The sequence below is a fragment of the Zootoca vivipara genome, chromosome 2, assembly GCF_963506605.1.
Source record: "Zootoca vivipara chromosome 2, rZooViv1.1, whole genome shotgun sequence".
Taxonomy (NCBI): domain Eukaryota; kingdom Metazoa; phylum Chordata; class Lepidosauria; order Squamata; family Lacertidae; genus Zootoca; species Zootoca vivipara.
Window position 1 is genome coordinate 92985175 of NC_083277.1, and position 143819 is coordinate 93128993.

At 46.8% G+C, this 143819-nt stretch overlaps 4 protein-coding genes across 14 annotated transcripts in view; 1 reads left to right on the top strand and 3 right to left on the bottom strand.

The window, feature by feature from the left end:
- LOC118076359 (polycystin-1) overlaps nt 1–2593 on the bottom strand; it is a 71657-nt gene extending 69064 nt beyond the window's left edge. For all 8 annotated transcript variants that reach the window (XM_060271865.1, XM_060271864.1, XM_060271861.1 and 5 more), the window contains exon 1: nt 1–2593. This exon is cut by the window's left edge and continues 1766 nt beyond it. The gene's annotated coding sequence lies outside the window, so the exon portion shown is untranslated.
- Nucleotides 2594–9789: 7196 nt separating this feature from the next.
- On the bottom strand, nt 9790–73722 carry NHERF1 (NHERF family PDZ scaffold protein 1). The gene is made up of 6 exons (XM_035104395.2): nt 72973–73722; nt 37112–37273; nt 31009–31162; nt 19019–19059; nt 14544–14642; nt 9790–11273 (listed from the first exon to the last, which is right to left on the bottom strand). Exons 1-6 carry the CDS (start codon nt 73459–73461, stop codon nt 11094–11096), a joined length of 1125 nt encoding a protein of 374 aa, XP_034960286.1. The 5' UTR covers nt 73462–73722; the 3' UTR covers nt 9790–11093.
- Nucleotides 73723–82496: 8774 nt separating this feature from the next.
- On the bottom strand, nt 82497–117964 carry RAB37 (RAB37, member RAS oncogene family). Of its 3 annotated transcripts, XR_009557197.1 has the most exons (10): nt 117771–117964; nt 109750–109860; nt 98135–98176; nt 97401–97467; nt 96696–96748; nt 95298–95363; nt 92118–92174; nt 90437–90513; nt 85105–89393; nt 82497–85004 (listed from the first exon to the last, which is right to left on the bottom strand). XR_009557197.1 is itself a non-coding variant. In XM_035104393.2 (9 exons), the coding sequence occupies exons 1-9, from the start codon at nt 117876–117878 to the stop codon at nt 89288–89290; spliced, it is 687 nt and encodes a 228-aa protein (XP_034960284.1). In that variant the 5' UTR covers nt 117879–117964; the 3' UTR covers nt 82497–89287. The 3 variants fall into 3 exon arrangements, 1 of the variants encoding a protein (XP_034960284.1); XR_009557198.1 differs by lacking the exon at nt 109750–109860; XM_035104393.2 differs by having other exon boundaries at nt 82497–89393.
- Nucleotides 117965–134400: 16436 nt separating this feature from the next.
- CD300LF (CD300 molecule like family member f) overlaps nt 134401–143819 on the top strand; it is a 16838-nt gene continuing 7419 nt past the window's right edge. The window contains exons 1-3 of one of the 2 annotated variants that reach the window (XM_035104391.2): nt 134401–134515; nt 136840–137172; nt 142909–143247. In XM_035104391.2, coding sequence (XP_034960282.1) covers nt 134458–134515; nt 136840–137172; nt 142909–143247 — 730 coding nt within the window. In that variant the 5' untranslated portion in view covers nt 134401–134457. The remainder of the gene's footprint in view (nt 134516–136839; nt 137173–142908; nt 143248–143819) is intronic. The other variant, XM_035104392.2, reaches the window with a different exon arrangement.

Below are 143819 nucleotides of genomic sequence, written 5' to 3' on the forward strand. Positions count from 1 at the left end.
GAGCCAAAAGCCTTTCCTCGCACAACTGCAGGCTGCTTTCTTTCCATCAGCCCTCCCTCTCTTTATCCACCCCGCTTCCACCACACAGCAGGGGCCTGTGAGAAACTCCTACATGCTTTGTCCAGCTACTTTCAGATCAGCCAGTGAAAGCTTCCAAGAGAAGTGTAGCATATTCCCTCCCCTGCTTAGCGGCTCTCCCAGCAGACAAGCCGTTTCCAACACGCGGAGCTGGCAGAGAGAGAAGAGGCAGGGAATTTGAAAAGATTCATTGCACAGAAAAAATTTCCTTGATGTGTTTGAGATTTGACCTTGCACTCGCTGGCCTGAGAGTATCACTGAAATCTAAGGAGCCTACATCTAAGCAGCAGGCATGCAGAGGATTGCACCACTGTCCTCTTAGCTGACAAGTTACTTTTACCTACAAAAGACAGAAGTTTAGGGCAGGGATGGGGAGCCTCAGGCCAAGGAATAAGGCCCTCCAAACTTCAGTGTTTTTGCCTAGCTAGAATGTGTCTTTGAACTCTGATCATGCCTCTTGCTTGCTTTGACAGAATATAGAGGGTGGTGTGTGTGTGTGTTCAAACTAGCCTGCTGTACAAAGGCGAAATTTGTATTAATTACTCCACCCATTTTTGCCTCTGGTCCTGCCTACCCGTTGGTATGCAGCTCCCAGAAGATGGCCCCTGGGCTGCAAAAATTCCCCCACCCTTGGGTTTAGGAAGGGCCATTTTTACAGTTGTGAATGAAGCCAAATGGTTCCCAACCACTCTTTAGCTGTGTACATGCACGTTGCCAGCTTAAATCACAGCTAAGATGGGTTTTTTCTCAAATTGTGGAAAAACACATCAAAATGCAGTATTTCATAAGAAATAACGGGACAGGTACAGGAGAACTATTGATTGTTGCTGATGTCATGCATAGGCCATTTCACAAACCAACAGTGAGACCGCACTGGTTGCAGAGTAAACAGGAGTGTGTACACAGCCAGTCCAAATGTGTGGGTGTGGACTTGAAATTCAGTGGGACTTGCTCTCAAGTAAATATGAATAGCATAAAAATACTTCCACGTGTAGGATTTATTGAGGGATGTCAGGCACACCAATTCATTTTCATAGCACCCGACATGTGCCGCTCTCATGAGGACCACGCTGACCTAAGAACATTTGCGTGACACACACAAGAATTTCTACAGTTAAAATTGTTAGTAGGATTGGAGTATCACTTGTAGTTTAAGGGTGAATTCTGGACACAATAGAGATGTAAAAGACTTGGATTATCATAAAAGATGCAGGCGGAAATAATAGGACCCACAAAGGGGAGGATGGACATCCAGGAGATTCCTTGGAATCTTGCTTTTATGATTTACGTTTGATATATCTCTGTAAAATTTTAATTTGAAAAACCAAATAAAATAAATTTATATATAAAAAAGAATTTCTGCAGCCATGGGTTGTGTTGCAGAAGGAAATTATGTTAAAGCACTGGGGTGTGCCTCCTCTTACCACTTACTGGCTAGTTTTGCTTTTTAAGAAACGGGTGCTTAGAGACTTAGGGAACTTAAGCAGGACAAAATATTTTATTTTACAACAAAATTGGTTAAACGCTGTGTTGGGAGATAAATTTCTTTCAAGAAACGTGTGTGTGGGTGTGAATTCACTCAGTGGTTGTCACAGGCTTCTAATTCTGAACAAGATGGTAAATGAACAACTTTTAAGATTTTCTCCATAAAATCTATTCCCCCCCCCACCTCAGGCTGAAGGGAGAGCCAGTGTTCCCTCACAACTCCACTTCTCCTGCCTCAAATTCAGTTTCCCAATTCTCACTTGTCTTTGTACTATTAAAAGGCACTATCTTTCCCTCTAAGCTCAAAGACGTAGATATTTCCTCAGGGCGAATTACACACAGAAGCTATACTCTTATCCCTCTTGAACCCCAGGAACCCAAAACTCTCAGCTGCCTTTTCTTTTTCCCTCCCAAAGTGTTTGTCTCCACCCCCTTCTGTACCCACAGCCAATCAGAACGAGGCTCCGGACCAGTACTTTGTAAGCTACGCCACTCAGTGGAATTCCACGGCACTGCACCACCAGCCAACCTCTGGTCTACTTGGCACTTTCCGTCACACCGATCCTCTGGAATAGGAAAATGGCCCTAGACAATTGATGCTCTCACCTCTGTGCACCATCTCCTGCTTAGAACCAGTGAGGGCGGTGAGTGCCTGGAGGCGGTTGGAGGATGGATGGCAGTTAACAGATTGAGGTTGAATCCTGACAAGACTGAAGTACTGTTTTGGGGGGACAGGGGGCGGGCCGGTGTGGGGGACTCCCTGGTCCTGAATGGGATAACTGTGCCCCTGAGGGACCAGGTGCGCAGCCTGGGAGTCATTTTGGACTCACAGCTGTCCATGGAGGCGCAGGTTAATTCTGTGTCCAGGGCGGCTGTCTACCAGCTCCATCTGGTACGCAGGCTGAGACCCTACCTGCCTGCAGACTGTCTCACCAGAGTAGTGCATGCTCTGGTTATCTCCCGCTTGGACTACTGCAATGCGCTCCACATGGGGCTACCTTTGAAGGTGACCCGGAAACTGCAATTAATCCAGAATGCGGCAGCCAGACTGGTGACTGGGAGCGGCCGCCGAGACCACATAACACCGGCCTTGAAAGATCTACATTGGCTCCCAGTACGTTTCCGAGCACAATTCAAAGTGTTGGTGCTGACCTTTAAAGCCCTAAACGGCCTCGGTCCTGTATACCTGAAGGAGCGTCTCCACCCCCATCGTTCTGTCTGGACACTGAGATCCAGCGGCGAGGGCCTTCTGGCAGTTCCCTCACTGCGAGAAGCAAAGCTACAAGGAACCAGGCAGAGGGCCTTCTCGGTAGTGGCACCCACCCTGTGGAACGCCCTCCCATCAGAGGTCAGAGAGATAAACAACTACCTGACATTTAGAAAATACCTAAAGGCAGCCCTGTTTAGGGAAGTTTTTAATCTGTGATATTTTAATGTATTTTGCTATTTGTTGGAAGCCGCCCAGAGTGGCGGGGGAGACCCGGCCAGATGGGCGGGGTATAAGTAAAAAAAAATTATTATATTATTATAGCAGAGTCCTGTGAGCTCCCTGGAGTGAGATGCTTGCTAACCGAACTCAGAACATCCCCACTAAACTGGGCTTGTCCTGGCCCACTAAACTGAAGCAGCAGCAAATTGCAGAAACAGATATTTAATTGAGTAAATAGCAACCCCCAAAGGCTACAATTCCAGGTAAGAAACAGGTTTGTAGAGGCAGTAGGGAGCAATCTGTTTGTACCAGGCTGAATAGGCTCACTTCTTGATGCCATCTCCTGATCCAGAAGCAAATCCCCTAAAAAAAACCCTCAACCCTCAACTTTGCTGTTATATACCCAGTTAGTGGCACAGAAAGCCCATCTGTTATGTTCCTGGAACCAGTAGATTTGGGAACCACCAAAGCATCCTTACTCCACTTCTACTTGCATTTGCCAAAATTCCAGTCAAGAGATGGCTTCCCTCCCCACCAAAGAATCTTGAGAAGTAGAGTTCCCCAGGAAGTGGGATTGACTGTTCAACCACTCTGAGAATTTCAGCTCTGTGCAGGAAAAAAAGGGTCTCCTAGCAACTCTCAGTACCCTTAACAAACTACAGTTCTCAGGATGCTTTGCAGGGAGCCATGATGGTTTAAAGTGGTACAACCCTGCTTTCAGTGCATAGTATCAAAGAGGCCTCTATAAATATGCTGTAGACACTTGTGCCAAGCACGTGCCACAAGGTGGCAGCCGTGGAGCAAGATGCGTGTTCCAGCTCCCAGGAGGTGCTACTTTAAGGCAAGGGGAGGGCAAATAATGCTATGATTAATGACTAATTCATATTTTAAAAAATAAAAGCAGCTGCAAAGTCTTGGGGGCACACAAAAAAAGCCTCAACGAGATGGTTGGAAGTCAAAAGCAAGGATGCCTGCTTTATTTCTGCTGGGAGAGTGCTCCACAGCATGGGACTAGTAAAACAAAGTACCTAGCAGACCAACTTCCAGAGCACAGAGACCAAGCAAAGACTTAAGATCTTCTGTGGAAACCCTGTTGATCACTCTGTGGCTAGTGGACTGTCACTTGGTGACAATATGTGAGTGGGGTTTCTTCATGGAACAATGCTGAATTGCTATTTGTTCTGATTCAGTGTTACAGAGCAAGTTTTTATGGGGAAAGGGGTAAAAAGAAAAACAGCGCTCGGACACTGCTTTAAAGTGCAGACCTGTGTCTAGAAAGCAGGGGGCAAAAAGCAGGATGAGCCCTAAGTTGGGTGCATTAATTTCAGTAGGTCTACTCCGAGTAAAACTTCGTGGACCACCATCCAGAGTTACCCTGTCTACTTATCAATAAAACATCCCTCAGGACCGCCCAGCTCCCCCACTAGATGTCAGCCAGCCAGCCAGCCAGTCCAGTTTCCTTGTTGGGCAAGAGTGCTTAACAAGACTACAGATGCAATTAAGAGACAACACCACCCTAGATCAACACAGCAAGAATACAAATGGTTTGGCTCACGCCAAAACAAACCGATGTTGCACTTGCAGACTGAAAGTCCACAAAACCTAACCATAAGATTGCGCAGAAATTTCTGCATCGTCTGAGGAACATGACCCTTGTTTTCCCTGCTGAAAGTTATGTGGCTTCTGGGACAGTCCTATACACATTCCATTACTCACAAAGAAGTTCCACTGTCTTCAGTGGGGCTTACACGTAGGTAGAGGATGCACAGGAATGTAGGCTTTGCTGGGACCACTCTGTGTCTACTCTTGTCCAGTCAAATCTATCAAGGATCTTTGTGCTTTTTATCCTACGGTTCATTCGCACCCATTGAAAGCCATCTGTCTTGCTGTGCTTAATCTGGCAGAAATGCATTTTCAGCCCCAATGTATATAAAACCACGATGGGCATCTACAAATAGAGATCATCTGCTTCTGGAACAAGGGCATTTGGCTACTCTCTACTGAGAGCTTTTCTCCTGATCAAAATAGCAGCAATGTGGGGGGCGGGGGCGGGGAGAGAGGAAATCAAGATTGGGGCCATGGATGTTAGGGGGGAAATTGTTAAACCCAGTCTTCCCTGCTGCACTCATGGTATGGATTCAAAAATGGAAATTATCAACAGGACAACGGAAATGGATTTTCTGTGCCCTAATGGTGGCCAAGAGATTGATATTGAGGAATTGGAAAAATAAAGATATGATACCCTTCAATCAATGGACTCTCATGACATCACTGGCAATTTATGAACTGACTGTTTACAGGCACAGACTCTGTATGGATAAATACGTTAACATTTAGAATGAGTTTATAAAAAATGTAGCAGGCTATTAACATTTACACAAGCACTAGGGCAATAACACTATACCACTTTATACAGGAATGTATGGGAATATCGTACCGTGTTTCTCATATTATAAGACATGTCTTATATTTATTTTTTCCTCAAAAAAACACACTATGGCTTATTTTCAAGGGATGTCTTATTTTTTTCCTCCTCCTCCTGCCGCAGCCGGCATTGCTGCTGCGCCTATCACTATGTCTTATTTTCGGGGTATGGCTTATATTCCTTGAATGCTTAAAAATCCTGCTATGGCTTATTTTATGGGTATGTCTTAAAATATGAGAAACAGGGTATATTGCTCTTTTTTGTATATTTTCTCTTTTATATCTACAGTATCCTTGTTGTTTTTCTCCCTCTTACTTTCCCATTTTTCTGTATCACTCATTTCTTTTAACTGAAATCACCTTAATAAAATACAAATTATATGGATTCAAATATGCACACTGATGCTATTTATTTTTTATTTTAAAATGATACAATTACTAATTGCTTATAATCATTAAAATTATATTGTTAATCGTAATAACTTATTCACCACAATTACCGTACTAATTGTGTGATTATTGTCACATTTTTATGGCCCCAAAGAGAACTGTCAAACTGTGGGGTGTTTTTTTTTAAAGAATGTGCTATATGGCATAATGCAAGCGGTACCTACTGCCTCACCATCCACCTATCGTGGACTCTCAATATATACCAGATCTCTCAGCCCTTTTGCACCAGAGAGTTGCATTTATCTATTATCAGCCAGTTGGCCAGCCATCATTGTTCAGCGGGGCAGCCACATTCCTAGATGGGGCATTTTGTAGGGAGGTGCCTACAGAGCATCTTGTGACATCAATAGGGTTGTGACAACTTGTAACCGATGCCTCTCATATTGTCTTAGGAGGAGCAAGCATCCCACGCTAAGACTCTCTCCGTGCTGCAGGGGGAACGCACTAGAACGATCAGTGGAGCTTATGGGAAGAGCTCTCTGGGGAGCCTTCCCAGTCAAGGAGAGATTATAGAGCTGATATAGCCAACCTCCCTCCCCTTTCCTAACCATGGGGATTACAGTACTTTAATAATCCACAGATATTATTAACCCATGGAAGGGCTGGCTGAGACCTCTCCAGCCCCTGCTGTTTTTGTGACTGAAACTAATTGCCCTGGGATTAGCATTCTCAAGCTATTATTCTGCATCACGTATAAATTTCATCTACAACAGGGGTCCCCAAACTAAGGCCCGGGGGCCGGATGCGGCCCAATTGCCTTCTAAATCCGGCCCGCGGATGGTCCGGGAAGCAGCATGTTTTTACATGAGTAGAATGTGTCCTTTTATTTAAAATGCATCTCTGGGTTATTTGTGGAGCATAGGAATTTGTTCATATATATTTTTCAAAATATAGTCCGCCCCCCCCCCAAGGTCTGAGGGAGAGTTGACCGGCCCCTGCTAAAAAAAGTTGGCTGACCACTGATCTACAAAATCAAAGCTAGATGGACCAATGGTACATATAGAAAGCTGCCTTAAGACAGTCATAGACCATTGGTCCATCTAGCACTGAGTGGCAGCAGCACTCTGTGGTTTTCTGACTGGATCTCCCCCCCCCGGTCTACTTGGGAGATGCCAGGGATTGAACCCAGGACTTTCTTCAGGCAAAATTGATGCTCTACCACTTTGCTATGGCCCTTCCCTGAATAGAATCATAGAGTTGGAAGGGGCCTTGAGGATCATGTAGTCCAACTCTCTGCAAAAATGCAGCTGCCCCATATGGGGATTGAACCTGCCTCGGTACAAAGGAGCTTCTTTGTGCTTCTACTTACTAAAGGACTCTCCCAACCTGTGGCTCTCAGCTGGGAGTAAGGATGGGAACTTCTTGGAGTAGCAGATCTTTTGGATGAAAACTCCCATCATCAACCCAAGCCACCACAACCATGGTGTAGCTCAAAACATCTGAAGGACACCATTACAGAATGAAAATCCCCTTGAAGGTAAGAGAGGAGTCGTCACCACCAAAAGGTCTGTCACCACTTGCAGGTGATGGGGGAATTTGAAAACGGGCCTCAGAAAGATCTTAAAGAGGCAAGTTGATGTGAAAGTGGCGCTACCATTTTGAATTCTGCTAAGGAACAGACCGGGTGCAGCTTTTGAAACAATGGCCAGGAAAGGTTGTGCTATTGGTTCCCCCCCCCCTCTTCTCTATGTTTAAAGTGCTGCCTTTTAACATTGCCAAATGCTGTGTAGATTTGTTTTGACTTATTCTATAAGTTTTAAACAGCCCTGGATGTTTTTCACAGCAGAGCAGTATAGAAATGTTTTAAACCACAGCACCACTCTCCTGTCTAGTCAGGAAAAAAGGCCTTCATAGCTGCAGCACAAATGGTTTTTGCTGACCAGTAGCCCATAACCAAATGACTTCCTAGCATCCTCCCTGTACATACCGGTAATATTGTTCCTCACTTCCGGCCCTGGGAGCAAATGAATGTCGGGTGTCTTTGGGCACCAGCCTCACTGTTGTGTCCTGAGAAATCACTGGATCAGCACTTTGTAACTGGAATGCTCTCTATACTATGGCTTCAGGTGTAGCAAAAGAGAAGACCTGGCTCTGAACTGTGGTAGACTCCACTGCAGCTTCACACACTTGAATCAGGGTTAGACAGTGGCAGAGAGAAATTGCTGTTCACAATCAGGATCCTGCAGTGATACTTGGGGACACACACACACACACACTAGCAATTTTATAAAACTCGCACCTATATGGCCTGCAGTAATTTATTTTCTAAAACTGTTAAAGCTGTTCTACAAATTGCTCCCCCCCTTTTTTTAAGGTTCCAATGAGAATTGCTTGCTTGCTGCTTTTATTTTATATTTTCAGTCATTTATTAGCCATCCATAGCACAGAATTAGCCATTTGGTCACTGCAGCAGAAGAATGTGTTGATGCTCTTGGCAAATTTGCTTTATGGTCTAACCATGAGAGAGAGAGAGAGAGAGAGAGAGAGAGAGAGAGAGAGAGAGAGAGAGAGAGAGAGAGAGAGAGAGAGAGAGAAAGAAAGACAAGGGATCTAATGAATTGGGCTCAAATGCACAGAATCTTATCCTGTACTAAATTTACTAGTCCTTAAATGATGGCACAGGAGTCTTTTTTTCATTACATATTGTGTATGTTTGTGTGCACATCTGTGGACTAGTCCCTACTGTGCACTGTTTGCAACTGTACGAACTTACCTGCCAGGTAATTAGGTAGGTAAGGTAGGCAATTAGGTAGGTAAATACCTGCTGATTAGGCAGCCTTTCGGAATTGCCAGTTGCTCTGATTCAGTGGTAAAACACAGGTTTTCCCAGGGAAGGCGTGGGATACATACACACACACACACACATACACACACACACACACACACAGAGAGAGAGAGAGAGAGAGAGAGAGAGAGAGAGAGAGAGAACCCAGACTTGTTTCCTAAAAATGCAGCACAAAAGGCAGTGTGGAAGAACCCTGAGCTGTTGCCTGATTTTCCTGGGTAAGAGCTGCTCTTGAGCTCAATGCACAGCATTTTACAGCCCACTGGGTTCTCTTTGTACAACTTTGTTAATAATAATAATAATAATAATAATAATAATAATAATAATAATAATAATATAGATAGAAAGCTGGTCAAGTTCTACAGAAGCTGCTGGTTTTTCTCTGTACAGCAACAAACAGGTTCTCAGCTGCAACAAATGAGCAGCAGTGTAAAAGCTTCCCTGCAAAAGATTCAATAGTCACTGCAGCTCTCAAAAAACCCACTGCTTTTAAAACAGTTGGCAACCCCGCAAATGGAAATCCCCCTCTGGACAAAACAACTCCATGCCCCAGTGAGCGCATGAGAAAAATGGGTGGCACGGGGTTGGGTGGGTAAGACAGCCCCCCCCCTCCCCGCAGCATTTCCTTGCCAAGGCTTTTCCTAATGGCCACCCCAATGTTACGGCTTCGGCCTGCAGCATGAGCAAATGCATGGCTGTTACAACAGCGAAACTGTGCATGCCTCATCTGGGGGGAAGTCTTGCAAAACAAGCTTCTTAGGAAGGGCAGGAGATAAAATTGAAATAAGAATGGTGATACCGATTGCGATTGTTGTGCTTGGAGATTGGTATAAAATCCAACCCACTCCCAGAAACATCCCCCCTCTCATCTCCACCCTGACCTGCACAAATGGTCATCGTGAATACGTAAGTTGAACCAATAAAGATTCTGCCGGAGGGTTGGGTGGTAGCATTATTGTGCTGGAGTTCATCTTGTTGACATGAACCAGCTTCTGGTAATGAATTGAGAGTTCGGGAGAGCGAGGCTGGAAGACCAGGAGGGGTTGACAGCTCACATGCTGTGCTGAGCTTTCCCACAAGACTCTGGAACTTTACAAAGATTTAAACATAAAATAAGCACACACACACAAAACCAAGGTGACTTTTTTCCCATTCTGGTAAACAGGGTTCTTTTTTTTCTTCTTCTCTTGCATTTTTCATAACAAACAATCAAGGAAAACAAGAAAACACATCCGTAGAGGAGGAATAATTTCCATAACATACACAATAGACAGAGGAGAAAGAGAGCTATAATTAGAAAACATTCCAGAAAATGAAACAGTTTATATATAAACTGTTAATTAAGCATTATCATAAAAAAAAACCCTGATTGGCTCCATCTCCAGGAATGAGAGTTGAACACAGGATATTATTTCCTGGCTGCTTTCAGTTGCTGTATTAGACCAGAAGATTCCCCCCTCTCAGCCAAAACAAGAACCACACCACCCCCACAGGATTCCAGTCAGAGCAGTTTCCAAGGGTTCCCATCAGAAAGCTTTGAAATACATACAGGAAGTGGTGCAACAAGTTCATGGGTCTTGCCCCATAGACACTTTTGCCATTGGTTGCTTTAAAGAAAATTCTTTTTAAAAATAAAAATAAAAATGGAGTGTCAGGGACAGACATTCCAGTCAAAGGAAAACGGTTCCTTGTGAAGAGGCGAGGACATGGGCTCACAACCCCCATCCACCCACCCAATGGCTGTTGGAAGGCAAAATTAGGGTTTTAAGCACTCAATGTTAATGAATGGCTCATGTCAGCACCCAATAGGATATCTCTGCAAGGAGAACCTACATGGGCCTATTGGTTTTAGGTGGCTGGTTTCAGAAACCACTTCAAAATTAGGAAGGGCTAAGCACCACAAGCTTTTCTCCTCAATTCCCAACCCTGGCAACCTCAAAAACCTTATTGTGAACATGTTTCCCACTAAAAATCCAACTGAATTGGGGGGTGGGGGGGACAAAAAGATCAGCATGTTTCTCCCCAGACCTAACGGGCCATAGTATGCTCTCCCTCCACCCCCTCCATGGGCTCAATATGGACACCACATTAGTTTCAGGCTCACAGAAACCCTCACCACAAACTCACATGGAACTTACTCAGCTATTTATAGACAGTGTATAAAAGTGTCTCGTCATTCTCTTTTTTAAAAAATATAATTGCTTCTCCAGAATTGTGCAGGAGTAGTCATGATGCCATTTTGTTTTTCTTCAGATTACAGAGGACAGTGTAAGATCCTGCCCCTGTCCCCCTGGCAAAGAGAGGGGAAGAGGGGAGTGGGTGGTGGTGGGGAATAACCCCCTCCTCCAGGGAAAAAAATGGGAGGGGCAGGAGAAAAAGCTGGCCAGGTTGGCTGGGCCTTGCCCCTGCACCACCTCCTCCCGGCTTGCGGGATGGGATACTTCACAGGTTGCTGAAGAGTTCGTTTTTCTTGCTCCAGTCCATCTGCGGCGCCCTTTTGCTGGTGCGTTTTTGGTGAGCTCGCTCCTTGGCCACGGCCAGTGGGATGTCCAGGTCAAGAACTGGATCGGATACGGAGCTGTGCTTCTCCCCCTTCTCTTGAGAGTTGAGCTGCAAGGGTGACTGGGCACCAAAGAGAAAAAGCAAGAATAAGTTGGCCAAGAGGAATCGTTGCGGACCCCACCTAAGTCCCCATGTACAACTCAAGGCCAAGGCACCCAATGTTTTTTCCACAAGTTTCTTGTTTCCTACCACTATTGCTAACAGGGTTGTTGATAAATTAAGAGCATTAGAAAGAGCTCTGCTGGATCAGGCCAATGGGGGCCCATCAAGGCTCAGCATCCTGTTCTCACAATGGCCAACCCAATGCCTCTGTGAAGGCTTAAGTGCAACAGCAACCCTCCCAGTTTGTGATTCCTAGAAACTGGCATTCAGAGGCATGTTGCCTCCCAACAGTGGAGGCACAACGTATTTAATATAATGACAATTAAATTGATAGTGATCAGACTATCAAAGCTATGCATCCTAGCCATCCCAACTGCACCCCCCCCCTGTCTCCATGTTTTCCCCCACATACACACCCAAGTCAGAAAGGAGTATTATGCCACAACTAGTTAAAACTAGAGTAAGGAGGGAATGGACACGAAAGGTGTGCGTTGAGATAATTCTTTGCCTGGCAGAATTAAAAGTGGACCAGCCATGCATATTCTGCTCCAGTCACTAATGAGGAAATCTTGTCCAATGATGTGGATTTACACACACACACACACACACAGGCTCTCTCACTTGACCTAGATCTAGAAAAAGCTCCAGAAAACCTCAATCCCGCTGCTCTGGTTAAGGGCCTGCAGGTGTCCTTCCAAGTGCTCGATGAAACATGTAGTTCGCAAAAGTCACAGGATATATAAGTCCAATGTAGATGATTGCGTGGAGTGTTATGTTCAGCGTCACACAAGAATTCTCAGGGAGAGAAGGCCACAGAACTGTTCCAGAGAAGGGACTGATGTAATTCAGTGTCTATCATTTGTTCTGTATTTAATTATGTTTGTTATGTTGCAATTAAAGCTTGTGTTTTCACAGACTGTTGGGCTAGATAGGGCAAGAACTGGATGTACGTACTGTACACCCAACAAAGGTGATTAGAAAAGTTCTGCTAGAGGCCTTGTCTTCTCTTCTGATCCTTCCCGCACATCTTACCCAAGCATTGCTTGGCTAGAGAAGGCTCCCCTGTCCCAGATTCTATGCTGCACAACAGACAGAGCAATCCAACACAAGCTCCTAACAGAAACCAATGGGATTTGCATTTAACTCTGCAGTTTGGTATGCCTAAATCTCATTGAAATTACTAAATGGAACTTGGTGTGTGTGTGTGTGTGTGTGTGTGTGTGTGTGTGTTGTGTTGAGTATGCAAAACTTTTGACTGGACCTACTTTGATTCCTATGAATGCTGAGGACAGGGTTTAGTTTCTGATTTTCTCCTTTTACCCCTTTGCTTGAAGCCCGCCCTTCACCAAATCGCCCCATATTAAAACCATAACATTAAAAACCACAGGCCTCACCCAATAACAGAACTAACAGAGGAGTGATGAAGCAGGCGGCTGTTGACAGAGAGCCCTCCTACACAAACCCGACACTTAAGGTGTCTTCAGGACCCATTAACATGAACAGGGTTCATTTTGCAGGGCCAGTCCCTGTTCCTCCTTCCTTTCCCTCCCCTCTCCATCTACTGGCCTTAGGCATGCTGCAATGGCACTGTCTCCAGCTGCCATGTCCAGGACACTTTTCTACCAGCACAGCCTGGCTTGCAACACAGTCCCTTGTGCATAACTCTATGGACCCACCAGCCTTTTGTGTGCTCATATGAAGTCTAGTTTGCCTGGAATTTAGCAGGAATCCCTTTGGGTTCCTTGCAAATGGCAAGGCAGGACATCTGTTTCCATAAAGGAAGCCATCAGAATTCAACATCTTTGACTAGAAACGCATCTGCTTTTTTAAATTAACAGGCTGACATTTCCTCCAGGCAGCCAGCATCACCATTGATTCAGGGTCAAATTATATGTTATTCCAACTTTAGAAAAAAATGCTTAATGGTGTCACATTGAGGGTAATATCCAATGTTAATCATACTCAGAGGAGAACATGAAGGGGGTGCTGGGAATCAATGGACTTATAAGGACACTTATTTCAATGGGCCTACTTTGGGCAGGGGTGGTGAACCCAGCATCTCCAGGTGCCATTACACCCATGAAGGCTTCCAGTGGTGCCCCTGGGCACCTGCCCCAGACTCTGAGCTTTCCTTCTTTATTTTAGTAAAGTTTACTTTCCTTAAAAGCATCTATCCTTCCTAAAAAGAAAGTTATGGGACAAAAGGTGCAGGCACTTTCTAAGCAATTTCTGTGAAATGAATGTGAGTGTAGCGTGGCCACCTTGGATATGTTTCCTGGTACTGAGGAATGCTACGGTATCTGTTATTAGACAGCAAGAGAAAGAGAAGCCACTCAGGGCCCCAAGCTTATATGATGCTCCTTATCTGGATCAGGGCCCTGATCATTTCCTCCCCAGATTTCCTCTCCTTGGCAGCTGTTTGGCATCTTTGGAGCAAGCAGCAAATGCACGAGGGTTCTAATTTGGCCTGGGGCCCTGCATAGGCTTTCCCCTTCAAAATAATAACTGGCAGCATTAAGTATGCTTTGTGGGGGGGGAGTATGAACAAAATATGCAGTTTTGCCCGTGAGCAGATTTGATACAGAGTGCCTGGATTATAATTCAGCCATTTAATTAAAAACTGGACATGGTTCCAGTCAGGGATTCTAAACATCCATTACTTGCTTTGCAGAAATTGAGGCATCTGCCCATCTGAAAATGAGAACACTGAAGACCAGGGCAATTGCTGTTAATGCCAGGAAAACTAGATTTTACAGCACAAAATGATTGGCCCCATAGGGGAGCAGAAAGAATGACAAAGCTCTGAAAGTTTGTAAATGGTTCTCTAATGGACAAGCTGGAACTTCTCTCATCATTTCTGCCAGTCTTTGGCAAAGGGAAACTCTGTGTAGAGAATCAAGGGAACCTCTGCACTTTAACTACACTGTGAGCAGGACTCAAGTGTAAACCATAACTTTAGATTTCTGCATTGAAAGTGGATTTAAAGGGCTGTGCTGCCCTCGGGTGCACTTAAAAGCACACACAGACTTTTTGCAGTTTGGAAAGCGATGGGGAAATGCACTGAAAAGTGTGGGATGAACAAATGACTAATGAGGAATACATGGAAACACCGTGCAGCAAAATCAGGATGAATGCTCAATGAACAGAGGGGGCTCTATGCCTGTATGACATGATTAGGACTCCCCATCCCTGGGCTTTCCCCACTTTGTGCCCAGGCTGCTTCCATACCTCATTGTGAAGTTCGTTCAGAATCGGAGAAGGAGACACAGGCTCAGGGCTTGACGGACTTTCCAAGACAGGCTCAGGCTGGTCATCTCGGATGATCTCCTACAACAGGGAAGGGAAGAGAAACTTGAAACCAAAAAGGGGGGAGGAATCGCTATAGAAATAACAAGCTGCATTTATTTATTTTGTAAATCGCCAAAAGTAGAACTCACTGCATCACTTCCCTGAATCCTCCCCCCCCCCTAGCCAGTTCCACGCATTTTTGTGCAGAAGAAAACATTCCTTCTCCTCCTACCCCCTTTGGCATGATTTAGGGAATGCTGCCATCATCAGCTGCATACGGCTGCTTCACAGCTCAGGGCTCTGGGACAGTGTGCTAGACAGGGTCTCAAACATACCCAGAGGTGATGGGTACATCACAATCGGCCCTCCCTCTAATGCACCAGTTGCGTATTTCAGGGCGTTGAGAAGGGGCAGTGGGAGCAGCTCTGGTTTTAGGGAAGAAGCTCCAAATTCACACGACAGGATTCTCCAGAGGGTCACAACTGTTAGGAGAACCCAACAAATGAAGCCCGGGAAGACTCTTCCTAAAACTGGGGAGAACCCAATGTTCTCAAAATGGCCTCTTCTCCTCTCCAGGACCAACTAGTGTTGATTTATCCCAGCCTGCCCCTTTCTTGAAGGGAAACAGAGAAATAAGGAGTATGAGGAAACCCACTTCTAAGCACATAATCTGTTGACAGACCACAGGCTGATAAGCCTGCTCTGGGCATCCTCCAGCCTCTTTATCCCTGAGAAGGATTAAATGCCAGCTGTACTCTTTCTCTAACAAGAGGGGGGGGTTGGGTATAAGGAAGAAACCACAGCAAACTACTCCCTATCCACGGTCAGAGGAAGTGTGCCTCTGAACAGCTGCTGCTGCTGGGAAGGGCTCCCCCCTAGGCATCTAGTTGACCACGGAGAGAACAGACTGAAGGTCTAGGTCAGGGGTTGGCAACCTAGATCATTTAACCAGCCCATGAGCCACCCCTGAACCAAGCCGTCCACTCGGCGAGTCCCTGCGTGCTGCACTAAACCGGCGTGGCATGGGGACTCGCTTCCGTGGCGCCAGAAATCACGGGTGTGCACGCTCACACGCACGTGTGATCCAACCCACGGAGTGTTCTCTGCTGGAGTGAACCGGCCCAGGCAACGTAAACCTTGCCAACCCCTGGGCTAGGTGAATGGGCCTTTAGTCTGATCCAGCAAGGCTCATATAACGTTCTCCCGTATCTTTTCAGATATCAGCTACTTTACATCATTACAATGCAATTCAATGTATTTGTTTCCACCAGAGTTGGTCAACTGTCCAACTTTCCTCAGAAGACGAAGGAGCAGCGGCTTTCTGGACACCCCACGTGAGATTTATTCATTTTTTTTAATAAAAAGGACAAGAGGCACATGGAATTAAACTGAAAGGAAAGCTGCACACTTCCGGCTGCTTTTTACACTGATAAAGGCACCGGCATTTGCACTACTTGGGGACAGAGCAGAATACCATGTGCTTCTCTGTCAATTCAAGAATATAAAAAAGGAACCTGGCTCTTCACAGCAACATAAAAGAGTTTCTGTTTTGCTCCAAGTCGGGTACCATCTTAAGACGGCCTTTATCACCTCCATTAAGCAACAGTGTAACCAATTACACCATCACTCTCGTGAGCAAATGTTCAGTTACAACATCACAGATAACCTATCTGCATGCAAAATATGGGGTGTGGGTTCTCCCACATCCCACTTTCTGAGAGGTCTCTGTGACGATATAATGCTACCTTGAGACACCCATGTTCATAAAGTGGCAAATAAAAAGGGCACCCCTTGCATGAAACCAGCTCCAAAGGTAAAGAGCCATGGGCAAATAGCGATCTGGACAGTGTCTACTGAAGAAGAAGAAGAAGAAGAAGAAGAAGAAGGAGGAGGAGGAGGAGGAGGAGGAGGAGGAGGAGGAGGAGGAGGAGGAGGAGGAGGAGGAGGAGGAGTCATGAAGGTGTGGCTAAGAATCCATCTTTTGAGATCCAACTGAAGCCAAATGTTAATCCTCTGCAAAAGCAGTAGATACCGAGGGTTGAAATCTACTTTCCGTGTGAGATAATGGGTGCACGCTCATCTGCGGCAAACTGACGGCTGCCTGCAAGCCAGCAAATAGAGAGCCATCTACAGCCACAGAATGGTGCCAATAACCCCCAACAGGGAAAGCTGATTAGCAGCTGATGCTGAGTCGGCCTGCGCTAGAAGAGCAGGTTTCCTTTCATGTTTATGCCAAGCAAAGACGAGATGACAAGATATAAGTTATGACAGCCGCATAGGAAAGTGGTTTTGCATGAAGCACATCTGGAGTTATCAGATAAAAACTGGCTTAACTGTTGAGCAAGGGAGCTTAAAGCCAGATGAGCAGGACTGAGAACCTTCTTACTCCCAGGCTGAGACAATCCTCTGCATTCAGTTGGCGGAACTGCTGCTTGACATCCCCATCTGGCTCTGGGTCAGATGCAACACTAAACCTTGATTCTCGAACTGCTAAGCACTTCCACCTGCCTCACGTTCTCCCTACTCCAAGTGTTTCCATTTTAGTCTAACCACATTTTAGGGTATTATCCAAACCCTAAACTGCAGTTAAGATTAACCATGGTTATGGAAAGCACAGCCAGCTTCATGAACCATGGTTTGAAGCTGGTCTGTTCTCACTAACCATAGTCAGATGAACCATGGTTTGCGTCCTGGTTTGAATGACAGCAAGTTGCAGTTAAATCAAAAATAGAAGCAAGAACTTCTGAACACCTCCTCATGCCTATGCTGGAGGAGAGGGGACCATAAGAGCCAGGGCAGGCGGTGGTAGGCTAGCTTTGTGCTTGTAACACTAAACTGTGCTTCAGCAGCATATGCAAACCAGCCTGGTTTCAGCAAGATGCTAAATTCAAATGAGGATTCTGATCATTTTTGCATCACCCCAGCAGACAGGCATGCAGGACATAAGACTCACGCTGGGAGAAACATTGCAATGGGCAGGGAAGAAACATCCACAGTACTGGAAGCCAGATACACTTGTGCTTCAGAGCGCTTTATACTTGCAAGTTTGCACACACAAAAACATGTTTAAACAATTATCACCCTACTGCACCCCATAGAAGCGGGATTTATTTATTTACGATGCAATGCAGTCATACTGCTTCTTCTCAACTGCCGTTCAGACCTACCGGGTAGACAAGTTGCATGACATCTCTCTATCCGGTTTAAGCTTGAGTCTGGGAACATCCTCACTCGGCCCCCTTAATGTATAGTTGAAATCCCTGCCTCCTGCCCTCCCGTCTTTTGAGGTTCCTAATGAGGCTTCCTCTCCACTCTGGGTTTAATTAGGTTTTGTTTTTTCAAAGCAGACTGGAAGTAACACGGCCTTTTGAAACAGCGGCCCCCACTGCGAGAGATTCCACCCACAGGGTGAAGAATGGGCCATTCTGTTCTGTGACAAGAGGCAGGCCCTGGAAATTGAGCGACGTGCCTTCAAGGGCTTTACCCTCCCCTCCTCCACTGAGAGGTCAGCTCTGCTCAGCAGCATCAAGGCAGGCTGCAAGGCACTCCTAGTAGCATCAGGAAGGAATGGCTTATATGTCCGCTACGGAAGACAGCTAAGGGCCTGAAGCAGCTCTTACTGCACGTAGCTCTCATGCACGGTGTCCACCAGCGATGGACAGAAGGCAGATTAGGATCAGGAAGCCGCCTCGTAACATTCGTGCATCCTGCTTAGTACTATCCACTCCAACAGTCAGCAGCTCTCCAGGGTTTCAGGAAGGAATCATTGACGGCTCTACCTGGACATGAACCTGGGAACTTTTGCATTCAAAAGCATGTGCTCTACAACTCAGCTAAGAGCCGTAAAGGGGGACTTGCAGATACGCAAAGGATTTCTAGCTCCTAGCTGTTTTAACAGAAGGCGCAGCTGAAAAACTCCCCCCCCCACACACAGGTTAGATTGCTGGGAAATAATGCTTTGGCAGAGCAGGGGGTAGGGAGAGAAACCAGGCCTGTGCAAAAGGCCCTATAGGCTTGGTTCTGGTGCTGATCGCAAAACTCCCCGGCTGAGACCAGAGGAATCTTGTTTCTCGCATCTTAGCATATGTCCACTCTGGTGAGCCACCGTTTTGCACCTACCTCTGGGTTGCGGAACCTGAGGGTTTCAATAAAAAAACTTATCCTGAAAGGAGAGCCTGCTACCCTGGAGTTTGTGCAACACCCCCGGTGTATAAGCATTGGGAAACTGCATCCAGTTTGCAGCTTCTCAGCCCGCACAGGCCCAGTGGGCCAAATAGACGCCAGAAAAATCTGTATGCACGGTTTTGTTGCTTCTTCCCTTACACGTGCACGCCCAGCAAACCTGTACTGTTGAAAGGGGCCTTCACACAACATAAGAAACCATCAGTGAACCATGCACTTGGCATAACCGTTACCTTCTCCACATCACCATTGGCAACTGCTTCTGGCAAGGGACCTGGAGGGGAACAAAAACAACAACAACGATATGCAGTTAGTGATGTTTCTTTCTTTCACTTTAGTTTTTTATTTATACTTTTCAAATTTCATTACTTTTACAATCAATTTAACATTTCAAAATTTTACTTCCTTCCCCCTCTTTCTGCGGTTCCTTAAATTTATTTTTTAATATCTTCTGCATATCCAAGTTCATTTAATTTGCTCATTTAATTATCTACTGTAAATATATACTCTTATAAAACTGCAGTTCTTGCAATAATCCTGCTAATGTTTTCATCTGTTTACAATTTATCTGTACATATTCAATAAACCATTTCCATTCTTTTATTTTAAAAAAAATTGTTATCTTGATTTCTTATTCTTCTGGTAAGTTTTGCCATTTCTGCATATTGCATAAGTTTTTTGTATCCATTCTTCCTTTACTGGGACTTCTGCTTCTTTCCACTTTGGGGCAAGTAACGTTCTTGCTGCTGTAGTAGCAGACATGAATAAATTTCTATACAATTTAGGTAGTTCTGCCCCTATAATTCCTAAAAGAAAAGCTTCTGGTAGCGACATTTGTTTTTTTTTAATTGGATTTTTATAACCCAAAAGGGTGGGCTTTGCTAGCTGGCATGAGCCCTTGTCTGACTGCCAGCAGCCAGGGAGATAACCTAGGCAGCCGCTACTGTTGTCTCTCAGTTCTATCACAGCAGCCGAGCCCCAAGGAGGACTCTTGTTGTTCACAGCTGCGGTAGCCCATTTTCCCCCATGGCAACTTCCCATCCGGTCACTGTATGGGTGGGGTATGAACACCCAAACCACACGGTCATGTGGCTGGTTTGGCAGCCGGGTGGGAAAAGCAAACACAATTGCTCCTACCCACAGAGTTATTATCTTTTTTTTAACTTGGCCTCCCTCCAAAGAGCCCAGTCTGTAGTACCTGCTCTATCATATCCTCACAACAGCCCTTTCCGGTAGGGCTAGACCAGGCCACCCCCAAACTCGGCCCTCCAGATGTTTTGGGACTACAACTCCCATCATCCCTATCTAAGAGGACCAGTGGTCAGGGATGATGTGAAAACCACTTCCGTGCCTTTGCCGGAGGTGGAGTTGTGGGCAGCCCGACGAGCCCATTGCGTGGGGGCTGCAGTGTCAGCCCCTGCGCAATGGAAGATCCCGCCTGCGTCACCCGCGCCCCTGTCCAATAGGGATGGGGGGCGGGGCCGCAGCGTTTAAACCCCACCGCGCTGCCGGAGCTCGTTCTCTTTATCCCCAGTTCGCCGGAGCGAACAGAAGCTTGAAGCACCTTTGGTTAGGTTTATTTCTTCCACAGGGATTTCTGCATCTTCCTTCCTTAGTGCTCCCGTTTTGTCGTTTGTTTTCCCTTGTCTGTTGCCCTCTTGTGTCTCCTGTACAGGCTCTGTGAACCAGCGCGGGAAGCCGGGAGCTGCAAGCGGTGACGCTACCGCTCATCAGCTGTTCGCTGAGAGCGCTCATCAGCTGTTCCCCTCCGCCGGCATCGGAGTCCCTTCTAGGCATCCAGCTACCGCTCATCAGCTGTTCGCTGAGAGCGCTCATCGGCTGTTCCCCTCCACCTGCATCGGAGTCCCTTCTAGGCATCCAGCTACCGCTCATCAGCTGTTCGCTGAGAGCGCTCATCAGCTGTTCCCCTCCACCGGCATCGGAGTCTCTTCAAGGCATCCAGCTTGCAGCCGCATCTGCTGTAGAGCCTCGCCAGGGTCCCAGGCTCCTGCAGCATCGGGAAGCCCTGCAGCCGACTCTAGCTTCTCTGCACTGGGCTCGCTCTTCCTCTTCTGTGGCCAGGTTTTCAGCGGCCAGGAATTTTTGGCGCTAGGCAGGAGCGCGCTTCGCCAGAGGCAAGGAGGTTTTTTTTTTTTTTTCCTGCCTGTTGTTGTTTGGGTTGCAGAGTCGAGGCGGCTGCCTCCTCTCCCCTTTTGCGTGTGGGGTCTCTCTGTGAAACAGCGCCACGACCTTCCTGGACATCGCCGTGAGGTCGGGTGAGTGAATTCCATCTCCCCCCCATTTGCTTAGTCCTCTTCATCGCCCCCCCCCCGTCCTGCAGGCAGCTCCCCTGTTTATCCCAGGTTACCCCCGTCATTCTGGGAGGGGGTTTGGGACCACGTGGTGTCCGGTGGCCATCTCAGGGGGGTTTGGTTTGACCTGTACATTGCTCTAAAGAGGCTATTTTGATTGGGGCCGCGTGTGTCTGCTAGCGGCCGCCATTTTGAGTGGGAAGCTTTGTTGTGCATATCTGGCAGCCATTTTGAGTGTGGCCGCGTGCGTCTGCTGGCGGCCGCCATTTTGAGTGGGGATCTTTGTTGTGCATATCTGGCAGCCATTTTGAGTGTGGCCGCGTGCGTCTGCTGGCGGACGCCATTTTGAGTGGGACTCTTTGTTGTGCATATCCGGCAGCCATTTTGAGTGTGGCACCATTTTGTGTGTGGCCACGTGTGTCTCCTAGCGGCCGCCATTTTGAGTGTGGCTTCTTGCTGTGCATATTTGGCAGCCATTTTGGGTGTGGCTCTGAGTTGCCTACATCAGTAACTGTATCATAATCAGTGACCGGGTGTCAGTGCTATAGTGCGGAATCAGTTGATAGCGTCCCAATTTAATCACGTGGGAACAGCGAATTTATTAGCGGACTTTAATTAAATTGATTGGTGATCTAGTGTGTTTCTAGGCTGGTGATATTCCCCAAGTGCATTTATTAATTATTGGTAAACTTGCTTCTTTGGGCAGCTAGTAATAATTGATTGGATACAGGCGTATACATAGATAAATTTAGTTAATAAACGTATAAATAATAAATAAATTTAAAAATAGATAAATAAATAAATAAATAAAATAAAAATAAATAAAATAAATAAAATAAAATAAATAAAATAATAGTAATAATAATAATACTAATAAGAAATAAATAAATATATATATATACATAAAATAATAATAATAATAATAATAATAATAAAATAAATAAATAAAAAATAAAATAAAATAAAATAAGGTATAAATACATATCGTAATTATATAAGTGAGGGAGTTAATTCCATAGTATTTGTCAAAAGTCCTTGCGACCATGGCTTCCAAGGGCAAGCAGGGCCAGGCCAAAAACCTGGCAGCTAAGGTGAATCCTAAGGCTTTCGCCCAGGCGGTAAATGCATTGCAATCCATTTGTGGCCAGCTGGGCCCTCTCTGCAGCACGCTGGTCCCACTGGCCGAAAGCCTACAGGATGACTCCCCACCCAGTTCACAGGATTGTGTAGCAGATACCCAGTTTGATGACCGGGATGGGCCCTCCACCTCTGCTTCCTTTTTGTCTACCTCCACCTCTGGGGGGTTTAGCGATGGGGCTCAGGGACCGCGTACCCGGTCGCAGAAAGCACGCTCTAATACTCCCGGCCAGCAATCAGTGGCTTCGGGGTCTCAGGTGCCCGGCTCCCTCAGCGGAGCGGCCCAGTCTGTTGCAGGTCAGCAGGGAACCCAGCCAGCGGCGGCTGCGGCTCAGCAGGGGGCGCAGCTGCGCGATTCGACCACGGATGACGAGGCGGCGGGGCGCGCGGCGGGCGGGGTCGCGGAGTCGCGGGAGTCGCGGGATGGAGAAGACCGTCGCCAGGGAGGAAAGGCGAAGAAGAAGTCGGAGAAACGTAAGAGGAGCAGAAGGGATGATTCGGACGACGACACAGGTACGTCCTCGGATTCGGAATGCGACATCCCGATGGAGGATTATTGGGGTGTGGGGGAGGACCAGATGGGTTTCCCTCTCTGGGTGCATAAAAGGAGGGCCAGCGCCCATCGTAAGTCATTTAGAGGTACGCTGGAGTGGCGCGACGGTGCGTTAATTCCCGACGAGAAGTATGCCACAAATTCGGACACGGATATCCTTTTGGGTTCTCATTTGTCAGATAAAAAGAGGGAAAAAAATTTAAATGGGGACTATATCGATGTGTTCACCATTCTTCCCCTGACCCAGATGATGGGAAAGGGGGAGAAGCGCCGGGATTACAGGGGTCGGCGATATAGGACGCCTCGGGCTGACCGCACGTTTGAAAATTGGTTAGAGGGCATTCACATTTGGGCAGCCGTGATCTCCGCGGCATACCCAAAGCGAGCGGTGCACCTATTTGCTTACATGGCTGACGTTAGGTTGGCTCATAAGATGGCGGGGGAGACGGCAGCTTTGAACTACGACGAAGACTTCCGCAGGAATGCTTCAAAAAACCCAAAAACGCGTTGGGACCAACGGCACCAACATTACTGGAGTAACCATGTAGTGCCGTATGTTGAGAAAAAACAAACTGACCCCCCGAAGGTAGGCAGATTTGAGCCCAGGAAAGACCCGCGGCGCAGGGTCTGTTGGGAGTTCAATAAAGGACTTTGCCAGAGGCCCAATTGCAAATACACTCACGAATGTGAGAAGTGCCTGGGGCAGCATCCGGGGGTATCCTGCTTCAAGGGGAAGCAGTCCTTTCGGGGCGCCAAGGGCAATTCTCACCAGGGCCACAGATACCCCCCCGGTGCCTCCCACGGTGCAGCCTCCGGACAGAATAGAGTCTAACTGTTCTCTAGCCATGGCCTACTCCCCTGTAAAACTGACCCCCTTAAAAATGTTGCTAGCCCTATACCCTAATAGATCTGCTGCAGTGTACCTTGAAGAGGGTTTCTCTTCTGGTTTTCGCATCCCCGTCCAGATCCCGCCTTCCACAACCGACCCGCCAAATCAAAAATCAGTCAGGGAGCGACCTGACATAGCCATCAAGAAAATAAATAAAGAACTATCGGCGGACCGGGTCGCGGGCCCATTTTTAACTCCACCTATAGCCAACCTTCACATTTCCCCGCTAGGCATAGTTCCTAAAAAGGCCCCAGGAGAATTTAGGTTGATTCATAATCTTTCCCACCCTAGGGGCAGCTCAGTTAATGACGGTATTCCGCAAGAGCTTTGTACGGTAAAATACGCGTCCTTTGACCACGCCGTGAAGCTGGTTCGCCAGTTTGGCAAAGGGGCCATGATGGCGAAGTGCGATATCGAATCGGCCTTCCGCCTCCTTCCTGTACACCCCCTCGACTACAAATGGTTGGGTTTTAGGTTCGAGGGCGCTTATTTCATCGACAAAGCTATGCCCATGGGATGTTCCGTCGCTTGTTCGGCCTTTGAAACATTTAGCACATTTCTGGACTGGGCCCTTCGTGCTAGGACCGGTCTGTCAGGTGTCACTCATTACCTGGACGACTTCCTTTTCGTGGGTGGAGCGCTCAGTGCTGATTGCGCAGGTCTCATGGAGGCCTTCGCTTCCCTTACAAGCGAACTGGGGGTGCCGCTAGCAGCTGATAAAACTGAAGGACCTGTGTCTCGTTTGACGTATTTAGGTATTGAATTGGATACGGTGGCCCAAACCTCGCGTTTACCGGCTGAGAAACTTACAGCCCTCAAGGAGTTGATTAGACAGCTTATTCCCCGTAAAAAAGTCACGTTGAGACAAATCCAATCGCTACTAGGGCACCTTAATTTCGCTTGTAGAGTAATCTCGCCTGGGCGCCCTTTTTGCCGGAGGGTTGCCAGGCTCACTGTAGGACTAACCCGACCGTTCCATAGGGCTCGTTTGCCAAAAGGGGTGAAAGCGGACCTGCTGAACTGGCTGACCTTTCTAGAACACTACAATGGCGTATCGTTATGGCAGGATAACATTACATTATATTCAGACTTTCAGATTCATTCAGACGCAGCGGGCGCATTGGGTTTCGGGGTATATTTCAGAGGAAGATGGTGTGCTGAACCTTGGCCTCCTAGTTGGAAAAACACGGACATTACTCGGGATTTAACATTTCTAGAATTCTTTCCCATAGTGGTAGCAGTGCATCTTTGGTCGGACGACTTCAGGAACCGGAGGGTCTGCTTCAACACGGACAATCAAGCGGTAGTCAGTGTGCTTACCAGGCAATCGTCGCGGTCGGAGCGGGTGTCTGCCCTCCTACGTCATTTTGTGCTGCGCAGTCTTGAGTTAAATATGCACTTCTCAGCCAAATTCGTGCCGGGGCTAAGCAATAATATCGCAGATGCTTTGTCTCGTTTCCAGATGGACCGCTTCCGCTCATTAGCACCAGATGCGCAGCAGTGTCCAGAGAGGTTCCCGGAACACCTATGGAACCTTGGAAACGGGAAATCCTGAAGGGAGTATTTGCTTCCGTGGCCCCCGCCACCCTCAGCTCCTACAAACGAGCATGGGCAGACTTCCTTGCCTTCCGGCAGAAGGGCGCTGGTGGGCGCATCGAGAGTCCACCAACCCCTGAGGAGGTTATGCAATACGTGGTATACCTCAGAGGGCTGGGCCGCGCCGCCAAGACCCTTGGCATCCACACTGCAGCTATCACCTTTTTCTCGAAATCTCTTTATCTCACCGACCCGTGCGATAACTTCCATTTGCGTAGAGCAATGGAAGGCTGGCGTAGGCAGCAGCCTCCCGTTGCTGATTCCAGGCGGCCCATCACGTTTGAGATGCTTACCCAAATCCATAGGCAATTGAGAACTCTTTGTTGGTCCAAATTTGAAGCGCGGCTGTTTTCGGCAGCCTTTTCGTTAGCTTACTTCGGGGCCCTTAGGGTTGAGGAAGTGGTGTGTGAGGACCACCCTGATGGTATTACCCGGGGTATATTATTACGGGATCTATCACTGTCGGAAGCCCAAGCTATTGTGCACGTCCGCCACTCAAAAACGGACCAGAGGGGGAGAGGCGCTAGCATTCGCCTCCCGGCAACAGGTGCCGCGGGTCCTTGTCCAGTGAAGGACACTAGACGGTATCTTTATCTCCGACCGCCGGGTCCTGGCCCGTTGCTCATTCACCATGATGGTGCTCGGCTCACTCGCCAGCAATTTACCAGGGTACTCCGCAAAGCCATTGCATCTTGCGGGTACAACCCCACGGAATTTTCTGCCCATTCCTTTAGAATTGGCGCTGCCACTTCCGCTATGCATCTAGGCTTGTCATCGGAAAGGATCCAGGAGTTGGGGAGATGGAAGTCGAATGCTTACAAAAGGTACATTCGCACGTAGGTTGACGCTGGCGACTCTGGGGGCAGTGCTGATACGGCTTTCATCTTTACTTTTCAGGTTACCATTTTATCCGGGTTTGGATAGCAGGGCACAGTATAGTGCACTGGGCCCAGAGAAGAGCAATTGAAGTTGGTCTGGGATGTGGGCTCGGCCTCCCAGATAATGTGGAGGTTTCCTGGATATCCAGAAGGGGTATGCGGTGGAACGAGTTGCTGCCGATCATCCAGGCCCGGGCTGCTTCACTTGGCCCCCCAGATTTCCTGATTGTGCAACTCGGCGAAAACGACCTGGCTTACCGCAACGCGGTCGAGTTGAGGAAACATATATTCAAAGATCTTGACTTGATGAGGGAGAGTTTCCCGCGGATGACTTTACTGTGGTCCTCTTTACTGGAAAGACGCTGTTGGCGTGATGGCCGTTGCCCTAAAGCCTTGAACAAATCCAGGAGGCTTTTGAACTCAGTCGTGGCCCGCAGAGTGTTATCATTGAATGGCCGGGTTATACAGCATCCCACCCTGAAACGAAGTGAAGCAGCCCTCTATCGCGATGATGGCGTTCACCTTTCTGCGATTGGGAATGACGCCTGGCTACTGAACGTTATTGCTGCCATAAGAGATGTCCTGGATAACGTAGATCTTAATTAGGCGAATAAGAGAGTAGGGTCACACTCCCCCGGTAATAATTTAATTAATATCTTACGACGAATTAACAGAGTGCAAAACCTCTAATTAGGGTTGTGCTGAAATTAATACCTAGGTTGGTAGAACATGTGAGCGGATTGGCGGCGAGCCTGGGGGGGGCTCGAGTGGCGGTTAGGCGTTGGAAATTTGCATAACAATAGGATGGAGGAGGGGCAGATTGCGTCATCACCTGCCCAAATTTGGAGAAGTAATTCCGTTAAAGGATTCCGGGGGCGAGGCTTGGTCCAGAGCCGGGAGTAGCCAGGGCCGTAAAGCACGCCCCGTTCGGTGGCCACAGAAGGAGTTCCGGTTGATCGGCATCGCCGGGTTCCTTACTGGTGGTTAACTTCTCACGGACTTCAACACACGGGTTGGAGTCGGTTTTAGTCTGATAGGTTCCAACGCCTAAGCCAATTCCGCTCAACATGCATATTTAATAAAGTTGTGGCCTGAACCACCCAATTTAACCTTTAAATTCTGTGTCACGTGTCATTATTATTACACTGATCGGAGGGCATTGCTACACAAAACCACTTCCGTGCCTTTGCCGGAGGTGGAGTTGTGGGCAGCCCGACGAGCCCATTGCGTGGGGGCTGCAGTGTCAGCCCCTGCGCAATGGAAGATCCCGCCTGCGTCACCCGCGCCCCTGTCCAATAGGGATGGGGGGCGGGGCCGCAGCGTTTAAACCCCACCGCGCTGCCGGAGCTCGTTCTCTTTATCCCCAGTTCGCCGGAGCGAACAGAAGGCTGACACTGCAGCCCCCACGCAATGGGCTCGGAGGGCATTGCTACACAATTGTAGTCCCAAAACATCTGGAGGGCCGAGTTTGGGGGTGCCTGGGCTAGACCAAGAGAGAAAGGGATGTGTGAAGGAGTGCCTGGCCCAAGGTAGCCCGGTGAGCTTAATGGGTAAGTGGAATTTGAACTTTTGATCTCCCCAGTCCTGGTCCAAGCAGTCCGGTCCACTAAATCGCACCAATTCTCAGCTGTACTCATGGCAGCTATGTGGAACTGCCCAAAGTTCTGGGTTCAATCCTTCTCGACTTCTGGTGGAAAGGGGCCAAACAGCAGCTATAGAATTGCTCTGCTTAGCTGCTAATGCAGTTGCGAAATAGGGGAAAAACTGATTGCAAGTCACCAGGTTCATTTTTCAGCTGCGCTAGTGTGCTTTAAAAAACAACAACCGAACCCTTCTGTACGGGACACACATACACAAGCTAGCCTCGGAGCAGTTTACATGTGCTACAAACTCTAGGCTCTTTGCGGTCATACACCTCTATCACCAAGACCCCGGCAATTAACTACTCCTGCCAAACCATTTCCCAGCAATAATTCCCATTATTCATTATCCCGTTATTGCCTTTGTGTTATAACAACGATCCACGTGATGCAATCCCTGAATAACCTTGTGTACCTGCTGCTACTGTTAATATTGATTAACTAATATTGTACCTGCTCTTCCGCTCTGGTTTAAACTCAGATTTCCTCAAGCTGATGCCTGCCCTTCTACAAATATGATAAAACGCTGGGCTTCAAAAGAACTGAAAACAAAAGGTTTTCCCTGGGCTCATAATCTACGTGCCGCATTTAAAAGTTTATGTTCATGGTAAAAATATAGACAGTATGGTCAGGGTGCTGTGTATGACAAAAACGGGGATTTTATTATTGCAAGGGTGGGTGTTTTTGCAGAGCACACAAGAGTGGAAACTGAGAACTGGAGTAAGATGACTAAAGAGCTGTTTTAAAAGCAGAACAAGCCCATTCTGAACAGCAGTTGTACCATGGAAGTCGAACGGAATCCGTTCTGGAAGTATGTTCGACTTCTAAAATGTTCAGAAACCAAAGTGCGGCTTCTGATTGGCTGCAGGAAGCTCCTGCAGCCAATCAGAAACTGTGGAAGCCCCATCAGACATTCGGGTTCTAAAGAACGTTCGCAAACCAGAACAATCACTTCTGGGTTTGCAGCGTTTGGGAGCCAAAACATCCAAGTTCCAAGGCATTCAGGATCCAAGGTAGAACTGTATAGAGTTGGAAGGGACCCCCAAGGGTCCTCTAGTCCAACCCCCTGCAATGCAAGAATCACAGCTAAATAATCTGACAGATGGTCATCCAACCTCTGCTTTAAAACCTCCAAGGAAAGAGAGTGCACCACCTTCTGAGGGAGCCCGTTTCAATGTTGAACAGCTCTTGCCGTCAGAGAGTTCATGTCGAAAGGATTCACAGAGCATTGTCCCTTTGACCTCCCCATCTCCTCCACTCCATTATCCTAGATTCTCTGCTATTCCGAGGAGCTATTTACAAATATATGTGTACACCTGCTGAAGCACTAACTATAGCACCAATAATAGGCTATTTTGGTGAGAAATAGGGGAGGTTAATAGGATTAATTAAGAGATTCCAGAGAGCTTCCTCCCTGCTTCCTTGTTGCATGGCTCCCGGGAAACATCGCAAATTAATCACTCAAACAACACTTCCCACACTCAGACCCACCCACCCATCCCCACAGGGGTTCCCGCAGCAGGTCCTGGAGGTTTGAGGGCCTGCTGTTGCATAACGAATGCTCGGCTGGTAGCACACTGCAAGAAGGAAGGTGACAACTGGGCCTTTTGCAAGCTCTTGCAAATGTTTTAAGTCCATTTCACAGCTGAGCATGCAAGTGCTTTCCATCAGGTGGAAACCTATGCACCGCAGAGGTCAGGCTTGGATCCAATGGCGCATGTAATGGGCAGAGCCCAGTTCACAGGCACAGACAGTGCCTTGCAAACATTCTCCAGGCTGGATTCTCAGCACAGAGCCAGACAATTTGGTCAGTCTAAATTAGCATTATCTCCACTAACGGACTGTGGATTTCCCGAATTTCAGACAGGGCAGTATTTCCCAGACTTACCTGGGGATGTCAGAAATTGAACCTGAGATCTTTTGCATGCAAACCAAGCTGTACCCTTTCCCAAAAGCTCATCCTGCTGTCCAGGGATAATGCCTAGAAAGACCCCATCTATACAACTGCTCGGTTTTTGGCAGTTACGCAAACAAAGAATTCTAAGGTCGCCGTTACAAACCTATGCATCTCTAGCCTCTTGAAGACCTGCAAACAGGTTAGAGGGTTTTATATGTGTGTGAGAGTGTTTGCACAGTGCCTTTGTACGCCTTCTCTGTTCTGAGACTTTGAAGCAGTACAGCAGAGATGGGAGAACCTGTCGCCCTCCAGAATTTGCTGGCCTCCATCAGCCCTGACCATTTGGCAACAGGAGCTGGTGTCTAACACCATGTGGAGCTGCACATCATTCCTGTACAAAGTCATGGTATACATTAAGATTCAGGTTCAATCACCCACCTGCACCTCTAATTAAATGCTCTCAGGTTGTAGAGAGATGAAAGATTTCCTCCACCCAATCTTCCTTCTAAATAGAGGGCACAAACAAGAAGGCAATCGTCCCCACTTGAACCTGCCCAGATGCCAGAACCTTTCTTCTGAGACCATTCTCCAGGAATGTTGCCTTCAGAAGCTAGGAAACTGGTGACCAGAGGAAGAGTCTTTCAAATGTAGCACCCCCTATTCCAGCACACTTCCCCCAGGAACAAGCCAAGACATCATTTACAAAGCCCTTTTGAGTTTGTTGCAGAACAATACCATACTGACCCGCCTGCTGCTGTAATTGTGTTTAATTCAGGTCGTATTTAATTGGTCTTTTAAGAAATGCTGCATAAAATGCCCTGGACATTTTATTTAAAAAGAAAGGTGGAGATTCAAATATTGATTTTAAGCTAAATAATCCACCCAAAACTGAAGCTGCTGGCATTTAGCATATACTAGGTCCATCCACTGTGGCATTATTGCTTGCGGACCGCTTTAATCACAGGGAAACACTCTTGGAAAAAGCTTCTTCACCATCAACAATTGCTCCCCTCCCCTTTTAAAAAAGAGGAATGCGCACATAATGGCTATGCAGGGTTTTCTATTTAGCCAACTGCACAAAAACCAGTGGCCTTTCTTAGCAGAGGTCCTGCACTTTCAGAACCGGATTCAAAGAACTATGGAAATGCAGAGATGGAAGGGATCCTGCAATGCAGGAATCTCAACTAAAGTATATCAATGACAGGTGGCCACCCGCCCCTCTGTTGAAAAACCTCAATTTTGCTATCCAAAACAACAATGGAAGGCCCCGATTAGATCACACCAATCCTTAGGGCCATTCCTACCAGAATGGATGCCTCACCTTTCAGATGTGCTTCAGAAGGGATGACATTGCACTTCTTGAAAAACTCGTCCGCTAAGCTATCCACCACTAGCAGCTCAGTCTCATCTCCACCAGATCTTATGGCCGAAACGACGTCTGAGTGTTGCTTGCCTTCCATGCACACCCCGTTCACCTGCAAAGTAATGCAATGCGTTTCTGAGATTAGGTAAAGCAACAGGTCTTCCGGTAGGTGAAAAGAAAAGCTGTCACCAGGTTTAGATCAGGAGTGGGCAACCTTCTTGACACCGAAGGCCATGTGCAGCAGTAGGTGGGCTGTCTGGGGAAGCTTGGGACTTGTGCGCTGGACTTGTGGCTAATAGGGTCACAAATTTACATTCAAGACAAATGGGGGGAGAAAGAACATGCTTGGGGGTTACAGCTTCCCACGCACCACCCTACCCATCACATACCATGCTCCCCCCAGTGCACCAGAGATATGGAGGGACAACTTGAAGGCCTTTCAAGAGTCAGCCTACCCACATGAGTTTCAGGAGAACTTGACCATCATTTTATGGAAGAGCCCCCATAGGCTCTCAAGGAATCACAGGGACTCACCCAGAGGACATTTATTGAGCACGCGTCCCAATTTGCTTGCTCAAAGCTTATGTGGAGGTTTGACTATATCTGGTCTTTATTGAATATTTGTTCAGATTAGTTTGTGGGGAGGTTATACAACAGCATATGTTCACCCCGATTTGCTTGCGGGGTGTTTGTAAGTCTTCCCGTTTCGTTCATTCTAAACTTTTCACTTTCTCTCATTTTCCTATCTACAAATGGTCAATTTATTTTTCATTTTTTAAAAAGCACTAAGGCGACAGAGGACTTTAACCCACTTTCACTTCGCAACCCTAATTTTCCAGGATGTGCTTGAATCGCTCCCGCAAAACACTGACGGCCTGGAGGCACAGTCTGAGAACTGCAAATACTGAAAGTACAAGCCAGTCACGCCTGGCTTCGGTGGGCTGTGTGGGTTGCAGGACCACACTGTGCATTCCAGGATGGAGACAAACTCCTCCAGTGTTTAAAAACCTTTTGATGGGGACCATCAAACCAGAAAGTATGCAAACCACTGCATGATCAAAGGGGTGCCACTAGGACAATTGAAGGAGCTTCCTGAGCACTTTGAATCAGGAAGGCGGGACCATTGATATTTGGGGACTTGGAGAAGCTCAGCACTGGCCTGTACTAACTCTCTCTACCATTATCCCCATCACCAGAAGGTTCAACAATGACGGAAATGTGGCTACAAGAGTCTGCTGCAGATTATTTTATCATTCAAAACCACAAGGCCTCAAGTTCCACTGCCGATTCAAAAAGTTCCCTTCCAAACATTGTGACCTAAAGCATGAAGCCAACCAGAGCCACATCCTGGTTTGTTATCATTGGAGACCAGGACCTTGCCATGACACAGCAGGTAGGTGTGGGGGGCTGGGGGGGGTTGGGTTGCAACAGCAGGAACAAAGTAGATTTGCACAGAGGCCAGAGTACCATTTCCATGTCCACTGTGTGCAATCCTCCTTCTTGCATACTGGAACAAGTGATTTGTTGAAAGAGCAAGCTACAGTCAAGCAATGTAACTGAGATCATAGAATTGTAGCGTTGGAAGGAATCCCAAGAATCATCTGGTCCAACCCCCTGGCAAATAGACATTCCGTTATGGTGACTGCAACCTAGATTTATAAGGTGCCATTTGGCACCTAGCTGATATATATGAGTTTCTAACACTGGTTCGTGCCCTGTCAAGCAGAGGCAGTTGCTCTCCATCCTCCATGTTCATGAAGGTACCAGCCCAGGTCTCCTCCAGAGTGATGAAGCAACCCATCAATGCTCTCCCCACCATACCTAAAAGGTGAAAGCAGAAGTCGCACAACCAAGGCACCCATGCGCCCGGGCTTCATTGTGTCCGACCTCCACTGTCAGAGCCAGCAAGCCTCTGAATACCAGACCCTAGGAATCACCAGTAGGGAGAGGGGCTGCTATGCTTAGGTCCTGCTTGCAGGCCTTCCCATAGGCAATTGGTTAGCCAATGTGAGAACAGGATAGCCATGTTCAAATATATAAAGGATATAAAGGATGTCATATAGAGGAGGGAGAAAGGTTGTTTTCTGCTGCTCCAGAGAAGCGGACACGGAGCAATGGATTCAAACTACAAGACAGAAGATTCCACCTAAACATTAGGAAGAACTTCCTGACAGTAAGAGCTGTTTGACAGTGGAATTTGCTACCAAGGAGTGTGGTGGAGTCTCCTTCTTTGGAGGTCTTTAAGTGGAGGCTTGACAGCCATATGTCAAGAATGCTTTGATGGAGTTTCCTGCTTGGCAGGGGGTTGGACTGGATGGCCCTTGTGGTCTCTTCCAACTCTATGATTCTAGGATGCTGGACTTGTTGGTTCCCTATTAGCCTGACCCGGCGGTGCTCTTCAGGATTGAGGTTGAATCCTGACAAGACAGAAGTACTGTTTTGAGGGGACAGGGGGCGGGCCGGTGTGGGGGACTCCCTGGTCCTGAATGGGGTCACTGTGCCCCTGAAGGACCAGGTGCGCAGCCTGGGAGTCATTTTGGACTCACAGCTGTCCATGGAGCCACAGGTTAATTCTGTGTCCAGGGCGGCTGTCTATCAGCTCCATCTGGTACGCAGGCTGAGACCCTACCTGCCCGCAGACTGTCTCACCAGAGTGGTGCATGCTCTAGTTATCTCCCGCTTGGACTACTGCAATGCGCTCTATGTGGGGCTACCTTTGAAGGTGACCCGGAAACTGCAATTAATCCAGAATGCGGCAGCTAGACTGGTGACTGGGAGTGGCTGCCAACACCACATAAATCTCCTAAGAGACCTACATTGGCTCCCAGTACGTTTCCGAGCACAATTCAAAGTGTTGGTGCTGACCTTTAAAACCCTAAACGGCCTCGGTCCTGTATACCTGAAGGAGCGTCTCCACCCCCATCATTCAGCCTGGACACTGAGATCCAGTGCCAAGGGCCTTCTGGCGGTTCCCTCACTGCGAGAAGCAAAGCTACAGGGAACCAGGCAGAGGGCCTTTTCGGTAGTGGTGCCCGCTCTGTGGAACACCCTCCCATCACAGGTCAAGGAGATAAACAACTACCTGACATTTAGAAAACACCTAAAGGCAACCCTGTTTAGGGAAGTTTTTAATCTGTGATATTTTAATGTGTTTTTCTATTTGTTGGAAGCCGCCCAGAGTGGTGGGGGAAACCCAGCCAGATGGGCATGGTATAAATAAATAATAATAATGAGCATCAAGTCTCACACTTTTATTTTTCTGGTGTGAGCACAACAGGAGGGTTTCCCACCTTTAAAGAATTAACTGGGGTAGGAATGGATAAAACGGGAGGGGAGAACAGCCCGCCACCAATCAACAGATGGTGGGCTGACCACACTGTCCACTAGCCAAAACACTGTCCACACAAACTTCTAGTGCAGGGGTCCCCAAAGTAAGGCCCGGGGGCCGGATGCGGCCCAATCTCCTTCTAAATCCGGCCCGCAGACGGTCTGGGAATCAGCATGTTTTTACATGAGTAGAATGTGTCCTTTTATTTAAAATGCATCTCTGGGTTATTTATGGGGCCTGCCTGGTGTTTAGAATGTGTCCTTTTATTTAAAATGCATCTCTGGGTTATTTGTGGGGCATAGGAATTCGTTCATATTTTTTTTCAAAATACAGTCCGGCCCCCCACAAGTTCTGAGGGACAGTGGACCGGCCCCCTGCTGAAAAAGTTTGCTGACCCCTGTTCTAGTGTAATGTGCATTGACGGCTTCACCTGTGGACACAACAATGGGGCTAGGGAGGAAGTGAGATGGGCATTTAGAGCAGCAACCGGTTTGTCTGGGGGAAGAAGCATCTTCTACACACAACACACAGACAACAGCTTTCCAGGCAGCCTCCCTGTCAGTTTGTACACAGCATCACGTGCCTGGTGTGCAGGCCTGTCATCTAGCCTGTGTGCATCTCTGGCCACACAAACCTGGCAGCTTTGCTTGTGCAATCCTGTGCTAATCGCTTCAGGGAAATCTGATTTTAATGAGGTTTTGCTGGCTTCTCTGCTAATCCCTGAACGGCTCCGGCATGAAAGATCTGGCTGTAATTGGTGCCAGGGCAACTAATACATTTGTCTTCCTCTAGTTCAGCAGTTCACAAGCCTTTTAGTGAAACGACCCAATAATGGAACTCTTATTTGTATTCAAGGCGCACCGTCTCACAACTTGATCAAAAAAAAAAATGCCAAAACCCTTTTCAGCCAATAGATTCTCAGCCCACTGCTTGGAATATCTCTCCTCTGCTCCTTAAAAAAAGGACCTGTCTGATTTGAGAAAAAACGACCAATATCCAAATACTAACAATACCGAAGGAGACATTTTCTTTGGTGGAGTGAACACTTAATGCACAATTCCTTAGTTACTTTTGGCCACACCTTCCTTCCTTCCTTCCTTCCTTCCTTCCTTCCTTCCTTCCTTCCTTCCTTCCTTCTTGCTGGTGCCTCCCTATAGAACATTTCAGATTTCATTTCGTTTCGTTTCATGAAATGTATACACCACTTGATTCTAAAAACAGAACTCCAAGTGGTTTACAAAAACAAATGTGGAAGCTCCTCGGGGCAGAGACCTGTTGTGTTTGGTGATGCTTTAATTAAAATGAGAGCAGCTAGGAATCCACAAGACTCTGAGCAAGAAACATGGAACTGAAGCTGCTGGATCAGCCAGGAGGGCCCTGTTGCCAGGGAAGAGAGGAAAGAGCGGTGGCGCCATGCTAAAATAATCCCATTGCATCAGTCCACACTGCCGCACTGCTGCCCACGAGACTCTCCACACACCGAAGTCAAGAATAGTAGCTGTATAACCCTCCTCACCATCCCCTAATGCCAAAGTAAAGGCCTTTGAGAAAGAAACACAAGAATTACACATGCCTAAGGCAGGTTAGACTGCCAGCTTACGTGTGTGGGGGAAAATGGAGGAGGGGTGCGCAGATCTGTAAAACCAGAATGGCTTTCAAGTTGGGAGATGAGAGCTGAACTCCTCAATTTTCACCGGCATTTAGTTTTAATTTTAAAAGTGGCTGTGCAGGGAGAGAAGAGAATTTGGAAAAACACTACACTAGCTGCCCTGCTACTATCTCAACCTGGATCACAAGCTACATTTATAGCCAGCTCACAAACAGCACAGCTAGGTCACTCTAGTTTTGCTAATTCCCCTGTGGCAACCTCTATGAAACTCCATTACCTCTTTGGTTTGCTGAACAATTATGGAAGGAAATTCCACGGCACCACCATGCAGGGAAGGTGGCACGGGAGCTCTTGTTGCAATGGCCACACGTGAAAACTGAGACACACCCAGTTCCAATCCAAGAAACCCATCATTAGTTGTTATGACCACAAACCTTGTATGCTCCCAACTCCTCCTTTGCCTGTGAGAGGAGAATGCAGAAGCTTTTGCAGTTTTCGGCAGCACCTAGGGTTGCCAGACTCAACAGAGGACAGGACTTCTGTGCCTTTAATTGCCCTCCTCTCTTTTGAGTCTGGAAACCTTAAAGAGAAACCAGCAGGCCGTTTGTTTAATTTCCAAGCAAAGGGTCTGCTGGTTTCTCTTTAAGGTTTCCAGACTCAAAAGAGAGCAGGGCAATTAAAGGCACAGAAGTCCTGTCCTCTATTGAGTCTGGCAACCCTAGCAGCACCCAGAAAGCAGGGAACCATGGCCTATCCACAAAAAAAAAAAAAACCACCACTTGACATCCTGGTTCCGTTTTAACTAACCATGGTTAGAACAAACTACAATTCAGAGTTGGGACACGACACAAAGCTGTAGTTTATCCCAAAGCAGAAGTTTTCAATCTCTTCTTGTGTACTGAGGAGGAAGATAGAGAAGTCAGTGGCCCACCACAGTTGGCCTTTGTAGCAAACCATGGTTTGTTACACCTGAACAGAGCCATATAGTTACAGGTCACAAAGGAGTGAGAAGTCACCCCAATGATTTCAGTCCCGCCAGTCTGTTTGCTATGTGACCCATTTCCACACCACTTCAAGGGACCTTGTCTGGGGCCTGTGCACATCTCACCCCCAACCCCATATACCTGTATAATGCGGTCTTGAGGCAGGAGTCCCGAGGCTTCGGCTGGCGAATCTGGATCCACCGCTCGTACATACTGGCCCGGCTTGGCCTTGTCGCTGTGGAGATTGAATCCATACCCATTGGGGCCCTTCTTCATCCGGCAGAGGCGAGGCCGCAACTCTTTCTAAAGGGGAGAAACACAAGAAGCATTAGGGCTGACGTTGGTGGTCATTTCTCCATCCTGCTCTCAACTTCTCCATTGATCTCTTTCCAAATTGTATAGCCAGGACCACCTGGAGACAGAAATGCAGCTTTTTAAAGTGTGCCTTGCCATCCATAACTCTGCAAATGTTGGTCTGGGTCTGCAGAGGATTACCAGTGCAGCTCTGACTAGCTAGCCTGGCTTTTATATCCTAGGGCCGCACTGAAGCCGGTGAGACCAGGAATGTTACCCTCCCTCTCCCTCCCTCCCTCCCCCCAACTGCATGATATCTAGGACAATAGTGTCTCATACAAAATGTAAACAAGCTGTGAAAAAGTCTATAAATTGAAAAATGAAGGTGCTATATGTGATTTTCCCTATTTGTTTTGTAACGCAAGAAAATATCTAATAAAAACTAATTCAAAAAAAATACTGCACCCCTTAACCGACCTGTGTTTGCTGAATGCCCATACAAAACAGCAAGAGAGCGAATGATTTTAAATAATGAAGCCTTGTCATTCCCCATACACATCCATATATATTTGTACAAAGGATTAGCAACCCAAACAAGAGTGTTTACTGGGAACTGTAATATCCACAACAACAGAGATGGTAGAAGAACACCCAACCCTCCCATTATTCATTTAGTTGACTCGTTGGGCACCCTGCCTCAATGCTTCCTCTTTGAATGGAGATAGGAAAACTGGGCAGTGGTGGAAGAACACGTCATTCACAGCCACTGCCCACACTGAGGAGGAGCTGGCACACCCAGCAGCTGGCACAACTTCACCCTCCTCAAACAAGGAAGCCAGGTCCATGACGAAGCTTCTTTGGGAAGCGGAACAGCCAGTAATTGCAACATATCCCTACAGACATAAAGGGCAGAATCCACAGCCACCCTCAGTCACCTCACTCTTCAATATGGGGTGCTCAAAGGACACCCATCTCTGCAACTCGTGTGGTGCCTCTCAGTTGGCCTAAGATCAAATAAGTATGTCATATGCTCACCTCACTGCCATGTCTCTTTTTAGGAAACAGCTAGGTGGAGCTATCACCTGATCCCTAGGTCTTCCTCCCCCCCCATGAGCTATTGAAAAACCCATCTTCCTCCACTGCTCATGCTGGTACAATGTTATCCCCCAGTTATGGAGCTCTAGAAAAAGAGGGCACCCCCACCCTAATATTTAGTCTTATATTTTTATTTATTTACTAGTTGACCCTCCCACACGTTGCTGTGGGTTATCCCTGTGGCTGCCCCCACCCTGTGACGATCCATGATGCGTTGCTGTGCCTGACTCAGGGTCCTTGTTTCCCAGGAAAGGGGGAAGATGTGTCCGTTTCCCCCTGGACTATGTGTCCCCCCCCCCTGTGGTTATGTCTCATCCCTGTGATTACTCCCATCCTGTAGTGACCCATGAGGTATCCCGTCCCCCTCCTCCCACCCTACACCAGCCCATGGCCTATTTGGGCCCCTCCCCCCCACCCAGGGCTCCACTCGGGATAGTATTTAAAGGGCTGTAGAGCTGAGGCCTAGTCTGTAAAGTGGAGGCGAGGCCTAGTGTGTAGGCTGTAAATTAGAGCCAAGGTCGAGTCTGTGGGCTGTAAAGTAGAGCTGAGGCCTAGTTTGTAAAGTAGAGCCGAGGCCTAGATTGTAGGCTTTAAAGTAGAGGTGAGGCCTAGTCTGTCGGCCTTGGCTTGGGCTAGTATTTAAATGTGAGCCGAGGCCTCTGCCCTGTATCTCCATTCCTTGGCCCCGGCCTGACTCTGTGGGTTGTCTGGTAATGGCCGCCTTGGTGGTTTCAGTTGCTCGGTTGATATTATTATTTGGCTTTTACTGGTGACAGTGCGCAATCTGCCTTTCTATTGGATGCTGCTGGAGTCTTCAGAGTTTCTGCTGGTGATGTCTAATTTGTGCGCCACTTTTTGTGTTTAATCATTATTTTAGGTATGAAAGGTGTGCTTTTCTGGAAAAAAATTTTATGCCAGATCCCTCCCTGATGGGCAAGGTACGCTTTGTCCAAATTTGTTGCATTTCGGTTCAGCGGTTACGGAGGACGGGTGTTACATCCGTGCACGCAGTGGGAGCATTTTTATACATATAAAATAAAGACTAGACCATTCTGGGGAGGAGAGAAAGGAACTCTTCCCATTACAAGTTTCCAGGTTGATGTTAGAGTTTCTTCTGCAAGCAGCTTTGATATTTTATATGAGCAAGAAACCAATGCTGCTATTCATTATCAGATTTAAGACTGTGAAAGCTCTATACTGAATACACTGTGGGGGGAGACTTTTAAGTGACTTTTTTCAATGCTGGGAAACACAAGTGGACCATCATGTCAGAAATGTGGTATAGGAGTTGAGGGCAAGCTTCAATTTAAACAGCTGACCCTTACTCTGGAAGAGGAAAAAGGGATGGGGGACCTGTGGACTCCTCCAGATATTGCAAGACTCCCATCAGCTCCTCGCCAGCTGGCATGGCCAATGGTCAGGTAATGAGGAGAGTCCAGTAACACCTAGAGAGCTGTCACGCCTGTTCCAGGAATTCACAGATGGACTTTCCTTTGGAAATTTCTCCTTAGGATCGATATTGACACGTGCTGAAACACCCAGTTCTTCAGCCATTTGCAGCACACGAACTTGGCTCTGAAGCTTTAGCTATGATGGCACACTGACCCGGCAACCCTGCCAACACGTGTCCTCCACAGACTTGGCCAGGAGCGAATCTTCTCATGCATTGCTTGCCAGATGACGAAACACACAAGCATTCCACCACTCTTAACCACTACACAGGGGCGTAGGAAGATAGGGGCGGTGGGGGTGGTGCACCCCGAGCGACGCGATCCCAGGGGCACCATCGCCGCTGCCCGCCCCCAAAACGTGCGCCACATCACTGGGGGCAGCGCACCTGCTCTCCGCCCCCGGTGGCAGAGCATGAAGCTCTGCCGCTGCCACTACACCACGTTGGATCTCAAGCCATTTTCCTCAAACTTGCCCCCTGGCATACCTTTTCTGTTGCAAGAACTCTGCCAACAGAAAGATCCAAAGTGCCTTCCTATGCAAGAAACAGCCCTGTTTAAAATGGCCCTTGCAATGAGAATCTGGGCACTGGATATCAAACAGCTTTACTGTTTTAAGTTATGGCTGTGAAATAAACCCCTAATCCCGCCTCCCCTGCAGCTCCTAAAAAAAAAAAGACATTCTTTTCATAACTCTCCTCCTCCTCCCTGAACGCAAGCTCATCAGGGATGAGCCCAAAAGCCTCTTTTCTTCCTATTTCCCAGGACTGCATTGCGGAGTACAACTTGCACACAATGCAGAATTGTCACCATGCATTTGTTTAGTCTATGGTTTCCAATAAAAAGGAATGAGCCTTCTTTCGCTCTCCTCCTGCTTTCCTCCCCCCTTTCAACATCACTCATTACAACTACCCAGCTCAGAAACCAGAGACACCTTTCTAGCAGCTCGGTGGGAAAAAAAGTACACTTTCATTTCTACTGTGTACCTTTTTTGAAGTTTTGTTAAATTAAGGGAATGATTTGGCAGCTGAACCAAGCACTTCCCTTGCCTGCATGCCTCCAGCACTCCGCCCCATGCACAAAACACATGGCTGTCGGTGCAGCTGGCATCCTCCTTCCCTTGCTTCTGCACCCAAGACATGCTCACGTTCTGCCCTCTACTACTTCCTTAACTCCATTTCTCACCATCGCAGGGGGCAGAGAAAACTACCCCAGAAGAAAAGCACCTCATCTCCATTTAGAACCAATGCATTTCGAAAGAAATTCCAGAGGAAAAATAACCACAGATATTTGCGTTTAAGAAAATGTGTTCTGTGCCACATTCTGTCTATGCTAGTTATAGCGAGAACTTTAGCTATGCAACCAATTGTAACTTTTTGGCATGGCCATAAGGAAAGGCCTGAAGGTTTTTATAAAGAATTGGCAGGCAGTTCCTTTATGATACCTACTCCCAGGTGCGCGGTGTCCTGCTAGCACAGACGTGTACAGTACAAAAACCCCACAAAAGCAGGCACATGCAGATAAATATACACACACACCCCTGAAACATTCCTCCTTTGAAATAGCACCAGCACCGCCTCACAAAAACAAAACAAAACAGGGCTCTGAAAATTATCCCGCCTGCTTCTTTCCAGAATTCTGCTACCCAATTCTATATAGTGGGTAGGTTGGCTCTAAGAGTACAAGGGCAAAATAGTGGGCGAATTTGTGTCCAAGGGCACCGATGTGAGCATGCACACAAATAATTCTGTCAACCGAAGTTCCCCCTTTATTTACAGTCTGGTCTCTCAGAGCCAAGCACGCAAAATAATCCAAACACGGACCCAACACGCCTCATATTAAAATAAATCCAATTCAAAATAAATCCAATTCAAACAATGTATTGCAGTGCTTAGAGCAGGGGTGAAGAGCCCCCAGCACAGATCTCCAAGTTGGCCCATGATGCAGTTTCCTCTGCAAACCACAGGCAGTTGCCCCAAACTTGATGTAATATGTGATGCTAGCTTCAGGCAGGTAGAGAAACAGCTGGAGCACCTGCGGAATAGAGTTCTCTGTGTGGAACACTATTACTGTACACTCTGCTTGGCCCTTGGGAAGCACAGAGCCCAGGGCTTGCAAAGCCACAGTGCTTCCCAACAGCCGAGTTGGCTGCTGGGCATTTGGGAAGCACCATGCAAAGTTGCATTGCTAAGGCCAAGCACAGCTATTGCTTTCATGAAAAGAAAAGCAAAACTGGGGATTCCCAAAGCAACAAGGCAGATGATCCGTTTCCCAGAACAGTTTTAGCAAATGCCAAGGCAATCTCTTTTGTTTTAACATGCTTGAACTGAATAAGGCATTCCACTGCTGTGTATACCCTGCAGCTTTGAACGCACATTCCTAAGCATATGCTTTTCCCATCAAAGATTTATGGGAACTGTAGTTTACCCCTGAGTCACAATTCTCAGCAACACGTAACAAACTACAGTACCTAGAATTCTTTTGGGGGAAGAATGTGCTTTGGATGTTTCAAGGTTTTGGGTGCATACAGAACCATGGTCCACCTAGATCTGCATCATTTATTCTAGCCTTCCCCAACCCTCCACACACTGTGGGGCTACAGCTCCCAACTTAACTGACCATTAGCTACGCTGGTAGGAGTTTGAGTGCAGCAACACCTGCAGGGCATCCAGTTAAGGAAGGCTGGTCTGCACTGACTGGCAGCAGCTCTCCAAAGTTTCAGAAAAGAAATGCCAGAGATTGAAACAGATCCCTTCTGCATGCAACACACGTGCTCTACCCCCGAGCTACAGCTCTACTCTTGCATGTAGTTATTTACAACAGAACCAGTTAATTCTCATCTGGGTTATGTAGGCCACAATGCCTCTGATTTTCAAAGTGAGGAACTGAGGCAAGGAGCCCATTATAGTGGGCTGCCAAAGGCCACCCAACATGCCTTTGCAAGTTGGGATTTAAATGTATGCCACTGGTTTTCAGCAAGAAGACAGCCATTACTTTGCTTGACACGGGGGTCATCAATCACCTTCCCAACTTTTTCCAGCTCTGTGCCATTTTGTACAAGCCTCAAGTATTTATATTTAAAAAAACCAAGCACTTAGGAAGTCACTCCCCTGACAGCGCAGCTACAAATTGCACATGATCTCAATTTGCATGGGAATGCAAAGGTGAACAATCCCTAAAAGCAGCGCTAATGAAAAAAACTGAAGGATGACACAGGGCCATGGGGAGGAATGTTTACAGCTTGAACCTGGCTCTGTTTAGTCTCCATTTACTGCTTTGGAGCCATTGTTTTACGATGAAGGAAAGCAGGCAGTTGCCAGCACTTGCAGGCATAGGGCATCTGGAGCTGGGTTATCCAAGCCAAAACCATCCATGAGCCAGCTAGCACAAGAAACTCTGGGCAGTTTCAGACTGAAACTACTAAGGCTAAACACAGTAAACCAGAAAAACAGCTTTTCGCAGAGCTTTCAGCCTGCTCTTCATTGTGGGTTGCTGTCCCATAACTCCTAGTCAGACTTGGTTACAAGCAGAATAGTGACCCAAATGGTTGACTTGCATTCACTACCATGCAATTTATTGAGGACTCTGGAATCAGATGAAATGAAAGGGATGGAAAGAAGCAGGACCCAAGGAGGCAAAGTTCAGCAGGTTATGCTACCTTTGATCTTGGGAGGCAGCATCTCCTGTCCCCTTAACCCACAGAATCGTAGAACTGAAGGGTTGGAAGGGACCCCCGAGAGTCATATAGTCCAACCCCCTGCAATGCAGGAATCTCAACTAGATCATACATGACAGGAGGTGGCGAGCCAACCTCTGCTTTGAAACCTACAAGGAAGGAGAATCTGCCACCTCTTGTGGAAGTCTGCTCCACAGTCTAACAGCTCTTACTGTCAGAAAGTTCTTCTTGATGCTTAGTCGGAATTTCAGATACAAACCACAGAGCCTAGGGCTTGCCGATCAGAAGGTCAGTGGTTCAAATCCCAGCGACAGGGTGACCTAGCAGTTCAAAAGCACATCAAAGTGCAAGGAGATAAACAGGTACTGTTCCGGCGGGAAGGTAAACGGCATTTCCGTGCACTGCTCTGGTTCGCCAGCAGCGGCTTAGTCATGCTGGCCACATGACCCGGAAGCTGTGTACTGGCTCCCTCAGCCAGTAAAGCGAGATGAGCGCCGCAACCCCAGAGTTGTCTGCGACTGGACCTAAATGTCAGGGGTACCTTTACCTTTACCTGCAGATTAGTAACGTATGGGCTGTGTGTGTGTGGTTTGGGAGTTGCACGGTTGGGGAAAGAACAGCGCTGTCCAGGGTTGTAAAGACTGCGGAGAGGATAACTGGGTGCACTCTTCCCACTTTGCATCAAATCTATGCCTCCATGCGCTATAAGAAAGCTGCAGATATTGTGCAGGATAGTGTGCACCCCAAAAATTATCTCTTTCAGCTCCTGCCTTCTAAAAGGAGGTATAGGGTCATAAAGACCAGAACAAGCTGCCTGAGAAATACCTTCTATCCAAGAGCGATTTCGGTTTTGAACGCAGCGAAAGGCAGTCTGTGAGGGAGGGTCTGTATTCAGTTGTGGGGCATCAGAGTTTTAGGGGGCAAATCAGGGGGGTATTAGAGTTTTCAGGGGGTTAAATAGGTGGGATGGGTAGCGAGTCAATACACATTTTTTGGATAGTAGGCTGACGGTTGTTGTAAGTTTGATGTAGATTCTCAATTTTGTTGTTCTGCATGGGACAATGACAATAAAGATCATCGTATTGTATCCCTTTGAAACAAACAAACAAACAAACAAACAAATGACTTTTTAAATGTTGCTATTAGACTTTTGCAATGCCATTTTGTGCATAATGGGGGTGGGGACTTGTCCAACTCAGTATCTCACCTCCACCCAAAGTTTCCTCAGTGGAAGACTGTTAAGGAGAGCAATGCACAGTTAACTTTCCCTAGCTCACGGCTGCGCCTTATGCCTAGGCTAGGCTCCGCCCAACCTGTCGTGTTCCCCTCTTACACCCAAGCACTGCATGGCACAGGCAGCACAATCCTATCCATGAGTCACCACTGAAGTCAGTGAGACAAAAGGTAGCCTCTCTGCACAACTCTTGTACTGTTAGCATGAAGTACTATTTGAGTCAGGAATGTGCCTGCCGGCACACACAAAGTTTAATTTATTAAAGGAAGGAAAGCAACATAAACTTGCATTGTGGTTACTGTACTTGCTAAAGAGAGGCGGGAAGGCAGCTTCCGCCAGTGAGCAGGCTATCAGCAGCCTCAGTGCAGAACACTATGGTAATCATACCTGCCCACTTAACTTCCGGGCTGCCAATGACAGCAGAAAAGCAAAAGGGCCAATTCTTGCAGCCACTGGGTTTGCGGTTGCCATCTGGCACTGATGAGGCTGGCTGCATCCTGTCCCTCACCAATTACACAAAGCCACTGTCACATGTTCCATAATGCTTTTTAATGCACTCTACTGCAAGTTTCAGCTGTTAAACAGGTTTCCACTGATGCACAAGCCTTCAGCATTGCTCGTGCAGCGCCCACATACAAATGGCAGGCCATGGGCAGAGACCATACACACAGCTGAATTTCAAACAGAATTTTTACAGGGGGGTTGGCTTTAATTATCAAGTTTCTACGGAAAAACCGAAGAAAGAAACTGCTCAGCTTCTGACTCAAAGCTTACTGGCATGTTAATAGAATTGTCCTAGCTCTGCACAACAGCAAGAGCAGACAATCACCACAGCCACACCAAAAGTGAAACAATCAAAACCTATTATAATTGCCTGGTTATGTTCCAGACTCAATTGCTAACCAGTGTTAGTACCTCAGATATATAATCTAATCGCCAAAAGGCACCTTAAACCTAGGTTATGGTTGCCACAATGGAATGTCTAGGTGTCACACACCCCGTTTGAAATATTAGCATTAGTATTATTAAGAATAAGAATTATTTCATTTCTATACTGCTTTATATTTTAAAGAACAAATCTCAAAGCAGTTTACAACACATTAAAACACTGATAAAACAATCCAGAATAAAACAAATTCAAGCTTCAAGATAATTATTTCAGATCCTTCTCTAAGCGACGTCTTGCTTTCCCCAGTCACCAACCTGGCATCCAGAAATCTCCCAAGCGGTTGCAACTGGACCTATGCCAGTTGCAAAATGCCCTTGGCTCCTGGCTAATTTCTAACACTGTTCCCAACACATATGTACATTCAACACAGGCTGATTTTTGTGTGTGTTTGCTGTAATCCACACAGAGGTGGTGTTCCAAAGCCTTGGTGCCACCCACAAAGCAGCCCTTTGTCTTCAATACCCACTTGCTTGGCCATGCAAGGAAAATGGCACAGCAAACTAGCTGATCTGAAAGCCCAGGCAGGTTGCTACAGGAGCAGGTGGTGCTTTAGGTAACCATGCTCAAGTCCACTTAAAGGCCAAACCTTTACATACAAATTGAGCCCAGAAATGGACAGGTAACCAAATGAAGCTGGAACAAGTCTGGCTTCCAAATTTCGGGCCAAGTGACGCTTCCGAACAGATTTTAAAGGCAGCCTCCAGAAGAAAACATTGCATAAGTCTAGTCTGGGAGTAAACAAAACATAGATAACTAATGCTAAGCATGTCTTCAAGAAAGAACTAAGTTGTTGAATCAACCAAAGCTGATAAAAACCACCAGGGCCCAAGTGTATGACCCAAGCTGCACACTTGCTCCTGGAGCGAGGGCAGTACAGCCCATCCAAAGTAGAACGAATACCACTCTTTGATACTAGCCAAAATTCCTGGCAAGCCAACAGTACTTCCCTCTTATCTGGGTTTCCTTTCACTTGGTCTCTATTTGCTGGGTGCTGCTACCCTCCTGCTTTCCTAGAATGTTTTGCAACACATCACCCAAAGAATGGATGACCCACTTGACCTTCCACTGCAGAGTCCACTTCGTCTTCTGTTCTTCCCTTTTTAATTCCGGGTACATACTGACTTTTGATTAAAGGGCTTCTTTGGAAAACTTGAGCTCTCCAAGAGAGACCTTGCTGACAAGGCTGATCTTTGACAAGGATTTTGAGGCAAAATAGTCATCATTGCTAGCAAAGGCACAATTCTTCTCTAGAAGGCTGAAAGGCTATTTTAAATCTAGATGAGCAGTAACATTTCATGCACAAGAACCTTTCCTTCATTCTAGGAAACCCGGTGCCTAGGATTCCCCAATGTGACACCCAGTGTTCCGGCAGACACGCCCCCCTTGACACCCACAAAGGACACCTGCTACTCTCAGTTCAAAAACACTGAGGGGGGTGTTTTCGGTTGTTTCGTAGTGGGTGGTTTGGCATTTCTGTGTGCTTCATTTGCTTCATAGGCATTTTGTCTGTTTTTTTGCGGGGAGGGGTTCTGAGCATTGTCAGCTTTTCCTCTGTGAAATGGGTATAGGGAAGTTTTTAATCTGTGATGTTTGGTGTATTTTAATGTTTGTTGGAAGCCGCCCAGAGTGGCAGGGGAAGCCCAGCCAGATGGGCAGGGTATAAATAATAAATTATTATTATTATTATTTTGTGGTGCCCCTGACAGTCCATTTTGCCTTGTAAATATTTCTTTACAGTGCTTTTTAGCATATTACATTGTTGTATTGTACTTCAACATTTTATTGCAAGCCACCCCAATAACTTATTGAAAGAACAGAGTATTAATCACCACTGTCCAGAGTGGCTAGACATGGCTTCGTCTAGCTTGAAACCACCTACTATCAAGACCCAGAAACATTTAGAGCTTCTGTCCTCATGCATATTCCCAGCTCCTAAAGCACACAGGTTAAATGCACGGAGCACACATCTCAATTGTTTGCTTGTGTCACAGCAAGGCTTATCTAGGATAGTTCTTCCTTGAATGGCATATCGGTTGTTTAGACTATCACAATCCCCTGCCAGGATGGTAACCTCCTACAGCCCCTCCTTGCTATTGTTCATTAATGAGGTGTGCCCATTATGCTATCAGAATCCCTCTTTCAATACTATTTGCACCTGCAAACGTTTTTGGGGTGGTCACACTGCTCCTTCATTTCCTGTCAGGGCATTTCTTCTGCTGAAATCCTGCAACGTTTTCCCCCACACCACAAATGTTCTGAGTATTTCTCATCTCACTTTTCTTCAGCTACAAGCCCCTCTAATGCAGCAGCACGGGGGGGGGGGGGAGCATAGCAGAACTAAGAAAGCGGAACGAACCCACCTTAAACGCACCGTTATACTGCGTCAAGAACACGTTGCAGAATGCACAAGCTCAACAGAACAACGCTCTGAGGGAAACGGTGTTGGCTTCTCGCCTTGTGGCACTAATCTCACTTAGGATAACGCGGCTCTCTTGAGTGATGCAAAAAGGCAAGAGAATGGCTGAGCCAGGCAAGTCCCTACAGAAAACGGGATCTCCAGCACAAGGGCTCCGTTCTCTCTGCTGTGCTGTCATGTGACTTTTGAGAGAGGGATTCAGGCACGCTGGCTCAGTTTCAGGCCTTGGGCCTAACTCCACCTTCAGTCTTCAAAAGCGACAATAACTTTAGAGCGTGGGGAGGGAGGCTCAACATTCAAAAGCTCCTCTTCGTTGCCAAGCCAGATGTTCCTGCTTTCAAGATGTTAGTGTTTCCTCTGTAACCAGCCTCCCCCCCCCAAAAAAAAAACTTGCCCAAACATCTCAGCAGTCTCTGTGCTTTTGGGGGTTTAATCCAAAAACCTGATGCATTCCCCTGTGTTTATCAGGGGTAACTGAAATTAATAATAGAATTGTAGAGTTGGAAGGGACCACACAAGAGTCGTCAAAGTACAACCCCCTGCAATGCAGAAATCTTTTGCCAAACGTGGGGCTTGAACCCCTGACCCTGAAGTTAGGAGTTTCATGATCTCCCATCATAGCTGGCCATAGGACATGGTGACTGGGGCTGATGGGAGCTGGACCTCAGCAACATCCGGAGGGTACCGGGCTGGGCAGCCCCCTTTGATTTCAATCTCGAACTCAGCCCAAAGTCTTTAACAAATGCAGGGTATATCAGCCTCTTAGTCACTGGGAGCTCTGTTTTTACCTTTCCATTTATTCCAAACGGGGTGAAGTTGCCACGGTTGTAGGTTCCATCCCCATGAGACAGCTGCATATTCCTGAATTAAGGTAAAAGGGTAAAGGACCCCTGGACGGTTAACTCCAGTCAAAGGCGACTATGGGGTTGCAGCGCTCATTTCGCTTTCAGGCTGAGGGAGCCGCCGTTTGTCCATAAACAGCTTTCCGGGTCAAGTGGCCAGCATGACTAAACCGCTTCTGGTGCAACGGGACACTGGGACAGAAACCAGAGCACACGGAAACACCGTTTACCTTCCCGCTGCAGTAGTACCTATTTATCTACTTGTACTGGTGTGCTTTCAAACTGCTAGGGGACAGAGCATCGGGAGCTCACTCTTTCGCGGGGATTCGAACCGCCGACCTTCTTATTGGCAAGCCTAAGAGGGCATTGGACTAATTGATCCTCAGGGTCCATTCTAACTCTACAATTTTATGCTTCTATGAATAAGCACCAGGATTGGGAAGCACAGGGGCCACAGATATCTTAAAGCTAGGCCTCTCAAACCCACAGCAGTCATAATTTACTGTATGAGTACACACTAAACCAAGAATCTAACCTTGCGAGTGCAGCTTTAACACACCCTGTGAACACTGCTCAGGCGAATAAACCCAATGAGATGTTATTTATACAGAACATCCTGACTTAAGACAATGAAAAAAGAAAAACCACCTACCACTCACACCCTCATACATTTTGTGTCTTTGATCAGAAAGTAAGAACGAACCTGCTCCAGCTTAAATTGTTTATTCAACTACCCTGGGACCCGTGCCAAGCTTTGCAAACACCCAATGCAAGGAGAACTACTTTTGTTAACTGGAATCAAACTGCTTGAATCTGCTGTATGGCTTCCCACAGGTGGCTGCGCATGAGGCAAGGAGGGAAAAGGCAGACAAACAGGAGGAACAGATACAAGAGACTGGCCTCTTCTGAAGGATCAAAGAGCTGCAACATCTGTCCAAGGAGAGAAGTCGAAAAAGACAGCAGACACTTTGCTTTATCCAAATGTAAAGAATTCACAGGTGAATCCAAGGAAGCAATGACTCAAGCAGCCATTTTATATTTCCCATCACAGAGTCAGAATAGGTTACTTTGGAAAATAGCCATCTAGCACGGGGCTGATGATGGTCGGCCAAGCACACATGTCGGAAGGTGTTAATGCCAGGCCAGCTTATCCTCTGTTGTATGTTCATGTCAGAACGTGCCCTCTTTGTAAACACACAGTCAGAGGTGAAGTGAGATAACTCTCCGTTAACTAGCCTCTCTGATGACCCTAGGACTCCTTATCGCGTCAGCAGGCTCAGGAAAGTGCTTACCTGGAAGTATCACTTTCATTGTGTAGAACTGGGGATCGGTTACACAGAGACTACAATAGGGAACAAAGGGAGATGTTTCAGGCTGCATCCATGCTGGGGCTCTGACGTTTAAAAACATTCGGAAATGTTCAGGTTGCAACTCTACCATGTGAAGACTACTGAGGATAGTATTTAGCACAGGGGGGGAAAAACCCTAGTCAAGAGAAATGAAGCCCCTAAACTGCCTCTCCTCTTCTAGGCTGTGCACTGACTCAAGAGTGATATTTTGATTATTATTATTATTTTTAAAAACACACCGTGGAAGCATAAAGCATGCTAATTATGTAACTGCGTGTAGATGCATTCAGATTTCCAGCATTTATTCTAGTTACAGAATATGTATTTCTTAGCACAGATTCTGCAATGCTTTTAGTATAGAAATTTAACTACATTATTGTGAAAACTGAAACAGCTCAGTCAATAGAGCACAATGCTCTTTAATCTAAGGATTGTGGGTTCAAGCCCCACATTGGGGGGAAAGATTCCTGCATTGCAGAGGGTTGGTCTGGATGACCCTTGCGGTCCCTTCTAACTCTACCATTCTATGATTCTATAAGCATGGTGACTAAATCTGTGCCATTGGGCAATATCCAAAAAAGACAAGAGGCCAGCAGTCAGTCAGATAACACTTAACTTTCAACACCAACTCATTGTGTTGGATCAGCATCACTCAAGCCAGGTTCAAGATGCCCACCTTCTCCAGGCTTGCAAATGCTTTTCAGTTCCCCACTGTACTCTTTAATCCCAGGTGGAGAAGACCAGGAACATTAAGACTTTTCCAAGGGAAGAGTTCAACTTCCTCCATTCTCTCTGATCCCTGTTTTCAAAGGCAGGGAGGAAGTCAGTACTGTATAGTAAATGAAATTCTCTTCTCCACCCATCTCCTGCTATTCCGCCCACAATGGAATCTCACTAAATGCAGACCAGACAAATATGCCATTTAAATACCAGGAGGAAAGATTAAGGGACTCAGGAAGTTGGCTGGTTGGCAGGGGTGAGGAGGTCAGTAGAGCTTGAGGCACAATGGCAGGTAAGGAGGTTTCAGGTCAGGATGCTACATGAGATGCTATTAAGTGCACAGAAAGAAGTGTGTGGGATGTGCTTAAAAAAAACTCACAACAACCTATTGCATCAACTGCAGGAAAGCAGAAGCTGAGCTGCAGAAAGCTGGCAAACTGACTTGCTCCTCCAAACCTCTCAAGCAACTTCTCTTCCCACCGTACAAATTTACAAAAAGCAGCTAGAGTTGGTACCAAGGTAAGCCTCAGCATCCTGCTAACAGGCCTGTTCTCCTGTTGCAACAGCTGTGCTCTCTGTTTTGCCCAGTCACCAGAAATTTAGCTAAACATTGTCATGTCATGCAAATGAAGCTACCGGGTCTTTTGAGGCAACAACAATATTTGAGGCCACAACAAAGCTGAAGGGATAGATTTGCTTGCTGAGGAACATGTTGTTCTGTGTACTTCCTTTGAAAACCTATATTGTGATATATTTTAGCCAACTCCTCCATGGTCAGTTTGTCAAAGGTGTGAAAGACACACAATTCTCAGCTAATAAGAACAATCTGACCCAGCTGGGGAGTTTTTACAAAGCAGGAATGATCACCTGGGACTTTATGAGGAACAATACACAGCCTGGTTGAAAACAAGAGGTTCAGAGTAGATATATTAAGTGTTTCTTAGTGAGGAAGCAGCCACCTTGAGCGAGGCACTGTTTCTTCTGAAGTTGCTATAAATAAACTAAACTCCAGGCCCCATCTGGGAGCCACACAAAACTTTGTGCAGGTCATCAGGAGAGTATAAAAATTTATATATACTGTATATATATAAGCAGCAGATAAAAGCCATAAAAAAGCATATTGAAATAATGAGCTAAGCCAAGTGATTTTAAGGGATATTCATTATATAAACAGATATCTGGTCTAAAATGAAATCTGAGTTTAGTATAAATATGCTAAATCCAACATCTCTTAAAACTGAATTCAGGATCCTCTAACAAATGGGTTACCAAACCTTTTGGACCAGCGGGTACATTTTGAAATAGTCACAAAATGGCTGCATAATTGTATTTTCATACTAGGAATTTCTGCCTACCATAGAGCTGTTAAATACACACAAGAACCCTCCCTTCCAATGCCAACCTTTAAACCAAAGCAAAGGCTGACATCCTATGCCCTCTTACATGTGAGTTAGCCTCATTAAACATGAAGAAACTTACTTCTGAGTAGACATGTATACAATTGTGATGTAAGTCAACCATGCAGTACAATTGGTTTTAGCTCCTGCACAGTAGGAGACAAGCCTAAGCCTCTTTGTTTTTTTTCACATGAGCTGGGAGGACATTCTTAAATATCCATCCATCTTGTGTAATAGTATTTGGAGAAAATAACCATGTAGCCTGCGGGTCAGTTTGGACTCTCAGCTGTCCATGGAGTCAGGGGTGAATTCTGTGTCCAGGGCAGGCTGTTTACCAGACCCTACCTGCCTGTGGACTGTCTCGCCAGAGTAGTGCATGCTCTGGTTATCTCCCGCTTGGACTACTGCAATGCGCTCCATGTGGGGCTACCTTTCAAGGTGACCCGGAAACTGCAATTAAACCAGAATTGCGGCAGCTAGACTGGTGACTGGGAGTAGCTGCAGAGACCATGTAACACCGGTCCCGAAAGATCTACAATGGCTCCCAGTACGTTTCTGAGCACAATTCAAAGTGTTGGTGCTGACCTTAAAGCCCTAAACAGTATCGGCCCTGTATACCAGACGTCTCCACTCCCATCCTTCAGCCCGGACACTGAGGTCCAGCTCCGAGGGCCTTCTGACAGTTCCCTCACTGTGAGAAGTGAAGCTACAGGGAACCAGGCAGAAGGCCTTCTCAGTAGTGGCAACCGTCCTGTGGAACACCCTCCCATCAGATGTTAAGGAGATGAGTAATTATATAACATTTAGGAAACACCTGAAGGCAGCCCTGTATAGGTAAACTTTAAGGTTTAATGTTTTACTATGTTTTTATATATGCTGGAAGCTACCCAGAGTGGCTGGGGCAACCCAGTGAGATGAGCAGGGTACAAATATTATTATTATTATTATTATTATATCTGAACTCAGAAGAACCTACCACAAGAAAGATACATCCTGCTTGCTAGGGGAAAGAGGCAGATGACAGAGATTCCAAGAGCCAGAAAATACAGGTGAAACTCGGAAAATTAGAATATCGTAGAGAAGTGCATTAATTTCAGCAATGCAACTTAAAAGGTGAAACCAATATATGAGATAGATGCATGACATGCAAAGCAAGATATGTCAAACCTATATTTGTTGTAATTGTAATTATTTGTCGTTAAGCAGGTCAATTATAAATGGAATGTAATTAATGAAATGTCATAGCGATGTTTATTTTTGTATTATTGTAACTATTTGTTTTTTTACTGTGGAATTTCCAAAAGAAAGTGTTTGTAAAAATTAAAAGGAAAATTAAAAATAATAAGTTGCATTACTGAAATAAATGCACTTTTCGACGATATTCTAATTTTCAGAGTTTCACCTGTAAGGCAGAAGCAGGAAAAGTTCATGAAAAGGGAGGAGAAAACAGCAGCTCTTTAGGACGCCAGGGATTCCTAATGCCCTGGCTCACAGCTCTGACTCACTCATTGGCCGAAAACACTGACAGGAGTTTAGCAGACATCACTTAGAAGGATATGTGCATACTTTGCTTCACAACTTTCTTTACAGGAAATCTGGAGACTTAAAAAAAAATGAATGCTTGGAGTCTGGGGCCTCTAACTGTCTCTCTCTCTCTCTCTCTCCCTCTCTCTCTCTCCCTCTCTCTCTGTGTGTGTGTATGCGTGTGCGTGCTGCCACTGAAGACCTTCTCAGGTACAATGGTTTGTTGAATATCTACGAACAAACTGCAAACAGATCAAGACATTAGCGGGACTATTGTAAAAACTTGCAGTTTCTAAAAAGTAACAGATAAAAAAAAGAATAGGTTGAGACAATTTGGGATATGCAGGGAAAGACCAAAAAAATTTTTTTAAGGAACCGCAGAAAGAGGGGGAGAGAAGTCAATATTTAAAATGACAGAATTACTGTTGATTGATTTGTGAAATGTTATCTTTTTCGTTATAACTGAAAACCATAAATAAATATTTTAAAAAAACAGGGAGGGAGGGGTGGAGACAGGAGAGAGCAAATAAAAGTCTGCTATTCTTTGCACGTAGCCGGGGGCATATTTCAAGGCAAGCTTTATAAATATCATCCCATAGCTCATGTTTGTTGTGTTTATTGCCACCATTTATGACTATCAAACAAAGTTGACATTTACTTTCCATCTCATGGCGAAACATACACTGCTTTTGCCAGCAATTATTTACCAGCTTGGCTTCTGATAAAAGTCCAGAGCAACAGATTGTGGGACAGCCCTGTACTTGGTTATGGCCCCTTGTCCTCAAGGGAGTGATCTTCCTAAGTTAGAACCCTTGCACTAAAAATTAAATTAATTCCACTTCACAATTGCTCCCTTGCCTCTAAGCCATGTGCACTGCATGCCCAGACATTGTGGTGGTGTAAAAGGCTTTCTTTAGTTGCAAAACCAGTATGTTTCCAATCCAGCTATTATGCCCGCTTGTTCAGGAAATGCACGATTTACAAAAAGGGCAAGGATTTAACCAGGTGTTTTCTCGGAGCATATTTAGACATTGCTGAGTTGATTAATGCTGATCACACAAAAATCCGTACTACTTGTACAACACAGCCCCAAGAGGAATATGCTATAAAAGTTATTCTGATGAAGTGATGCCTGTTGGGCCGTAAGAAACGTTGAGACAAGGTTTGCCCCACTCTCTCCTTCCCTTGATCCAGATTTGTTCTTTGAACAGCTATTTAGGTCACCCAGAAGAAAGAAGCAGAAGCTCAAGGCACTGAGACCTACTTCCAACAAGATCTCCCCTGAGCTTCCTTCAGGACACTGCGTCCCAGAATCTCTCTTCCCAAACTCTACTTGTAGTTGCTCTTGGCTCTCTCTCTCTCTGAAATAAAAGTTGCTTTTGTGACAAAAAAGAAGTACTGTAACCACATATAAGTAACATATAGTTAAGAGCATTGCTTGTATCTTTGTTTTACTGTAAAATATTTGCTCTTCTTTGCTTATGACCAGTTTCATCCTTCTTTGTTTACACCGGCGTCTTATAGTGTCATTACACATAGGCTGTGTGTGGCCTATAGTTATCACTTATGCTCCTTTAGTGCTACGTATTTAATTAAGAAATACCATGCTACTTAACATTTTCCTTCTGCCTTTTGAAAAATTACTCCTGTCCTTCAGTTTTTCCATCAACATAATTGTCCCAAGTTGTCTCCTAACTGCTGACCTTCAAGTTATTCTCAGGCATGCTGCTGCTACGAACAATTTTAATAAGCCTTTTTTTTGTAACATTTTTTACTTCCGTCATCAAAGATGGGTAACACCATCCTGGACTCTTAATTAGTACCTGACCCGTTATAAGTGCCATTTTGTAAAAGGTTACCGCCCATCCTGAGAATTCCTGCATCTTCTCACCTGACCATCACATACAAAAATAGGTACCTGCCTGTCCACAGCCTCTCCAGAATGGTGGGCTATTTGTACTTGAAATCCTGCTAAGAGTGCAGGGAATCAGGCACCATCAATGAATAACTTTAAATGGTATTAAGTTCCAGATTTTGTTCCACTTTATGGGGTCAATTTTAACCTGTAAGTGCTGTTCCCACAGTTCAATGTACAAGTGGCTTTTTTGCAGGAAAATCTTGAGAATTTCAGATAAGAGTTTTAAAATTAGCTGTTTTTCAGGGAACAAATGAACCTAATTATCCTAGCTCCCCCGCTTCACGGTCTGATCTAAGTTTTAAATACTTTGAGACAATGACAAGCAAACCCATCACAGAAATTGAGGGAGAGCAATGGCTCAAAGGGTCAGTGCATCTGGCTGTTAACCAGAAGGTTGGTGGTTTGAGCCCACCAAGGGACAGCTATGGGCAAGATTCCTGCACTGCAGGGGGTTGGACTGGATGACCCTTGGGGTGCCTCACAACTCTACAATTCTGGGATTAAAACTTCCAGAGCCTTCAGAACCCAAAAGGGATTTAACCAGACTCTTAAATCAGGCATCTCCAAACTTCGGCCCTCCAGATGTTTTGGACTACAATTTCCATCTTCCCTGACCACTGGTCCTGTTAGCTAGGGATCATGGGAGTTGTAGTCTAAAACACCTAGAGGGCCGCAGTTTGGGGATGCCTGCTCTAAATTGTCACACAGGTGGAAGTCTCTGTTGACCACATATTCTACCTTCTTATGACCTTAAAATGTTATTTTGCTGAATGCAGCCCTTCTCATTCCAGAACTTCTTCCCCTCTAGTATACCGTTGAACCTTGGTTTTCGAATGTAATCTGTTCCGGAAGACCGTTCGAATTCCGAAACGTTCAAAAACAGAGAACTCAATACGGAAGCCTCCAAACGGAAAATTAATATGAAAAACTACGGCGTTCCGAGTTCTGAATTGTTCGTCAACGGAGACGTTCGAAAACCGAGGTTCCACTGTACTAGGAAACAAGTCTCATCTTCTAGATGTTGGTTCAATTCTGACACTTATTTTTATTTATATTGAAAAATTTACAAGATAATCTACATATTTAAAATTTGGGCTACCAAGTATTAAGAAGTTTCGCTTGTGCAGGAGAGAGTTCCCCTTTCTTGATCTCCCACCCACCGCATCCCCAACGCTGCGTACTGATGGAGCATGGGATTCAGCTCTATGATGAGTTCTACAAAATAAAAAAAACATAGAACACACACAAATTTTAAAGTGTAAATTAAACACCAGTTAATTCGGGGACCTCAAGGCCTGGCAGGGCAGGTGCAACCCTCTAGGCCTCTCACTCTATGGCACTTGGAATTTTCCCTAGGCCACATATTCCCTTCTCTGGCGTAGTTTTGCACTCAGCTCATTTTAGCCTGACTGGAATGTGTCCTTTAACTTGAATAATGCTTCTTGCTTGCCTGGGTGGAGGGTGGTGTGCGTGTACATGCAGAAAGGTAAAACTGACATTCATTGATCTGCTCTTTTATGCTTCTGGCCCCGCCTATTGCTGGCCATGCAGTCCAGGAGGTGATGGAAAAGGTTCCCCAATTCCACAGCAGCATTATGCCTTCGCTTGGGGTGGGGGTGGGGGGTGGGGGACAGACACTCCTGTGTGCCCAAAGCCAAATGCAAAAGCCTCCATCCTCCAGCTCCACTCCCCAGCTGACCGAACTGTCAGTCGCCTACCACAACACATTGGCAGAGAAATGCTTCCAGCTTGTTAAGCAAATAAAAGGCCAAGGCCAACCCCACAGAGTAAACAGGACTCTGAAACATTCAAATATCTCAGCTGGAGAGCAGGACCTGAAGTCTCATCATTAACTCCAGCAGGAAAGTGGACTTTAAAGCCTGGAGAAAGTTTCTTGCTCCCCAGATAAGCAGCTGACAAAAGCATTTGCTCAGCTGGCACTCTGCACAGTCGCTTTCTGGTTCACGGTCTGGCCCAGGTGCACAGCTCAAACCGAAAATGCCTGTGTTTTAAGCTTCAGTGCTAAACTGAAGGCCTGTGGCCCACAAAAAATGGTTAGAGAAATGGAACTCTGAATGATCAGAGCTGACCGTCATAGCTGCCAAGTTTTCCCTTTTCTCGCGAGGAATCCTATTCAGCATAAGGGAAAATCCCTGTAAAAAAGGGATAACTTGGCAGCTATGCTGACCGTTCATCCACAGAAGGACATGCAAAATCATGCAAGTACAGTGGTACCTCTGGTTAAGAACTTAATTTGTTCCAGAGGTCTGTTCTTAATCTGAAACTGTTCTTAACCTGAAGCTAACGAGGCCTCCTGCTGCCACTGGAGCACAATTTCTGTTCTCATCCTGAAGCAAATTTCTTAACCCAAGGTACTATTTCTGGGTTAGCGGAGTTTGTAACCTGAAGCGTCTGTAACCCGAGGTACCTCTGTATGGGAGGATTTTTTTTTTTTGGCTTGCTGAATACCATTAAATACTGGGGATGCCAAATTCACAGCTTCAGCAGAAATAACCTATCTCGCCTGAGATCCAATAGCATCAATTAACAGCAATATGGTAGCTCTGTTAACATGGATGTGTCTGTTCTTTGACAGAAGCTTCAGAGATTTCTCTTTCACTCCGAATACTCGGCACAAAGCAAGCCCAAGTTCTCCACCTGCTTATTTCTTACATAGTAGACTTAAGGCATGGATGAGATCCACCTTTCTCTGCCCAAGGGCCACAGTCAATTCTAGGCAGCCTTCCAAGGGGCCACGTGCCAATTTTAGGTGGGACCAGAAGCAGAAGTGGACAGAGCAACAAATGTGCATTGCACTTTTGTATTGGGGGCTAGCTCCCACGTGCACCCTTATATTCTCCAACCAGGGAAGCAAAGGGCATTATTGGAGTTCCAAAACACTCAAGGAAGGTTAAAAGCAGGGCAGTGGGGGGCCTGGCATGGAGAGAGTTTCAAAGGCCTGAAGGCAATCTGTTTCTAACATTTAATGCTTTCTGCAGAATTTGTAACTTTTGGACAAGGAAAAGAGCAGAAGACTAAAAATGGAGAAAGAGATGCAAAGGGCAGCAGCCCTGATAATCAGAAGCACTATACAGTACAGACATTTCCAAGTTGCGTGGAATAGCTTTTGACACAGAAGCCGGGATTTACAAAATGATAGATTCTGCTGTGCATAGCATATACTAGAGAATGGCTGGGAGCAGACTACATAGTGTTTCCCTGAACTCCATTGCACTTGAAGCGGATAACTGAGGCTGAGGCTCCTCCATTGCACTCCAGGTGTGTTGACCCTCTGCAATTTTCCCCACTGCGGGTAACTTGACTGCATCATTTGTGGTAGATTGCAAAATTCACTCCAGCTCTGCTCTACACACCCAACAATTTCAGCATAACCCTGAGAGTTTGCACCCAAGAGAGTTGAGAAATCACAAGCTCCACAGCTCCGATTCTTCCTTCCACTCTACTGTGAAGCAGAGCTCAAACAATTGCCTGCGGGGGGGGGGGGTTGGAGAGAAGAGCTCAAGCAAGCTCCCTTCATTTGATTTTGGTCCCAAGAATTCCAGTTCATTCACTCAGTTGCAATTACTAATAACATCTAGAGTATCGAGCTGGGGAATAACCTTAAGACTGCCTTAAGATCTGAGAAAATGACACATCCTCGTATAAGGACAGATCCTCCTTACTGAGAGGTTGTCATAGCCTTAAAAGTGGCTCCACAGGAATATCAGCCTCCCATGTCTTCATGCCCCCATCTCTCACACTCTGATAAGTTCAAGTCATTGAGGCAAACCTTGAAGAAAAGGTTGAATGAGGAGGCTCCCAATTGCAGGTTGTAATGGCCCAGTCAGTAGACCACGAGACTCAATCTCAGTGTTATGGGTTTGAGCCCCACGTTGGGCAAAAGATTCCTGCGCTGCTGGGGGGGGGGTTTGGACCAGATCATCCTCGTGGTCCTTTCCAGCTCTACAATTCTATGATTCTCAGGTGACAATGCAGGTAATATGGCCCTGCAGGTAATAGTGCAGGTAACTGTATAGTCCTAAGGCAATCCCACATGCACACAAGAAACTGCACCCAAGCTCGGGTGGTTCCTCCCCTAAAGTTTATTATGATTACTAGTACTGCTACTTCAATTACTACTGTAGTCATCCAGATACTTGAATGTCGTTGAAATTCAAGCAGTCCAACTGAATTTGCACAAAATTCAGTTTCAGCTAAGCAAACTTGCAAAACCATGCAACTCACATGACCGCTGAGGGGGAGTTTAAGCCACTAGCCAAGAACCACAAGCCACTGTGTGCTATGGGCTCACCTCAAAATAAGCTGAGAAATGAATTTGGGCAGGAAGGGAAGTGTGCAGACAATGAGTTCCCAGAGGGGTTGCCATGAACTGCACAGTAACGGGCCTCATGGCCCAATAAGAGATGTACTTCCTGTTTGCAGGGAGGGCAGGAACTGGAACTGAGAGCATGAACTTTAGGCTACCTTTAGGCACGGGAGTCTTGTTTGCATTTACCAGTTCAAGTTTCATGACAACACCTTTAACCGTCACCTTGACTGAAGAAACAAAGCTTTTGTCCTGCAATCAATTTGTCTATAGAAGGCTTTGCAGGAAACCAGAACCTGGAACTGAGGCTGTTACTTGGCTGTTTTGTTTTAAAAGGCCCTAATGAGCAGATTATTGAAACATATTTAGTTTCAAACAATGGCTGGGAGAGCTAAAAGGAGGTCAGGTAGCACCCCTAACTGGAATCTCATGCCAACAGGAGAAGGGGGCTTTTTCAAGAAGAAGTCATGGATTCAATGTCCACACGGCAGAAGTCCTACAATCTCACCATAACCTGCCCTTAACGCTATAAATCAGTTTCCCCCAAGTTTGTGCCCTGCCTTCCAGATGGTGTTGGACCTCTACTCCCAGCAGCCCCGGTCAGCATGCTCAATGGACAGGCATGATGGGAGTCAAAGTCCAACAACGTCTGCAAGGCACCAGATTTGGGGAGGCTGCTTCAAACCATGATTGCCCAGCCTCAGCTGTCACAGGAGCCAGATCCCCACATTAAGCAAATGTTCTCCCAAAATCGCAATGGCTCCAGTGAGGAGGATGCAGGAGGGGTATAAGATGCAGCTCAGTTCTGGGTGAAAGTGGAGGGAATAAAGTCTCACTAAGTTCATTGGGACTTCATTGGAACACATGTACCGTTTAAGATTTCAGCCCTGGCCAGCACCTTCAAACCACTCATCATTCCCTCTGCCCTTGCTTTGGACCCTGGTGGAAGTAATTCTGATCTCTTCTTCAGGATTCTAGAACAAGCAGGAAAGGGTCAACTTAGGACAGGGGGCCTTCCACCACCTGGAGTGCTCTATATCTCTGCAATAAGCGAAGTGATTTCTCTTTACCCTTCATGAATGTGTGTGTGTGTGTGTGTGTGTAACTATGGATCAAGGCATAAGTTTTTAAACACAGTTTAAAAACTTATGCCTTGATCCATAGTTAATTCCATTTCCTACTTGCATACTGGGACAAGTGAATTGTTGTAAGAGCAAGCTGCAGCCAAGCAACGTAGTGGAGATCATAGAATTGTAGCGTTGGAAGGGATCCTGAGGGTCCTTTAGTCCAAAATCCCCTGGTGAATGGATATTCTAGGCACTATTTGGTGCTGACTGGTTTACAGTATATACCGTACCTGAGTTTCTAACACTGTATCATGGGCCAAGGGAGAATTTGCACCTGGGTCTCTCTGGTCCCAGTCTGACACTCTATAAACCACTATTCCACACTGGCTTTCATTAGCCTTTCAGTAGAACCTCCCCCCCCCCATACCTTACTCCTGCCAGGGAGGCTTCCCTTCCTGCCACACAAAACCACGGCAAGCCTAGGTTCTTTCGAACGGTGGAAAAAGTCCACCGCGCTCTGTGCCTGCCACTCCTAACATGGAGATCAGACGGAGACATCAATGTTCTAGGCTAAAGTCCAACAAGGAGAACGATTAACAAAACTGCATATAATCATAAACTGAAGAGGGCAAGAAGTGATGGCTTAGCACTGAGAGCAAAGTCCACTGACCCTTTTCCATCACTGCCCTTAAGATCACCCCCAGCACAAACAGCATCTTATACAGTTGGAGCATTTAAATTAAGAATGCCACACAAAAAACATCACACAAAAATCCCTCCAACTCTGCCTACAGGACTCACTCCAATGTTAACAAACTGAAAGATCATCTTCAAACAACACTTTGGGGCTTTGGTCAGAAGTCCACAGGATGGGATAGGATACGTTCAGACCTACATTGGATGTAGGGGGTGTGTGTACCAGTCTTTCTGTTATCATTGCTAAAAAAGAATGTGAATCCATACCCCACATGAGAGTTTATCAGAGGATGCACCAGCAACTCAAATAAGCACAAAATCTGCAGTAGTGATTAGAGCGTTGGGCTAGGACAGTGATGGAGAACCTGTGGCATGCATGTCAGACGTGACACGCAGAGCCCTCACTGCTGGCACGCGCGTTGCGCTGTTGTTGTTGTTGCCCCCCCCAATTTGTTCTCCCGCTCCTCCTCATGCTACAGCTTGTCTCCGCTGTTAAAACCCAGATCCTTTTTTTGGGTGGTTGTTCCTAGTAGCCAGAGATTGTGTTCAGCGATTGGTCTGTTTTTCAATTTGCTGAGTCAGTGGCTGTTTCTGATTGGGTGCAACAGGTTCATTTTTTAACCCTTTCTGTGCTGTTTTCATTTGGTGCTGTGGTTAAACCACTGAGCCTAGGGCCTGCTGATCAGAAGGTCGGCAGTTCGAATCCCTGTGACGGGGTGAGCTCCCGTTGCTCGGTCCCAGCTCCTGCCAACCTAGCAGTTCGAAAGCACGTCAAAATGCAAGTAGATAAATAGGAACCGCTACAGCGGGAAGGTAAACGGCGTTTCCATGTGCTGCTCTGGTTTGCCAGAAGCAGCTTTGTCATGCTGGCCACATGACCTGGAAGCTATACGCCGGCTCCCTTGGCCAATAATGCGAGATGAGCGCGCAACCCCAGAGTCGGTCACGACTGGACCTAATGGTCAGGGGTCCCTTTACCTTTACCTTTAACCCTTTCTGTGCTGTTTTTTTTCCTGGCGCTTTGGCAGACTATGTCAGTGCTGCGTGTTAGTTCCAGCGAATGTATTATTCGCCATTTATTTCTGTTCTATCCCCCCCAAAAAAGCAAAGCAACTTTTGCGCCCCCCCCAAAAAAGCTCCAAAACTTTGGTCAGCAGCTCTGCCCAAAAAGCTCAACAACTCTGGGCACTTTGTGATAAATAAGGGGTTTTTGGTTTGGTTTCGTTTCACTAAATAATTAGTTTTAAGTTTATTAAATACAGTTATATATTATACATTTTTGTTATTTAAACTATAAATATTGCGAAATTATGGTTTTTTTCTCGAAGTGACACACCACCCGAGTTATGCTCGGTTTTTGTGAGAATTTTGACACACCAAGCTCAAAAGGTTGCCCATCACTGGGCTAGGGCCTGAGAAACCCGGGTTCAAACCCCTGCTCAGCCATGAAACTCACTGGGTGACCCTGGGCCAGTCACAGTCTCTCAGCCTAATTTACATCACAGGGTTGTTGTGAGGATAAAATGGTGAGGAAGAGGCTACCTTGAGCTCCTTGGAGGAAAGGTGGAACAAAAATGCAATAAGTAAGTAAAAGGTAAAGGTAAAGGGACCCTTGACCATTAGGTCCAGTCGCGGACGACTCTGGGGTTGTGACGCTCATCTCGCTTTACTGGCCGAGGGAGCCGGCATACAGCACCATTGCCCCTCCTCCCCTTTTTTGCATGCTTAGTATCTTATTAAGAGTTCTGGAGAGCTTGAACCTTTACTCACTGTTTTGCTACATTGTGGCTGATCTTAAAAATGGGGGACCGGCTTTCACTCCACTAAGAAAGGTTACATCAGGGGTCCCCAGACTACAGCCCGCGGGCCAGATGCGGCCCAATTGGCCTCCCAATCCGGCCCGCGACGACCCCCACCGCCCGCTGCCGCCGCCTGCTCTTGCAGCGCGCGGCGCGACGGCGCGCTTCCAGATCTGAAAAAAATCGCCGAAAATCATTTCTGCGCATGCGTATGGGCCTCTCCCGACCCAGAAGAGGTCATTTCCGGTGCACTTCCGGGTCGGGGGAGGCCCATACGCATGCGCACAAACATTTTTCCGGCCTGGAAGCGCGCCACCACGCCAGTAAATGGGTTTGCACATGCGCACTGGCGCGCACTCCCCCACCCTCGGGCCCACTGCGCGCGCACTCCCCTGCCCTCCGGCCCGCCGCGTGATCAGCGTGGCGGCCACCGGCCCAAAGGCGGGTAAGTCTGGGGACCCCTGGGTTACATCCAGCAAACAGGAGATGCCAAGGAGCGTGTGTTCTTCTTTATCTCCTTGTTGCTGTTGATTAAATAGTGCAAATGTTTGAGCAAATTTTACTACCTTAGTTTAGCCCTTTAGCAGCAGACCTCAAAAGCATCCTATGACCCCACCTGGGAATCAACAAAGAGACAGCTTTTATAAAGAAAGCCGGATAACAGATTAGCACCTCAAAGGGAAGGTACAGGAAGGGAACATTTTAGGTAAATGTAGTTCTCAGGGGTTATTTAGCAGAAATTCATTAACAAGATTCAAGGTTATTAAAGGGCACAGCTTGAAAGATTTCCTTCCTCTATTCAGAGGCATGCTAATGGGGAGTGTTCCAAATCTCCCACTAATCCATTACTCCATTAACAAAGAGCATTCTCACAACTGTCAACAGGGGTGTCACCATTTCCGCAGAACTATTCTCAGAGGCCTGCTCCCAATATATCAATAGGAGGATCTAAAAAAAAAGGTGCTCTAGTGTCTTATTATTTTACCATCACCACCCAGGCTGCTTTAAGAAAGTCTGGTTAAAAGAGAGTTGAGGTTTAATGAGCTTGTACTGAGGGGGCATCGTGAACACTGCTCTCTGTCTGCCCCACTATTAAGTAAATATTTTGACTTACAAAAATAGAGCCTTGAATTTCAATATTCAGCTGACACAGCTACTCAAGGAAATGCCGTTTGAGGAAGTCTCTGAGCAACCACAGGTCATTCTGCTCAACAGCAGCCCGGGCAAGAACTTTTCCTTTGACAATCTTCTATTCTAAGCCCCATGAATTAAGAGCACAATGCAGCCTTTGCAGAGCCTCACCAAAGGCCCTGGTTTTTGCTTTTTAATATGAAGAGAGCAGAAATGAAGCCAATGCACATTTCTCAAATATTCACATTCTCTCTCTCTCTCTCTCTCTGCTCTCTTATGTGAAAGAAGCTCGTGTCTGAAGGCAGCCTTAATATAAGAACAGCCAGCAGCTCACAATTCATCACTATAACTGTGAAATCTTTAACAAGTTACAATCCTGCCCGCCATCCATAAAAATATTTAGATTGAGCAGTCATCGTAAAATCCCTTCAAGTGATAAAAACCAAGCTTCTTCAATTTAGTTAAGTACAGTACAAATGTTCACGGGATAACATATTCAAGCAGCAATCATTCTTTACAGATCTGTAGTTTGACTATACAAAGAGGACTCAGGGGGCCCTGTGTTGCAAAGGAAGATGAATGCTATTCACTGGCGCACTGTACACAACCCCAGTGCTGGGCAACGCACACAGTCTCTGCCAGTCTATATTCTGAGCTCCACATGCATTTCTGAGCAAATGGCAGGTCTGCTCTAACTATGGGTGATACCGAATTATTAGTCATGCTCAGGGCAGATCCATTAACTTAAGTCCATTGGTTTCAATGGGTCCACCCAGAGAATGACTAATGTTGGGTATCACCCAGGTGCCACCACTCATGGATAGCTGATCCCAGGGTGATTCACCACCATTAAATTACAAACCATGATTTGGTGCTATGTGGTCAAGCCCCATGTTTGGGCACTCAAATTTTCCCACTGTTTATACAGTTGTACCTTGGAAGTCGAACCGAATCTGTTCCAGAAGTATGTTCGACTTCCAAAATGTTCGATAACCAAAGTGCGGCTTCTGATTGGCTGCAGGAAGCCCGGTCGGACATTCAGCTTCCAAAAGTAGTTCGCAAACCGGAACAGTCATTTTCGGGTTTGCGACATTCAGGAGCCAAAACATTCGGGAACTAAGCTGTTAAGACTTCCAAGGTATGACTATTTGTGAACTGTCTACACCAGGCATCCCCAAACTGCGGCCCTCCAGATGTTTTGGCCTACAACTCCCATGATCCCTAGCTAAGAGAATCAGTGGTTAGGGATGATGGGAATTGTAGTCCAAAACATCTGGAGGGCCGAAGTTTGGGGATGCCTGGTCTACACCATGGAGAATTGCTTGTGGAAATGCACTCCCATGGAAACAAAATTGATGATATGCTGCAATTGCCCCCTTGGCATAATTCAGTGAATTATCTCTAGCTACTCCGCACAGCAGGAGTGGGGAACCTTCGGCCCTGCAGATATGGCTGAACTCCAATGTCCATCAACCCTCACAAGCATGCCCAGTGGGGCCAGGGATGTGAGCTGTGGGTTCAACAGAATCTGGAGGGCCAGAGGTTCCCCACACCTGCCTCACAGACTGGGCTCCAGTTATTTGCACTGCAACCACTGGTTAAAACATGGGTAGGCAAACTAAGGCCCAGGGGCCAGATCCGGCCCAATCGCCTTCTAAATCTGGCATAGACAGTCCGGGAATCAGGGTGATTTTATATGAGTAGAATGTGTGCTTTTATTTAAAATGCATCTCTGAGTTATTTGTGGGGCATAGGAATTTGTTCTTTTTTCCAAAATATAGTCCGCCCCCCACTTGTGGTCTGAGGGACAGTGGACTGGCCCCCTGCTGAAAAAGTTTGCTGACCCCCTGGGTTAAAATGTAACTTCCTGCAGCTTGTGAGCTATAATCAAAACACAGAAGAATACACATATTTACAGAATGTATTTACCCCCAACTAGCACAGCAGTTGCATAAACATGTGGTGCTCTTACAAGTGTGGCACTTTGAGATGTAATCTGAACACTTGGGAGTCAAACAAGCAGCTTAATATCCTCAAGGAGTGTGTGGATGACTCAAGTCAGTCACTTGCACCTGTTTTAATGACAGACAGCTTTCTATCCAGCACCTGAAAAAGTCTTGCTGCACCATGGATGCATTAATTCCTGCCTTTGTGTATCCTCCCTCTACCGGTATGGCAGGTGTGGAGAACCTTTGCCCCTCCAGCTACTCTTGAACTACAACTCCCATCATCCCTGGCTACAGTATGCTTGCTGTGCCTGATGGGAGTTGTAGTCCAGCAACATCTGGAAGACCACCGGTTAGTTGCCCCTGCTTTTAGGCTATACTTGGGTGAAGCCTTGAAGTGGTTTGCACTTCCCACATTTTCTAAAACTCTGTTTCACAAGAGTTGGTTGTAAATCAAATCCAACTGATACAGCCAATGAAGCTGAATGACAGATTAAAAAGAGTACTACTTTACACGGTTAAACCATGAAATTTGTTCCTGCAGGAGATAGCCAGGGGCTGCAAAGTTGGATGGCTTTAAAAGATTTAGACAAATGCATGGAGGACACAGCTATCGAAGGCTACAAGCCACAACAGCTATGGTATTCCTCCTGCCAGAGGCCAAAGGCCTATGAAAAGCTGTTGCCGGGAGTTATAGGGTATGCACTTCTATAAATTGAATAAATAATAATGTGTTTGTGGGAAGGGGGGTTATCGTTTCATTTTTTGTTTCAACTATTTGCTTGTGTTTTTACCTTGATTTTATTATGTGAACCGCCCCGAGGTCTTGTGATGAAGGGAGGTATACAAGTTTAATAAAATAAAATAATACAGTAAATAAATAGGAGAGCAGAGCTCTTCTGCTTGGGTGCTCCTTGCAGGCTTCCCACAGGGATCTGGTTGGCTACCATGTGAACAGGATGCTAAATTGGCCTCATCCAGCATCCATCTTCTTATGGCATACAGTAGTAATATGTGCATTGCCAGTACTGCCATTGCTCCAGAGGCCTGGCGTCTTGCCAGCCTACCCACTTCCAGAACCCTGCAGGTATAATCCAGGAGTTCAAGGCAAGAAGGTGTCAACACACCAGCACCCCACCACAGCAATAAACCTTTCAGTAAACAGATTGAGAATTTCTCCCCCAAGACTCGGATTCCTGCGATTAACATCAACCTCCTATGCAATGGCGCTGTGGGTTAAACCACAGAGCCTAGGGCTTGCTGATCCGGAGGTCAGCGGTTCAAATCCCCATGATAGGGTGAGCTCCTGGTCCCTGCTCCTGCCAACCTAGCAGTTCAAAAGCACGTCAAAAGTGCAAGTAGATAAATAGGTACCGCTACAGGAGGTAAACGGTGTTTCCGTGTGCTGCTCTGGTTCGCAAGAAGCGGCTTAGTCATGCTGGCCACATGACCTGGAAGCTGTACGCTGGCTCCCTCGGCCAATAATGCGAGATGAGCGCCGCAACCCCAGAGTTGGTCACGACTGGACCTAATGGTCAGGGGTCCCCTTTACCTTTACCTATGCAATGCAAATATGACTTGTATGTGCCAGGGCTCAACCACAGAAACTGCTTTCAACACAAGGGCTGAAACCTGGAATATGTATAAGGGAGTTAGCATTGACCCAACTGCAGTCTAATTACCGAAAAACACATTTGTTTAAAAGTTACACTTCAGCTTTGTCCACTGCCATAATACCTCAGAACGATCACCACTGTCTTCTTGGGTTCCTATTAAAGGGTATTTGGTGAGCCAACTACTGATCTGGTTTACAAGTAGTTAGGTCCACACCTGCTTAGCTTATCAAACCATCTCCTGGGCCTGGTTCCCCACACACTTGCAGAGCAGGTTTCCCCTAAGGCACAAGGCAAAACATCTGCACTGCTCCGACACAGCAAGGCCCCTCTCTTTTTGGAGAAGTTAAGAACTGGCTGAAAAACTGTGTGTGGTGAAATAAAAATCATAGAATCATAGAGTTGGAAGAGACCACAAGGGCCATCCAATCCAACCCCCTGCCAAGCAGGAAACACCATCAAAGCATTCCTGACAGATGGCTGTCAAGCCTCCACTTAAAGACCTCCAAAGGAGACTCCACCACACTCCTTGGCAGCAAATTCCACTGCCGAACAGCTCTTACTGTCAGGAAGTTCTTCCTATGTTTAGGTGGAATCTTCTTTCTTGTAGCTTGAATCCATTGTTCCGTGTCTGCTTCTCTGGAGAAGCAGAAAACAACCTTTCACCCTCTTCTATATGACATCCTTTTATATATTTGAACATGGCTATCATATCACCCCTTAACCTTCTCTTCTCCAGGCTAAACATACCCAGCTCCCTAAGCCGTTCCTCATACAGCATTGTTTCCAGGCCTTTGACCATTTTGGTTGCCCTCCTCTGGACACGTTCCAGCTTGTCAGTATCCTTCTTGAACTGTAGTGCCCAGAACTGGACACAGTCCACACACCCACACACCCCACTGCGCCACAGATTTCTATGCAGCTATATATTCAACAAGTCCAGAGATTGACAGATTTCAGGCTATGTATTCATGGTAGGCAGCTTTCATAATCTTCTGTTTTTCACTAGTATCCTGGAGTTCCAGGTGCAAAATGGAAGAGGGGGGTACAGAATTAAGAACCAGGTACCTTCGAGGACATTTATCAGTCCAGGACTTGGTTTTCAGTACTATAACAAGATTTCACAGTCCTGTCACACACAAATCCACTCCTCGTTTTCCCTCCCCCACTTCAAACTCTCCTCAAGTCAGCAGCTTTTAGTTGTTGCTCCTGTTAAACCTCAGGGAGTCAAAAACACTTGCTAATCTACCACTGGCTCCCAGAACTACCTTCTGACCACTTCTGATAACAGTGGGCAAGTTTGGAGAAGCAATTATTTCAGATGTCCTAGGGATAGAAAAGTTTATCCACCAATGTCATGCAAAAGCGTCTTCAAATTACTCCAAAGCAAGTTAATCCCCACCCCCCCCACCCCCGCTGTTCCAGTTCTTATATATTTGGGTGAAGTTACAGGAGTTCTTAAAGGCCTCGCATCTTCTCATACCACCGTGGATCCTTTGCAAAGTCTGCTATAAAAATGCTTGACAGCACCATCCTATGTTCAATGGAGTTTGCTTCCCAGTTAAGCGTGCTCAGGAGTGCAACTTTTGTATCTTTATTTTTACTGTCAAATATGGTGGTTTACAGTACAGTGGAACCTCGGTTTATGAACACCTCGGTTTATGAATTTTCGGTTTATGAACGCCGTGGACCCATCTGGAACGGATTAATTCATTTTCCATTACTTTCAATGGGAAAGTTCGCTTCAGTTTATGAACGCTTCAGTTTATGAACAGACTTCCAGAACCAATTATACCCATGCTTCAGTTTATGAACGCTTCAGTTTAAGTACTCCGCGGACCCGTCTGGAACGGATTAATCCACTTTCCATTACTTTCAATGGGAAAGTTCGCTTCAGTTTATGAACGCTTCAGTTTATGAACAGACTTCCGGAACCAATTGTGTTCATAAACCGAGGTACCACTGTAGTATTATTATGACCATTTCCATTTTACACACACACAAAACTGAAGGCGACAGGTAAATAGCAACTTCCTCAAGGCTGCACAGAGGGCCCACAGGAGAAGCAAATCTAGGATCCTCCTCCCAGATCCAATACAGTACAGTACTACCATTTAAGCCACTGGACCATTTTGACTCTTGACTCTGGTTTGAGCCTGCCCTGTGGACAAAGGGCTGCTGCAGAGCAGCTCTGAGTTACAATCATTAGGACCTTGCTCATTTATGTTAGTAGATCATACTCCAGTGAAAATATTGGTAGGTTTTGTAATATTTTATAAATGGTGAGAGGAAATTATCCAATAAGTGAAAACAGGGGGAACAGACAAATGCTCGTTTCCCCATACCAACTAGCACTCAAAGCATTATACAATTATATATTCACTGATCGGGCCTTTAAGGCAAGAGGTTATTGGCTTGGCCTGTAGTCTGAAGCCAAGTTACTTGGGAGGAAGCCCCACTGAAATCAATAGGACTTACTTCTGAGTAGGCATTTTTTAGGATTGCACCACTAGTTTTCAGCAATTTTAATTGTTTTGTTGTGACTGTGCAGGGCTAACTAAAATGTGCTCCCTAACTAAATTTTGGGGACAGGTATGCACACAAAAGCTCATACCAAAATAAAAACTTAGTTGGTCTTTAAGGTGCTACTGAAGGAATTTTTTTAAATTTTGGGGGTGTTCCAACGTTTAAAGTGTTGAATTTTGTGTATTGTATTGTTGTTCAGTGTGCTGTGCTTCCTGCAATGTGAGATCATCATTATAAAAAGAAAAAGGGATAAAAAACTATTACATGCATAGTTATCCCATCTTATCCTAAAAGGTTCAGAATGGGTGCAACAAGTATGCTTCCTTCGTTTAGTAATCTTTTTCAACAGACATTAGATTTCCTCATTTGAGTTACTGGGGGAAAAGGTGTGAGAAAAAGCAGCAGAATGAGATACAGGCCCCAATCCTATATCCACTTATCAGGGAGTAAGCCCAGCTTACAATGGTGCTTACTACCAAGTAGATAAGTACAGGATTGTGCTGTAATTAAGCCACAAACAAAAGAATGCATAGAGCAATATCAAAATTATTCTAAAATAATCTCCCCCTAACTAGTGCCCCCTAAGTGTTTCTGATGGACTGCAATTCCCATCATCCCTGACCATTGGCTTCTGGGTCTGATGGGGGAGGGGTAGTTTAAAAAAAAACCTGCAGGGCACTCTGCTCAAAGAGTGGATTTACAAAAAGAAAAAGGAAAAGGTTTCATCTGAAGCCAAGATTGTCATCTGCAGTGAACCTCTGCATGTATGGAGGAAATGACAGTTTTGCTGCGCTACCAGAAGAAAAACCACAGTTCAGGTTTATACCAGAAAAGGAATTTGAACAAGTTGAAGAGTACCAGCAAATACTGGGAAGGTTCTTTCTGCTTCACTGATCTAATGCTAGAACAGAACAAGAAGAAATTTACCACCACCACCACCCCAAAAGAGAAAGCCTGGCACTGCTTTTTAAAGGAACACTTTGAACTTGCACTATTACACTAGATTACAGGAGTGCCCAGTTTCCTGCCCACTGGATACCACCAGAATATTTCTGACTATAGTCCCTTGCAGAAGACTTATTTTTCTGCCTCTGGCAGAGGACATACCGCAAGGCCTCTAATATTTGGGTGGGTTTTTTTGTTTTTTGTTTTAACCCATCTCACTGTTTAGCTCTCAATAATTCTCTGCAAGCCAAGACTCAGCGGCATTCCGGACTCATGTGGGTGCCAGCAGGGCTGGCATTCAGATCACACACAGCGGAAGCGACCCAGCTTTCAAGAGGTCACATTTCATAATGAGAGAGGGAGGAGGAAGGGAGAGGGAGAAAGCAGAGCTGAGTTATTCATCAGCACCCAAAAAGAAAAGTTAGCTGAATCACACCAAAGAAATCTTTGGGAGATGGGAAGGAAATAGTCTGGTGTTTCAGACTATGTATCCACCAGGAAAAGCATAATATAAATAAGCTAAGAAGCCAGTAGCTGCATCTATACTAGGAGTTACAGCCAGGCTGCAATCCTAACCGCTTTCCTGAGAGTAACCCCCCTGAATGGAACTTTGAGTAAGCACAGTTAAGATTGTAGCCTCAGTTTTCCACTGTTTAAGAGATACAGTAGGTGTTCCCCCCCCCCTTCGAATCCATCCCAGGTCGTTGTATGGCTTAGGGTCGCCACCACCCACCCAGCCACGGCAGCGACAATGCCTGTGAGAGTGAAGCGACAGGCAGAAATTTAGCTGGTGTAGCGCGCTTCCGCCGACCGCCACGGCGAGAAAAGCCTCGGGCGTTGCGAGAGGAGCACCCATTCAAACTTTCTTGCCGGTGCATTAACGGAAAGACCCTCACCGGTTGAACTTCTGCCTGCCACTCTGTTGTTTAAAAGTCGATTACCTTCCCCCACATAGCCTCTGCTTTGAAAACTATCCCTCCATATCTGCGCATCTCCTTCTGCTTCTCCCAGCCTACTTCCCCCGCTTCCCTTCCCACCCCCCTGGGACTTTCCTCTGTCCCTCTTTCCCGGGAGTGACCTAGATTCTCACCCGCTGGGCAGCGTGGTTCGCCTCCTCCTTCTCCTCCTCCCCGTCCGCTTTCTTCTTCTTATCTTCCTCCGCCACGTCCGGCTCCCGCTGGGCAGCCTCCCGCGGCTCCTGGCCGCCGCTCTTCGCCTCCTCCAACTTCTCGTCGGGAAGCCCCCGGACCAGGTCTTCGGTGCACTCGAGGCCCAGCTTCTGCAGTCGCTCGTCCGTCGCGGAGTCCACCACCAGCAGGCGCACGGAACCCGGCGAGCCTCGGATGCGGTTCACCACTTGCTGGTGGCTCTCCTTCTCCACGTTGTCGCCGTTCACCTCCACCAGGCGGTCCCCGGCCCGCAGCCCGGACTTCTCGGCCGGGGAATCGGGCTCCACGAGCCGGATGAACTGGCCCACTTTGCCTTTCTCCCCGTGCAGGTGGAAGCCGTAGCCGTTCGGCCCCTTCTCCGGGCAGCACAGCCGGGGCAGAAGCTCGCTCCCTCCCCCGTTGTCCATCATGCTCTCGTCCCTTAAGGCTGGCTGAGTCGGGCGCCCCGGGAAACTCGACGGCAGGCGGGGAGGTCAGAGTTGCCTGGAAAGTGCGATAATAGTCCCGGGCGGCAGATCCCAAAGGACGGGCCTGGGGAACTTCGGAGCAGCAGCAGGTGTTCCCCGGGGCGGGCCCGGAACGCTCTGCGGGCAATAGGATGCTGATTGCGAGTGTAACAAATAGGCGCCGCCCCGCCAATCGCAGCTTTACTCGGGCTCTGAGCGTTCCAGAACCTGTCATTGAGATTTTACCAAGGGGGCGGGCGCAGCTCCCCGAAGGGTCTATTATGGACCAATGAGATTCGGGGAAAGGAGGAGCGAATACGCCTTGGGAACGCCCCTCGAAGGCAAAGATAGGATCGGAAAGCTGGAATATGCAAATAGAAAAAAGATGCAGCCCCGCCCCTTCCTTCTTCTTTAGTTATTGTGAGCGCGCGCGCGCAAAAAAGGTTTTTCCTCTCTCCTCTCGCCCAGAAATGTTACGAAGTAGCAAAAAAACCCGAGACTTCTGTAGGGGTTGGGCGCTTTATTCCATTGGGCCTAATTATATTAAAAGGGCAAGGCTGGAGCGATATGAGCAATCAAAACTTCATCTTGGCGTGTGTGTTTTCACTATAGACTTGTATGAGGAGACGACAGAGGTTCCTGGAAGGGAGAAGCGCACACACATCAAGGAAGTAAATTCATAGACACACACACACACACACACGAGTATGCACTTGCTCAGTTTTAATAAAATAATTGTGACCCTCACGGTCCACTTGCATTTGGATTATAGCTTCGTGTAATCTGCTCAGTCGCCAATTAGCTGAGTGGCTTTAGCAAGCCGGTAGAAGCATTCCCCACCCTGCTTTTCAGCGCAAGACGCAAGAGAGAGGAGGAGCCCAGTCGCTCCAAAATCTGAAATAATTAGGCATGCATTATGTTGTTTCGCATACTGTATCTGACGAAGTGTGCATGTACACGAAAGCTCATACCAAAATAAAAAACTTAGTTGGTCTTTAAGGTGCTACTGAAGGATTTTTTTTATTTTTTATTATATTGGTTAAATCCGGGACTGCCTCCGAGTTAGGTCACATGGACACAATATATTTAAAGCACTCCTACTCTTTAACGGCCATGGCTTACCCCAAAGAATACTGAGAACTGTAGTTCGTTAAAGGACTTCCATTTCATGAAGCTCAATGTGGTGCTTTCCATGGTTCTAGATTCAGGTAGGTAGGTAGCCGTGTTGGTCTGACGCAGTAGAAATATATATTAAAAAATAAAATAAAATTGTCCAGTAGCACCTTAGCAACACAGCTACCTACCTGAATCTGTGGCTCGTTAAGTTTGCTGAAAACTGTAGCACTGTGAGGGGTTTCTTGACAACTTTCAGCACCCTTAACAAACTATAGTTCCCAGGAACGCCATGACAGTTAAAGTGGAAGAAGAGTGAATGCATGGTGTGGATGGCAATCCCCAATGGGCGGACATGTCTTTGCAAACACAGGCTTGTATCTTTGTTGTATTCTTAAATAGCTAAGGCAGGCAGGGAGGGGAAATCCCCCCCCCCGCCCATGTTGCTGGACTCCTGTTCCTATCAGCCCCATCAGTATGGCCAATGGTCAGGGGTGATGGGACTGGGAGTCATAGTCCAACAACATCTTTCAGGCCACAGGTTCCTAGTTTTTGGTTTAATACAGGCATCCCCAAACTTGGCCCCCTAGATGGTTGGGGACTACAATTCCCATCATCCCTGACCACTGGTCCTGTTAGCTAGGGATGATGGGAGTTGTAGTCCCAAAACAACTGGAGGGCTGAGTTTGGGGGTGCCTAGTTTAATATGTGAAGAAGGGGCCCTGATTCTGCATGGACACCTTTCTATACTCTTTGCTCTTGCCACTCGTCAGCAGTGTGGATCGCAGTCAGGCTCGTGCAGTTACATGATTTTGGATTGTAGACTTAATGGTATTATTGGCATTTGAGGGGGGCTCAAGGAGAACCCATCGTGCAGACTAGGAGGGAGGGCGCAGGAAAGGGGGAAAGGCGCAGACTGCAGTTTCTCCAGCTGATCATCAGCACTGGAAGTGTTGTTCAAAGGGACGTGCACTGTTGTTGCTGTGCCATCAGCGCTGCTCCTGCATGGTTATTGTGGATGAACAGCAACCATCCCTCTGCTGCACAGTCCCTCTGTGGCATGGTTTGTGAGTGTCAGAACCAGCGCAGTTGGTTCCTGCCTACATGGAAGATTGTACCAACAGGAGCCCTGAGCTCCTTTGCCTTCAGCCCACTTACTAATGAGACAATTTATCCATAGGGTAGAGGACAGCATGGTCTGAGGGTTTCTCCAGATTACCTGTTTACTGAGCACTCACCCGTATTTGCTTGTACAAAGCTTATGCAGAGGTTAGACTATCTCCAGTCTCTGCCGAGCATCTGTGTAATCTCTTTGTGGAGAGGTTCTACAACAACGAGCATTCAACCTGATTTCATTCGGATCTGCTTGCATTTACGTATAAGTGTTATTGATAATTGTTTGATCACCCCACACTTTTCAGTGTATTTTCCTCTCACTTCCCTAACCATAAAAGTCTGTTGTTGTTTAAAAAAGGTAGAAGTGTTTCACTAGGATCACATGGTGCTTTAACCCACTATATGTAATTGCACAAATCTAAATTTCTGAGGTGGGCTTGAATCCGTCACACAAAATACAAGCAAGTCTGGAGGCTCTATGAAATGAGCCTTAGTTTCTCCCACATTGCATTTGCGCAGTGAACATATGACCGCTCCCTTTTTGGGCTCACAGCAACACATTTGATGCAAAAGGTTTGTGCATATTTTGGATATAACTGGTATAAATAAAAGCACAGAGCATCTGGTGTTGTGTCTGTGGGAGGAATTCAACATAGCACTAAGCAGATCTCTCAATCAAGACAAGCATGGTCTGCCCTCTCCTCCTGCCCCCACGTGCTGCTCCAGGGGCTCTCCAAACCCTCCCCCTGCCAATCTGGGTGGGTGCAGCGGGACGACGAGGGGAAAGCCCTGCTAAGCTAGAGGACATGGTTGCTCAGGCCGACACTGGCTGGCGGACCTTGTTAGCTGGATCCGGCCCTGTATGCTTTCATTTCCCTTTAAGGGAGAAGCAGGAAACATTCGCAGAAATTTTGCACAGAGGCAGCAGATTTCCCTTGAGAATCTTTTGTTTGTTTACTTTGCATACTTGCCAGGAGTTTGTGTATATCTTGTTATTTTGTGTTGACCGTGCGTGCTTGTTTCCAGGCTGTAAGAGAAAGAATTTACAATAGCTGCCACACATTGCAGTATAAAGCTGACTAAGCAGCAAACAAAAGGCATGTGTGTGTGTGCAGTAAGGGAAAGAGAAAGAGAGACACAAAGAGAGAGAGACCGAACAATTATATATAACAATTTGTGGCTGGAGTCCAAAGACCCTGTTGGATTTAAGCAGGGAAGCATAACAGTCCTTAAGGCTAAATTCCTAGCTACAGCAGCCCAAGAGTAAGTCCCATTGAACTTGGTAGACATGCACAAGACTGCATTGTAACTTTGTTTTAAAAGTTCAGAAGAATGCCATAGGATTTGGTGGGTGAGGCCAAGCTAGGTCTTATGAACCCAGGGCTGCAGAATTTCCTTGATTAAGGCTAATCTGCGGGTGGGGAACCTTTTCCAGCCACAGATCCGCATTCCCTTCTGGGCAACGTTCCAGCTCCCACATGCCAAGGTGGGCAGGAAAAGCAACCAATTGGACTGTTCCTGTTCTTCAGCAGGCTAGTTTCTACACACTCACACCTGTCTACCCTCCACCTAGGCAGGCAAGAGGCGTCGTCACAGCTGCAAGGACACATTGCCGCCAGGAAAAAGCGCCCAATGAAGCTAAAAAAGCATGGACAGTGCGGGGTGTGGCTTGAGGACAGCCCCAAGGGCCACATAAAGAGGTCTGGAGGGCCTGAGGTTATGCATCCCTAGACTAATCAGCTGCCTAGACAAGTGGGTCAAAATGGTGCCCCTGATTAAATGGACCACCAACTGAACAAAGCACAATTCAAAGTGTTGGTGCTGACCTTTAAAGCCCTAAATGGCCTCGGTCCAGTATTCCTGAAGGAGCGTCTCCACCCCCATCTTTCTGACCGGACACTGAGGTCCAGGACCGAGGGCCTTCTGGTGGTTCCCTCACTGCGAGAAGCAAAGCTACAGGGAACCAGGCAGAGGGCCTTCTTGATGGAGCCCACCCTGTGGAACGCCTTCCCATCAGATGTCAAAGAGAAAAACAACTACCAGACTTTTAGAAGACATCTGAAGGCAGCCCTGTTTAGGGAAGTTTTCAATGTGTGACATTATAATGTAATTTAATCTTTGTTGGAAGCCGCCCAGAGTGGCTGGGGAGACCCAGCCGGATGGCCGGGGTACTACTACTACTACTACTACTACTAATATAGTTTTTAATGTAAGTACTTTCAAAAATCATGGCTGGGAACTCCTACAGGATAAGGTCCCTTCACCCCCCCCAAAATTTGAAGGGCCAGCTCCCCCCCCCAGTGGATGGGCATTGCCATCCAAATGGTGTTTATGTGCCACGTCTTATGATTGATTATGCAGGGCGGGGCTTATCTCCCCCCCATATAATATTTTATTCAGGTTGGCACCCTTTCATTGCTCCTAGAGGTGGGGATGTCTTTGCTACAATTAGTCCTAATGCAGCAGAAGTGTGCACTATCGAAAAACAAAAGAAGTAGGCCTGTTTCTCTAGAATCATTATTTTATTTGAATGCCAATTAATCAATTCAAAATGCTACTAATTTAGTTGATCGACTAAATGTGGTGACAACTCAACAACTCTAACCCACCTATAATGCTTCTGCAAAAGGAAGCTTTTTTAAAAAAATAAAAGAATAAGAAGCTGGTAAGAGATGTACCTTTGTCATACAGAAATCTCCGTATGCATGGGAAATGAAATGTGATTGCCACACACAGGGAATTGTGCATAATACAATAAATACGGCAAGACTTGAGTCTTCCGGTGCTTTGAAAATGCCCCCTTTGGTTTAAAAGGTCAGGGAAACTGGGTCACCCCCTACCCTCCTACCTGCTCTAGTTATTTCCTTCTGTTTTAAGAAGAGGAACATCTGCTGGACATTGAGGAAATGTTGCTGCTGAATGTAAATGGAAACCATATAGAATTCAAAGGCAAGACTTGTTTGTGGAATCGAAGGGTAGTCCTTTCAACAACCAGGGTGGCTTTGCACATTACATTTTTGTGGTCCTATGCAAAGCATTTTATATGTACCATAAGACAGTAATGTAACAAATGTCTGTGACTGCAAAGACACATTCTCATCCACCCCCCACCCCAAATAAAATTGGGAAAGCACACTTCAGCAGCTGCTAACTTTTCAGCTGGCCACCAGAGCTGCCTCTTTAACCATCAGGCTGGTGCATACAATGTTTAGCTCCAATCTGGGAAATGATTCACCTCTTCATACACAACAGCAGCAGACCTGGCCAGTTGAGGGGTTTCTCGATAAGAGGCAATTCTAGTTATTTTTTATTTACTTATTTAAAAGCATTTCTTAATAGCTTAATATTCAACATCACTAACCAGTGTAGAAAGATACAAGAAAACTAGAAGAATGGTACCATAAAAACAGAGTTAAAATCAGAAATCTAGTAGCGTCAGGGTTCAGTCTTATGAGTAATATTAATAATAATAATATTTATACCCCACCCATCTGGCTGGGTTTCCCCAGCCACTCTGGGCGGCTTCCAACAGAAATATTAGAATACACGAATTTCTTAAAGATTAAAAGCTTCCCTAAACATAAGTCTTATGAATGGTACACCTTTACAGTCTGAAACTACTGGTGGATGATGCTTCCTGCACGGCTGATTCCAGGATGTGGGCCAATGCCTGTTTTCGGGTCACAGTTGTTTGACAATTATGTCGGGTGCAATGCCACGAGTTAAGTTTCCCCAGATGATCTAAGTGGTGTTACAGGTTTATGCAGGGGCATGCAGTCCTTCTGGTAACCTGGTCCCTAGTTGTTCAAGGCTGTTATTATGTTAGTAACAAGACCGTGAACATGGCTCAGAAACTAATTGGGGGCCAGTGAAACACCTTCAGGTCAGGTCCTCCACACAGCAACTTGGCTGCTGCATTATTCACCTGCCTTAGCTTCCAGACCTTTAAAACAGCTTTATGTTAACAGCTCACCTGGTAGAATTCCATGCAGGTGGGCTGGCTGGTGGTGGAGAGGATAGCCTGGCACTAATCAGGTATCATTCCTGTGCCATATAAAGTGATGCTGGTGCCTGTTTCCAAGCACAGATGCTGAATGCCTTCGCATCATCCGTGAGTAATCATAGCTGGGCTCTCTAATTTAGGATAAAGGGGTATGAGATGTGACTTGAGCCTCATGGCCTCTCTGTAGGAAGTACTCCCAGGAGGCACATTCCAACAGGGCTATGCTGAAGGAAGGTTAATATTTTTAATACCCCCCCCCCCAGTGTACCAAAGCGGTGCCAAGTCAGAAGCATGAACCATCCCTCTGAATGAACAAGAAGTCAGGTCCAGCGGCTGTAGCAAAGAGGTGAGGCAATCACCCAAAGCATAGGAAACTCTGTGTGCTTTCTACAGTACTGTAATCCGGAATGAAGTGTAACTTGGAACCTTAACTATCATTGGTGGGGATGGGGGTTGCATTTGCTATAATTCTATCATACCACCTGAACAGGGATCACTCAACAGCTCTTGGTAAGGTAAAGCAAGGTCAACATCTCAACTGAGGAACAGAAACTCGTTTTCTAAGAGTCACAGCTTGCGTTTCGCACAGTCCGGCACCAGCAGCAGCAATTCTGTTGGTGGGATGACAAAGGTATTTGGAGAATGCTGGAGTCTGCAATATGAGAACAGGAGGAGGAGGAGATTGTGGGTTTTAATTTAACAGATTATGTTTACTCCCCCCCCCAACCACCTTTGGACTATGAAACATTTCGTGAAACTCCGAGGGCGCATTGTGCCTCCAGCTTCTCCCACACCCACTGAGCATGGCAGCACAAATTCCAATAAGGCGTAGCCTCCCTCCCTTGCTGTTGCAGTTCTCTGTGTTGTTATCACAGAGTTTGATGAGACATGCAAGCAGCTCGATTTCATAGGTGTTTGCTGGGAAGCAAGCCTCGCCGAGTCCAACAGGATTTTTTCCTGTGAGCATAGAGTTGCCGCCATAAACTTCAGTCCTATTGCTCCTGCCAACAGCAGGCTCAGGTGGTGGAGTGCTGGTAGTATTGTAGCCAAAACAGGACCACTGAGAAACAGGGGAGGGAGGTATTGAACCCTGAGGTCTTCATAAGTTTATATAGAATGTAAAAAGGAAAAGGAAAAAAGGTCAGTGGGAACTAGGCATGCTCAGTTACTGCAGAATGTTGCCAGTTGGAAAAGAAAACCCAGAAACAGAATAGAATACAGTATTCTAGAAGAGGCTGGGGGGCTGAAAACCTGAACCAGAGTACTATTATTACTAAGGATACAATGCAATATTTTACTTTCTGAATTCAGTGGGATAGTGCGATGTATTTGCTGTTAATGCCTTGTAACTGCAGAGTAAATAAAATTGTTTCCTTGAAGGACCAGACAAACACACTGACTCCTTCTAACATACTGATGTTTAATTCTGTTAACTTGCAACCAGAAATCCATAAATAGCAGCCAAGACAAAAAGTGGCACTATGTGCTCAAGAATAGGAAATTCTCTGTTTAGAAATGTTTTTGCAGCAGAGAAAGCCACACATACAGGCTGGGAGAGCTGGTATGATGCCACAGTCAGCATTGGAGGTGTTGAACTCCAGAACTAAAGATGGCAAACTTTCTGGAACTCTGTACAGAAAGATGTAATAAGCAAAAACATATGAAACAACTTTTTGAAGGCTGTTTAGTGTTAGCTCACATGATAAAGTGGCAAACTAGAGTAGTTTCAGCGAGGTTGATGTCCTGGTGCAATTCAGCGGAGGAAATTTTGCTGTCGATAATGGTAAAATCAGAATCTAGAAAGAAGAAGTAAAAATACAGCACAGTCCTGAATGGAGAGTCAGCTTTTTATTGAGACCTTGGGTAAAATTTATTTGCAGGCTCAGGCTGGTTTCCCACAGGGTGCTGGAGTAGATAGGCCATTGGCCTGATCCAGGAGGTTACTCTTGTGTTCTCATGAACTGAAAAAAAGGATGGCTGTTCTGGGAGCAGGGCTGTGAGAAAGGGTCAAAATGTTTGCCTATTCAGAATGAGGGCAAGAAGCAGTGCCCGTACTCAGATTTCACTCTGAGATGTCATCACATAGATGCCCTGAACAATTTTGTTATTGTGGAACAGCAGAATATACTTTTATCCTTCATATATAGATATGGATATATAATGCTGTCGTCATGTTGTAGTTCACATGGCAGCCAATAAGCAGCCACACCAACTACAGCATGGTAACAGAACAGTTGGCAGACAGGCAGAGGAGTGAGCAAGCTTCGTAGGTGGAAAGCGGCCCAGGAGAGCTGTTTAATGGAGGAAAGAGATGCTTCAAAGAGCAGTTCTGCAAACTGCTCTGTAAAGCGCCTCTGCTGCTCAGTTAAATGCAGCTGCATCAAGGTTTGCATCTTTTGTTCCATTTGCTTTTTACAAATATGTAGAACTTTCCCATTTCCCCTCCCCCTCTATTCTTTAGGAGAATGACTGCTGAGATTCGTGGGATCCTGTGGGCTCACGGGAGTGCAGGAACAAGACATTTTAAGACAATAGGCTGGCCTGGATTTAACAGGAAGCAACCAAGGAGTGGGCCTTGGGATGTGCCACCTAGTCATTCACTTACTAGCTCCAACAAATAGAGTACAACAAATAGTTTTCATTCATATGTTAAGCTAGCGGTACTAAACTGTTTCCAGAATTGTATTGGCATTTTGATTTTTTGACCTCCCGTAAAAAATTAAGGTGATTGTAATATTGATACCCTATAAGTAACTAAACACGAAACTTTTAAGTAGCAAACTTATTTATGTTATTAGCAACAAAAGGGATAAAATGCTTTAAGTAGCGTGTTTTACATCTTCTGCATGTGACTCAATTTTTCACTAATCTTCTAGATATCTTCTGAACCTTTGTAGAATCATGTGATGTCCAGACTTCATTCGTCCTTCCATTTTTCCTCTAGCCTCCTAGAAGTTTCTCAGCCAGATTTTTTTGTGAAATTGTAAAAGGCTATTTATATCATTCTTAACAAACGGAGGAGGTGCTGAAGATGCTTCTCCCCGGAAGTGACATTTGGTCTTCGGTCAGCCATGACAATAGGACTAGGGCTTGATGGTTAAATGCATAGGTCTTTTCCTTTGACCACACAACCCTTCCCCCACCATCTACTCTGGTGGCTGAGATATTAGTACAGAATGAAGAACCTCTGTGTACAGGCCTATGGCAGCCTGTCCTGGGGAGACGTCACACATGACATCAACCAATGGGCCAGATTCAAGGATTTACCCTTCCACTTGTTGGCTGAGGAATGCACAATCAAAGCAAGCAGCTCCATTCCCCCCTCCCTTGGCAAAGCACTTACTTTTCACCTTTCTCGTCAAGTGATGGAGAGTGGAGGAGAAAAGCTGCCTTTTGGAAGCATTGACCGCACAAGGTACTTCTCCAAAAAACAGAGGCTCAAACAAGGAAAGGGCTTTCAGACAGCCTACTTGCCCTTGCTCCTGTTTGAGGCCTCAAACAGAGCTGTGCTTTGAAGTCCCAGCAACTGGAACTTCAAAGTGCAACATCACCCAGTGTCATAATGATGTCAGGTGATTGACACCTGGACGGCCTTGCCCATCTGTCAAACTCAGCTTGCCAAGGAGTGGAGAAATGACCATTTAGCCCACCCCTGCTTTAGTGCCAGTTGCCTACATGTTTTAAAGTCTTTTCTGAGTAATCATGAGGATCTGAATACAGTCTGTTTTAAAAACAAGAGCCAATGTAGTCAAGATTATTCAGTATGTAATAGGTTCTGCATTAGAAGCAATGTACCGTTATCTACAATGCAATTATGGTGTTTAAAAAAATACCCACGATATCAAAACATGGATAGGTTTGGCTCAATCAGGAAATGGTACTGAGACAATGAAACAGTCTATTACATATTCTTTGTTTTTCATTTTATGCCTTTCGACGGTCAATGACTCTGATATTGGGAAAGAAAAAGTAGAAGTATTTGCATTATGTACAGACACAGAAAGGAAATGCAGTGCCCACACAAACAAAGCAGGGAGCTTGTGTTATTCACTCTGCTCCAACTTAAAACCACACATTTTTACTATGAATCATCCAGTAGACACTGGACGCCTTATTATCCTAAAAGCAAGCTACAAGGAAGTTGTGCACGGGTAACTTGAACCATCCATGGAGTGGGTTGAGACTAAGTTAGTTGAACTTAGTTCCTATTGAAACCAACGGGACTGAAGTTATGAATATCCTGCCCCACTGAATTTCAGTAGGATACAAACCCAACCAAGTCCATCTGGATCCACACCTTTATTTCTTTCTACTTTCTTGGGCCACAGCGGTGAATGATGCGTAGGCTTTTATAAACTAAATGATCAAGCTGTTTTGAGAAGCTGCTGCTGAAATCAGACCATAGGTCCACCTAGCCAAGGACAGCCTACTCCCAACAAGCAATGGATCTTCAGGGTCACAACAAAGGTCATTCCTAACCTTGCTACAGTCATACCTCGGGTTAAGTACGCTTCAGGTTAAGTATGCGATGGACCCGGAAGTGTTTACTTCCAGGTTCCGCCGTGCGCGCATACGCAGAAGCTCTCTATCGGCACTTTGTGCATGCGTGCTATCGCTGCTCAGGTTAAGTACTTTTCGGGGTGTGAATGGCACCCCGGAACCAATTAAGTACTTAACCCGAGGTACTACTGTAAATGTTTTTTTTCCATCTAAAATACTGTCTTATTTATTTTATAGTACAGTACATTGATTATTGCCTTCATTTTATGGATCAATGGTCTCGTTAGTAAAATTCCTGTTAAATTGCTGTTTTAGGGGTTGTTTTTCATCGTCTGGAACAGATTAATCCACTTTCTATTACTTTCAACGGGAAAGTTCACTTCAGGTTAAGTACGCTTCAGGTTAAGAACGGACTTCCGGAACCAATTAAGTACTTAACCCGAGGTACCACTGGATTAGAGATTCTTCAACTGGGTATGCTAAGACTAGGGGTGACTAACCTGTTGGCCCCCCAGATGTTGTTGGACTCTCATTCTCTTTAGCCCCAGCCAGTGGGGCCAGCGATCTGGGGGAAAGATGCAGTCAGCAAGATGGAGGGGCTAAGGTTTGGTGGTTCCTGGGTTTGGGAACTGGGTGACTTACTTCCTTCTGGAAGCGCTTGCACCCCAGGTGCATAGTCTAGCTGTGCTCCTTGATTCCACCTTGTCACTGGAAGCCCAAGTAGCCACAGCAGCACAGTGCCCATTTTCCGCTCTGGCTTGTCTACCAGTTATGGCTATTCCTGAATAAGGTTAGCTCAGCCACAGTATTCCATGCACCGGGAACATGGACAATTATAATATGCTCTATATGGGGCTGTCCCGTAGTGAATCCACCCCAAAATTGTTCTGGAAATAATTTTGTTGGTTTTTAAAGATGTGTAGCAAAATAACGTTTTGGAATAAACATTTTGCCATAATAATAATAATAATAATAATAATAATAATAATAATAATAATATGATGTAGTCCAATAATATATGGAGGCCCAGTGATTAGCCACCCCTGCAATACAGATTGAATGTAGGATTTTCTGAATGCAAAACATGTCCCTGATAGAATGGGAGGTAGCTAGATTGTTTAAATTCTGAGGATTCATGTGATTCTGGTTGTATTTTGATTAATGGCCTATCACATCCACTGGATGCAAACTAGCCTCTGCTTACAAATTACCAAGTAGGTGGGGCTCAAGCAGGAGACGGGTAGTATGAAACCATGGGATGGGATGTCTCTCTAGACATATTCTTGTAGTGTCTGGTTCATCCCTTATGTAATGATGGAATGCCGCATTATAATTGAGAACCAATCACAGAAATATAGACACAACACGTAGGCTAATAACTGTTAAAGCATACATAACAGAATAATGATATCATTCAAAAAGTAGAAATAAATCTATTAGAGTTCATATATACAATTGTATATACGTGTTCTGTCTATATTTCTGTGATTGGCATTATAATTGAGGAGCTTTAGAAATGGAGAAATGGAGGGGGGCCCTCTTTCTATGAATAAATACAAGTTGAGACAAAATTCTCCCTAGAAGGTTCCGTTTAGGGTAGACTTGATGTTCCCATCCAGCCGTCACTGTAAAGCCAATTGTCCAGCTTTCTCAGGAGTTTACTGCCTTGGGGGTAGTCGGTAAGAATGGTCTCCGCATGCAGAGATCAAAAAGGGCTAGTGAAACGAAGGGACCCCACGGTTTTACGTTTTGTTTTTTAGAACATGGAAACAAAATTCTGCTCAACTTGTGTATCACAACAGAGGTGTCTTTTTGGCTGTGTGTATGTATCAAGTGCATGAAAATAAACAACTTACCAAGGACATAATAGCATCCCCTGTATTTAATGCCTACCTTGTCAAGCAACTAGCTGGCCGCAACATTCATGGGCTGCACTTGGTAGACTGTGAGTTGTAAATCAATTAGGAGGAAGCTGCTGGCCAGCTAAAAAGGTGCTTCTACTGCCTTACATACAAAGATGGATCTTTGGTTGGAAGAAAAATAATAATGCACGAACAGCCCCTAAAGCAGACAATAATTTTCCTGCAATTTCCCTCCCAGTGGCTTCATTGTGCTTTTCCCTTGACATATTTACAGTCATTGCTTTGAAGCTTTTTGGCGCAAAGTCCCATTTTACTACCTTCAGCCCTAAATTAAACAATGGGTTGGGCTCCCAAGGACAGCATAGGATCTGCCAGCTCTGAGTCTGGGCCACGGGGCTACCGGGTTTACTTTACATGGAGCACCAAAGAAGGGGTTGTGGGACACGTGAAGAATGTTCTGTTTTCATCCCCCCACTCTTTCCAGGTTAAGGGGGCATTACTGAGGGTGCCTTCCTTGACACACCCCTACCCACCCAATAACAATATGGGGCACTAGCACTGTTGGTAGGGTATGCATGCCACCAAGGGAATGAATCAAACGGCATTGCAGAGAAGCAGCTCTTTCAAGGGGCTAACGGTCTCCATTTATTCCCAAGGTCCTGGCCGCCTTGGCCTCCAGCAGCAGCATGTAACCAACATGGCTGGCCATGGAGAATTCTTGTCTGGTCCAGTGGCAATCCACACCGATTTAGGTGTGGATTGCCACGTTTTATAGAAGAAGACCGAAGGGGATGGGGAATGGGGAAATCAACTCATACATTGACCTTGGGGTGATTAGCAACAACGACAGCCATGTTCCAAATGCAGGAACCAAAACGTGAGAACCCAGACATGAGAAATTCTTCAACAGCCTAAGGGTTTGTGCCACATCAATTTAAACACAACATACACCACTGATTTCCAGAAAGCAGAGCTAAAGAAATATGAGCATGACAGTTTAGGCTGCATTGCATAGAATATGGCAAAAGTGCTCAGCATACTAAAATCCTATTGAAATCAAGTAAGGCTCCAATCCATTCAGGGCTTACCCACACTTGCCTTTTGCCCTGCTCATTCCAGGCATAGGCCTAGACTTTAAAGCTCTGTATCTGAGCACTCTTGGTTTTGTGAGGTTTTTTTTGCTCCAGAGCTTTGCCCAAGAAAACCCACTTACCGCACGACCAACAGAAATTTGGGTTTCCCGCAGATTGCTGTTTGCTCCGAATGAGCTTTAAAGAGTGAGTTTTCGCAGGGGACACTCCGGAGCAAAAAATAAAAGTAAAATAAAGAGCTTTAAAGCATGGGCCATGCCTGGAATGCGCGGAGGAAAGGTAAGTGCAGAATATATCCCATTCACTAGGAATATCTCCCATTGAACTGAGTAGCACACACTTCAAAACGAACATACATGTGGCCAGGCCTCAACTGCACACAGGGGTCTTTGGATCGCATAGGAATCTAGGAACATAAGAATCGCAACTATTGCTTTGTGTGGATTTGCTGCTTCTGTTGACTATGGCTATATTTGAGCTACAAGAGCACTCTTCTTATATGAATAAGGCAGGGGGAGGTCTCCAGATCCCGTCGTCCCCACCCAGTAAGAGCAATGGCTGGGGATGACAGGAGTTGTAATCAACCAAGATCTGGAAAGCCACAGGTTCCTTATCCCCGCTGTAAGGCATGATTTCTGAAAACACCTCTGGATCACGCCGGTGGAGACCTCTGACACCATGCCGCATGGAATGGTGGGAGTTTCTACAAGATGAACAGGCATTGCATGGGCCGAAGTATAGATCTCCAGGGGCTTATTCTTTCAGCCACGCTGCTTGGCTGGTATGAACTTGTGCAAGGGAGCTTGCTTCTCTCCCAGAAACCCAGGCCCTGCTTGCAAGAAAGAAATTGAAGGAGCCCAGGGTGGGGGGAATCGCCGTATAATGCTCCACCACTTTCCAAAGCAGACCTCTGAAGTAGCCAACTTGTGCATCTGAACAGAGCAGCCTTGGTCAACCCGGCACTATGTTGGCCAAGGCTGGAACAGAGGGAGCCCATTTTTCTCCCCACCCTGCTGCCTTTCAACTTGCTGGGCTTCACTTTGGCAGAGGATATTGGTTTGACCGGAACAAAAAGCAGAGTTGAGCTTTCTAAAGCTTTCCTTTGTTTCTAGCCAGTAACAGATATATTTGTGCAAAGCGATTTCTCTTCCAAACAAACCGGGGTCGGCAGCATTTTCCTGACGTAACAGGCACAGTAGGAATAATACTTGGATCCCTCAGTCCTTTCTTTGGGGCAGAGGGAGGAAGGGAGGAGAGGGAAGGCAACCCTGACTGCAGGATCTTTGGGTGTGGGCAGCAGGAAAAAGCCAGAGGTCAAAGGAAATGTGTCTACTTTTTCTTTACTGGAGACTCCTGCTAGTTTCATTTTAACATCTAAAGCGTCACCTTTGTAGGGGAAGCAAAAGGGTTGTCGTCTCTCTCTCTCCCCCCACCCCCCAGTCATGTCACTGCTATTAAATTAACTCTTTAGCTCAGCCAGACCTCATCCAAAACGCTCCTACATTGCCAAAGGACACCTCCCTCTGCGCAGAATCCTGCTTCTGCATCTGAGGCCAACCCAGCTCAGTCCTGCTGGCCTGGGAGAGGTGGCCCCGCCTAAATAAGTCATGATGCTCTGTCTAGGAATCTGAGTCCAGGCCAGTTCCTTGCCTCCACAAAGACTAGGCCTGGGCAATATTACAGATCCTGACCAGCTCCACTTTGATAACAGGTCGGCCGATCCTGAACTCGAGTGCATTTGGCCTTTGAAGTAACACTTTGCGCATAACCTCTCTCTCTCTCTCTCTCTCTCTCTCTCTCTCTCTCTCTCTCTCTCTCTCTCTCTCACACACACACACACACACACACACACACATACACACACACACACACACACCCTCCTTCATGCATGCCTGCAAACACACATACACCCGCAACAGCAGGCATCACCTCATTTAGAACCTGGAAACGGTATTCTCTAAAAAGGATTGTCTTTGGAGAGCGTCCGCAACACAGCTCCTGCCCGGTGTTGCTGCCAAGGTGCCAGTTCTGCTTCTTGACCTCTTTTGCCGTGCGCTTGGGGTCCCCCCGGGCTTCCCTTGTGTCCTCCTCCTCCTCCTCCTCCCTCAAAGGAAGGCACAGCAGCTGCTCCTCTTCTTCTGAGTCTCTATATAGTCATGGATTTGGAACCGGGGCTCCTCTGGCTGCTTGACGGCTCGTTGCTTGAGCTCCCTGGAAGCGTAAGAGCAAAAAAACACCACTCAGGGGCTGTTTCCGCCAAAGGGTCCCTCCCTGCCTAGAGAAACGAGCAACTTGGACCTGTGGAAGCCTCACATCGGATAAGAACAAAGGGCGATGCCTTCCACTGAGCCAGACAGTTGGTCCATCGAGCTCAGTTCTGGAGGACTGGAGAAGCTCTCCAGGGTTTCGCACCAGCCCTACCTGGAGGTGCCAAGGATTGGACCTGCGACCTGAGCCAAGCAGATGCTCTGCCACTGAGCTCGCAAGTCATCCCTTGATTTACGGGTGTCAAGGGCAGTCTAATGGCCACATCACTGGCAAGCAATCAGCCACATCACTGGCACAGAGAGGTGCTGCTGTAGACCTGGCCTCCTGGCAGTGACATCACTGCTGTATACCAAGGTGTGTGTGTGTGTGTGTGTGTGTACAGGGAGGCAGCAGGGAGGTTGGGGTGATTTGGGCACACTGGTGGAAGTGCAGGATTGGCTCTGCTGCTGTATCTACACCTCCCTGACCTTATCTCTGGTACCCAGCGGCGATGCCGTTGTTGGGAGGCCAGGTCTGCAGCATTGCCCTGGCTGCTCCTGCTGTTTGGATATGCTAGGCCAGACATCCGCAAACTTCGGCCCTCCAGATGTTTTGGCCTACAACTCCCATGATCCCTAGCTAACAAGACCAGTGGGTCAGGAAAGATGGGAATTGTAGGCCAAAACATCTGGAGGGCCGAAGTCTGGGGATGCCGTTACTAGGCCAACCTGGCTCCTGTCTCATGTCGTTGGACTACAACTCCCATCATTCCTGATCATCATTCAGATTGGCCATTCTGATGGGTGTTGGCGTCCAACAGCATCTGGGGTGCAGCAGTTTGAGGAATGCTGCTCTAGACCACAGAAATGAATGCCACCTCAGTCCACTTGGCCAACACATCTCATGGCAGAACGTGATAATCTGATAGCAAGGTGGTTTATTTCTCTCTTATTGCTAACTCCTAATTCCAGGAAGCAGAAGCAATCTGACTACAGCCTGTTACTCACTTTGCAATGGCCAGAAACGCCAGCTCCACGTTCATGCCAGTCTTCGCACTGGTCTCCATGAAAGGCACTCCATATTCCTGAGGAGAAAGTGGATAAATATTGAGGAGATCTTGCAAGCAGACCTGGTAAATCATTGCCATGGACAATTCCCCCCCCCTTTCATTTAATTCAATATTGTATCCCGCTTCCCCAGGTTGCAGGAATTTATGTATAGGTTGGGGGGGGGTTGCCCCTCCAGCAGATATCATGCACATGCAGCCCCACTACCAAAATCAGCACAATCACTTTTGTGACTTTTGTGATTTGTCCCCACAAAACACTTCATCGCATCTTCTTCCTATCTACAGTACAAGTGGTACCTCGGTTTATGAACACAATTGGTTCGGGAAGTCTGTTCACAAACTGAAGCGTTCATAAACTGAAGCGAACTTTCCCATTGAAAGTAATGGAAAGTGGATTAATCCGTTCCAGACGGGTCCGCGGCGTTCGTAAATCGAAAATTCGTAAACCGAAAATTCGTAAACCGAGGTGTTCATAAACCGAGGCTCCACTGTATCCAAAAGGGCTTCTGCTGCACAATACCAAATGTAACAATTCACTGATAAATGTATCTATGTACTGGCTCACTGGGAAAGCTCCAGAAATTCATATACAGTACAGTACTGTAGACATGTGAGCTCAGCTACTCAGCAGCCCCTCTGCCTGAGTGATAATTCCTGGGCATCCTGGTACCTGAGTGCCAGACAGGTAGTCATTCCAGAAATAACAAACCCAGGTGAAGACAAAAGGGTGTGATTAACTTGGCTGGGAAACAGGGAAATGTAAATACTGGTATCTCTTTTGTTACACTTGAGGGATGTTTGGTGGAGGGCAAGGGGGGGCATGGGGCAGGGTCCAGGACACTCAGATTACTGCCACCAGACCTCCCCTTTCATGATGTAACCATGATGTATTAGTGATGTAGTTTTTTTGGGGGGTGTAACATGGGGATTAGCAGCTAATAAAAGTTTGGGTTCTCTTTTGTACGGGGCTTCCATCTTGCTACATCTTGTGGCTAGTGGGAGTCCTGTCTCGACAGTCTTCAATAAAGACCAAGCCTACTGGCTGCTGTTTTGCTCTGGTATTCCTGGCCAGTGTGCTTGTTTTTTGTCCAAGGGAGTCCTCAGATTTCTCCGTTAACACCCAACTACTCAATAGTAGCAACAACTGAATTAAAAACTAGCAAATGTTAACAGACACTATAGCCATATTGGCAACACACTAGAATATAAAGGCAAATGAACAAATTTGTCACACAGTTAACTCGATCCAAACTCATAGGGATTCAAAATATCAGAAATGATTGAACACCAGTCCTTTGCCAGCTGCCATGCTCTGTCTGGGAACGGGCTTCTTCAACCAGTGCAGCAGTTTTGCACAGTCCCAAGCAGTGAGATATTTCTTATTGTTTACTCTTGGCTTCTTTTCACCCTCAAAGAGAGAAATCAATCTCTTCTATGTTGTTTCTGGAGGGAAGGGAAAGCAAGGGAACCTTGGAGCCTACCTGCCCCGCTCCCCAAACTTTCACCTTAAAGGGTGTGGGTGTGTTTGGAAAGATCACCTTTTAGTGAACTGTCTCTTTAAGAAGGTGGCTCAGCACCACAGTCTGAGGCACAAGGGGTTCTTGCATTAGTTCACTCACCCTGGCTAATGATTCCCCATCTTCTGTTCTTATCACTCTCTCGCTGCTCACATCGGCCTGCCAACAAAAGGGAAGGTATTCAAGAAGAGATAGGATCAGAAGAATCGCCAACAGATCAGATCTCTAGGAAACTGGCTGCTCCTTGGGATCTTTCGATGGGAAGTACCCAGGTCTGTCCTCCTGGTGGATTCTATTATTTGGATAAATCAATAAATGGCAGTTGGACATGGCCACCCCAGAATAGTAGCGACTTCTTCACCTGAGTAGGTCTTACCTCCAACAGAAGTGCCCTCTCTGATCTTAATATCTATGGCTTTGTAACGAGACCGCCTCCCTCCCTGCAGAAACAATACAATAAGCTAGTATTTCTCAAACTTGGGTCCCCCAGCTATTGTTGGACTACAACTCCCATCATCCCTAGCATTTGGGGAAGATGGGAGTTGTAGTCCCAACATCAGCCAGAGACCCCCCTGGTTTGAGAAACACTGCTAAGCACAGCGGCGGCAGCCCAAGGAGGCTTCTTCTCATGCCACTGAAGTGAGCAGAGATAATTACACAGATCCCTGCCGCCCAGAGGGACAGGAGGGAAAGAAATCTAGGAATAGCTCATGTGACCAGCCCTGCACACACAGTTCTTGTGGCAAGGGAAGAAGCCACTCGGGAGGGGCCCCTGCGGTGCTGCTGCTGCTGCAATATCTGGGAGTGGCTGGGCTGGGAGATGTGCTGCTGTGGACCTGACCTCTTGGCAGCGGTGCCATTGCTGGGTACAGGGATGGTGTGGGGCAGGGTGGTGGCAAAGTCAGCATGGTGGAGATGAGAGCCCAGTGCTCCCTGCTGGTGCATCCAAACCTCCTGCATCCCTGACTCCACACCATCCTGGTACCCGATAAGGATGCTGGCGCTGGGAGGCCAGGTGTGTGGTGCCACCGCTCTCCATCAACCACTGCGGACATCTGGCAAGCCCACCTGACATGCAAAGGCTTGCCTAGTGCTGACTCCATCAACAGAGGGCGGTGCTGACATGAGGGCTGGTGCTTCTGCTTGCTTCGAAAGATACAGGTGCACTTCTGCGAAAAATTAACCGATAATGCTAAACTGATTGATGTCTGTAGCACATAAGCACCTCAGTTATGTGACACACAATATGCCCAGAGTCATTTTTGGATTGTCCCTTTGCGGAGATGGAATCCATATAGTCAGACATAGGATTTTCGCAGAACTTTGGACATCCATATATGTTCCTTAGTGTCTTTCAGATAAAGTGAGTGATGGCCTGCTGAATAGCCACTGGCAGATGCTGCCAGTGTTGGGTGCCCTCTGCTGGCTGGTGGTGGCCAGGAAGGGTCCAAGGCCAACAGAATGCATACAAACACACAGTAACTACATGCAAAGGTGTCTCATGTATGTTATACAGTGTTCCATTTCTTGTTTCCCCTCCTCTCTATACTTAATTGCATGCTTTAACCTCATCATAAAGGGAGCTTCTGTATCCAATCCACCATCATCATTAAAAATTGTATACCTGTAGATCTCAGGGCAGTTCAAAGTATTAAAATTGCAATATAAAAAGCAATTTTATTATAATAAAATTAAAAACAACAATAAAATAATACATAAATAAAATTAAAAACAATAATAAAATAATACATAAATAAAATTAAAAACATAATAAAATTAAAAACAACGACAACCCAATAATCCCCACCCCCATTCCACAACACATTTTAAAATGGCATTATATTAAAAAGGGCACTAAAATACCTGCCATTTTCTATCTGTTGGTTATTTTATCTAACCACCCGCTTCATCTAGTGGATTCAGGAAATGTTGCATTTTGGAAGCACACTTTTAAGTCCAATTCACAAAATAATTTTGGCATGCTGTCATGTGGTTTGCTGTTCCTGTGGTGGTTCTTCCACCTGTCCTGAAGTCATCCACAGCTTGCTTAACTAGGAATACAGGCGGCAGAGCTACAATGTCTTCCAGAAGCACTTCTAAGTGAGAACAGGTTTATGAATGCCAGTGACAGCCATCTAACTGGAGCTGTCCCCTCTTTCAAGAGAGAAAAGGGTGATAGTTCCATGACCTTTTCCCTCCCGCATGACTTAATCTAAATACTTATAAATCTAAAATTTCCCACTGACCAGCCTCAAAGATAAGCAAAATAAATAATAATGTTAATTTATATGCCACCCTTCACCTGTGGGTGATATAGTTTACAATATAAAAACAAAAAATGCACAATTGGGTGATTTTAAACAGTCTCCACCATCCTGGCGTCCTACATCTGTTTTGGGCCACAACTGCCATCAGTTCCACATCAGCTCTACTTCCCAGCAGTCTGTCTCCATTCCACATAATAAATATTCCCAAAAGTATCTCAATCCTTGCTCAAAACACAACCCAGAGCCATCTTGTATGCATCTTGGTGCTGTATACATTTGGGCTCTGCAGAGAAGCATGTCGGGGCCTGCATTTCACAGCCTTTTGGCCCACACTGTTTAGAAAATTGAGTTTGGGTGTGTGTCTGTTTTTGGTGCTGTGCTGATAGCTGCCAATTTAAGACGCCCCTTGATGCACCAAATCTAGCACACGAAAGTTTCCACCACAACAACTTGTGCTAAATGCTACAGGGCTCTTTAATTCTTCATCTCTTGCATCTCTTAGATACAGAAATCCAATTGCACCTCTGCCACTGAGACTGCTGGGAAGAGTAAACACAAGAGCAAGGGATGGTGGCAGAAAGGCTCCCAGTGCATGTGGAAGCAAGGAGCCTCTTCACGGTGCTTAAGAAATGCAAGAGGGAGTTATCAAAAACAAGAGGTGCCAGGATAAAGAATTCCTCCAATTATGTGCCAACCACAGAAGAAGACTGTGCAAAGCATGCTATGAGGAGAGAGCTCAGAGTCAAGGAAAAAAAGGGGGGGGAAACTATTTGCAAAGCAAATACCCTGATGTTGGGAAAGATTGAGGGCACAAGGAGAAGGGGACGACAGAGGACAAGATGGTTGGACAGTGTTCTCGAAGCTACGAACATGAGTTTGACCAAACTGCGGGAGGCAGTGGAAGACACAAGTGCCTGGTGTCCATGGGGTCATGAAGAGTCGGACACGATGAAACAACAACAACATTTGCAAAGCAAGAGCAGGTCTGCATCACCTGTCAGGAAATGACACGCACCTTGTTGCCTAGCAACATAATGACCACATCCTTTTGGGCATATTCGTGTATCTCTGTAAGCCAGGCCTGTAAGGGGTGGGTGGGAAAGAGGGAGAAGAGAGAAAGTTTAGTGTGGTGTGTCATGTAGTGAGGCAAAGCACTGCGTTTAATAAAGCTGGAGGGAAACGAGACACAGGGCAATGGGAGTTCCATGGGGCCTTAACATTTGACATAATATCAACAGGCCACACACCCCTCATCCTGGTCTAGATTCTCTCAAGTGGCTGGACCACCATCATGATAAGTGGATTCAGGCTGCAATTCCATACTAGCTTACCTGAGACTAAGCCCCAGGAAACCCAGTGGGGCTAGATTAGACATACATATCTAGCACTGTTAAGCCTTTAGTCTCCTGTCTGGACCATGCAGACAGAGGTGTTGAGGGAGGAGGGCTTTGTTTAAAGGACTGGGGCCAGGTAAGGTCGCCCTTGGCGGCATTCCTTCATCCTAACCAACACATACAAGGGTAGTAAAGCCAATGCCATCCTGTCCTATCTTACATTGCAAAACCAACCTTGGAATTTCACCCCACTGGTGACCCCTAAGTCAAGCAGGGAGGCACCTCTAGCTCACGGGCCCACCAAGGGTTCAAATTTGGCTCGCAAAGCAATTTCAAGCCACACCCACCTGTCCCACAGCTTCGTTATATGGCTGCAATGCACAATCTGGAGCAGATGGTCCATTGGTAAGGGAAAGCAGGTAGAGGCAAAGCCTGCTGAGTTGAGCTCCATGCAGGGAAAACCCTAGCGCACCTTATGCATGGACTGCATGCGGAGCTTTGAAGTCCGAAAACCGGGACTTCAAAGCACCCAATCACCTGACAGTAAGGGGATTTGACCCATGAGGCTGGGATCTGATAAGGATCTGGCCCCGGGAGCCAAGAAGATTCCCCCTCTCCTGCCTAAATCCCTACACCCCACCTTCAAACATCTCTAAGTATGTGTAACAGAGACAAATGTATATCTTTCCACTGCTTGCCCCACTCTCCTTTCTCCTGTCCTCCTTCTTCTTCAACTCCCCTATATAAAATTGAGACTGCAAGCTCCCCAATCAAGTTCCTAAAGAATTACCAGCTTTTCAACTGCAGCTATGCTTTGCTCAGCCCTTTGATGTGCAGGTGATAAAAGTTTTATCTCCTCGCTGTGTTGTTTTCTGCACATCAAACTGTAGGGCTGACACAAAAGCAGCCCAGGCTGGGATTTCTCTTTCCTTTTCTGGCTAGCTGGCAACCCTGAGCTCTTATCTTGATGCTTTGATGAGCAGAGGAAGGTCCGTGCAAGTTGGGATAAGCAAGGGCTGTGGAATCATCATACTTTAGCACCGGATTACGTGGTTCAAATGCAGACGTTAAACACCCACCCGGATATTATCAAAGGACATTTTGCTGGTGATGTCATAGAGGAGGAGGAGTGCTGCAAGACAAAAAGAAAAACACCCCCCCCCCAATTATCATGTTTTATTCCAAGTCAAACCACTGGTCCGTGTACTCAAGTATATTACATTTATTTTATAAATTTATACATTGCTTGATTGTAAGAAGGACCTCAAAGAGACTCTGGGGAACCTGCCACCCTCCAGATGTTGTCAGACTCCAGCTTCCAGGAATGCCAGTCCGAGTAGCCAATTGGTCGGGTGTGATGGGGGCTGGAGTCCAGAGAGTGACACTCCTGGTATACTTATCAAGGTCGACAGCCAGGGACACATTCCCAGCCTTGCTGCCCGCAATTCTTTTAATGGAAAATTATGGGGTCACATTTTACAGGCGAAGTGTGAGCTGCACCATAATACTGTATATTCCTGCGCATAAGGCTACTTTTTAACCCAGGAAAATCTTTTCAAAAGTCGGGGGTTGTCTTATACGCCAGGTCGTATTTCTTATACGGCGAGTATATCCCAAACTCTATATTTTAACTGGAAAAGTTGGGGGTTGTCTTATACGCCCAGTTGTCTTATACGCCGGAATATACGGTAATAATAATAGCATTTTTACTGGATTCTAGCAACAAAGAGCTGCTCTGCTAAGAATATCAGCTCCGATGCAAGACACCCAACGGGAGGACATACCCTGTGCGTCTCGGTAGTAAGCATGAGTCACACTTCGGAACCGCTCCTGGCCTGCCGTGTCCCAGATCTGCAACAAGGCAAAGTCGGTAAATCACGAGAAAGACCTTCAAGATATTGCATGAGCAGGAACCCTGATGCCAAGCGAGTGGCAGCGTAGAGGGAAAACACACATACACAAACGAAGCAAATCGATAAGGAACGGAACAGAAATTTTCACAGATAAGGTCTGGATGGTTCCTTGCAAGGAGAGGGTTCTGCTGGGTTCTATCTAGTGGGTTCTATCTACCGTATGTCCTATAAAACCTACAGGGTTCTATATAGGGCCAGATGTACACACAGGTAAGATGAATCAAAACCAAGACATTAAACTTGAGACAGTGATGAAATTGGATGGTATGTAAGCTGACCAATCTGTGGCCAGAGGCTGTTGGACTGCAGCTCCCATCACCCACACCTATTTCATACAATGTATTATTTAACATGACATTGTGGTTTTCAATTGCAAAGAGAAACAGGGCTTTCCCCATGGTGGTGCCCTGGCTGAGGGACGCCTTAGATAAATGCAATAAAAGGTCAGTGGGCAGAGAATAATAATGAGAATTCATAAAACAACAATACATGTAAATGGCTAGCACAGGGACAAACACCAACCGACATGCATGCCGAAATCCCTCTACCTTATTTGGAAGATGTTCAGGTGATATGCAACATCTGTGTAATTTCAAGAGACCTACCTGCAGTTTCACCTTCACACCATCCACGGTCACCACTTTGTTCTGAAAGGAAAAAAAATGAATAAAAATAAAACCACATTAGTGGATAAAGCGGAATAAATGGCAGGAACTAGAAAGGCTGCTCTGCCTTTGCCTTTAGACACAGGAATCTTTACAGATGCACTTAATGGTCATCAGAAAGGGAGTCGTTCCAAGCTAGATACCGCTTTTCAAAAGTTTAAAAGACAGATAAATATTTCACAGGAACAGACACAGTGACTCTAATCACTAAACCACACTGACTCTCTGGCAGTTATTGCTTTGATTGGGAGGTTTGATCAGCAGGGTGTATCTTGCCACTAGCAGCGCCCGATTGTTCAGTGCCCCATTGAATGACCTTGCTACGGCATAAGATAACTGAGTTGCATTCTTCCCACTGAGCACAGGGCCAACACTATGAAGAACAGGCTAACCATCTCAGTCGTTACGGTTACCCCAAGTCCACCAATTGTCATTTCTTATAAACTTAGGAATGGGGAGCCTTTGCCCTTCCAGATACTCACTGACCATTGGCCATGCTGGTTGAGGCTCACAGGATTTGTAGTCCAACAACATCCTAAAGGCTGCAAGTTCCCCATCCCACATATACATTAGGGAAGTGTAGAACAACGCATTAATCCCAACACATTAGCCCAGTTAATATCAATTACTTCCATCAAACGACTGTTGGTGCTTATTTGTAACTACTGAGCATGGGAAGAATCTGATAAAAAACAGTAGAGAGTTGGAAAGTACCTGTCTTTAGTCCAACCCCCTGCAATGCAGGAATCTCAACATGCGGTCCCCCATCCAGTTTGAAACCACACTCAACCCTGTTTAGCAGTTTTATCGCTGCACCACTAGTCATGCCGTGTGAAAAGTATCTTGTAAATTTGATGGGTGGAATAAACTGGCATATGGCACATCCTAGAAGGGGCCATATAAACAAAAAGTCTCACATCTAGGCCACCTATTCCGTGGGAGGGGAATGCCAAATTCCCTGGTGCCTGATACCATTGCATTGAGATCTGGGGTCAGGAGGATACATTACTGTGCAATGGAAACAAGTCAGCGAGCATATCTGCTCGGTTTATCTGCAGACGAACAGCACATTTGCTCGCCTGCCACTGTCGCCTTAACTGAGGCTATGATCAGGAAACCACTCTGCCGTTTGGTGTGGGAAGCTTTCTACCCAGCTACCCAGCTACATCGTTCCCAGTGGCCCTGGGTGAACCAGATCCATTCTGGCCCGATGAGCAGCAGCCACTGATAAAAATATTATTATTATTATTATTATTATTATTATTATTATTATTATTATTATTATTATTATTTTATTTATACCCCGCCTGTCAGAGGGCCTGGTATGGCTACTCTAGAGTAACGACTCCAGCATGGTCTTTTAAGGCTTTTATTAAGTGCTGATTATTTACAGTGTTCAGAGCAGTAAAAATGCATCCTTAAGGTGAGGTGTCAGAACTCCCGAATGGCGATTGGCGCGTTTTCTTCCAGCACCACAACTTTGGCAGACCCAACCTCTTCCCCCTACGTTTGCGTCGCAATTCGGGAGTTGGGGGGATTGGCCTCCCCCCCGTGCGTCCAACTTCCTGTCCCACCTGAGGCATGGGCTCCACAACCCTGCCTGAGCCTCGGACACCACTTCCTGACTCTCCGCTGGAGGCAGAGCTCTCCTTACTCTCTCCAGCGCTTGGTGATGGGCTGGAACTTAAGATGGGAGGGACTTCCCTGTATCCCTTGTCCCTCACATCCACCCCCCTCCCAGGCTCCTCTCTCCCCCTCCCTAGTGGCTCTCTGCTTGCTGGGGACGAGTGAAATCCCAAGAAGTCAGTGGCATCCGAGCCTGTGGGTGTGAAAATTTCCCCCCAATCCGGCGATCTCTCTCCTTCCCCCTGAGAAGACGGAAATCCCAAGAAGTCAGTGGCATCAGAGCTGGTGGGAGTAAAAATGTTCTGCCAGTCCTCTCCTGCCTCTGACGTCGTCGACCTCGGTGAAACCCACACCTCTTCTTCCGTGTCCTCAAATTCCGCTTCCCATCTCCATGGGGAGCTGCTGCCTGCTATCCCTTCCTCCTGCTCCTCCCCCTCTCCCTCCCTTTCCATGTGCCAGGGCTTGGGCCTGTGGGGGAACAGGGCGTGGAACTCTTCCACTAAAAATTCCTCAGATACTTCCGTGGCCGGTATCCACTCATTGTGGGATGGCGGAGTGTCCTCCCATGCTATCAGGTACTCCAGCCCTCTCACCCCTCTCCTTGAGTCTAAAATCTCAGTTGCCTCATTGAGCTGTCGGGCGTTTCCCGTCTCCCCCCCTCCCTCTGGAGGTTGATCGCTGTCCCTGAACCTGGTACTTTCCCTGTACGGCGACAGCAGTGATCTATGAAACACTGGGTGCACTCTCATGTCCTCCGGCAGTGCTAGCCTGAAGGCTACCGGGTTGACCTGTTGCGTGACCGTGAAGGGGCCCAGCCTCCTGGGTGCTAACTTTTTGCATCGCCCCCTGGTGGGAAGACCTTCCGAGGATAACCAAACCTTGTCCCCCACCCTGATGACCTCTCCCGGCCGCCTGTGGCGATCTGCCCCCTTCTTGTACGCTTCCTTGGCCCTCTCCAAGTGTTCTCGGAGCTGCTGGTGCACCGTCTCCAGGTCCTCTGCCCAATCCTCTGCCTGTGGGCCCTCTTCCACCTCCTCCCCCTCCCTCTCCGGGAAAGATCTGAGGTCGCGCCCGTAATTGGCCTTAAAGGGCGACACCCCTGTGGAGACGTGCACCGCATTGTTGTAGGCAAATTCTGCTAGTGGCAGGCGATCCACCCAGTCCGTTTGCCTCTGGTTGACGTAACATCTCAGGTACTGCTGCAGAATGGCGTTGACCCGCTCCGCCTGTCCATTGGTCTGCGGGTGCCGAGCCGTCGACAAGCTGACCTCCACCTGCAGGAGGTTCATTAGCCGTCGCCAGAACCTGGAAACAAATTGGCGGCCACGATCCGAAATAACTCTTAAAGGCAATCCATGCAGTCGGAATACGTGGTCCACAAACAGTTTGGCCGTCTCTTCTGCCGAGACCGCCCTGGCACACGGTATAAAGTGGCACATTTTGGACATGAGGTCCACCACCACCAACACTGCGGTCTTGCCCCTGGACGACGGCAGGTCTGTGATGAAGTCCATGGACACTACTTCCCACGGCCTGTGCGGTGTGGCTAATGGCTCCAGCAAACCTGCTGGTGGCGCTCTGACCACCTTTGCTCGCTGGCAGGTGTCACATCCCCTGACATAATCCCGAACATCCTCCCGCACCCCTGGCCACCAGAAGTGTCTCATGACTAGGTGAGTGGTTTTGTCCCTTCCGAAATGACCCGCCGTTGGGTTGTCGTGCATCTGCTTGAGAACCTTACCTCTCAGCTGTTTGGTTGGGAGGTACAGGGCTCCCCTGTAAAAAAGCAAACCCCTCCTTTCCTCAAAGTCTTTGGCCTGCTCCCTCCCCCCTCTCAGGTCTCTGAAGATGCGGGTGGCAAATTCATCCGCTGCCGTCAGTGCTGTGAGTTCTGCCTCGCTCACCACTGCTGCACCGCATGACCATGCAGATGGGGGGAAAACGTGCCTGGGTGCTGGTGGCAACTCCTCCTCCATGTACTCTGGCTTGCGGGAGAGGGCATCCGCCCTGACGTTCTGCTCCCCCGGGATGTAGTGGATGGAGAAGTTGAAGTTCGAGAAGAACTCTGCCCACCGTATCTGCCGCTGGTTGAGCACCCTGGCCGTTCTCCAGAACTCCAGGTTCTTGTGGTCTGTGCACACCTGGATGGGGTGCTTGGCGCCCACCAGGAAGTGTCGCCAGTGCTGGAACGCAGCGTGGATCGCGAGAAGTTCCCTATCAAACACTGTGTAGTTGCGTTCAGGCTGGGTCAGCTTCCTGGAGAAGAAGGCACAGGGTCTCCACTCTCTGTTGGCGTCCAGTTGCAACAGAATCGCTCCCACAGCTTTATCAGAAGCATCTGTCTCCAGGCGTAGGGGCGCATCCTGCACCACGTGGAACAGGTGCTGGTCTGAAGCGAATACCCTCTTGAGGCTTTCGAACGCTGCTTGTGCCTCTGGTGTCCACCTGAACTTCTGCTTGCCTCTCAGGCAGTCGGTGATGGGAGCCGTGACACGAGAGAAGTTCTTGATGAACTTCCTGTAGAAGTTAGCGAAGCCTAGTAGGCGTTGGGCATCTTTGCGCGTCCTGGGGCTGTGCCAGTCCAGGATGGTCTGCACCTTGTCCTTGTCCATCGCCAGCCCCTTGTCTGACAGCTTGTAGCCCAGGAAGTCCACCTCCTTGGTGTGAAACTTGCACTTCTCCAGCTTCACGTACAGGTGGTTGTCCTTCAGGCGCTGCAACACCTCCCTGACATCCTTCACATGCTGCACTGGGTCATTGGAATAGATAAGGATGTCATCCAGAAAGACCAAGCAGTTCTTGAAGAGGAGGGACCCCAGGACGTGGTGCATGAAGGCCTGGAAGCAGGCTGAGCCCCCTTGCAACCCGAAGGGCATCACCAGATATTCAAAAGAGCCCAGAGGCGTGAACATTGTGGTTTTCCATTCATCGCCCTCCCGGATCCTGATCAAGTTGTACGCCCCTCTTAGGTCTAGCTTGGTGAAAATCTTGCCCCTGCGTGCCGCTGTCAGAAGATCATCCACTCTGGGCATGGGGAAAGCCACTGGCTCTGTCACTGAATTCAGCCGTCTAAAATCCACCACCAGACGGCGCTGTTGCGTGTCTTTCTTGTCCACCCAGAAGACCGGGCTGCCCCCTGCTGCCTTGCTTTCTCTGATGAACCCCCGCTTGAGGTTCTTGTCGATGAAAGCGCGCAGATCCTCCAGTTCCTGGTCTGACATGGCGTACAGCTTGGCTGGGGGTATAGTTGCCCCTGGCACCAGGTTGATCTGGCAGTCAAAAGGCCTGTGTGGAGGTAGGTGGTCGGACTCCGCTTCGCTGAAGACCTCCTGCAGGTCCCAGTACGGCTTGGGTATCGCCTCACCCCCTTTGACGTGCATGGTGGCCACCGTGGCTATCGGAGGCCCCTCCCCTGGTTGGTGCTGCATGCAATGTTCCAGACAAAAGTCCGACCCAAACGTGATGCATCTCTGGTGCCAACTTATGGAGGGGTCGTGGCGCGCCAGCCAGCTCATGCCCAAAACGATGGGGGGGTCTGAGATGGTCGTGACGTTGAAAGCCAGTGTCTCTGAGTGCCTTCCCACTGTCATTCTCATGGGGGGGGTTTGATGAGTGATGGCCCCTCCCAGCAACTCTCTGCCATCAATGGTGGCCACGTGCAGGGGAAAATCCAGCTGCAGAAGTTGGATCTGGTGCTCTTCTGCAAAGTTTCTCGAGAAGAAGTTGGCTGAGGCACCACTGTCAATTAAGGCGAGGACTGTCAGGGGATAGCCATTTGGGAGCGTCAGCGTGACTTCTAGAACCACTCCTGCTCTGGGAGGGGTGGGCTGGCTCTGCTCCTCTCTGTGCGGGTGGGCGGGCTGGGGCTGTTCACTGCTGACTGTGCCTGGCTGCTGCCCCTTGTCTCCTGCAGCCAGGCTGTCTCGTTTCCCTGCTGTGGTGCTACGTCAGTGGGGGAAGGTACAACCGTTCCCGCCTTTCCTTGCCACTCTCTGCGATGAGGGCAGTCTCTGACGCGATGCCGGGGGGAGTTGCAGAGAAAGCAATTCCCGCCTCTTCCCTCCTTGCGTCTTGGCGCCGCCGGGGTTTGAAAAGCCCGCGCGCGCGCTCCCCCGATCTCCATCGGTTCCGGCTCTGGGCTTGGTCTGGGCGGGTCTGGGGGCGGTCCCTGGGGTGGGGTTTGGTGATGTGGTCTGTCCTGAGAGCGTGGGAACCAAGGTTTTGCTGCGCGCGTCGCTTGTTTGTCATACCATCTGGATTCCTGTCTCACCCCCACCGCTAGCGCCGCTTTGCTGAGCTGATCCATAGTCTGCGGTCTAGGACCTCTTGCCAGCTCATCCTTAACGTCTGCATGCAAACCCAGGTAGAAGGCTGATTTCACTGGCTCACTGTTCAGATCCCACCCCAGTTTGTGCACCAGCATGGTGAATTTCGCCCAGTAGTCCCTAACTGTCGATTTTCCTTGTGTTAAGTCATGAAGCTCCTGTTTAGTGGCCTCCATTTCACTGTCGCTAGCGTACATTAATTTTAAAGCTTCTAGAAATAAAGTTGCGTTCTTCATGCAAGGATTTTTTTGCGCGATGAGCGGTCTTACCCATTCCCGGGCGGCCCCCGTCAAATGTTCTATGATAAAGTAGACTCTGTGCGCGTCATCTGGGAATTCTGCTGCATGCAATTCCAGCGCATAATTTATTTCTGTCTCGAATCCGAGGTACTCCCTCGGGTCTCCGCTGAACTTGGTGACTAGGCTCTGTCCCCTTCTCACTTGGACTAGCTGCGGCTGGGGTGCCCCCCCACCTCTAGCGGCTTTCTCCTCTTCCAACTTTTTCTGCAGGTCTAATACCATCACCCTTAGCTGTTTCTCAGTCTCCTCTTTTGTCCTCACCTGGTCCACCAGCTTGTTCAGCTCCTCCTGCGCCCCTCGCGCCTCCTCCTGAGCGGCATGCAATTGCTGCTGTGCGTGCGCTGTGAGGTTCTGTAGCTCCTGCTTCGCTGCTTCGGCCTCCAGCCTCCAATGCTCAGCCTCTTGAGCGCTCATCGCTGCACTCCAAAGTAGCCAAAAAAAGATTCGGGAGTTGCTGTCAGAGGGCCTGGTATGGCTACTCTAGAGTAACGACTCCAGCATGGTCTTTTAAGGCTTTTATTAAGTGCTGACTATTTACAGTGTTCAGAGCAATAAAAATGCATCCTTAAGGTGAGGTGTCAGAACTCCCGAATGGCGATTGGCGCGTTTTCTTCCAGCACCACAACTTTGGCAGACCCAACCTCTTCCCCCTACGTTTGCGTCGCAATTCGGGAGTTGGGGGGATTGGCCTCCCCCCTGTGCGTCCAACTTCCTGTCCCACCTGAGGCATGGGCTCCACAACCCTGCCTGAGCCTCGGACACCACTTCCTGACTCTCCGCTGGAGGCAGAGCTCTCCTTACTCTCTCCAGCGCTTGGTGATGGGCTGGAACTTAAGATGGGAGGGACTTCCCTGTATCCCTTGTCCCTCACACCGCCCATCTGGCTGGGTTTTCCCAGCCACTCTGTGGCTTCAAACAGAAAAATAAAATACAATAATCTATTAAACACTAAAAGCCTCCCTAAACAGGGCTGCTTTCAGATGTGTTCTAAAAATCTGGTAGTTGTTTTTCTCTTTGACATCTGGTTATTGTGTAGAATGGAGAAGAATGGGACTACGGCTCTTCTCAGTTTTATTGCTTCTGGTGATTTTATTTGGTGCTGCATTAACTGTTGTGTCATTTGTGTTGCATTTGAGTTTTATTGTATTTTGTTTATAATAATAATAATAATAATTTCCCCAGCCACTCTGGGCGGCTTCCAACAGAAGTATTAAAATACAATAATTTATTAAACATTAAAAGCTTCCCTAAACAGGGCTGCTTTCAGATGTCTTCTAAAAATCTTTGACATCTGATGGGAGGGTGTTCCACAGGGCGGGTGCCACTACCAAGAAGGCCCTCTGCCTGGTTCCCTGCAACTTGGCTTCTCGCAACGAGGGAACTGCCAGAAGGCCCTCAGCACTGGACCTCAGGGCAGAACGATGGGGGTGGAGACGCTCCTTCAGGTATACTGGACCGAGGCCATTTAGGGCTTTAAAGGTCAGCACCAACACTTTGAATTGTGCTCGGAAACGTACTGGGAGCCAATGTAGGTCTTTTAAGACCGGTGTTGTGTGGTCTCGGCGGCCGCTCCCAGTGACCAGTCTAGCTGCCACATTCTGGGTTAGTTGTAGTTTCCGGGTCACCTTCAAAGGTAGCCCCAATGCTGAGAACAATGCAGCCCTGCACAGAAAAAGCTCATTGAGAACAGTTCTCCGTAGTCATTGGAAATAATAGAGGCAAACCATTAGGGCTCAGCACGCTGCTTTAAGTAGTTCTCAAGTCCTGTAAGAGATGTTTGGTCACAAGGTATTTTCCACTTTCCCTTTCTTGCATTAACAATGATCAATGATATAAGGCCACCCACCGATTCCCCTCTGCGTTTCCCGCATTAGGGTTACAAGGCAAATCTGGGGCTGGCAATCATCTTCTAAAATACAGCTCCTTCTCTAAAACAGCATAGATCCAGACCAGGCATAGGCAAACTCCGGCCCTCCAGATGTTTGGGACCAGTGATGATGGGAATTGTAGTCCCAAACATCTGGAGGGCTGGAATTTGCCTATGCCTGATCCAGACGCGTGCAGTCTTGCACTGTAGCACTCGTGCTTCCATATTATAGACACGTGCTATTGGACAGCAGCCGTAGGTTAGGTACGTAGACAGGGCCTGACTTCATGTTATGGGGACTGATGCAACCCCAGCCTCATCCAAGCAGAAATTCAGAGTGACGTTTGCTAAATAAGTCTCACGTTTCTTTTACCCAATGCTCCTGGAAAGTTGCATGGGAGTCTGCAACAGCCACAAACCTTCCGTGACACAGATTTAGCCCCATGACGATGGTGTGAAAAGATCTCCCTCTACTTAAACAGAATCAGAACCCGAACATTGTTTGGGGCGTGAAGTAGCACCGAGACACCTTTCCAAATCACTGTCTCTTCTTTGGGCTCATCCACACTTCCGCTTGCTCTGGACGCAAAGGCAAAAACTGCTTGGACCCAAGTCTAAGCACAGGAGCAGAAAACTGCTCGGACCCATGCTTTCCAGGCATGAGAGAAGTGGAAGTGTGAAGCCTTGCCAAGGCCAACATTACGGATGACTCTGATATCTCATTCTTCATAATGCGTTTCACAAAATGTGGGGACGGGTCATCGCTCAGCGGCCGAGCATCTGCCTCGCGTGCAGAAGGTCTCGGGTTCAATCCCCAACATCTCCCCTGCCTGAACCGCCCCCCACAAGAGCAGCTGCCAGTCACTGTAGGCAAGACTGAGCTATATGGGCCAACCGTTTGATTCAGTATAAGGCACCTTTGTACGTTCTACGTTTCTATACCATATTATGCATCCAAAGAATGTCGTGATAATACAAACCAATGATACCAATCCCGGGAGAAGTGAGAATGAGAAACAGCACATCTAAGACTAGCTAGTTCAGGCAACATTCCCATTCAGTACCTTTGTCTCCACAAAAGCAGGAAATTTCTGAGGAATGGTAATGGGAAGCACCCCCCCCCAAGTCATCATATGCATGGGCATAGCCAGGATTTATATTGGGGGGTGCACGACAGCCACTTGTCACCATCCTCTGCCTGGTTCTGTCTAATATCCCAACCAATCTGGAATGAAATGTCTCAGTAACAGTTGTTTTGAATTACTTTCTTTTGACCCAGAAAAAATCTGTCAAAACCTTTCTACAATTTCTACTTTTAGTTAAGTATTTTTATTTAGTTTCTTGATTTAGGGAGGGGACAGTTGCACCCCCCCCACCCGTCCCCTGGCTACACCCATGTGCATGTGCTTATTAACAAGAGTTTTTGTTTGCTATAAAATAATAATAATAATAATAATAATAATAATAATAATAATAATAATTTATTTGTTTATACCCCGCCCATCTGGTTGGGTTTCCCCAGCCACTTTGGGTGGCTTCCAACAAAATACTGTACAGTATTAAAAATACAATTAAACACCAGACACTAAAAACTTCCCTAAACAGGGCTGCCTTTTTGCACGTTTCAGAAAGCAGCGTGCCTCCGAAGGGCTTAACTGCTCTATAATTTAAACGAAGAAGGGGGTGAATGGGTCTGTTAAAGGAGAACTTCTCCCCTCAGAGTGTTGTAGCGGCAGGAGAGGTTGCAGCCCCCTCCCACAGATCCATTAGAGGCACAGGAATCCTACGCCAGGTGGAATAGGACAAATGTACGGCTTGCTCATGCAATATTCAGGCAATGTGGTAGTTGACAATTGCTTCCATATGGTTAGGGTCCCAGGTTACAGCACTGATGTATTCAAGCATTGACTCCGCCAGATAGTATGGGTTCTTTGTAATGTCAGGCAGGTGTCACCAGCATCCAGGGAACGTGGAAAACTGGTAGCAGAATGCTGATAGGATCTAGCCCAAAAAAACACGACCAATGCTGTTTCTGCTGCAATCTGGAGCCTCCACCACATAGAAGCAGGTTTGCAGTACAATATACAAGATAACTTAGTCATTGGATGAAGATGGTCCCGGTAAATCTGTCTTTCTTCTGATCTGGCTTGATTTGGGAAGGTGGGGTTGGTTAAATGCCCTTTGATTTTCATGTGTTCTGTAACCCTGATTCCTCTGACCTACCTTCCCTGGATTCTGTTATGTTCTTCTCTCACCTGCAGCATCCAGAACGACACACACAGATAGCCCAAGATGATTTGGTGCCTGGAGCAGAAAATCCATACACTCCACCTCCCCAATAGGATAAAACCATAGTGATAAAATAAATGACACTTTGGATCCTTAAAGCTTTAGATTCCTAAAGCAAACATGTGAAACTGCACAAGAGGATAGGATACCACTATAACAGAGGTCAGCATGGTAAGTTATCCAATACAACCAGGGCCAGATTTAGGTTTGATGAGGCCCTAAGCTACTGAAGGTAATGGGGCCCTTATATGTCCAGCTGTCCTTTGTCAACAACAAATTGTCGCTGTTTTTGTGTGTGTTGAATATATGCTATATGGTAATTTATGGACCTAAGAGGTATCTAAAGCCATTTGCACATAACAAAATATATATTTTATCAAAGTAATTGTTGAACTGAAATACAATTAAGAACAAGTATATTAATAGTGAAATACAATTAAGAAGTACCATAGTATATTTTTTTGGGGGGGGGGCAAGAGAGTGGGGCCCTAAGCTATAGCTCGTTTAGCTTATATGTAAACTAAACCGCACCCTAGTTGGAAAGAATGAATGCTTTGAACACATAATATGATGACCTGCCTTATCAATGGAGGATCTAAAAAACACTTGCGTAAATTAACTTGAGTTGGTCCAGTAAAGCTTTATGCCGTGTCTACTTTGGCCCTTATTTTACCCTTTGCTTGCACTGTTCTCATCTCAGGGCTGAGCTCCACATTGTGTTAATTGTGTGGCTTGCAGCCATGTTTCAGGGAACTTAAAACAACAACAACATTTTGATCCTAGGTGTAGGGGGCTCAACATTCCATTGGGACTGCAACATAGAGGGGACGGGGTGTTTCCTACCCAGCTACTATCCTAGTGGAAATCCCCTCCCTGCTCTGCAATTGGTCCTAATAGGAGCTATGTATTCCCATCACTACCAGCAGCGTGTGTGGCAGAGGGGTGGGGGGTAGCGATTTTAACTGGGATCACAGCAGAGGAGGAAAGGGTTAGATCACCCCTCCCTGCATGCTGCAACCCCAATCACATAAGATTACATTATTTTTTAAAAAAATCTATGCAATTAACATAATCTCAGTAGGGGCAGCCATTCCCTGCGCTGTAATGGAAGCATCTCTCTGCATTCGTTGGCAGCTGTAGTGCTCTCACCCGGAAGTCTATGCCGACAGTGGCTATGAAGGTCCCAGAGAGGAAGGCCCCATCTTTGAACTGGATGAGGAAGCAGGTTTTCCCCACGCCTGAATCTCCAAGCAGCATCACCTACAACATGGGGTGCAAAAGCCCATTAATAGTGCAAGGGACAGCACATATCTTCGGTGGGAGCAGGGAAAGAGGAGGAGCAGAAGGAAGAGCTGAGTGCTCTGAGGTCCAGGGCTGGGCAGGGATGCCAAGCTCAAGCGAGCACAAGAGCAGGCTGCTCTTTGCTGTTTCAAGAGTCAGATTCACTTCCTGGCTGATTGCTTGGCTCCTGCTGTTACATAATGGGCCAATGCCCTATTGTTTGAAGACCTATTTTATTTAAGTTCCACTTAAATAAGCTTCCCCCCTGGATCGCTAGATCGTGGGGAAATCTAATCTAGCAAGCCAGGAGGTCAGCCAACAACTGCAAAACAATCATAGGAAAAACTTAATCTTCACTCTCGTGTTAGCTCCCCCACCAGACCTCTCTGGCTCAGCCTCACAATGTTGACAGTGGCTATTCCTCAACATGGGACGCATGCAACAGAATGCTGTCAGCTCCTTGAAACCTGTTAGCTTCCCGCCTGCCTTAGTGATACTGTAAGCTTGCAAGCGATGGTCTGGGGCTTTTTGACCAAGCCATGGTCCCTCTGGGTTCACTGTAGGAGGCAATGTGGCTCTAAATACCATCTGCTGGGAATGACAGGTGGGCAGAGTGCTGTTGCATTCAGTACTAACTTCTGGGCTTCCCACAAGCATCAGGTGGACCACTTTGAGAAGAGGATGTTGCGCTATGGATATTGCCCTGATCTAACAGGGATCTTCTCATGACCTCCCAAGAGGTCCTAAGAAGTCTTCCTACCTTCCATGCTGTCTCAAGAACTGTGCATGTAATCTTCTGCCTGTAGGTGAGCAATCTTGAGGGGCACCAAGCCCACAATTCCCTGGAGTTCCAGGCCTCTCTTGCACATTTGTAATCATCTCTTCTTTCCCAGGATGACTAGAAGGTTATAAACCATCTTCCCTGACTGGTTGCCCTCATTTCCATGACTTCTACTATTTTGCCACTGTTTCCCCTCTCCTGACCGAGAGAGATGGCCTGGCCTGGCCTGGAGCCACTCCAGCTGCCAGCTACTACTGCAACTGCTTATTCTACAGGCAGAACACTTTGTCTCAGTTTATTCAAGCTGCAAGCCACATGCTTCAGTTCCTGCTTTTGCTCAGCCATCTATCCACCTTAGGGATACAGGAGATCTTTGATTCAATACCTGGAATCTCTTGGTAGGGCTGGGTCCCGCAGAGCCACTTCCAGTCACCGTAGACCAGGACTTCCAAAACTTGGGTCCCCAGCTGTTTTTGGACTACAACTCCCACCATCCCTAGCTAGCAGGACCAGTAGTCAGGGATGGTGGGAATTGTAGTCCAAAAACAGCTGGAGACCCAAGTTGTGTAAACCCTTCTATAGACAGTACTGAGCTAAAGGCAGCTTCCTATCTTCCTTAAATTCACCTCGGGACTGTCTTTAGGCACCTTCTTTTACGGCGAGAGAACCAGATACAAACAACCGATGGAGCTGTGCAGGGCGACATATTTAACTTTGGTTTTGAATATTCTGCATTTTTTTTAACTGCAGACAAGGCTGTATGAGGCTTAAAGGTAAAGCTAAAGGGACCCCTGACCATTAGGTCCAGTCGCGGACGACTCTGGGGTTGCGGCGCTCATCTCACGTTATTGGCCAAGGGAGCCAGCGTACAGCTTCCATGTCATGTGGCCAGCATGACTAAGCAGCTTCTGGCAAACTAGAGCAGCGTACGGAAACACCATTTACCTTCCCGCCAGAGCAGTACCTATTTATCTACTTGTACTTTGATGTGCTTTCGAACTGCTAGGTTAGCAGGAGCAGGTACCAAGCAACGGGAGCTCACCCCGTTGCAGGGATTCGAAACACCGACCTTCTGATCGGCAAACCCTAGGGCAAGGCATCCCCAAACTTTGGCCCTCCAGATGTTTTGGACTACAATTTGCATCTTCCCCAACCACTGGTCCTGTTAGCTAGGGATCATGGGAGTTGTAGGCCAAAACATCTGGAGGGCCAAAGTTTGGGGATACCTGCCCTAGGCTCTGTGGTTTAACCCACAGCGTCACCCGCTTCCCTCCACATAAAACTGTCCACAGGACCAAAGATTTTGGGGTGGACAGTTTACCCAAGACATATCTGTGATTTCAAAGAAATTCCCTACTAGGGTCAGTGCTGCTGCTCCTACTACACCCTTAGGGTTTGTTCATTGCCTTAAGCAAGCAAGTTTCCCCCCATCATGAGCAAACACCGTCTCTGTAAGCTCCAAGCCTTTGTAAACCCCTCAAGTAATCAGCAATGGCCCAGCTGGAAAACAGCACCTGCATCTCAGGTCATCTTTGGCTGGAGCCAGGTTTGTCATTGATATATGAGCAGGCTGTGATTAGGATCTCAAGTCTGTTTGCAGCAAATAGTCCCTTCGCTCTCTTCCCCTTTGCCTGTAGAATGTCCCCTAAGTGTCGCTGCATCGATCAATGCACATAGGCTCCACCAGGGCTCATAGAGGCTCCACTATGTCTTGAGGATCTCCCAGTTAAACACCTGAGAGGTACCATTACAGCACTTTACCTAGGTGATACGTGTCATGAGCTAACTCTGTTTGATCTGGGACTCCCCCCCCCCTCCAGCCGCCTCACCCATGTTGCCAGATAGCTGAGCAAACACGCAAGCCAGCATCCACTCCTCCTAAGCAAACAGACCTCGGCTTAGAAGTCCTGGTTTTGCTGGCAGCTCTGGATCAATTTTTTACACTGGGGAGAGGAAGGTGTTATCCGAGCTGCTCCTGAGGAACAAAGAGTCTTCCTCGTGGCATCTTTTAAAACTTATTTCCCAAGGGGGGGTAGCTGGCTAGTCTGATGCAGCAGAAGCAGAAAAAGAAAAAGAACAGGAAAAAAGTATTGTGTCTCCTTAAAGACTAACAAATTTCATGATGGCATAATGGGCTGCAGTCCATGAAAACTTGTGCTATAATAAAAATCTGTTAGTTTTTAAAGTGACACAAACCTCTGTTGTTAAAGAATAATAGTGATATCATCATCATCATCATCACCTTTCTTCCACAGGGTTCAAAGAGGCATACAAAGTTCTCCTTCTTCCTGTTTCATCCTCTCAACAACCTTGTGAAGTAGGCTAGACTGAGAGACAGTGCCAGGCCTCTTTCATGTCTGAGTGGGGATCTGAACCCAGGTCTTCTCAGGTCCTACTGCACCACCCTATCGTAAGCTTTCATGGACTACAGCCCAGTTTTCATCCAGTGGTCTCTAGACCACAGGAACTTCTGCCGCAATAAACCTTTCATAAAAAGAGACTCTCTTTCTTGTGTTTCCAATGTAACAGACTAACAAGAGATGCACCCCCACCCACCCTACCCTGGAATGTGTCTTTTGAAAAAATGTCGATTAGCAAGTGCTCATCCCCCTATAAAGAAAGGTTCTGCCAGTCTCCTGTGAGATAACAGCAATCTCTTTTCTGTCACTAGGGGACAAACCTACAATCAGATATGTCAGCAGCCCCTTGCAGGAAAAGCAAACAATGAGGTCAAGACTTTTGAAGTGTCTTCCGAGCTGCTCCTATTCCAAATGGATACAGCCCCGTTCCCCAAGGCACAGATTTCCACCATGAGTTAAAGAGTAGGAGGCATGCTTCACATTTACACACTGCAGAATCTATGAGGACGACTTGTCCATGGGGGAGCCAAACCCCTTCCATTTTTATGCTTATTGGAAGGAGGCAAGTCCCGGAGCACCAACTTGTGCAGAGAAGGTGCATGCAGGGAGTTGGGTTGGGGGCTGTCATTGTTCTGCTGTCTCTGTAACACAGGGGTCGCCAATTTGGTGCCTGTGGGCATACATGTGCTTGCAGAGGCCTTTCCTGATGCCCACAGTGCCCCTCCTCGTTCAGACTTGAAAAAAGCAATCTGCTGCACTCCATAGACTAGATTGTGGTGCATGTCTGGCTGCAGTGTCTGCTTCTTCATCTTGCAAATGTGCAAAGACCTGCAGAAGGTCAGGGGTGATGGGAATCTAGGGCAAGTGTTGGAGTTTGCATTGTCAGGCATCTGCCAGGGCCTGCGGCCGTCCTCCAGGGATCCTTGACCTTGCTTCTACTCCTTTGTGCCACTGCCTGTTCAGCTGCCCTCTCCAAGCAAGTGAGCAGCAACAAGAGCAAGTCACTGGCCATGAGAAGTGATCACACAAAATCAAAGAGTTGTAGAGTTGGAAGGGACTGTGTGGATCATCTAGCCCAACCCCTGCAACACAGGATTATTATTATTTTGCCCAAGTTGGGGCTCAAACACACGACCCTGAGATTAAGAGTCACATGCTCTACGGTATCTGAAGAAGTGTGCATGCACACGAAAGCTCATACCAATAACAAACTTAGTTGGTCTCTAAGGTGCTACTGGAAGGATTTTTTAATTTTGTTATGCTCTACAGACTGAGCTATCCCATGAACTGGCCCTCTGCATGGCTCCCACTATTGGTGGGACTGGTGGGGCAGAAGATAGGGCAACACTGAGACTGGTGAGGCAGCTAGCAGGTAGTGCCTCGACTGGGCGTAAGAAGGCAGGCAGGCAGGCAGGTGGGGAGCTGGTGGAGGGCAGGCCGAGACTGGCAGGCAGTGCCCCATTTCCCCATGTGAATCAGCGTCCCCCGACCTCCGCATTCAAAAGAGCTCCAGCTTACTAGAGGCTCACCAGAATCCCCAGACAACAGAAGACCTGGGCCTTGCCAGCCTTGCAATTCAGGCTGTTCATCAGCCTTCTAATGCTACTGTTTTCATAATGAGAGTGGCTTGTCAGTGGCATCCTGTAAAGGTGAAAAGACAGAACTTCCATCCCCCCCCCGGTTAGCTTTTCATGGTTCAAAGCTGGCTTCGTATGAAATTGACAACAAAGACCAAGCTGGACACCTGCAAAGAACTCCTTGGAAAGCCACAATGAAAAGCTTTGACCAGCGCCCAAATCTGTTACCAGAGGATACTGCTGGCTCTGTCTGTTAGCAGTGTTCCTCAACTGTGTGCCGGTTAACTACAGCAGCTAAAGGGCTCTGCAGTCGACCCCAGCGACCGTGCAGGGAGTATGTACTCCTCATCACTGCAGCAGAGATTTTCCCAGAGCTCACACCACAGGGCTGGGGAGAGCCACGGAGAAGCTGCATTTGAGGAAGCTAACCCCCCGGGTTCCGGTTTCCGCCTGCAGGAATGGCGGACCTGTTTTCCATCTCTCTGACCTTTGTGAGGAATTTGGCGGTTGCTAGGGGAGTAAATGGCAACCCCCTACCCTCTCCGGGGGTTACGGAGAGGGGCCGCTGGCCCGCGATGCCCCCAGACCCACTCCGACTGTTTTTGGAGTGGGGGGAGCTTGGGCTGAGCACTTACAAGGGCCAGGACTCCCGGACGCTAATCTGCATGGCGGGGATTTCCATGGTTAAAGAAGATAATTAGGCTTAAATCTATGGACATACTTCAGAAGGAGGGAAAGAAGCGCTGTTTACTGCTGAGAAATTTATGCTGCCGAGTGAGAGGAGTCAAAGATTGTACTGCATCTGGAAGAAGGATTGATGGGGACGGAGCGATAAGGGGAGTGAGTTTTTATTTTATTTTTTTTCTTCATATTGTTGCCTCGTACCTTCCCGGACGCGATGTCCTGGCTTGTTTGGAGTGAAAGAGAAGCAAAAGACTGTGTGAGTTGAACCTTATAACTGTTGTTACTGAGCATATTTTTTTTAAAGATGTGGAGTTGCCGATGAGAAAAGCCCCCCCCTAGTCGGACGGAAGGAGTTCTGAATGCGTTCGGAGGATTTATGAGCTGTGACGCACTTTAAATTGGAGCAGCGACCTGAAGCTAAGTTCAGCTATAGGGCAAGGAGATCCATTAATTTACCAAGAGTCTATGGTTTGATGTTTGGGTCTCCTGCCTGGAAAAGCTGTAAATTCTATAATGATCGTAAATTTTCATGGCCATGAGAGGAAAGCGAAAGTGATTTGAGCTTTTTAAGATGGCGCTACTTCGAATTGCTTCAACGCAACAGGAGCTCCATTAAGAAGATTTATGGGGAGGCTGGACTGATTAACTCACACAGGAGAAAGAACATCTGTGAGACTTTGTTTGATATTTATATCAGCAGCTGGGAAACAATCGTGAAAGTGGAAAACATCTATGTGACTGTAAGGGGAAGATCTGGATTATTATGAACTTGAAGGACGATTTGAACTTTAGAAAAAAGACGGCAGTGGACAGTTGCGAGGAATTCCCAATTTCTTGAAGCATGGGAACCCAAATAAAAAATTCTTTAGATGATTTGGCATAACATTCGGTCTGATTGATATATATATGTGTATAATTTGAAATATTGAATGTGATATAATTGGTTTTAATTGGAAAATTAATAAAAATATTTTTAAAAAAAAAAAAAAAAAGGAAGCTAACCCCTCTGCCCTGCATAAAGCCTCCCTCTCTCCCCCCCCCCCTGCCGCTGCTTTCATTCTGAGAAATGCATCTCCTGACCAACCTCCCCACAAACCCCACTTTTAGCTGCTTCCTCCGGGTGCGGTTTTAATAGGAACTGCTCTGTTGAAGGAAGGAGAACACTGCATTGCTGTGTCAGGAAGATTCATTTTAAGTTGCTCAAGAATGAGAAGCTGACAAGCACCCCAACCTATAACAGCCAGCTATGATGTCTAAATGGAGGCAGGGTTTAGCCTCAGTCAGAGACTGGTAGGGCCTCTGCAATCAAGGCAGTTCACCAAAGCTTAGAAACCAACCAGTGGCTGTTTTCAGTGTCATTTGCAAGCTCAGCCACCTTTACTGACAAAGTGGTGAAAGTCGGGTGACAGGTAGAAATCCAGGGTTTCCAGGCTGGAAAAGCAGCACCTGTTGAACATCTGCCACCTGTGCAGGTGTTAAAACCTTTAGCAGGTAAAAGGTACAGGAGCCAGGGCACTCAGTTGTACAGACTGGCAGCTGATTCTTACTTCAACGCTGGCAATGGAGCAGCAGGGCAGGCCATGTGGCTCAAACAGCACTGCCTGCTCTCTGCCCCATAGCATCTGCACCTGAGGCAGCCACCTCACTGGAGATCTTAAAGTCACCGCTTAGTTTTTAGAATGCAGGAAGGAGAGTGCCTCTGAGCACATGCAAATTTGCTTTCCTAGTCCCCAAATAGGGCTAAACCACTGAGCCCAGGGCTTGCTGATCAGAAGGTCGGCGGTTCGAATCCCTGTGACGGGGTGAGCTCCCGTTGCTGGGTCCCAGCTCCTGCCAACCTAGCAGTTTGAAAGCACATCAAAATGCAAGTAGATAAATAGGAACTGCTATAGCGGGAAGGTAAACGGCGTTTCCATGTGCTGCTCTGGTTTGCCAGAAGCGGCTTTGTCATGCTGGCCACATGACCTGGAAGCTATACGCCAGCTCCCTCAGCCAATAATGCGAGATGAGTGCGCAACCCCAGAGTCGGTCACGACTGGACCTAATGGTCAGGGGTCCCTTTACCTTTAGTCCCCAAATGGTTACAAGCAACCTCCACATATCTGGGATGGAGGAGGAGGAGGAGAGGGCATTTCCAGACAAGGCTGAGCCCCACCGGCACCTTTCACTTTAAAAGCTGGCAGGGGTGCCAAGAAAGGCTCCCCACTCTTTGCCCAAGGTTGCTAGCAGAGTGGGACCCAGGCACGAGCGTTTCAGAGCTGCAAAATCGCCCTTCGGGATTTACCCTAGGAGAACGACCAGTGAATAGAGGAAACTTAAAACCACGTCCCGGTGAGAGTGGGCACGCCATGTGCGCCACGACGAAGGCGAGAGGGCAGCGCCCGCGTCCCAATAGTGGAGCCCCCCTCCCCTCCGGCAGCCCCCTTCCCTTCCCTCCCCGCCACACCCACTCGCGCCCCCTGGCGCCCAACCCGAGCAGGCTCCGACCTTGCCGGCGACGTCGTAACTCCCGCCCAGGGAAGCGGCTTTTCTCAACAGCGGAGGCGCGGGGGTCCCGTTGCGCGCGGGAGGGGCGCCTGCCCCGTTGCTGATCATGGTGGCTTCAGTCCCCGGCCGGGCAGGGAGCAGGAACTACCTGCGAGAGGCTGGCCAGGTCCGGCCACGCTGCTAGTGCTGCTGCCACCGCCGCCACCGCCCCTCCCCGGCTGCCCACAGAACCGCCCCTTTCCAAGCCCCGAAGTGGCGGCCGTTGCGCGCAGGAAGGAACAGACGGGGCGAGTTCCAAAGTGGCCCGCCACGGGACAGGGCCGGAGCCTTCACCGCGCCCAAGTCCTGCACGCGCACGATTTACTAACTTTACGCACACGTTTTGCCTATCGTCCTTTTAAGGATAGGGCAGGGGGGGGGTAACTGCTGAGAGTGGTTCAGAGATGCCCCCTTTCCACGCCTCTTTCCAAACAGACCCCTTGAGTGGGAACTCTACGGAGTCCGGACCTAGGATCATTCCTGGTCCTTGCATTCAGCATCACCAAGAATGATTGGAATAATAAGCATCAGTGTCTGGGACACTTGCTAAAGATCCAAAGTTCCAGAGAAAATGGACCCTGAGATTGAATGTATTGGATGATTCCCCATTCTAATATCAATTTTTTTTCTGTGAAACTAAGCAGCATTTAAAACACAAAGCCTCTTCCATCTAAAATCCACAGAGGCGCATCTTTTCCATCCGTTTGACCTCTGATCTCTACAGATTTTTATTTTAATTACTTTGGTTACACGCAGCATGACATTTAAACAATATCTGAGAAAGAGTACATTTGATTCCAAAGGAATTCTCAGATTTCATTCAAATCTTCTCTAATCTGACGAAATCCAGTAACAGAACAAAGTGTGTGTGTTTCTGGAACTGCCAGGAATTCCTTGCTCAATTTGCACAGCAATGAAATATCGCCTTACCTAAACAATATCCTTATCTAACATCTCTTAAGTGAAGTTCTTTTCTTTGTACAAAATCATGCTCATGGGAACTGCGGAACACAAGGCCTCTCGCTAAAGCTAAACGCATTTTTCTTCTTCCCAATTATCACCAAATCTGCACCTGTTGGAAATCAATTCTAGATTTATGATCAGAACAACCCCTTTCTTCCCCTCCCCATCCCCACCAGGCTGACTGAGAAGAAGATTCCTTGGGTGGAAATCACTCTATATTATCAGATTCCATCCTGGGATTAAACAGAAGCTGGAGATTGGCTGAGACAACTCTGAGGCAACAGGTCTCCACAGAACTCTCTTATTAAATCTGTTAACCATTTTGTAGTTCCTTGGAAAAGATTAAAGAACATGATAAAATGTTTGCAATGTAATAAAATAAGATGAATATGAAAATAGTCAATGCACCAAGAGAGACATAATTCAGCTCTGTGAAGTCACAAAATCCTGAAAGGTGCTAAATCATGAAAGAGATTTACTGTTTCCTGGGAATTTTGTGGGTGGGTCAATAATGGGTCCCCCCCCCAGTTCTGTTGTTTCAGCTGCTCTAACAATGTCTACATTAAAGAGGAAAGAGTCGCTTGCCAGTGGCATGCTATCACCTTTTGGTCAGATAAGAATCCCCTCTTTACCTGTATCTATGTATTGATTTTCTCAATTCTCACTCATGATATGCAAATGCTTCAATTTTTATACAGCCAGAGAAGGAAGGGAGCTACATACAAATACTGAAAGCTTTAACTTTCTTTCCAATAAAATAGAAAAAGTTACTTTTAAAATGGTAATTAAAAATCTGCACGTGTTTCATTGAAATGATAGAATACACAAGCGCCACATTCCTTCCGTGGGAATTTTCAAATTACGGTCTTATCACATTTGTGTACTTGCCCTTCTTCCAAGGAGCTCAGTTTTATACAAAAGGAAGTTCAATGTTACACACTCAACTGCTCTGTATGAAAAAGTGAGTGACTCATCCTGTTAACTGAGAGAATATTTAAATGGAGGTATCCTCTCTCAAACTCTAAGGCTTTGTTCACCATACCAACCTGGCCCCTAGTTTGGCAATTCATCTTAACTCCCACAGAGGAAATACAGAGAGAATAGCATTTTCTTTCCTATATTGGAGAATAAGTGGCCAAGGGTGGCTAGCCAGGGATCCTCAACATATTGTTGGACCCCTTTGTGGGTCCTATTTTTAGCCATTTCCTCCTGCATCTTTTATCCAAATCTTTTACATCTCCATTATGTCCAAAATTCACCATTAAACTACAAGTGTTATTCCAATCCTACTAACAATCTTAGCTGTTTACAATGGTTTTTAAGATAAATTAGAAATCCCCCCCACTCCTTAGGCAGAAGAACATGCCCTTCTACTAGTTCCAAGATTTATTGCAGAGCCCCTGTGAAGTAGCACCACACTTAATCTCATGATTGACTAGGAATCAGAACCCATACATAGTTCTCTAAAACCAGATCAGCTTAGACTTGTTTGCAGATCTGCCTCCTAATGATTTAGTTGTGCAAATGAGAAGTTGCAACACAGAAGGTCAGATTGGGCTTCTTAGGTTATGTGACTGTCAAAAGTAAAGCCATTTAAATAAATAAATTTAAGCAGGGAGAAACTATGTGCAGTTCAAAGGGACAGTGCCCTCCTCTACAGTCATACCTTGGTTTAAGTACGCCTCGGTTTGAGTATTTTCAGTTTAAGTGCTCCACGGACCTGTCTGGAACGGATTAATCCACTTTCCATTACTTTCAATGGGAAAGTTCGCTTCAGGTTAAGTACAGTACAGACTTCCAGAACCAATTGTGTTTGTAAACCGAGGTACCACTGTACGTCTCCTCAGAAGGAACTCCCACCAGGTTCAATGGGCCGGCCTCTCATGTAGGAATGCAGTTTAAGGTTTGTTTCCTACCGTAAGTGTGTAGTAGCAATGCCCTGTCCCTTATCCATAAAGTAAATGGTGCATGGAAACATAAGGAGATGGCACACACAGATATATTCCATTCAAGCATTTACTTATTTTTGCTTGTCTGAGCTACCCTCCAGGTCTCCAAGACCTTATATTTACCGTAGCCCTGATTCCCCACTACCCTTCACTAGAGGAACCTGTATTTCCGGTCTCTGTAACAATGCCGCAGAAAATATTCGAGAAATGTAAATGCATCAGATCAGGAAAACTGACTGTAGATTATAATTCCTTTGGCATGGGGTGTTTAAAAGACCTAAAGCGAGTGAAGGTTTCTCATGGGCATTTCGCAAGTGGCTATGAAGAAAGAATCCACGATGCGGAGAAAAACCTATGGTCTTCATACCGAGCCTGCAAATTGTTTTCTTGCAGTTTCATGAGAGAATAGTAACTTTCGGCTCCTGGCACCTGTGCAGCCAAGCAGGTGCTGAGATTTGCCAGTAATAAAAAAATTACAACAATTTCTGTTGTAGACCGCCTTTTCTGTGATGTATGTATGATGTATGGAGGGGTGGTCTTGAGCTCCAGGGCAGGGAATTTCAAAATGTCTATATAAAGGCAGGCACACCTTTGTTCAGGGTCCTCCTCCTTTCTCCTGCCGGTGAGGGGAGCACCCTGTTGCAGCAGTTCAATAAAGATCAGGCTTACTAGCTGCTTTGCTTCCCAATATTCTCTGGTTGGCCTCTGTTATTTCCTCCTACTGATGGAGAACCTACAAAGGACTCTATAAGGGCAGATTTTGTTTACAACATGCCCAAAGGCTTCGTAACCCTGATACAGAGTATGGCAAAAACTCTGTCCATGCAGGGCAGGACAGCTGAAAGTGAGAAAGTACAAGGAGTAACATTTTCTCTTTGCCCGTTCTAGGCATCGGGGTTGAAGGCCACACAAGGTTACCAATGGCTCCTAGCCATGATGGCTCTGCTCTGCTTCCACAGTTCAAGGCAGTAATGCTTCCGAATATCAGTTGCTAGAAACCACAGTGCGGGAGTGTCTTTGCGCTCAAATCCTGCTTGTGGGTTTCCTACAGGCATCTGGCTGGCACTGTGACCACATGGACCATTGCACTGACCCAGCAGGTTCCTGAGTATTATGAACCATGATTGGAAGGGGAGGGATTTTCTGCCTTAGGTAGCAAAATGTCTCGGGTTGGCTCAGGATTGTGAACAAATTAATTTGTGATTCTAGACATAAGGAACTCAGTGGTTCTGGAATGTGGCTCAGGACTGAACTCTGAATATGGATAAATGCCAAAGAGCTGCCCTTAAGAAAGAGTTTTTATTTAATTTCCCCCCCACTAGAAATCCTTTATGAGAGCAAGCAGCCAGCGTTTAAAATTCCACCAAGCCCTCTCCCCTAGGGTTTATTTGGTTTAGCTGTTGAAAGATCTTTAGTGTGGTTTTCAAAGTAGCTATTAAAATTTATACCCATTGCATGCATCTCCTCCTCCCCATCTTATCTTCACAACAACCCTGGGAAGTAGGCTAGGCTGAGAGGATACAACTGGCCCAAGAGCACCCATGGCCGAGTTGGTGATTTGAACCTGGGTCTCTTAGGTCCTAAAGGTAAAGGTACCCCTGACCATTAGGTCCAGTCGTGACCGACTCTGGGGTTGCGCGCTCATCTCGCATTATTGGCCGAGGGAGCCGCCCGTATAGCTTCCAGGTCATGTGGCCAGCATGACAAAGCCACATGGAAACGCCGTTTACCTTCCCGCTGTAGCGGTCCCTATTTATCTACTTGCACTTTGGCGTGCTTTCGAACTGCTAGGTTGGCAGGAGCTGGGACCGAGCAACGGGAGCTCACCCCGTCACAGGGATTCGAAACGCTGACCTTCTGATCAGCAAGCCCTAGGCTCAGTGGTTTAACCCTCTTAGGTCCTAGCCCAACTCTAATTAATATTAGGAAGCTTCTTGGCTTACAACAAATGGAGTGAGCCATGGGAGTCTTCTACCTGTGTCAGATAAAAGGGGAAATTGCCTTCATGGTAGAAGAAACATCTAAGAACCTTGCCAACTAGTTTGTGTCTCACAGTGTTCTTTGGCCTTTAGGGAGACCACACTAGGCAGTGATGTCTATCTTCCTCTCCTCAGGACCCACAACCCTCACTGCTCCCATCTTCATTTTTAATTGTGCTTTTAAAAAAACACCACAGATTTAATCTCTTGCAGGCGTGGGGAGTGAAAGCATGGCAGTGAGCATTTTGAATTATAGGCATGTTTGGAACAAACAGTGCTAAGACCAATAAATATTTAAGGGAAAAAAAACATTCTGTACTGCTGAAAGCTTCCTTGACAGTACAGTGCCTTTTATTCCAGAGACGTGTGATTTATTCGATTTTGGGGCTTGTGGGTTGGCTCGTTGCCTTTTTATTGGCTGAACAACACTTATTTTTATTTTACTGCCTGCTCTCTACAATCAGCAGGAGAGGCTCTTTTCTGTGTCCCACAGAGTGTGGATGGTAGCAAGGGACAGGCTGATTTTATTTTATTTTTTGAATATTTTAAATATATTAAATAGTTGCTTTCAATTGTTTTTACCAATAATTTTATCATTTTATTCTTTTTGTAAACCACTTTGAAGTTGTTGTTTTTTTAAAAAAAATCAAGCGGTGTATAAATTTTATGAAATGAATGAATGAATTTTGTTGTTTAGTCGTTTAGTCGTGTCCGACTCTTCGTGACCCCATGGACCATAGCACGCCAGGCACTCCTGTCTTCCACTGCCTCCCGCAGTTTGGAATGAATGAATAATATCCTCAAACAAGTTGAAAACGCAATTCTCAAGATCAACCACCAACTCTGCCCAGAAAGAAAAAACATATTTTGCCTAAAATTGCCACAAGGGGGCAGGCTTGCATTTCAGAGCCTCTCAGAATTTATCCAGTATACTGTATATTTTGATAGCCAACTCATTCTGGGAGCAAGGAGCCTCATGTAACCGAAACACCATCCTCCTCACACTAGAGGAAGATATCAGCAGCCTTGGGGGAAGTCTAAGGTTTGCAGAGTTTACAAAAAAAATAATAAATAGAAAGTAAGAGGCAAAAACACCCCAATGACAGCTGATCATGTTTAGTAGCTGCTGAACAATAACTAACTGGGGCTGGAAGGAAAACCTGGGGGATAAGGGGTGGGGTGTAAGGAAATTAAATGGAGTTTTCCTGAAAAGGGCACAGTTGGCTGGCATCCTGAAAAGGAGCTCTCCACACATTTTCTTCCAGGTCCTATGTGTTTGTTGACAATTTCAAATAGCAGCACTTCTGCAGAAATGAGTCATGGTCCTTTAAAAAGTAGCCAATTAATGAATTCAGTTAATAGTGACAACAGCATTTGCATTCTACCATAACTTTTTCCAAAAATGTTCTTCCATAGGGGAAAAATATTTTGCCAAATCACCCCTCCCTCTAGCAAGCAATCTAATCGTACATTTGTTGCAAATTACTCTGCTGATTTCATTCCCTTCACTCAGCCAGAGAGGGGAAAGGTATCTCCTTTGTTACTTTTCATCAAGCAGTAAGACAAGCAGTGGGTAAAGGTTATGAGACAGCCATTTATAATTGACAATCCTGGAGTGACCCCCGTGACCACATCAAACAAGAAAATACGACACATACCATATTTGGAATCTGGGTGACTATAATAGAAGAAATCACCTACAAGGGGATTGTGAACATGGAACATTTACACCGTTTATTATGCAGTAATGGGAAGTTGGCCTTCAGCAGATAGGCCCAAAAAGCAGTTCCCCCTGGCCTGGTGCCTTCCAGATGTTTTGGACCACAGCTCTCATCAGCCTCAGTCAGTGTAGCCAACTGTCAAGGATGGAGGGACATGTAGCCTAAAACATCTGGATGGAAGGACACCCAGAAATGCTACTCATGTCACGTCACACATGCCCCTGGTTTTTGAAGAGGCCTTCTTCATAAAGCTGTGGGATGAGAGAGCCCACAGTTATGAAGCATTTCACAGCAGTGGCGTAACGTAGGTTGCTAGCACCCGGGGCTGGGAGGGAGGGAAACAGATAGAGTACACATGCACATTCAACTATCTAACAGCATCCGTATCACCCAGGAGATTGCAACCACAGAGATAATTAAAAAAATAGTTGTTCCGTTGTCTGGAAAGGTCACTTCCCGGTTTGCATGAAGAAGCCATTTTCAACGGAGCCCAGTGATGCAATTGCATAGCTGTATTGAGGCAGCACCAGGTGTTGAAACTTTCCACCCCTAACCATTTTTGCGCCCCTGTGGCGCCACCCCACGCTATGCCACTGTTTCTCAGAGCAACGCAAGAGGTGCCACCATATCAGGCTGTGGAAGAGAAAGGTTACAGACCTGGCTGGTGTGCTGTGCTGTGCAGGGTGCCTCTGGGATGGGGTGATGCTTGCTCACAAGCAGCCAGTGGAGCCCAAGGCTGAGTGGAATCCATCCAGGCAGGAGAGGAGGAAAGGCAGGAAGCAAAAGGCACGGACAAGGTGAGGAGGCAGGGCAAGGCAAGGCAAAGCTGGCAAGCTAGGATCACAAGGCAGGAACATGGTGTGAGCAGCGGTTAAGCAGGACTCCTCAAATGGCCAAGGGCTGCCAGGTGAGCAGGAAGTTGACGCGTGACTTGACTCTAGCCAATCAGGGGCAGAGTCCCTCTGTCTCTCTTTCCTTCTCTGTCTCCCAATTCTTTCCTCCTAAGCCAGACCCAAGTGGTGAAACGTAGGACAACTGTGTTCTGGCCTAGGAAATGTTTGGCTTTTTGCTGAAGTCCTCTCCTGGGTCTGATGCCTGCCGTGAAGGGCCACTGTACCTGTCATTCAGTAGCAAAAGATGAAAGCCATTTATGCACAACTAACATCCTAAAAATGTACCTAGCCATGAGGGCCCAGGCACATCTCTGCTCACTGTGGTTGTTTCATTCCTTGTTCATGGTAAATGGGTCATCTGGCTCATTTGGAATAAAAAATTAATCTTATTCATTCATTCATTCCCCCGCCCATTTGCCTGGTTTTCCCCAGCACCTCTGGGCACCTTCCAACACATATAAAAACATAATAAATTTTCAAGCATTAAAAACTGTGGGGCGTGTTGTGTATTGAGTCAAAGGATTTTATATCTGTATTATTATTGTCTGTATTTGCATTAGGATAAAGTAACTGCCTTTTGGTCCCAGAGGGTACAGCTACTATTGGTTCATTTAAGCTGCTGTATTTGGATCCTCTGTCTTATTGGTTTCCTCCAAAAGGCAGCACTGTGATTGCGTGATATTGTTCCCTCCAAAATGTATCCCTTCCTAGCTAGTCCCCTGTCCCTATAAATGTAGCTTTCCTCTCCTCAGTCTTCAGTCTTGTTCACTTTAATAAAGAGCTGTTACTAGAGAACTGTCTCCAGCATGTTTTGTCAAGAGAGCTGAAATCACAAACCCCACGTCACAACAACTGGCGACGAGGTTGGGATCCGGAATGCTGAGGAGCGGTTAAACACAACCCTGCCTCAGAGTCCGGATTGCAGCTGAGAACAAGACTCACTGGCCAGCTGAGAAGACGACCCTGCCCGCTAGGACAATGGAGAGTCCAAGGGTATTGGAGCCCTTCCAGCCATCAGAGCCCCACACCTGGGAAGACTACGTCGAACGCTTTGAGTTCTTCGCAGTGGCTCAAGGGATCACCGATGCCAGCAAAAGAAGGGCCACATTCCTGAGCTACTGTGGGCCCGAGACCTTCAAGCTAGCCAAGGCATTACTTGCTCCAGCTAAGCTGAGTGAGACATCTCTCCAAGATATTCTTGCCTGCCTAACAAGCCACTTGGCGCCTACTGAGACCAAGATGGCCCGGCGGATGGAGTTCCGTAAGAGGCAGCAGTGTGCTGGGGAGTCTGTATCCACATTTCTGGCTGAACTCCGGAAGCTCGCTCAGCACTGCGGCTTCCAAAATCTGGAAGAGACTCTCCTGGATCGGTTTATTGGGGGTCTGAGCAGCAAGAAAGCCAGAAGACGCATCGTGGCTAAAGAAGAGGTTACCCTTGCTTCAGCCTTGAAGGAGGCCACCGCCACGGAGAATTATGAAAGAGAGGAGCTTGATGCCAGTCGCAAGGCCACTAAGCCACAGATAGAAGTTGCGCATGCCATGGACGAGCTAGAGGCTACTCCAAGCCAGAGCCCAGTCCGTGGGGTTGAGTCGGTGCGTCAGGCCTGCACAGTGCACAGAGATCGCCGAGGCAGTTGCCCAGGTTGTGGCGGAAACCATGAAAGGAAGAGTTGTCGTTTCAGGGATGCTATCTGCCGGACGTGCGGAAAGACGGGTCACATCGCCAGGGTCTGTAGATCGGCGGCGTCGGGAGCGACAGGAGCACCTAGACTGGAGCATCGCAGACCGCCCACAGCAACTCGTTTTCTAAAGGACTGCCACTACGTAACGGAGATCAATGGGAGGGCCGTGCAGTTTCCAGCGCAAGGCAAGGCACACGTCAAGGTGAAGATTGAGGGTCAGCAGTGCGACATGGAGGTGGACTCCGGATCTGCATTCACCATCGTGTCAGACCAGACCGCGAAGACATTCTTCCCCAGGGGTAAGTTGCCCCCTCTGGAGCCCTTTCCGGCAACCTTGCAGTCGTACTCAGCAGGCCGCATCCATGTTATGGGAATGTGTGCCGTGAGAGTACAGTTCCGGGACAAACAGGCTGTACTCAAACTGGTGATTGCGAAGGGCAGTCGCCCCAGTCTCCTGGGCACTGACTGGTTCCCTGCCCTGGGACTGAGTATCTCAGGGCTTAATTCAATCCAAACCTGCCCTGAGATGAGCGAGGTATTATGCAAGGAATTTGCTGGTCTCTTTAATGGAAAACTGGGTTGTTATAAAGGGCCACCAGTTGACTTCGAGTTGGACCCCGGGGTGGCTCCAATCCGACTCAAACCAAGGCGAGTGCCATTTGCACTGCAACCCAAGATCGAGGCAGAGCTGGATAAATTGGTCAAGCAGGGAGTTCTCTCACCCGTGGACTCTGCTAAGTGGGAGACTCCAATCGTCACGCCCCTTAAAGCAAATGGGGAAGTCAGGATATGTGCAGATTACAAATGTACTATCAATAAGGCACTCAGGGGAAACTCATACCCCATTCCAGTTGTATCACATCTGTTGGCTAAACTGGCTGGGGGCAAGGTGTTCGCCAAAATTGACCTGGCACAAGCTTACCAACAGCTGCCAGTAACCCCACAATCAGCGGAAGCACAGACTATTGTCACACATAAAGGGGCGTTCAGAGTTAACAGATTACAGTTCGGAGTTTGTGTGGCCCCAGGGATTTTTCAAGGGCTCATGGAACGCCTGTTAAGAGGTCTGCCGGGGGTCTTGCCATTTTTTGATGACGTTTTGATTGCTGGAAAAGACCCACAGGAACTGGTTGCGCGTGTCCGTGCAGTGTTGCTCAAGTTCAAGGAGGTGGGGTTGCAACTGAAAAAGGAAAAATGCAGTTTTGGGGTGCCAACGGTGGATTTCTTGGGGTTTAAAATTGATGCATCAGGCATCCACCCCACAGATGCTAAGATTAAGGCCATCATCGAGGCACCACGACCACAGAACAAGACGGAGTTGCAGTCATTCCTGGGACTTATTAACTTTTATCATTCGTTCTTACCCCAGAAAGCTTCGGTAGCTGAACCATTACATAGACTATTGCAGAAAAAGAATGTGTGGCGATGGGGGCGGGAGCAGCAGAAGGCTTTTGACTCCTTGCGAGGAATGCTGAGTAGCAGGAGCGTCCTTGCTCATTATGATGAGTCAAAGCCGCTGGTCCTGGCATGTGATGCCTCTCAATACGGTCTGGGGGCTGTGCTGAGTCATAGGGAACCGGATGGGTCGGAAAAGCCCATCTCTTTCTATTCCCGTACGTTGTCGCCCACGGAGCGCAACTATGCTCAAATTGATAAAGAGGCACTGGCTATTGTGTCCGGAATCAACAGGTTCTATGATTATTTGTACGGTCGCCAATTCTCCATTGAAACGGACCACAAACCACTGTTAGGGTTGTTCAACCCAAACAAACAAACGCCACAAATTCTCTCCCCCAGAATGTTGCGTTGGTCAATATTCCTGAATGGGTTCCAGTACACCTTGACCCATGTGCCGGGGAAACAATTGTGCCATGCTGATGCGCTGAGTCGCTTGCCCCTTCCTGGCGGGAGCAATGAGGATCCTGCTCCGGCGGAGCACATTATGATGCTAGAAACACTTCCGGGGGCTCCTGTAACAGCTACGGATATAGCTGAGAAAACGAGGAAAGATGCTGTTCTCTCCCGTGTGCTCACTTGGGTGGGGAGGGGGTGGCCAGGTGGTCCGCATGAAGAAAAATTCAGGCCTTATGCGACAAGGCAGCACGAATTGTCCATGCATAAGGGTTGTCTCCTATGGGGAGATAGGGTGATCATCCCAGCACCACTGAGAAACAGGGTTCTTGAGACGCTTCACATGGGACACCCGGGAATGGTCAGGATGAAGTCGCTAGCCCGATGTTATGTGTGGTGGCCTGGAATGGACCAGAACATAGAACAATGGGTACGAACATGCAAGGCATGCCAAGAGGTGCGGCCAGAAGTGGCCAGAGCACCAGTCCACTGGTGGGAGCAGTCCAGGACTCCCTGGAGCCGGCTGCACATAGATTTTGCAGGGCCATTCCAAGGGAAGGTCTTTTTGGTTATCGTTGATGCATATTCCAAATGGTTAGAAGTGGCAATGGTCCCTAGCATGGCATCAGCTGCCGTAATCAAGGTGTTGAGGCAGCTGTTTGCTACCCACGGGTTACCTGAGACCATTGTATCAGATAATGGGGCAGCTTTTGTATCCCAAGAATTCAGGGCATTCTTGGCTGATAACTTCATAAGAGGGGTCACATCCGCGCCCTTTCACCCATCCTCCAATGGGCAGGCTGAGCGCATGGTAAGAACAGCCAAAGAATCCATTGCACGCTTAATGGAGGGTAACTGGTCGGCTCGCATTGCGCGAATGTTATTTTTGCAGCATGCGACGCCGTGTACTGCGACGGGCAAGTCGCCAGCCGAGCTGCTCTTAGGTAGAAGACTGGTAACGGTGCTGGATTATGTCCACCCAGATAAAATGCCAAACCGTAATTCAAGAGCAACCCCCCAGGCTGAGACTGACACAACAAGGTATCTCGCCCCTGAAGATCTGGTCTGGGTGAGGAACTATTCACGAGGTCCGCGGTGGGTGGCTGGTGTGATCACCCGGGCTAGTGGACCTGTGTCCTATTATGTGACCTTGGAAAATGGGCAAGTTTGGAAGAGACATATAGATCAGCTGAGGCGCCGGGCGCTCAGCAGGGAGGAGTCAGATAATTCATCCCTGGCTAATGACGCACAGCTGCGAGACCAGAGTGAAAATGGTCCAGAGGTGCAGTCACCAGGGGCTTCAGCAAATGAACCAGGGTCTGCTAGTCCTCATGATGACGAGGTACAGGTCGGGGACCCTGAGATGTCTGGGACTCCATCTGTTCCTGATGAAACCCCTATAGCAGCCCCTCCACCACAGGTAACACCCAATCCAGAACCTGCAACACCTGTTGTCAGGAGATCAGGTAGAAGTTGTAGGACCCCACAGTACCTGAGGGATTACGTCTGCTGTGCTCACTAGGGGGGGAGGGGTGTTGTGTATTGAGTCAAAGGATTTTATATCTGTATTATTATTGTCTGTATTTGCATTAGGATAAAGTAACTGCCTTTTGGTCCCAGAGGGTACAGCTACTATTGGTTCATTTAAGCTGCTGTATTTGGATCCTCTGTCTTATTGGTTTCCTCCAAAAGGCAGCACTGTGATTGCGTGATATTGTTCCCTCCAAAATGTATCCCTTCCTAGCTAGTCCCCTGTCCCTATAAATGTAGCTTTCCTCTCCTCAGTCTTCAGTCTTGTTCACTTTAATAAAGAGCTGTTACTAGAGAACTGTCTCCAGCATGTTTTGTCAAGAGAGCTGAAATCACAAACCCCACGTCACAACAGGGCGTTTGTAATGTTTCTTAAAAATATATATATATTTAATGATAGGCAGGCCTCAGATTGTCTTCTCCTCCCCTAGGAGTTTCTTTGGAAAGTGAACTGCGTTGACTAGTGGATGGTTCAGTAGTTCAGACTTTAAAAGGCCTAAACTATAAAACTTTTAGAAAACAGTCATGTCCAGGGAAGTTTCTTTTAATGTTCCATGTTTTATTATGTTTTTACATATGTTGGAAGCTGCCCCTAGTGACTGGGGCAATAAATAATAATAATAGAATAGGGCATCCCTATTTTTATCGGAAAATTGTTGGAGGGTGTGAGCTTATCCTGCCGGTTTTAGAGTTGGCCACACATCCTCCTCATCAGACAGGTTAACAGGAGGGAGATTTTTGTGTGTGGATGCACACACACAGACAGACAGACAGACAGACAGACACGGAAGCAGCATATAAAGCAGGTCACAGCGTGGTTGCTGTGCATCATGGGTGCCTGGGGTGAAGACACATTCCAGCTATCCACACAATGGCTGGCATAAATGTGCCCTCTGCCCTGTTTATCCCAGTCACTGGGAGAGCTTTGCATGTGTCAATACTGCTCTTAGCACTTAGTTTTGCTAGGTGTGTTATTAAAGAACACCTTGTGTGTGGGACACGCCATCATGGCTCATGCCTGGTGCTGCTGCAAGATACCAAACAATGAAAAAAACAACGAGGGTGCTTTTTTTGGGGGGGGGGAGGCATGGCATATACTGTATACATCGTGGCAGAAGCAGAAATAAGCCAATTAGAAAATCATTTAGCTAAAATAATATGTGCTTGAGGGGGCTTACACATGGCATGTGCATAAAAATCCAGGGTGCTGCTTCTGTTCAGGAAAAGGAGATTTACGAAGGGCAATTTTTGGTAGACGTTTCTGCATGTGTGTGTGTGTGTGTGAGAGAGAAAGTGGAACAATTTTTAGTTGCTCAATGGAACTTCCCCTTCCTTCTCACCCCCATGTTCCACCTGCACTTTCTTTGCTCCAGACAGCTGGGGGATTGGGGGGGGGTGAGCAGGGGGAGGAGACGGAGCTCCATTGCACACAAGTGGAAGCCGTTCCATGCATGCAATGACTCGGTCGGCTACAACCCCCAGTTCCTCTTCCCCCAACACACAGAGGGCTGTTTCTCTTCTTGTGGGGCTCCTGGTGGATATTTGCAGGGGTAAACATGCACCTGGAATGTTATTGGGGGAAAGCAGTTTGCTGGTGGCAGTTGCGGTGGGAAAGGGCTGGGCAATGGGTAGGGTTAAGCAGCCCTTTCTTCAGTAGAAGTATCCATCAAAGGTTTCCTTAGGTCTGAAGCTGTGGCACAAAGGTCCCTCTGCCGCCGCCGCCGCCCCCAACTCACCGCAGACACAGAGGAGGGGAATGGCATGGGCGGGCCAGGTGCTGAGGGTGGGCCGGGCTCAGGGGCGCCGCAGCGGGTGGGCCAGGCTGCCTGGTTGTCCTCCGGGGCGTGGAGGCCTCTGCTGGGGGGGGGGCGGTGCCGTGCAGCGCCCGGCCTCTTGTCTTCCTCATGTCCCCAACCCGACCTGCCAGGCTGAGGCCGAGACTCGAACCCACGGCGGGAGGGAGGGAGGGAGGCAAGGAGCAGGGCGAGTGAGAGGGCGGCCTGGCTGTCTGGTGGGCGCAGTGCGGCGCCCCCTGGCGCATTGTGCCACCCAGCCTTGCCTTAGGGCTGGCCCTGTCTCCATGTTTCTAATGGATCTAGGAAGAGGCTCAGAAGGCACCAACTTCATCAGCTGCAGCGGTGGCAACAGGGGTGAGAGGAAAGGAATGGAGAAAAGGAAAGAAAATAGCAGGAACAGCAGAGAGTTCTAGGACTGAGTGAGGGATGGTATAGAGCAGTGGTCCTCAACCTTGGGCATCCAGATGTTTTGAGACTACAATTCCCAGCATCCCTAACCACTGGTCCTACTAGCTAGGGATCATGGGAGTTGTAGGCCAAAAACATCTGGAGGCCCAAGGTTGAGGACCACTGGTATAGAGAACCAGACACTTCTATCCAGGACAGTCATAGATTTGGTATACTGAGCAGGTTCTGGGTCCTCCCACCAACTTCTGTGGCTACAAATCCCATCATCCCTGGCCACTGAGTCCATTCTGGCTGAGGCTATTGGGAACTGGAGTCTAATAATACCCATAGGACCAAAGATTTCTCACCACCAATGTAGAGATATCTGGAACCCCATAAATATGTGTACCATCCTGGTGTTTAGGCCAGTTTCCCAATGATGCACTCTTTCATTTAATTTGCTACCACCATCTGCTGGGCTTCATTGCACAGTAAGCCAGATATCAGTACTTCTTGTGTAGCAAAGGTCTGCCCTCATTTAAGTAACCATTCTCAAACATGCCTAGAGTAGCCGAGTGGCCCTTACGGTAAATCCGATGCCCACAGTTGCGGAAAAAGAGCCTGGTATGAACTTGCCCTGGTCAAACTGAACCAGCAGTGATGTCTTCCCAACTCCGCTGTCTCCAACCAGGATAGTCTGCAGGAATCAGACAAAAAAAAAATCAGGTTAGCATCCGAGTTAAAATGTCCAAAGCCCCATTTCTCTGTTCTCAGTGTACAAATGCTGGCAGCAAATTAATTGTTAACTTTGTAATATTGGAGATACATGGTTAGACATGGGGTTGAGCATGACACCCACAGGAATATTTCAGGGAGAGAAGCAAAGTAAATACAGCCATACCTTGCTTTTCGAACAGCTTAGTTCTCGAATGTTTTGGCTCCCGAATGCCGTAAACCTGGAAGTGAGTGTTCTGGTTTGCGAACATTCTTTTGGAAGCCGAACGTCCGACGGAGCTTCCGCGGCTTCCAATTGGCTGCAGGAGCTTCCTGCAGCCAATCAGAAGCCACACTTCAGTTTCTGAATGTTTTGGAAGTTGAACAGACTTCTGGAACGGATTCCGTTTGACTTCCAAGGTACGACTGTACTCCAAATAAATAAGTGGACATAATTGACATCTAAGAAGAGGCCCTTCATTTCTGATAAATCAGGCCTTCTGATAGACCAGGTAGGGTTGCCAGACTCAATAGAGGACAGGACTCCTGTGCTTTTAATTGCCCTGCTCTCTTTTGAGTCTGGAAACCTTAAAGGGTCTGCTGGTTTCTCTTTAAGGTTTCCAGACTCAAAAGAGAGCAGGGCAATTAAAGGCACAGAAGTCCTGTCCTCTATTGAGTCTGGCAACCCTAAGACCAGGCCTGTGAGAACCTTGTGTTACAAGTCTCTCTCTCTCTCTCTCATTTCTCAGTGGGGTAGATCACCAGTCCAGCAACAGGAAGACCTAGCATCCAAACAATGTATTTCTACGTACCACTGCAGCCCTCAATCCTGACTCCCTTCACCTGTTTGAGCCCTCAATTACTTGTACTGCACCTACAACCAGCTTCACAGCCCAGCCCCACGTGTTCTTCCCTAAAAATAAAAATAAAAAATTGCAGACGGAGAGTACAAGATTTCGGTCACACCGACACTTCTGCTTTTTGCTTCCTACAGCATTATGAGAATATGAAACTGCTGCAACGGCCAGGGCAAGTGAAGGGAATCGGGGAGAAAGCAGAAGCAGAAGAGGTCTATTCACCCTAACTCAAGTGGAGGGGTGGGGGCAAAGCACTGTAAAAGAGAAGTCGCTGTGCATTCAAAAGAGCAGGCATAGAAGAAAGGAGATCATGCAAGTCTGCGGCGATGGTCAGCATGCGGCAATGGCACTTTATTGTGGGAATGTTATTCTTCAACCTAAAAGGTGAGCGGTTTGTGCCTGGCTGTTTACCCTGAACGATCAGGGACACATAGGGTAAGATGGGAGTTGGGGGTGAGCGTGTGATCGATTTCTGCAATTTAGAGGCAGCCTGACCCATACGCAAGAGATATGTGCCTTCAGAGTTTGCCTTCTGGCAAGATGCAAGGAGTTGGGGATTACATATTCTCCAGCAATGCAAAAGATCCAATTTTGCACTGGCTTCAAAGCTTAAATTTATTGAGTGTGGGGTGGAATTTCAGAATTTAATGCATTCTGCCAATACCTTCTGGGGAGTGGGGGGGGGCTGTTAGGAAGGAATCTGTGTGGACACAGACTAATTTCTGCAGAGCTATGAGAGCAATTCTCCCCTTGTCACAAGCTGCCCATCCCTGGTGTAGAAAGAATGTATTTGAACTGCAAAAAGAAGATGCCTTACTTCCTAAGAACTACAGGTGTCTAAAATCTTGGCCTAATTTGGCAGATGCCCCGTATCTATCCAATATTATTTATGAATCTTATAGATGGGCCTTTTCCAGAGCCCGATTTGATGCGATGCCTTCAGCTGTGTTACACGGCAAATTCTTGCGTATACTAATCGAAGAGCGCTTTTGTCCATGCATGCCCAACAAGGTGGAATCTGTTATTCACATTCTTTTATTCTGTGAATTCTATAGTGAAGAACGATCACTACTCATTTTACCCCTACTATCAAAATTCACACCCTTGCAATATTATCTGGAACCCCCCCCCCAAAAAAAAACATTATGCAAATTCCTTCTGGAAGATTCTTTGAGCTCAGTATCTTACGCTGTGGCCAAATTTTGCACCTTAGCTATTAAAAAAACGTAAATCTCTTTTATTGAACAACATATTATAACAATTTGTCCTGCCCTCCGATGATGATATTGCTGCTACAGTTCTTAGTTAAATCTCTTATTCTTTTATGCTGTTTTATTCCACTGGACCTGTATTTTTAAGTATTGTATATTCAATTAGTATATTGACTGTTAAAACCCCATATCAGTCGTTTTTATTGTTTATGTAGAGAATTATGCAGAATTTCTGGTTTAATATCCTGGCTGTTTGCCGTAATAAACATTGACCGACTGACGGAGAAAGGATGTCTATGGTGTATGCCCATCTCTATGGTGCAGAGAAAGGGCAGGGATGGGCAGCTTGTGACAAGGGGGGAATTGCCCTCATTACTCTGCAGAAATTAGTGTCATTGACACAAGGCTGAAGAGACTGCACCATCAGGGCAACCGTTTCTGCTTGCCTGGTGGAACAACCTTCCCCTGCGCGCTGTTCCGTAGTTCCCCCAGCCAGTTTGGGGATGAGGCATGCAAAGGATGGAGAGGAGGGAAAGCCCTGCTGCACTAGTTGAAGTCCTCCAGTGGATCCAGCCCACTGAACTATCAGAAGTGCCCAGCAGCTTTGTCTCCTAAGCTGGTTGTGGGAAATGAAGTGCTCTGCCTGGTCTTTAGAGGACCATCTCTAAATAGCAGTGCTTTATCTCCTGTTCTCAGCACTGATGAATGATCTGTGCAAAGGAAAGGCAGCATTTCCAGGCACCCCAACCTCAGGGCTGGATTAGGGAAAGGAGGGAAATGCTGGTTGTGCGTGCATGCGAGTACATGCCTGTCTCTGCTTGTGTGCAAGAGTGAGCAACTGTGTGAGTGTAAGATATTGCAGTGCAGTTTCTTGTGCGGAATGTGCATGTGCAAGAATTGTGTGTGTGTGTGTGTGTGTGTGTGTGTGAGAGAGAGAGAGAGAGAGAGAGAGATTTGTAGGCAAGCTGTATGTTTAGTGTGCTTGCATGTGCGTGCATGTGCACATCCATTAAGCCATGCCTACCGGCGCTGGCATGTGGCATTTGGAAAGTTGGCTGACTATCAATAAAGGTCCTGGACCCAAAAGGGTTAGCCACCCTTGATCTAAATGAAGTTTAACACTCATTAACTTTTCCATTTGAAGATTAAGAATTTCCCAACAATTCACATGATCACCATCTCCTGCCAACTCCTAGGGGCCGAGACTGGAGAGTTCAGTGGGAGAAGCAAGCTCGTGTCCTGTAAAAAGGAAAAAATGTCTTCTCATGTTGACATATGCTTCATTTTCTTGTTCTACCGACTAAGTGATCATTATCACTGGGTATTCATCATGGAAACAGCTGTGTATAAATCTCTATCTAGGCATCCTTATTGCCAAGGCCACAGTTCTGAACCAGCCATGAAGATGTGTACAGTAATTATATATTTTTTCTATGATACCAGAAGGGTAATAGTTGGAGAGCTAATACCTCACTCCATGTTTATTTTGCTTTTCAGGTTGCATGTCTGATCTGACTGGTCCTGAAGCACTGAGTGGATTTCTGGGCAGGTCACTCTCTGTGATATGCAAATACGATGTTGGGTTTAAGAAACATGTGAAATATTGGTGCAAAGGAAGTCCATGGAGCTATTGTACAATAGTTGTTCGGACAACAGGATCTGAAGAAGAAAAGATGGCTAGCAGAATTTTTATCAAGGATAATCATGCTGGTTTGGAATTCACAGTCAGACTGGAGAACCTCAAAGAGCAAGATGCTGGGATTTACTGGTGTGGCATAGAAAGAACTGGCTCTGATTATGGATTCCCTGTAAATATTACTGTTCTCCCAGGTGAGTCACGTTCTAAACTCCACAGGAAACTCAAAAGCCAAATACAGCTAAAAGGGAGAAAAAACCTCAGAGAGGGACTACGTTCTGTGCACATTAACTCCAAAGATGGTTACTCCTTGGTAAGCATGCATAGACTTGCAAATATAAAGGAGAGTTGCTACTTTTATACTTTAAAAAATGACAGGCAGTGAATATTTTGATAATTTCTTGCTTTCCAGAATGAGGTTATTTTATCCTTTAAGCAAGGAAATACTGTAATGGTAAACGAAACAAATTTTGTTTTATGTTGTTGCCAGCTGAGATGGCCTAGCTGGTAGAGAATGAACCTCTTAATCTCAGGGTTGTGGGTTCAAGCCCCACATTGGGCAAAAGATTCCTGCATTGCAAGGGATTGGACAAGTCTACAATTCTATGATGCAGGTGCAGTCAAACCTTGGTTGTTGAACTTAATCCATTTCAGAAGACTGTTCGACAATCCAGGATCAAAGGGCGGTCAGTAAAGTCAATGGAGAAAAAAGGAAAAAAACTCCCCAGAAGCAGTTCAGCTTCCGAAAATCGTTTGAAAACGGGAGCAGTTACTTCTGGGTTTTCGGGAGCTGAAACATACGATACCGGAGGTGTTTGGGAGCCGAGGTTTGACTGTATAACATTCACATTAAGGAAATCTATGCTTGCAGAATTGTCTCCCGCCATAGATTATCTGCCAGCAAGGCTGCCTGAACTGACTGGAATGAATTTGAAATCTCAAAGGACATACCTGCAACACAGCCGATTCCCAGGTTGACACTGTAGCAGCCCCATGTCAGCACATGAGAAAACCAATGCCAGACTTAGGATTTCTCCCATCTCAAGTAAAAGTGTCAAACTGGGAGGAAATGTGCTTGGAAGCAGGGAATTGTAACCCACTTCCCACTAGAATTACCTACCCAAGTTTTTCCCTGCCACTCTGTGATAAAAGTGAACCTGAAGCCATTTGTATATCCCATAATAACATGGATCAGGGCAACATGGATATTTAAAATAAATTAATTAAAACCCGCCAAAATTTGGGATCCCATCAGATCTCAGAATTTCTGTGCTATGCTACAACAGGCATTTTGTTATTCATGGGGTGTGTTATAAAGCAGGCATGTCCAACAGGTAGATCGTGATCTACCAGTAGATCACTGGACATCTGCGGTAGATCACTGGTAGATCATTGGCTCCCCCAAAGAAGCTGAACAACTGTGGCTCCCCTAAAAAAAGCTCAATATTTTATCTCCTCCCTGAAAAAATGCAACTTTGACCTGAACCCCCCCCCCAAATGGGTCTTCCTCTTTCCTACAAAAGCTCAACAACTTTGACCTGAACCCCCAGTTTTTAACTCTAGTAGATCGCAGCCTCTTGGGAGTTGGCCACCCCTGTTATAAAGCACTGATCTCTCACGAATAAGCTCGTAGCATCTTACCTTTGTTTAACAACATTTGTTCACCCTCGCAGCACTTTCTTTACCACAGTGTGGAGTGAACCCATTGCTCCTGTATGGTAGCTTGAGAAAATGCTTTCTATTACATTGCAGGATTATCAGCAACATCTCACTAAGGAGGGGAGGGGGACTTTGCTTTTGACTCCCCAGTGGGTACCAGGCTTCCAGATGACCTGTTTACGGAGCATTCATCCTGACGTGCTTTCAGGGAGATTGGATTACCCTGGCTATTTGATGAGAATTCATTCTGATTTGTTTGCAGAGAGGTTAGATGGCATTGTGTTAAAGCGAACACTATTCCACACTTTCCAACTGCATTTTGCCATCACTTTTCCTTGTTCCAAAAAGCCAGATCTTTTGGGAGGCAGGTTTGTTGCACATGGCCTTCCCCATCAACTATAACTGCGCAGCCTTAGATTTGTGCGTATGTGATTAAATCCCACACCAAAATAATGACCACCTGGAAGCATCCACAGTCAAGAAGAAGCGTAAATAAGACACTAGGGGTTGAAACACTGTCCTGTTCTATTCTCACACAACTATGGTATGTGTGTCTTGCCAAGATTGCGGAATGTACTGCGTGGCATCATAGTGAAATTTGTTGTAATACCCCCCCCCCCCCCGGTAGCACAAATATATCTCTGTCAGAAAGGAAGCTCCTTTATTCGTAAGACATGCTAGCTCACTGTTTCATTTACTGGGCTAAAGTGAGTAGAATTTCCCAGAAACTGAGCAACATGGGCAAGAAGGGGAAGTCTGGGGGAATCACAGTGCTTTGAAGTCACAAGCATCTCCACAAGTTGTGGAGAATAGCACCTCTCTTATGGTGTGGCTTCAAGGTGTTGTGTGTGTTGCCTGCCCTGTGTGCTCCTTCTTTGCATATCTCAAGTGAAGGAGCGCAACATTTGAGACTGGTTTTTGGGGTGTGCTTTTTGGAACTAACAGCCCTGCTCCCAATGTTCTCTAATGGTTGCTGGTAGGAATATTGGGTACCATTTGCACTAAGAGATAGCACTGGTAGCATTCAGTAGAATATTCACAGAGAGCTAACCTACTGAGCGGGTGTCTCATTTGTTCCCCTTATTGGTAAGCAGCTGCAGAGGTCTCCACATCTGATCCCTGGGGGAACGGTTTTAGGCCTGCTTGCTCCTAGTTCCCATTTCATGGATACAAATATACTCTCCAGAAGCTGCTCTTAAGCCTTGTTAATGAGAGTGATTCACTGTGGGCTCTTCCATACTTCTCTTTGTCCCACAATTTCTTCCTTTTGTCCGACTGTTTCCCCAGGAAAACCCACTGAGGGCTTACTTCTGCTTGTCTTGTGCCTAAAAAGCACAGGTTTTGCCTTTGTCTGCAGCTTTCTCCTGGGAAAAATAGCCCTCTTTAGCGCTAAATCGGAACGAAGACAATTGCAATCTGTGGAAAATCCAGTTGCCATTTGTTCTGATTCAGCACTAAAGATTGGGTTTCCCCAGGAGGAACAGCAGGGCAAGCTGAGGTCAGGAATAAGCCCTGAATTGGAACAAAAGTCAATCTGCAGAAAACCCCAATTGACATTTGCTGTGATTCAATGGTAATTACTGTACCAAGTTTTCCCTGGAAAAGCAGTGGGATGAAAGAGAGAGCTTTTGCACCCATGTCCAGAAGTCACCAACCAAACAGAAATGCAGATGAGCCCTGTGAATCAGTCAAAATGCTCATGATTTGGTAAACATTTTGAAAAGGGGTGGAATGATTTCAGCCTGCTTCTAACAGCAGACTGGCTTGATCCAATATTCGCAGACTTGCTTGCTACTCAGAATGCAGCTCCCAGGAAGACTGTGCATGTCATTGGATTTTGCAAGGCCATTTTGGTGCAGTAAAAGTGCACATAAAAAGTTAGTTTTCAAGTTAAAAATGACTGTGTACTAAAACAAAAATAAAAAAAAATCCTTCCAGTAGCACCTTAGAGACCAACTAAGTTTGTCATAGGTATGAGCTTTCGTGTGCATGCACACTTCTTCAGAAGTCACCAGACCCTTATGAATAGTCAGAGGGTGGAGTTGGGGGTATTACTCAGAAGGTTGGTGGGAATGGGTGAATGGCTGATAGGAGTGGTAAACCTGTTGATGACTGTTAATGACTATTTACTACTACAATTGGTCTTGCAGGAAAAAGCAAGGGGTGAGGTGCTAAGGAAAGCTTTATCATGTATAATGAGATAAGAATCCAGTGTCCTTATTCAGACCAGGTCTCTCCATGGTTTTAAGCTTGGTAATGCAATTCAGCAACTTCTCTTTCCAGTCTGTTTCTGAATTTTTTTCTGTAATAAAACAGCTACTTTGAGATCTTGTATAGAATGTCCTGGGAGATTGAATAGAATTATAAAAAAAATTGTATAGAATCTCCTGGGAGAAAGGCACATTCACGCTGGCTAGCTATTTATGTGAAGGAAACGAGTGGTTTTAGATGCTGCAAGGGGAAGGAAGCAGCAGAACATACTTGGCAGCCACGGCCGCAGTAGAGGAACAGGCAGCTGAGTTTGCTTGCACAAAAACTGGTTAGAAGGGGCTGTGAAGCAGCTATGCAGCACGAAACCAAAAGAGGTATTAGGCTACTGGTGTACCTGAAACACTACTCTTTGTTTCAGGTGAGCAACTCATATTTCCCCCCTCCACGACATACCGCTTTTATGAAATATTAATATTCTTTTCATGATATCTATTTAACTTTTTGTTAAAAGCAAGAACACCAGAATTACTTTCATCGGTGCCTTTTTTTAAAGAAGCTGAGAGAACCGGGGCAGAATGTCCATTTGAAGCTCCTCCCTGCCTCCTCCTCCTCCTCCTCCTCCTCCTCCTCCTCCTCCTCCTCCTCCTCCTCCTCCTCCTCCTCCCAGCACCTTGTGGCCCTCCATGCCCTTCTGAGGAAAAGGCGAGGAGTGTGGCAAGCAGTGCTGGATTTACATATAAGCTAAACAAGCTATAGCTTAGGGCGGCACTCTCTTGGGGGTCCCCCCCCCAAAAAAAACAAATTTAAAGAGGAAAAAAGAAACCACTGGATGTACATTTCCAAAATATAAGATAAAAAACAAATAAAATAAAACCTACATACAGCAACAGTGCTTTGTGTTGTGTAGGCTCCTATGATGTAAGTCGTGGGCCCCGCCTGCTAGTCTGCTCCCTAAAACATCACTGGTTTGCTCATTTCTATATACGTATAGGGTTCCTACATTCTGCATGTGCAAATAGCTTTAGATACGGTACCTATTAGGTCCATAAATTACTATATAGCATATATTCAACACAAAAAACAGCAACAATTTGTTGTTGACAAAAGACAGCCGGACATATAAAGGGCCCCATTACCTTCAGTAGCTTAGGGCCTCATCAAACCTAAATTTGGCCCTGGTGGCAAGGAGCGAATGAGATTTCTCTGTGGGGGATCCTCTTTTGTGGAATGCTCTCCTCAGGAAAACACACCTGTTGCCCACATTGGATAAGACATTCCTGTTTGCTCAGAATTCTGGTCTTTTAATTTAAGATTGCACAGCAATATAATTTGTGGCCTCTTTGTGCTCGTCTTTTAGTGGAGTTGAGTAGGACCCCTTGTTGTTGTTGTTGTTGTTTACATCTGTTGGTCGCTTTATCTTGCCCAAGGCAACTTACAACCAAAAAAAAAATCTAGTCAACTTGCATTGCATGAAGTGCAATAACAAAAGGTATGTTACAAAATTGGTGAGCACAGGGTGGTCTGTGTGTGTGAGAAGCGCCTTTAAAATACAACCTCTCACCTCAAGAGATTTGACTTCTAGAGCCCCAGAGGTTGCTAAGGTTGCTCAGTTGTTGACTTTTTGGAATCTTTATTGTATGGTGTTTCATTCTGTGTATTTAGTTTTAAATTATTCAGAGGACGTTTGATATACTATATATTTGTTAGTCACTTAGGAAAGTTTTTTTTTGGGGTAGAAAGCAATGAATAAATGCAATAAATAATGACAGTACCTACTCGGAAGCAAACCTCCCTGAACTCAGTGGGACTTACTTCTGTGTACATATGATTGCAGTGTTAATGAAACTTATCCACTGTTGTATACTTATTTTTTATGATTACTCCAAGATTATATTTTCTTTTGGCCTCTTGTGTTGAATAAGAACGCAATGCATGAAAACTGATACTGATAGAATTCCAAACTATGCCCCCCTCTCCCTGCTTTGGGCCTAATGTGCCTAGCATTACTTTTCCATACAGAAGGAGAAGGTTGTGAGTGTTGTTTACTCTGTTCTTTTCAGGTCCTTACTCTGGACTACCCATCAGCAGTAATAGTACAGTGAGTGGACCCTTGGGTGGGTCGTTATCTGTCATATGCCGTTATTCGGAAGCATATGAATCCTATCTGAAATACTGGTGCAAGGATCTGAAATACGGGTGCAAGAAAATTATTGAAACAACAAAATCATCCTTTCTAGTGAAACAGGACAGATTCTCTATCAATGACAATCGTAGCCTCCGCCTATTTACAATTATTACAGAGAACCTGACTCTGGAGGATATTGGGCAATATCGGTGTGGGATAAATATACCACTTGGGTCTGATGATTATTTTCCAGTCACTGTGGTTGTCTTGCAAGGTAAGTTCTTGCCCTGACTTTTTGAGACAGATTTGGAAGTCAGTATTCATGTTAGTACAAAAAATAAGGGGTACACATTATAAGCTAAAAAGCAAAAAGGAGACAAAAGCATGCAAAAGGCTGATTCGAAAATTTAATTTATGTGAATAGTAGTGTTTTCGGCATGAGATGCTCATGAGCAAAACACAGACAGGGTAGCTAGCATATAAAGCACCCGTTTCCAAATACATCCTTCATCAGTGTACATATTGCATAAAGGGGAGCAGGAAAGATTTTCTTCAATGAGGCTTGTATGATCATAAGCATAGCTGCCAAGTTTCAGATTTGAAAATAAGGGATCAGCACCCTCACCTGTCCGATTCTCAGGGACAGTCCACACCGCGGGGCGCGGTAATCCCCCCGGCCTACAAATTAATTTACACCGGGCTACACACCATCATCTTTCCCCACCTTCAGAATGGACACCAGCCCCATCCATCTCCCCATCCCACCCTCCTCTTCCATAAGATTGTTTTTTGCTCATCAGCATTTCATGCTGAAAACACTCATATTCATGTTAGGGCACTGGGTAC

Bases quoted from the DNA above. Each gene is read 5' to 3' on its own strand.
- NHERF1 (XM_035104395.2), bottom strand. From the start codon at position 73,461: ATGATGGACAACGGGGGAGGGAGCGAGCTTCTGCCCCGGCTGTGCTGC. The intron at 14,643-19,018 runs GTAACGGTTATG...TCCCTGTTGTAG, and splicing joins CCAATGGTGATGTGGAGAAG to GAGATCATCCGAGATGACCA. The intron at 11,274-14,543 runs GTATGGAAGCAG...TTTGGTGCCCAG, and splicing joins TGAACGAACTTCACAATGAG to TCACCCTTGCAGCTCAACTC.
- RAB37 (XM_035104393.2), bottom strand. From the start codon at position 117,878: ATGATCAGCAACGGGGCAGGCGCCCCTCCCGCGCGCAACGGGACCCCC. The intron at 92,175-95,297 runs GTGCGTGTCATT...TTTTGTTGGCAG, and splicing joins TTATGTTGCTAGGCAACAAG to GCCGATGTGAGCAGCGAGAG. The intron at 89,394-90,436 runs GTGAGTAACAGG...TTACGCTTCCAG, and splicing joins GCGTTTCTGGCCATTGCAAA to GGAGCTCAAGCAACGAGCCG.